Here is a 144,179-nt window from a genome sequence, read left to right as displayed (position 1 = left end):
TGCCCAAAACTTGGCCAATTTCCTTAAGACCACTAACCTCTTCCAAAATCTTCTAATCCTTCTTTAATTTTGATTAAAGGCTAATCTCATCATTTCCTACCCCTAATCCCAACTCAAAATATGTAATTAAGATTAAATATTAATCCTCGTGTTTATTAAAAAAGTTTAAATAAATATCTCCTCAATCCAAACTCTTGAAATAAATAAAACTTTATTTATTTCCTAAAAATCTAATTTATCCTCATCCTAAGAAGTTCTAGACTCTTCTAGAAAGTCTTCATCCTCATCCTAGGAAATTCTAGACTATTCTAGAAAGTCTTTATCCTCATCCAAAGTCTAGACTCTTATAGAAGATGTCTTTAAACCTAATCCTAATCCCCTCCTAACCTTGTCACATTCTCTAAACATGGGTTAAGACTTACTAACCCAAGCCAAAGTTAACAAATATCTCCTCCTTCACCCACCCTCATTAAATGCCATCCACTTGCCTATCCCTAAGCTAATCCTAAACCATCCTAATCCATCCTCTAATCATTTGCACAAGCCTAAGCAAGCTTAAAACCTTCCTAATCAAGCCCAAGTCGAAATTGCTCTCATCTCCCTCAAAATATCTCAACCATAAAACTTTATGAAGCCCACTAGGCCATAAATGACTCTTCCAAGCCCTTTTATTGCTCTTACAAGCCATTATGAGGATCTTTATGAAGATTTTATCCCTTGAGCCTCCTTTTTTGACTCATCCTTCCCCTTTCCTCCATCCTCTCACCATGTGACATGTGTCACTCCTTGATTGGCTGTAAGGAAGCACAATCCATGTGCTCTCCTCTCATGCAATCTGAGCCCTCCATAAGCTTTTCCCCATCCTTGCATCTTAGCCCTCAATCCCTCAAGCCTCTTGCCTATAAATTAGATCTTTCCCCTTTGAAAAATAACACAATCCATAAAGTAAAGTCATAATGCCATTTTGAGAAGCCATTTTACATCAAAACCATACACTCACACCCAAATTCCAACTCCATTTGAAGCCCTTTTTGAAGCATAAGCTTGAGCATGCATCCTATCTATTTAGACAAAGCCACTCAACAAGAGAGCTTCTTATTGAGAAAGCCCATTAATGGCTCATATTCTTAATTGAGAGCTCATCTTAGTCTATCTTGAAGTTTATGAATTTTGTTTAGTTTGTAGAAGCTTTATTTAAATTTGGTTTCTATTAGCATACTAACATTTCTCATATACATTTTGGCACACTCGGTGGGACCCCGCATGGGTCATCTTCATTAGCTTTTTTAGTCAAGTTTTGTATGTCATTTACTAATTTTGGCTAATTTTGCTTATTTTTGTGATTGGTAGGATTGTATAAATTGGTTTTGTAGGTCCACATGAGCATGAAGAAGACAAAGGAACTCATAGTCTATCTCATAGTGTTTGCAGATTTTTCAAGCTTATAGGTGGACAAAGAACTTGGAATTCTTCTTCCTCTTCTTGTCTACATTCTTTTTATTCCATCTACTTCTTCTTCTTCTTCTTGTGGGAGATCTTGGCCATTTTATTTTTTAAGGAAGCAAAATCATTTACACTTCTTTTTAGTGCTTAAAATGAACCCCCAAATCATACTTAAATCCATTAAAAAATTAAAAATTTGCAAAAAAGAAAAAATCTTTTAACAAGTGAAACTAAACCAATCCAATCATTTGCATCCTTGCAACATCAAGGTTTTAGATGCATTCATGCAAAGTTAGGAACACTTCATTTTTGGGAATTTAAAAAGAACTTCAAGTTTCCATTTCAAAATGTTCAAAATCAACACTAAGTGCACACTAAAATCTAAATCAAACTCAAAGCATCAATCAAGGATAAAATGAACCTCATTTGCAAATATTTTAAAGTTCTTTTAAAAATCTCATGAAAACTAAGAGTCCTAAATGGTTGCCAAAAATTTTCCTAAAAGCTTTGTTATTTGTTCCAAACAAATGTCTTGTTGCAAAATCTTGAATGTTTCTTAGGTTTTTCATGCATCAAAACAATCTAGGAATATCATTTTTGGGCTTAAAATATGCAAACTAGAACACAAAATCTTGAATTAAAACCAAAGTCCAAAGAGTCATTTTCACTTTTGAGTCCAAAACAATCTTGAATGATCTAAGGTTAAAACAAAGCACTTCAAAGTTCTTAAAACAACACACAAAATCTCAATCTTGAATGCTCAAAGGAAAAAACTTGAATGTTTAATCACTTGTCTTTGAATGCATGTTGCTAAAATCACTCTTGAGTGCCATGGATTAAAATCAAGCTAGTTTTTTTTATGAATGCATGATTAAAACAACAAATCCAATCTTGAATGCCATAGATCAAATAATCATCTTTTGGGGCATAAAAAGAATCCACATTTTTGAAATCTTCTAAGTTATTAAAACTAATAAAGATGCTTTGAGTAAGTTTGTAGTTGGACTCACCCTCTTTAATCACCTATCAATTTAACCATTGGTTGCAATCTCAGTGCCATCTATGGGGATGGGTCTATCTAACAGGGTTTTAAGTGCTCCACAAAGATCAAACTCCACTCACTTGGGTCTTTAGTGGTTTTTCTAAGTTAGAAAATTCTTTTAATGTGCATTAATCTTGCTCACACTTCATTTGGGCATAAAAATTGGACAAATCTTGACGTGGAGGGCCTCCAGGTGCGCGCTTGGAAATCGAGTTTCACACTTCTTTGTTTTGGGCTTAAAACAAACTCACACTCAATCTTGAATGCCTAACAATCAATGAACATTGCATGGTTTTGACGCATTTTCAATAACACTTGCATTTCTTATGTTGACAATCTCTCAACTTCCATTATGCTAACGACATTGTCAAATTGGAATAAACATTGTATGCCATAATCACAAGTGTCTTCAATCATAGCTTACAAAATCTAAATCATCAATTGGAATAAATGCGTGTCTTTTAAAGCCCAAGATCATGTATGTGGTCTTGTTTTACACTTTTTAGGAGGCCTACTTGGGGATTTCATCATCCCTTGGGACGACCTCAACTCCAGCGTTCTGACGGAGTATAAAAATTGGGAGGTGAATCCAAAGACACCTCTCTTGGAATCAAGATTTTGTCACTCGGGCTAAGCCTCAAGGAACTTTATACCCTTGAGAAGTGAAAGAGGAGAAGTGGGTTATCGCTCCTCTCGGTTGTGTGACATCTTTTTGGTTTCATCTACGGATTTGGGCCTCACGTACCTTGCATATATCGAGGACTCCCTAGCTATAACAAATTTCATCCTTGTAGAAAGCTTCCTAGGATGTTGGTGTGTTTGACGTGCTTGCTCCAAAATTTTGTCTGCTTGTTTGTTCATAGATTTTGAATGAATGTTTGCCAACCTTGGTCAAAATCCCAAAAAAGTAGAAATCTCCCAGCTCAAGGCATACTTAGCGTAGTCACTGCCTCATCAAAAAATCATCCAAGCTCCCCCGCTGCAACCGAATCTATCTAGTTTCTTGCTTTAGAAAAATCCCAAATCCAAAGTCTCTCCAAATCATCCCCCCCAACCAGCTAGCAACCCAATCCAAAATCACATCGAAGCCTTTAGAGAGTTGTTGTCATTCTATTAGAATTTGCTATCCAATCAATCCGACCAATCCACCAGCCTCACCAAGGTTATCCCTTTGACAGAGCTTTGTCTAGGGTAATCTAGCTTTGTCACTTGTTATCCCTTATCACCTTGAGCTAAAGGTTGGGATCCACAAGTGGTCAATCTCGTGTCATGCCCATAGGATCATTAGTCTATCCTTAAGTTGACACAATCTCCACCAATCCAGCGCATAGGAAAGAAAAATTCTCACTTTTTGATAGCATGCCCTTGAAGTCTTCCATCCACAGGAAAGCCAAAAATCTCCAGCCAATCCTCCTTAGGTCTGTCATACAGCTTTGACTCTCCCTAGGAAATCCTTCATCAGCCAATCAAAAATCTGTGCTTAATCCAAATCCAACCATGAGCTTCCGTGTTCATCCATATGCAAGACCCCATCCCCATCTAACTCATCATCAAAACATGAAATCCCAAACCTATCATGATGTGTTCGGTCCTATTGTCCTTGCTCCCACCACCTCCTATTCCAATGATGATGAAAATCTTGTTGACTATGACGGGTATATTGAAAGCCTTAAAGGCCTTCCACCAACCATCCTCCAAAATCCAAGAGTTATTCCAAACTATCTAGTCATGCCATCTGATATCCCAGCTTCTCCTCCATCACCCAATCAACCCAGCTTCCAATCTTCCACCCTCATCACACCAGTTATTCCTATCAATCTACCACCTCCACCTCCGATACATGAGTCTCCAAGGAATCTCCTAGAGGAAATACAAGAAAAGCTGCCTCCAACAGTCGATAAGCCATGTCATCTAATCCAACCATGTGAAGTAGTCAGTGATGAAGCTTCCCCATCTATAATATCACCCCCATCTCCCATAGCTATCATCCCCATACCATCCATCAAATTGCTTAAAATCCTTCCACTTCCTGCAAGCATCAAATTCCCACCACCCATCGAATCACTCCAAATCCCATCCACATCTCCTCCTCCAAGCATTATCCAAATCCCATATAATGAACCTCATGCATCCACTCCCATCCATTCCTATCAAGATCTTGTCCAAAAGCATGTTGAAATATCCTCTGATAGAACAACAGATCTCACCATCCCACTTATTCCCCTACATGATCCACTTTTACCATCCCCTCCATATCTAAATCCTACCATCTTACTTACTCCATCTCAAGATCCCTTTCCCTCAACCCACCCAACTCAAGATCCTATCCTCCCATCTCCTCTGCTTCATGATCATACATCTCCCATAATCCATGATGATAGATCCATTGAAAAAGAACTAATTATCATATCCGAAGCTCCAACTCCTTTAGCTAGTAATGGACTCACATCTTGTGTTCCAAATAATGAACATCATATTGAAAAAAGAAATGAAAATGCATTTCTAGATGTTGGTATCCCCGCTATTCCTGCATGGTCCCAAGTCCTTCCATCTACACCCCAAAGTTCCCATCCATCTTATCCCGCATCTATTTTGGGCCCTCGTCCTACTCCTTATCTCCAACCCTCCATTTTGGGTCCATATATCCCTTATCTAAATCCCACACCCTTTCCATCCATTTTGGGTCCTTACATACCTAATATGAATCCTTTATCCCCTCCATCTATTTTGGGACCTCCACCTTCCCCGTTTCCATCTATTTTGGGCCCATATCCTTCCTTCCCTCCATCCATTATGGGCAATTATATCCATCCATATCCTATGTTCCAATATATCCTTCCAACCCCTCAAATCCACCAGCTAGATCATCAAAGACACTCACCCTTGAGTCCCTTCCAAGCTTTAAACCCTATCACTCCATCAATTATCCCTCCATCTCCTCCATGTTCTTGTTCCCATCCCATGGCTAATAGAAGCATATTGGATGCCAAAATACAGAAGCATAAATCCAAAAATCCACAAAAATCCAAGTCTCAACATGTCCCTTCTAAAATACATGTTCAAAACAAGAAACATTTAATCCCAATCAAAGAAAAAGTCAAGAGGCCACAAAAGCCCAAGCTAAAAAAGTCAAAAATCATGTGGATACCCAAGATGCTCATAAAAGAAATGCATCTCAAAGAAAAATCTCAATTGGTATCCATTCAAGCTACTCAAAAAGCCTCATCCATCCATCCTTCATCCAAATCCCCATATAAGCATCCTTCATCCCCCCAATCCACTTTTAGTCCATATGCTTCTTATCCTAAATTTCCCATCCTCCATCTTCCAACTCTACTTTTAGTCCTTATCTTTCTCTTCCTCCATTTTCTCCTCAACCTCGCTCAAAACCATCTTTCTCACTACTTTATCACCTCTCAAGGTGTGTGGGAATGATGATCTTTCCATTTTCCTCATCCATTTACCCACAAGCCCTATGTCTTTGCATCCATTATCTGTCAAACTCCCACCCACCATTCCACTTGTTCAATCCAATCTTTTTTCATCCATCCTACCAACATCTAAAAAGCCAAAATAGAAGAAAGCCAAAATCATTCCAACTAAGTCGAAAGTCAAAAAGTCAAAAAATAATAAATAAAAATAAAGCGTCCACTGGTGAAAACTTGGCAATTCAAGCGCCTTAGACAAGTACCATGATGAAAACTTGGCAAACAAGCGTCATGCGTAATCTCGCCATCCCCAGCTTAGCCTATCACCCTCATGCTTTTGGTCATCTCTTGACATCCAACTCCATCTTCCAATCTATCCACCTATCCTCCACCCTTTAGCTTCCATCTCACACCATCCACTTATCTCCTGCAGCTTCAGCCAACCATCCCAGCTATCATCCATCTCCCTAGCTCCTTCAGCTTTTTCCATTCTAGCTTCAATCCTATCACATCCATCATAAGACCTCCTTCTGCATGTTATCTTCTGATTGGGGGCACTATATTCCTTGGAGATCTTGTCTTGTCCATCCTCCCTTGTCATTGGTATCTAGCTCTAGGCTATCCTCATGCAAACCCAATGTCATCTCTTTATATCCATCATAATCCTAGCTATCTACCATCCTATCTAGCCATCTCATCCTGCTCCTCTAGCTATCCTTGGTCACAAAATCTCTCATCATCATTGGATGCATCCTACCAAATCCATATCTTTCGCTATCACCCCACCCTTAGCTTTCGCATCTTGCACAACATTGAACCATCCTGCTATCCTCTCATCCTGAGCCTTTTATCCATCTGTATCATACCTATCATTGGTTCGTCAGCTTTTACCATATCTTGGTCAGCTTCAGCTTATAAATATCTTGGTCTGTCGGCTTGTACATCCTCTTTAGCTTAGTACCATTGTATTTATCCAACTTTTGTGTCAGTTCCTCCTTGATCAGCATCTTGCACACATCACACAACCCTTGGTTAGCTATTCCAATGCATCCTTTAGCTAGATCTCCTGTCACCAAAGTGTTATCCTTCTTAGTTCAGCTTGCCAGACGCATCACTCATCTAGATCCATCAGCTTAGGTGCTCTCTGATAGATCCTTGCAGGATATAGCTTTCCTCATGTCTGATCTTGGTCTGTTAGTACCTTGTCCTACCCATCTCATTGGCAAACAGTTCTCTTTTGGATTTTCACTTTCTTTCGATTTGGAATCTTCCCTTTTGGGTCTTGAAGTATCTTTTCCAAGCAATCTTTTTGTTCCCTCCTTAAGGTTGTCACGATCTTTCATATCATGGTATACTGCGAATGGGGCAATCTGGGCGTAAGGTCTTGATCAAGTCTTTTGTTTGTTTTTCTTTTCTGCTTGTGGGTTACCCAATGTCAGTTCCACTCTGATTCTTTCGAGATTCATGTGTGATGCTAGGGCAATCCTTGTGTGTTTCTTTTGGGTCAGTCCATCAGCCCTTTGGATAGTTGGTGAAAAGGCCTTGATGTTCTTGGTAACTTTGGCAATTAACCAATAGTCCTATAGCAAATCTAGTGCTCAACTACATGGTGGTAGTTCTCTTTGAAGTATCCCCTTGCTCAAAAAGCTTCAATGGTTTTTCCTTCATCTCCATTATCCCCCATCCATATCCAACATTTGTCTCCCCTACCCCAGCTTATGCATCAGTATCTCTTTGAATCACTCCTCACCTTTACCTTTAGGGATCCACAATCCTAGTCTTAGGGATCCACCAATTCAAATCAATCCACCAAGCCTCATCTTTCAAGATCCACAATCCTAGTCCTAGGGATCTCCAAAACCCATCTTCGGCCAATCTGACTCTTTGAAATCCTGTTGCATTAGCTTTTTAATCCCCTCATCCATCTCCCCATCCTGGATTCCTTTTATAGCGCTCCGCTCCTTCATCCTCTGCAATCCCTGAGATCTTAAGCTTGCTTCCTCTTGTACCTCTTATTCTCCCTTTATCATTCTCCCGTAGTGAGAGTTTGAGCTAACTAAATCTCTTCTCTTAAGCCAATCTGAGTCTTCTTGCTCATCTTAGATTCTTGTACTTTTCAAGAAATCGTCGAGCCTCGCTTTCTCTCCCCGCCGCCTTCTTGAGGGGGCATCTTGCAGTCCATTCTCTCCTCTTCTGCTCTAGCTTTGGGCATCTTATTTTCTTATCTTTGATGCCATGCCACTTGTGCCATCACATCAAAGAGGGGCAAAATGTAGACACTTAAAAATTCTTTAGAAAATAATATTTTTATTTTCTGAAGAAAAAAAAGTCCCTGATGACATCATCATTTATTAATTAATTAATTATTTAATTTATTTATTTATTTTTATGCCATTAAATCCCTTTATCTTAATTAAAAATATTTAATTAAGGAATCCCTCCCAAAAATGTTTAAATCTTATTTAAACATTATTTCCTTATTTATTAATTATTTAATTAATAAATTGACCAAAAAATCCAAAATAAATAAAAAATTTATTTTTTGTCCAAAACTTGGCCGATTTCCTTAAGACCACTAACCTCTTCCAAAATCTTCTAATCCTTCTTTAATTTTGATTAAAGGCTAATCCCATCATTTCCTACCCCTAATCCCAACTCAAAATATTTAATTAAGATTAAATATTAATCTTCATGTTTATTAAAAAAAGTTTTAATAAATATCTCCTCAACCCAAACCCTTGAAATAAATAAAACTGTATTTATTTCCTAAAAATCTAGTTTATCCTCATCCTAAGAAGTTCTAGACTCTTCTAGAAAGTCTTCATCCTCATCCTAGGAAATTCTAGACTATTCTAGAAAGTCTTTATCCTCATCCAAAGTCTAGACTCTTATAGAAGATGTCTTTAAACCTAATCCTAATCCCCTCCTAACCTTGTCACATTCTCTAAACATGGGTTAAGACTTACTAACCCAAGCCAAAGTTAACAAATATCTCCTCCTTCACCCACCCTCATTAAATGCCATCCACTTGCCTATCCCTAAGCTAATCCTAAACCATCCTAATCCATCCTTTAATCATTTGCACAAGCCTAAGCAAGCTTAAAACCTTCCTAATCAAGTCCAAGTTGAAATTGCTCTCATCTCCCTCAAAATATCTCAACCATAAAATTTTATGAAGCCCACTAGGCCATAAATGACTCTTCCAAGCCCTTTTATTGCTCTTACAAGCCATTATGAGGGTCTTTATGAAGATTTTACCCCTCGAGCCTCCTTTTTTGACTCATCCTTCCCCTTTCCTCCATCCTCTCACCATGTGACATGTGTCACTCCTTGATTGGCTGTAAGGAAGCACAATCCATGTGCTCTCCTCTCATGCAATCTGAGCCCTCCATAAGATTTTTTCCATCCTTGCATCTTAGCCCTCAATCCCTCAAGCCTCTTGCCTATAAATTGGATCCTTTCCCTTTGAAAAATAACACAATCCATGAAGTAAAGTCATAATGCCATTTTGAGAAGCCATTTTACATCAAAACTATACACTCGCACCCAAATTCCAACTTCATTTGAAGCCCTTTTTGAAGCATAAGCTTGAGCATACATCCTATCTATTTAGACAAAGCCACTCAACAAGAGAGCTTCTTATTGAGAGAGCCCATTAATTGCTCATATTCTTAATTGAGAGCTCATCTTAGTCTATCTTAAAGTTTATGAATTTTGTTTAGTTTGTAGAAGCTTTATTTAAATTTGGTTTCTATTAGCATACTAATATTGCTCATATACAGTTAGGTGTGACCCTATTAGAGGATTTAATCACCCTGGTGGGGTCTTTAGACACTTCAATCTAGAAATGTCACCTTGTTAGAAGATTTATGAATAACTATTAAGCAACGCTATTAAGATATTTAGATCACTATTACAATGGTTAAAGAGTAACAATGAGATGACTTGATTTTTGATGCAACTAAATTTTTGATTACAAATCTCAATTCTGGCTTGTGTACTTGATCCTTTCTAATTAAATGTATCTTTGTAGCTCAACAAGGATATTCTTCTTATCCTTCTATTTCGCTTCCTCTAAGCATCTTCAAATTTTCTACTACTTGCACACATTCAATCCTCAACTTGACATTATATTTATATCTTACACATTGTTAAGTCAGCTTGAATACAACTTATAATACTTAATATCCATCTCCTCAATTACCTATAACCAACAAACAAATCAATTAAACTCAATATGCCAAGATAAAAAAATCTTTCGCTAGTCAACCCTGCTTGGCAAACACTAACTCAAAAATGATTTTCCTATGTTAACCAAGTGAATTTGGTTAACTCTGCATATTCACAAAGTTCCTTTGGTAACTGAGTAAGCTCAATTAATATTGGTTCTATCCAATTTTTCTTTCATTTACTGAGTGAGCTCAGTTAACACTCAACTTTTGTGATCTTTTCTTTACCACCTGAGTGAACTTGGTAGACACTGTCTTCTGAACTTGGAAAACTCTGGAATGCTTGGCAGACACATGAAACTATCTTCATTGCCCGAGTGAGCTTAGCATACATTGACTAGCAATTATATGACATTTTGTGTAACATCAAAGACAATGCACAATTAACCAATTATTTTCAACAAATATGATCACCTTCTCCATTGGATTGGGTGATCTTAACTCCATTTGTTCCACTACTTCCATCTTTTTTCTTGTTCTTCCATGTTTGATTCATCTCATTCCGTGTTTGGTCAATGTCTACTTTTCCTTTACCCTTGGTGTTGTGATTTTTTGTTGGTACTTGAGTTCTGCAGTATTTGCTTGAATATCCAAACTTGTGACATTTGAAACATACATTGTTACGTACATGCTTCTTCCTTTGATTAATCTAGTAGGATTTTGTCTTAGATCTACAATCATATTCTTGAAAGAGTTGATTAATATCAATTCTATACAACCCAAGAAGAACTTGTTAGCTAATAACCTATCACAAGAGAAGAATAATGGAGACAGAAGAAAAGTTGCTCTCAAATGTGAAAAATGCATAAGAGATTATGAAAAAAGCACAAGGCTCAACCTTATAAAGGTGAGATAGAAACCCTAAACTAAAAAACTAGGTTGCACATTATTAATTAATAATTAATTAATAATGCACCTAAATGAAGCTTAAGTAACTAGAGTAATATAAACTTATATAATTAAATCAATATTATTTAATTAGTAAGTATAAATGAAAAAATACTAAAAGTACTCTAATACCCCCCCTTAAGCTGAAAGCAAGGAGTAAGCTTACCTAGCAAGGAAAAGCTATGAAAGCAAAAACAAGTGGGTCTTGGCAACAAGGCCTGATCAGGTACCCATACAAGGAAATCTCTATAAACTAGAGTAAAGGAGAAAACCCACTGGGAAAAACCCCTCTCCAAAAAGAGATGAAATGACTTCAAGAGACTCTCTCAAAGACATAAGTACAATGCGTGACTTCAACCCCCCTCGCGAGAGAGGGTCGAGGCTCCAAAGCCCCCCCAAAATGAAAGAACCCCTGGATCAATGAACAAACCACTGTGACTCCAACGCAGAGGAGTGAAAGGTAGTGGACACTATAGAGGGAACCTCGAAAGCTGAGGTGTCACTGGAAGGCTAAGCTGATGCTCAAAGGAGTAGACACGAGGATCCTGAAAGGGAATCCCCAATGTAAGTGGTATGACAGGTGTGTGAACACTATCATCAAAGAGGAGATGAATGTCCTCTGTAGAATCCTCAACAACTGCACCTAGTGGCTCGATGAATGGAGCTGGAGGGTCAGGCAGTGCTGAAGAAGAACCTTGTTGAATAGAAAAGAGCTCAAGAGGAGGTGGCAAGGGAGTCATAATAGTAGTCTTAGGAACCACACAGAGGTTCAAGAAATCGGACTGTACCACATGATGCTCTCTCAAAGGAAGAGAGTTGTTCTCTGGAAAAGGTGGATCCAAGTGTGAAAAGGAGTAGAGACGGGTGGAAAGATCAACTATCCCTGTAGCAACAATACCTCCTGTCATACTATCCCAGATGAAAATTGAATCTGGAGTGAACTCAACTGTCTTCCCGAACCCACTGTGAGAAATCTGATAAATTGAGAGAAGGTTTGTAGACAGAGATGGAACATACAACACATCATTGAATGTGACATCCTGAATGCATACAATGCCTTTTTCGCAGACTGTCATAACAGTGTTATTCCCAATGATAATATGGGAAATAGGAGAAACTTCAAAAGAAAAGAAGATCTCTCGAGAAGATTCCATATGGTGAGAAGCACCTGAATCCAGTATCCAAGGGACCTGTGAAGGGGATGTGAAAGAAGCCCGTAATGTGTGACCCTTTCCAAGATCCTATCCAGCTATAGGATTGATAGAAGAAGACTGATAAGCAGACCCCTGTGACCCAGAAGAGGATGGAGAGGAAAGATTGCTCTTCTGAAGAAGAGCTTGCAAATCTGCTATTTGTTTCTCATATCCATCAAACTTCTTCAGATAACAAAGTGACTCATCATGTGTTCCCTTTTGACAATAGGAACATGTAGGTCTTTTAGTCTTCTGTTTCTCCTTCTTAGAAGAAGATGGTGGGCTAGTAGAGTGCTGAGAAGAGGAATCTAATATCTGCTTCGGCTTCTGGTGTACTCTAAGGTGGCTTGGCAAGCAATGCTTGTGATTTTGAACCTATAAGAGAATCCATTTGAGTGAGCTTTGATTGCTCACAAGTCAATCGATCACAAAAGGTCTCAAAAGAGGGCATAACATGTCGTGCACCTAGAGCATCCATAGTGGGAGTAGAAGGTAGAAGTGAAAATTTGATAAGGTCCTCGAAGCTTGGATAGTATCAAGAAGATACACTCATTATCAGACTTTTTCTTTCCAGCAACCTGTAACATAGATCGAAGAGACTTGAATTTCATCAAGAAATCCTCAATGCTAGTGAATGATTCAGGAATCAAGGAGGTAAACTCTGCATCTATTTGTAGAATCCTGAACTGATTCATTGTGCCAAATAAGGTTGAAAACTTGTCCCACATAGCCCTGGGTGTATTCAAACCATCCAAGTGAAACAATAACCCATCTGAAATATTCATTGCAATAAGGCCCATTGCCTCATCCATTTTATTGTGTTGCATAAAAAGCTCATAAGGCCTCTTTAGGACTAGCTGAGCCACATTGAGACATGACCATAAACCCTTTGCTATAAGCAATCTAGTCATCTGTCCTTTCCAAGTATGGTAGTTGTGTGGTGTAAGGCAGGCAACATAGGAGTCCACCATTGAGAGAAGAAGACGGAAGTAGAAGGGTCTTATTCTGAATTAAAGTATAGAAAAGAAAGTGCTCCCCCCCACAATAGATAATGATATCCCTCAAATACCAAAGAAAACAACTATAGAAAGCATAAAAATTAAGAAAAGAACCTGGATTTCGAATGAAGAAAAGAGGGAAATAAAATTCTCTACTTCAATGCTAAATTTGGAAGCTCAAATGAACTCAAAATCAAACAAAACTAGCCCCATTGTCTTCGTCTCTAAACTAGCTTTCCAACGCTTCTTTTGGATCGGAAAAAGACCTTCGTTTGCCCAAGTTATGGCCAAAAAAACCAACTATAGGTCCCAAAAAAAAGCTCTCTAGAAAATTACAGACATGGGGAAAAATTTGACGGCCGTATGGCCGTCATATGACACTTTGATGACATCATCACTGACAGTGCGCTGATGTGGTAGTTGACTGGGCATTGATGTCACAGGCTGACTGGTCGCTGATGTGGCAGTTGACTAGGCACTGATGTCACTGGCTGACTGATCGCTGATGTGGCAGTTGACTAGGCACTGATGTCACTGGCTGACTGATCGCTGATGTGGCACCTCGAAATGCGTTCCAAAAATTGTGCCAAAAATTTCACCAAATTTGGTGGAACTCCAAAAAATTTCCAAAAATGGCAGATTTGACCAAAAAACTCGCCAAAAATGGCGAAAGATCGAAAAAGATTTTTTTAATTTAAAAAATGCCAAAAAAATTGGCATGTGTACTACTCTGTGAAAGCAGGTGTACCGCTCTGCGAAAGTAGGTGTACACTGATGCAAGTGTACCACTCTGAAAAAGTAGGTGTACGCTGACACAGGCTATACAACGCCTGCGCAAGGGTCAAATCAACTTTTTTAAAAGTTGATAATGACCTTTTTCAAACGCATAATGAATTTTTTTTTTATTTAAAAAAAATTGCAATCAATTTTGCATTTCAACTTTTTCAAAAAAGTTGAAATTAATTTTTATTTTTTGAACGCAAAATTTTAAATAATAAAAAATGTTTTTCTAAAATTTTACCTCGGAATGCGTGTTGATGGGCACAATTTTTTACAGATTTCTTTGGTAATCAAAATAGGTCGAATTTTATATCAAAATTCTTCGAATCGGTCCTCTAAATTCATTGGTGAGGTTTGTTTTGGCTCAAGAGGCCTCCAACAAAAGTGTATCTCTAGATCCAACCAAAAGAACTTCTGAAAGATCAAACCCTTGAAGCTCTAGAAAATTCTTCAAATCAAGAACAAGCAGCCACAGATCTGGGCTCTAATACCATGAAGGAGATGATTAATATCAATTCTACACAACCCAAGAAGAACCTGTTAGCTAATAACCTGTCACAAGAGAAGAATAATGGAGACAAAAGAAAAGTTGCTCTCAAATGTGAAAAATGTATAAGAGATTATGAAAAAAGTAGAAGGCTCAACCTTATAAAGGTGAGATAGAAACCCTAAACTAAAAAACTAGGTTGCACATTATTAATTAATAATTAATTAATAATGCACCTAAATGAAGCTTAAGTAACTAGAGTAATAGAAGCTTATATAATTAAATCAATATGATTTAATTAATAAGTATAAATGAAAAATTACTAAAAATACTCTAATAATTCTCTATGTCCATACTTTTGACAATTATAGCAACAACCTTCAAATCTAGGTGTAGTATATAAATTCTTCATTTTGACCTACACTCATGTATTTGATGTCCTTGCTTCTTGCAGTAAAAACAATAACTAGTAAAGTTAGGTTTAGGATTTTGCATACCGTCTTTGCTTTGACAAATGTTTGCAATATGACCAAGTTTTTCATAGTGATAACATGTAGGTTTGCCCATTGACTTTACATTTCTCAGTTCTCCATTCCTAGATGATTCTCCTTGTCTTGATCAAGTAGTGCTGCTAGATGACCTCATAAGTTCTTCAAAGTATTTTATTGCTTCGTTTGGCTTATTGAATCTTTCCACAAGTTCTTTTTTAGTTTTCAGTTCATTCTCAGTAAGTTCTTTTGTAATGTTAGATTTACTATTTCCATGCATCCTTCATATTCAACTCTTGATTTGTAAGCATAAGTTGATTCATCATGTCAAATTGAGTATTTGTGAGCTTTTGTACATCATATATCCTTTCTTTAAGTCTAGTTGTCATTATCCTTTTGTCTTCCTCGACGACAACCTTGTCTTCCTTAGCTTTCTTCTTTTTCTTAGTTACTTCACATATCCTCACTAATTGAATCTCATGTTCCCTTTTTAGTCCTCTGACTTCTTCATTTAGGAGTCTATTCTTTTCCAGTAGATTTGCAGATGTTGTGTTATTTTGAATTGATCATTTCAAACACTCCTTCAGTTTCAACTTCTTCATAATGAAACTATTTGTCCTAAATAGCTAATTCCTTTCTCCTTTTTAGGGATCTCTTTAGATATTGTCTTGTTGTCTCAAGTTTCTACAATAATAGTTGGATGTCAATCACCTGATTGTCAATAGTTTTGTCCAATTTATAAGCCTCCATCTCCAAGATCTTGACTCCAAGTTGTTAAGCTTCTCCAAGAGAACTTAGCTCTGATACCAATTGTTGAAAGTCTTAATTAGACACTAAGATATTAAGAGGTGGGTGAATCAGGATCTGTAACAATTTAACCTTTTCATCTATAACACTTTAACCTTTTCAACAATTTTATAATGCATTCACCACATTTACCATCTCATACCCAATTTCTTATGCATGCATAACTTATATAATCAAATTGTAATAACATATAGATCTAATCTATCAATTGCATGCATGAAAACCAATCACATAACACAAAGATTTTGGTTACCTAGAAACACTTCAATATGAAGGTAACATTGGGGTGGAGATGACACCCATAAATCTTCACTACTACAATAATAAATTTAACCTATTAGGGTTACAATGTTTGACCATATCAATGATCTATCCTATGAGTGGTCTGCTCTATTAAAATCTTTTGAGACTACTAGCTCTCACCCTATTAGAGGATTTCACACTTACAAAAAAGTAAGGACTCTGTTTGGAGACTTACAAAGATCTGTTAAGAGATTTACCCTGACTCAATATGTTAAAAGTGATTAAGTACCCAATCCTCAATTTGCTTTGATAAGATGATATTGGATCTCCTCTTTCCAACCTATTCTAATCTCTAATATGATAAAGCTATTATGTCCTTTACTGCTTGACTAGGTCGCTTGCACTATTATGAAATAACATAACTCTTTCCCTCTTCTACAATGTTCACACATTCACACTTGAATTGCATGAATATCTTGTTTGCTCCTTCGTATCATCATACATTTCATCACTATGCCATACTAAATTAGATCAAGTTCTTCCCTATTTAAAGATTTCATAAAGAGTTTTCTAGATGCTCACTTGTTTTGCCTCTCCATCTGATTCGTTCATCACAGAACATAGGGATCTATGGTCCACATCATACAATGCATAAAAATATCTATAAAAAATTCTACAAATATTAAATATCATGACTATATCAGCCTGAAATGGTTTACCTCAAAGTTTGCATCATTCTTGACTTGAATGTAGATTTTGTGCTGCACGACACTTACCATTTTAGATACTCGACACTCACTGTATATGCTACTGACACTCAATCTTTACTATCCTTGGCATCTTATGTATAATTCAGCTTCAACATGCTCCAATTGCTTGGTTAAAATTAGATTTGGCTTACATTGAAAATGCTTGGCGACCATATACTTGCTCGACTCCTATAGAGCTCAGTATATACAAGTTTATATATAAGTCTATCTCATGACTTGGCCTATATAGAGTAGCTCAATCATATCTCATGACTTTCCACTCTTCTACTAAGGGAATCTACCACTTTATTTACTTGTCCCTTCTTGTATTTGATGGTAAGGGTAAAGACTTGCAACTATTCTACCCATTTCATATGTTTGTAGTTAAGTGTTTGACACTAATAGACAACAATAGTTAGATAGACCAACACATGAGAAACTTAACTACAAACATATGAAATGGGTACAATAGTTGCAAGCCTTTACCCTTACCATCAAACAAAAGAAGGGACAAGTAAATAAAGTGGTAGATTCCCTTAGTAGAAGAGTGGCAATTGTTCAAGAAGTGTAATTACATAACATGGGATTAGAGTCTCTCAAAGGTTTATATAAGGATGACCCTAATTTAAAAAAACTATATGAAATTTATTCAAAATTTCCAAACACCTATCATGTGGAATATTTAGAATATTTTTTGTAATATGGTTTTCTGATTATAGAGAACCAAATTTTGTTCCTAAATGCTCCATGAAGGGGTATATTGTGAAAGAGAAACGCAGTGGGGGATTAGGAGGTCCTTTTCGGTTGGATAAGACCCTAGAATAGGTGTAGAAGGTTTTATTTTTGGCCAAGGTTGCAAATTTATGTTAGGAAGTTTGTGGAAGAATGTGGTGTATGTCAGAGAGCCAAGGGTTCTTCTTCTAATAAAGGATTTTATCAACTAATGAGACCAGAATATGGTCTATTTTATCATTTCATTTTTAGTTTAATTTGCAAACTTTTTAACGACTTTGATGTTCAAGAACATGATGTTTATGATGATTTCAAATAAATGTGTGCATAATTACTTTTCAGGATCAAAATGAATATTGTATGAAAAGATATGTCATTTAATTATAAAATAGTGAGAATGATGCTTTTACTTCCTTAGCGAGGTTGGGTAGTTCTCCTATGGCAATGTGACATAGGGTAAACTAGTTTAGATAACATGTTTTGAATAAGTCTTGATGTATTTTATTATTTTGGAGGTGCTAATATTTTGCAAATATAAAAGCAAAGTCAACTCAACCAAGTGGGAGTCAAATTGGTTGCTCGAATTAATAGACCAGCCTTGAGTGGAGGAAATTTAGGGGTTGTGAGCTCCTAAATTATTGTTCTATTTTGCACCAAAATTAATGCACCTATTGTAATAATCAATGTCATCATTTATTTTAGTAGTTGATGAGTCTTGAATCTAGGAATTTTGTTCTTGGTTTGTGTTTTAAATAACTGGAATTTTGTGTTCTAGAGGTGCTAGGTTTTAATCAATCATTTTTCAATAGAAAGAAGTTGTTGAGTTTTTAAGTACTGAATATAATCTTGTTGTTCATTAATATGTATGTTTTATTATTGTTATGAATAAAAAGATCATTTCAAGTTTTCATCTCTGAGTTATCTTACTTCACTTCTTTGTGGGGGCCCACACAAGGAGTGAACTAGTTAGTTAGCATAGGATTTATATTCAATTCGTAGAATCAGAGTAGACTCTTTTGTTCCTGCAACCACTAATAACAGAATTAGTGCACTATTCCTATAGCATAGGTAGTTGAAGTAATTCCTAGTTGTATTTGCATACTTTGTTAAAATAGATTTGGTTCTTAGCTTTAGCATAAATTCCCTATAGTTTAAGCACTTGAATTTTCGTACAGTAGTTCTTAAGTTGAGATAAGTTTGAAGCATATATTTTGCAAAAACCATTTCAATTTTACGTCCCTGGTTGATAAATTAAATGAGTCCAAATGAGTAGGACAAGAACCACTTGAGATGTCCAATCTTGGGTTAAGCAGTCCATTGTTGTAGGATTTTGATCCCTTCTTTGGCCAAGCATCAACCTTTCCCCATACCTCATAGACCATGAGAGAATATCAACATGGATTATGTCTTAGGGTTTCCCAAGACTCCAAGCGGACATGATACTATTTTTGTTGTTTTTGATAGCTTTAGAAAAAAGGATCATTTTATTCTTCCCAGGTCAACACATGATGCTTCTCATATTGCAAGTCTTTTATTTAGAGAGATTGTTCAACTAGATGAACTTCCTATAAATAGAAGTACTAATAAGGATTCCAAAATTGTGGGACATTTTTGGAAAACCCTTTGGGAAAAAATAGGGACACAGTTTTCATACAACTTAGCCTATCACACCCAAACTAATGACCAAACTAAGGTAGCAGATCATTAGGGGATCTATTTAGGGAATCTATTGAGGTGTCCCATAAAACAACATAGTTAGAGTTGAGATGTAGTCATTAGCCAAGTTAAGTATGCTTACAATGACTCAATGAATAGGAGTACAAGAAAAGGTCCTTATAAATTTGCAAATGATCTTCATCCCAAGGGTGTCATGGAGTTGAGGGATTTGTAGGGTTTGGATAGAAAAAGTGCTCAAGGATAATATTTTGCAAATACCATTAGGTACATTCTTGATAAAGTTAGGGGTACCCTGTTAAAGAGTGCTAAAAAATATCAGATGAGGCTAATAAAGGGAAGAGGGATGTGCAATTAAAATTCTCTTGATGAAAAGGATTGATCCTTGCAAGATCGTGCATAAGTTTGGAAATAATTCATATGAGATTAACTTGCCCTGAGATTAGCTATCTCACCCATCTTTAATTTATGTGATTTTTTTCCTTTTAAAGAATATGTGGATGTTGGTATACAAGAGGAAGATGAAGTCGAGTGGCTCAAATATTTTGAATTCGAGTGGCTCAAATATTTCCCCCAAATCAACTATTGAAGTTGGAAAGGACCCTAGACACAAAGGTGCTTAAGAGAACTAGGAATAGAACATACCAGGAATATCTTGTCAAGTGGAGTTATTTGCCTGGAGAGGATGTTACTTGGGTGACTGAAGATGATATTGTAAAGTATGAAACTTTTGTGGATGCATTTTTTCCTCAAGGGACTTGAGTTTTCTTTTTCATGGGGAGTATGGTGGAGAATACAAAATTATCATAACCAAGGACCTCTAATGTCCTTTGAACCTTTTTAAAAAAAGTTGTAATAAGGTCCTCTATGACCTCTATCTTTGTAATAAGGTTAAATGAGTCGATTGCTTATAGATATGGCATATTTGAGAAATTGGGTCATGACCTCTATCCCAAGGAGGTGAAAAGGGTCATTTCATGTATCCAATATGTCTATGGTTCATTATGAAACATTTTCACCTAATTTGGTGAAAAGTAGGTTGCAAATGTAATTATGTCAAAATATTGTCAAAGTTGTCAATGTTGTAAAGTGCAACTTGACAACATTTGAACAAATGCACTTGTAACAAATAACCAATTCAAATGGTGATTGTAATTGGTTGAGTCAAGTTTATTTAAGGCCATTTTAGTTGAAGGAATGTAAGTAGAAGTGATCAGGTGAAATAATAAAGGTTGTGAAGGTTGTTTTATAAAAGATTCTTATGCAAAACTATCAATTTTTTGTAATATTGGGTTGAATTAAATTGAAATTGGTGAAATCTCTTCATGATAATTTAGTGTAACTAATTGACTCTCTTTTTCTTCAAATTCAAGTTCATTTGGTGATATAGGGTGAGAGATCTATTGATTCTATTGAAATTGGCTAGAATCGGTGTTCAAACCCTAGGTTATAACTCAAAATGAGATTTACCTAATATTTGACCATAGATTTTTTCAAGATCTTAGGGGAATTTTAGGTTTGTGTATATATATTACATGTTATGATTGGTTTAAGATCAACCTGATCATATGGTAAATTTTAACATCTAGCCCTAGGCTTGGCATCTCCATGTGACAAGCCTATGATTATTGAAAACAAGAGTGTTGTGAGTCAAGAAGGAATTGGTGAGTGTCCAAATTTGGTTTGGAACAATTCAATTTGATGATATAGAGATTATCTAAACATTAGTTTGATTAGAGAAATTGATAGGTGGATATTTTTGATAGTAGAGTAGTAAAAGTGCCTAAATTAGGGTTTTAGGGTTAGCCTAAGTACTATAGATAAAACCTATGTGAGAATCTGAGATATTGTGAAGAATTTCCAATGGGTATCCAAAATAGGTTTTAGATCACACCCTTGTTTAGGTTTGGAGATAAATCTAAAAAAATGAAAATAAAGGCCTAATTCTACTAGGTCTCCTAGTAAGTTTTTGAAAAGATATGTATGTTGGAGTTTGGGAACTTCAACATAAGTCAATAAATGATAAATATGAATAAGAATCAATACGTGCCATGAAAGCATGTGATGTATAGATCCTAAGGTTCCAGGCCTAGAATTAAAGAGGTTTATCTTAAGGGTAAGTTGATGTTATAAGTTGTGTCTCCAATGAAGGGGGATTGGATTGCCCAAGGAGTTGGTCCAAGGGAAAGGGCCAAGGGAAGTCCTAGAAATCCTATGGAAAGGCTAAGTGAGTTGGACCATTGATTGACACCGAGATTGATAATGAATCCTAAAAAAATAAAATCAATCATAGCCTTTGCATCATAGTGATATAATTAATGTACTATAAATCATATTAGTAAAGCACAAGTGGATGCAAGGGTGCTAATGGAAGATATAATTCCTCTAGGGATGTTGATTCTAAGGCCAGTCATCCCATTAAATGTATGTATGGGATGATGGAGAGATAGAGATGTGGAAATGTGCAAGTAAAGAAAAGACTTATGCAATGATAGACAACAAGAAACGTGATCTATTATCTCAAAGTAAATTTTATGAAATGAAAAAGAATGAAATGTACTCACCTTGAACATTAGTAGAGGATGCAAGTTTAGATCTACAAAATCACTATCAAACCATGTTGAAACCAGAAATGGGTTTGGATCTAGGAACTAGAAGGTTGAATATACAATCTATGAAAATCTTACAGCTTTAGGAATAGGCCAAATTTTTGGATATAGGTCAAATACTCCATCTATACCTAAGAGGTTGAAAATTGAAGGTCTCAGGTATGTGATAGAAATTGCAACTCTAGATCTATGAATATGAATATATGTTTGTGAATCTGCACCTACACACAAGAAAAAGGGGAATTCTGTTAGAATTCTTTAGAATAACTGAGAGGGGGGGTGAATTAGTTATTCAAGGTCTAATACTGTCCAATCAAACTTTATAATAAAATAGAGGTGAATCAAAAGTACTATCATTTTAACTTTCTTATCATGCATGTAATTAAACATTAAACAATTATGAAAAGTAAACATGCATCACACCATAACACAATGGATTTTGGTAACCCATAAACCCTCTAGGAATAAGAAGATGAAATTGGGGTGGGGATGACACCCACAAAATAACTACACAATTAATTTCAACCACTTTTGATGGTCTACCCTGTTAAAGGCTACAACACATTGTTAAATGTGACCCTGTTAAAGATTTCTACACCCTGTTAGAAGTGTGCCTTGTTAAAGGACTTAAAAAATTCAACTTCGAATGCCAACCTTTTAAAGGATTTACATAGAGCTGTTAGGCTCACCCAAGTCCATGGGATTTATAGTTATCTTCTCAAAAGAATCTTTTATCCCTCCTAAGGATCTCTTTATCCTTCTCCTGAGGATCTCTTTATCCTTCTCCTAGGGATCTTCTATCCTTTCCTGAGGCTTATCCACCTAGCTGTTAAGCTAACCTAGAGATGTAGGATTTCAATATCTAATACAATGGTAAGAAAGTATTAGAAAGGTTTTGACCTGATAAAGATTGCAACTTTAACCTTGCAAATTTCATATCACTCTTCAGTCCCTTTCTTTGCTTGGATTTTCTCCCTTGCAGTGCTGACAGCTTGTTCACCCTTCAAGATCTATCTCCTTGAGTTCTTCCACTCATAATGCCAATGCACTCTTATGGTCACTTGATCAACTCAGAGTCTTGATGCTCTGTTCTTACTCCTCATTGTGTCCTCTTCTTGACACTTCACACTAGCCTTCTCTTGGCTTCTTCGCACGACCACTCTTCTGACCAACTCCCTCTCACACATGCATGATCTCTGACCTATAACTCCTTATAAAGAAGTTTTGTTCTTCATTTTCTGCTCAAATCTTAATTTGATCTAAGAAAATGGTATTGTTTTCCCTCCAAATTGCTTCTTCTAGAAACTTCATTATAAATCCATTAGCATTCACCTTGAATTGGTTTGCATGGTTTACATAAAATTCTGTGACATCTACTCATCATCCTTATCATCCTACTAATTCACAAAATTCGATGTAACAAACTTATCGTCACTGATGTGGGAATCTTTTGACTTAACAAATAATGCAGCAACTCGACATTATTGGTTTATTGATGCTCGACTCCTACTGTTGTTTTACTAGCACTCGACACCTATAGCACTTCTGCTTTGCTCGACACTTGAAGACTTACTTAGCATCCATTACCTTTTTCTGATGCCCGGCACCTGAACAATTCTATGTTACTTGGCACTTGAAGGATTGCTCGGCACACACTAAAGTTGAACTTGCTCGGCTTCAATTGTGAATTCGCTCGGCTCTAACTAGCTTGCTCGGCTCTCTCTAATGAACTTAGTTAGGCTTTACAAATGACTTAGTTAAACCTTACATCTTTGATGTGTCTCAGTGTGTCCATCCTCTGTGTCTTAGAGTATGTCATCAATACACTATTTCATCAATGACTTAGCTGATCCTTATACTTCTTTACAACATCATAACTTCAACCTTTCTCTAGGTACCCTAGTTACATATTATTGATTGCCTCCTCCTTGTCAATCAACCAATTGATAGCATTTGGATCACTTAAGCAATTGTCATTCTTGTAAGTAGCAAGTTTGACATCAATGACAAAACAATGATTGAAAACATTCTTTACCTATTCCATTATGATCTTTTTCAATCATTTCCAAAAAATTCATTGGTGCAAAGAGGATTTACTTGGTCAAGCTCTCATTTATAAATTAACCTTGAAATGAAAAAAGTAAAGAATGTTAAATAAGATAAATAATATGAAAATAATATTTTGCTCCTCGTAATCATTTTTTTCAAAATCTATACCAATCCTTTCCCTTTCCATTCTACCAATACAGTTGAGTCCACCCATTCCTTATCTTCCTCTTCAACCAATGTTGTTGAGTCTCTAGAGCCCATCGCTAATATGAATTTTAATCATGTATACCTATTACAATAAAATTTTCAACCTTATTGATCAATCCAAATCTAAATCCAAGACAAAACTCGAGCCTTGCATTAAATTTAATCCTAAGGAGACTGTTTGGACACTTGATGGCGTCCTTTACATTATGGAAAATATTTATGATATTTCCTAACATGGAGTCCTTGTTGATCCTACTTTTGTGGTCAATGTTATACCTAAAGAACATATTTCCACAAGACAACTCCATCAAGGCTCCTATGATAAAGATATAATGATTAATAATTTCAATGGTTTTACTTCTTCTACCCATGGTTCCATTACCTTTGATTTTGAAGTTGGTAAGAAATCCTTAGATGTCACCTTCCCAAATTCCAATCAAACGCAAGTTAGACTTGGCCTTCCTTGGCTTGCTTCCACGAAACATAATATCTTTCCTAAGAAATTTCTCCATAATGGAGACATCATTACCTTTAATCATAGTCTCTATCAAAATTTAACAAGTCATGGGAACTTTGACCTTGACTTATCTTATTCTAGCACGCTTCAACCAATTCAAACTCAACAAGATCATTTCATCTTATTCTACCAAACATTCAAAGACCAAATGATCTGTGAACTTATAAAACCTAAGGATGTCCCATCTCCTTGTCTAGGACTTGGACTCCTTCCCACAAATTCTATTCCTCCTCCTATTTATGCTTTAGTTCTACCTCATATGTCTTGTAAACAACCTACATATTATTTCTCTCAACCTATAAAGGTTCCTTACATCACCCTTAGAAAAGGACCTGATGGTGATTGATCCTAAACTATTCTAAACTTTAAACAAAAGAAAATGTAACTGTTGTGCTTGTAACCTCCACTATAAACATCATATTAGGCTCCACGAGCTTACTTCACAAAATTTACCTCCCCTATAACACCTTCTAATTCCTTGATTACCTTTAACAAATCTTTGTATAGTCCAAGGGAGGAATTTATCTAAAGAAACTCAAATTGAATAAACAAGATGACTTTTCCATTCAAATCAAAGATTTGATTTTAATTAATTTGGACATGAAGAAGATATTGTTTATGACCATGATTATAATTTTTCTAATGTAAATGATGTTAATACTAATTATTTTGATGATATGTGTGAGCTTCTTAATGTTAGTCATGACTTGCTAGATTTTCACAAATGTTATCCTTGGTTCCTAGTGACAGGCATAGAATATCATCATTAGAGCATGGTCCTTTTTGTAATTAGTGATGGTTCCATTATTTATGCTATACATTGTTCCTCTTGCATTTTTCTCACCTTCCATAAATAATAAAGATTGAGATAAGGGAATAGGTGATATGCTTGACCAACTCCTCATGTATGGTGGATTATTTTATGTTTTTCTATGTCATTTAGTGATCTAGGTGGATCCAAAAGGCCAAAAATTCAACAATCTCATAATCTCTCAAATTTAGTATCGCTACAAAGAGCTCAAAAAATAGAACCTGGTGCAACTTGAACGGGTTAAAAAAGAGCTCATATGTAAAAGTTATGCTCGATCAAAGCTCAGGTCAACAAGAAGACTAGAGAGCTAGATAAGGGGTGAAATCAGACCATCTCGAAAGTGGTCAGCAATGGATTTCAAAATGAAGAGCCCAATGAGAGCTTTCCAATGGTCTTTGTTTCATCAAAATCAGAGTACATATGTGAAAGTTATCATCGTTCAAAGTTTGGAATATATATATATATATTGATGATGTCATCATTATGTCATTAGAAAATTTGGAGGAATTTTAAATTATATTAGGAAAACAAGTCCAAATATAATTTAGAATTTTCACGGGAAGTTGTTTTATACAAACTTCTTCTTAAAATATTTTGTCATTATGTTCCCTAAAATTATGGAGGTGTTAGCCTTATTATTGTTTTTTTTGTAAGGCTTATAATTATAAAAGCCAAAAATGAAGTTACTTGTTATTTTAAAATGGGGATATGGTTGTAAATTTTGTTATTTGGTTTTAGACCAAATAAGGGAAATTTTATGTATAAAAGGAGGGGAATTTAGAAGAGATGGACAATTAGCTTGGAAGGAAAAAAATTGCTCTTGGGAGAGTTTGGGGAAGTTTTGTAATTCTTGAGAGAGTTTGTAGGTGAGAGATTATTGTAAGCACGAAGTTATTATCTTCAAGTGTGAAAGAGAGAGATTGTAAAGGTTGAAGCTTGGATTTTGTAAGAAGGCGTGTTTTGCCTAGCGACATTAATAAAGCGATCCTCGAATTGAGAAGTGGACCCAGAGACGTAGTCCTACCTGGACGAACTCTGTATCAAATTATATATAACCATGCATTCATTGCCTGGATCAGGAATCAAATCTATAATTTGGATTAAGCTAGAAAATTGTAAATCCTAGTTTATAGATCAAGTTTGGTATCAGAGCCTATTCTTGCAGAGAAATTGCAGGTGGTGAATGTTAATTAGGTTGAAGTTGAAGCAAGGAGAAGATGAACTTGAAGAGTTCAATCTAGAAATTGGAAAAAGAAGGATTTTTCCTCAATCAGAGATGGAATCTGAACAACATATTCCTAAGTTTGATGCAGAAGCATTCCAGAGATCTTTCATGGAATTAAAGGCTTTGGTCAACATTCTTCTCCAAGAGAGACATGAACGACAATTAAGAAAGGCGAATAAAGCTAAGAAGGAGGAAACCAAATCCTCATCAAAAGATGGAAAAGGAAAAGGAGTAGGAGGTGGTAGTGACCCTCCTGAACCTTCATCTCCATCCTCTTCATCTTCTTCATCGTCTTCTTCTTCTCTATCTAATTCTTCTAAAAAGAAACATTCTGTGAAGACACCCTTGTTAAAGCTTGATGTAAAGTTTGATTTGCCTATATATAATGGTGAATTGGATGCTGAAAAATTGGATAATTGGCTTAAGCAAATTGAAGTGTATTGCAGGGTTCAAAATATTTTGGATGATTCTTCCAAAATTCAGCTAGCTACTCTCAGAATGGGAGGCACTGCATTAGTCTGGTGGGAGACGAAGATCCAGGATGATCTTGTTACACATGGTAAAATCATTTCATCTTGGTATGAATTTACTTCTGCTTTGAAGAAACAATTTTATCCATTGGGTTATATGCAACAAGCCATTATGGATTGTCAAAATCTTAGGCAAGGTAAAGGGTAGTCTGTGCAAGAGTATACACATGTGTTTAGGAAGAAGGCATTAACTCTTGGAATTCCTCTTTATACCCAAGATACTTTATTAAAGTATATAGGTGGAATGCATTCATATTTGAAGCATACAGTATTGATGTTTAGTCCTTCTAACTTTGATGAAGTATGTGTTCAAGCAACTCATATTGAAGCAGGTGGAGGAAATGTAAGTTTCAATTCAAAGAAGGATTTTTCTCCTCCTGACAGCATCAAGAAAGGAAAGAAGGTAGCCACAGTGAAGAAAGAGGAAGGTAACAAACCTACATGTTCCCATTGTCAGAAGAAAGGACATGTAGAAGAGAAGTGTTCGAAATTGCATCCAGAATTGAAACCAAAGTGGTTTAAGGATCATAAAGGTAAGCAAAAGTCTACGGTTGTTGTTCAGGATCCTGGATCAGATTCTGGTGATGAAGCAACAATATCAGCTGTGGGTTTGAAAGGTAAAGCTTTTGTTGATTCTGCCACTAATGTTTCATATACTTCCACTTCAAAAAGTCATGTTGTTCCTGAAGATAGTAGAAAATGTGAAATTTTTCATATAAGGGTGATTTCAAAGAACACTAAAATCGACACATTGATAGATAGTGGGTCCCAAGTTAATCTGATTTCAGAAGAAATTGTTAAACAATTGGGATTGGAAAATAAGCCACATAGGAGACCTTATCCATTAGGCTGGGTGTGCAATGATAACAAATTGCAAGTTACTAAGCAATGTAAGTTAAGATTTGCAATAACATCTAAGTTCATAGATGAAGTTGAATTTGATGTGGTTCCACTTGATATTTGTGGAATTGTGTTGGGTAGCCCATACTTATATGATAGGAAAGCTATCTTCTACAGGGAACATAACAAGTATCATTTGTTTAAAAATGAGATTGAATACATTATAAGAGCTCATCGCATGAAGAATGGAGGATCAATTGTAAATACAGGACATTTGAAAATGATTGTAAATGCAAGCAATAAACTGACTCTCATGTCTGCAACAGCTAGTGAGGATCAGGTGCAAGCAGAAATGCGTCTTCAGCCAGTAATGGTAAAAGAGAATTTGAAAGGCTCATTTTCTAACAATGTTTCTGTACGAGAGGTTCAAAATGTTGATACTCTTTCCATTTCATCAGTTATTTCAATTTTTTTACTTCTACTTCTACTAGTTGGTGCTATGTGGGTGATGGATGTAATAGTGGAAAATGGTGGCTTTATGGTTAATTGTGTCAACAATGCTATCTCATATGTCTTTATTTTTGTGGTGGGTCATATGTTCAAAATTCCAATAGGACAGACAGATGATACTGGGCAAGTGGGGCAACATTGCCCTTCTTCAAAATATACATAAAAATAGACTTTTGGAGGTCCAAAAGCTTCTCAATGGGAAGGAATGATCTAGGTGGATCCAAAAGGCCAAAAATTCAACAGTCTCATAATCTCTCAAATTTAGTATCACTACAAAGAGCTCAGAGAATAGAACCTGATGCAACTTGAACGGGTTAAAAAAGAGCTCATATGTAAAAGTTATGCTCGGTCAAAGTTCAGGTCAACAAGCAGACTAGAGAGCTAGATAAGGGGCGAAATTAGACCATCTCAAAAGTGGTCAGCAATGGATTTCAAAATGAAGAGCCCAATGAGAGCTTTCCAATGGTCTTTGTTTCATCAAAATCAGAGTACATATGTGAAAGTTATCATCGTTCAAAGTTTGGAAAAATATATATATATATTGATGATGTCATCATTATGTCATTAGAAATTTCAGAGGAATTTTAAATTATATTAGGAAAACAAGTCCAAATATAATTTAGAATTTTCACAGGAAGTTGTTTTATACAAACTTCCTCTTAAAATATTTTGTCATTATGTTCCCTAAAATTATGGAGGTGTTAGCCTTATTATCGTTTTTTTTGTAAGGCTTATAATTATAAAAGCCAAAAATGAAGTTACTTGTTATTTTAAAATGGGGATATGGTTGTAAATTTTGTTATTTGGTTTTAGACCAAATAAGGGAAATTTTATGTATAAAAGGAGGGGAATTTAGAAGAGATGGACAATTAGCTTGGAAGGAAAAAAATTGCTCTTGGGAGAGTTTGGGGAAGTTTTGTAATTCTTGAGAGAGTTTGTAGGTGAGAGATTATTGTAAGCACAAAGTTATTATCTTCAAGTGTGAAAGAGAGAGACTGTAAAGGTTGAAGCTTGGATGTTGTAAGAAGGCGTGTTTTGCCTAGCGACATTAATAAAGTGGTCCTCGAATTGAGAAGTGGACCCAGAGACATAGTCCTATCCGAATGAACTCCATATCAAATTATATATAACCATGCATTTACTGCCTGGATCGGGAATCAAATCTATAATTTGGATTAAGCTAGAAAATTGTAAATCCTAGTTTACAGATCATTTAGCACCCTAGCCAAGATGTGCTTCACATTATATGTTTTGTTTAGATTTTATTAGATAAACCCCTACTATTGATATGTTGGTGCAAGGTGATAAAAGAATCAACCTATTTTGAAACATTCCTCTATTTGTATCTCATTTCTTCTATATGTCATATACATGCTATGTCATCCATGTGCTTTTGGAAAAAAATGTGCCATTGTGTTGTCTAATTTTAGACACTACAAAATGATGGCACCACTTATTCTTTTTGGTCTCTACAATGTTATACTACCTTTTGGGGATGATGTCAATTCATTTTGTCATAATTCTTGATAAAGATTAGTTATCACATGATTATATTGACCCTATATTTCTAGGTGGTCCCACAATAGTGGGTTACACTTTTTTGGACATGTTGATTTGTCCTCAAATAACACATTTTTAAGAAAATATGATGATTTAAGCCTTGATAGGCCCCACTTGAATGAATTAATTAAAAAATATTAAGATAAAAGCCTCTTAGATTCAATTTTTTTAATATAACTTGTCCACTTCTCAATCATCATTGTAGTGGAGTCTCCTTCACACCTATTTAAATGTTGGCAAAAATCATATTTAGTTTATCTTTTGGATGATTAAACAAAGGCATTTCACAAATCTATATATTTGATGTGGTACTAGTAAAAAAACATTTCTAATGATTATAATCTTAATATAAATTAAGTTTATTATGACTTTGTATTTTTTTTAAATATAGATATTTCACCACATGTTAATCTCTATATTCAAAATTCATGAAAAAGTAGTAAATGAAAAAAAAAAACAAAAAAAATATATGAATTTGGTATTGAAGTCTTCTTTCTATGAAAAAGATATAAATTTGACAAATACACAAGCTACAAGCTACAAAGTGACATTTGTCAAAATTATAGTTAACTCAACTTCAAATATTAATACAATGTGAAATGCTAAGGATAGAGTTAGGAGACCAATTTTAGTTAGTAGATATGGATATTACAAAACTAAATTTGAAAGAATCAACTTGATATATATTTTAGAAAAAAGTTATGCTCTATGAAGTGAGTGTCACTCATAAAAAATGTCACTTTCAGAAGCTTACCAGTTTTCATGGGAGAAAGAAAAATACATTCAAATCTTAAAAAGGAAAATTGAAAATATATTCTTAGAATCTAGACAGAAAATCCTATAAGAATCTAATCTTCCAATTTGTAATGGTTTAGTAGAAAGATGCATTTGAAAGTGAAATTTATTTTTACAACGTACATTTCAGTGTTCTTTTAAGAAAAAAAGTGCAACCAACTATTGTGGGTTCACTTAGTTACTAGATCCTTTTGTGCTCTCTTTTTGTGTTTCATTTCCCTGGGCTTGTCCTTGCTTGGGGGCATCTCATAGTGGGGAGATCGTATGGGTGTGTGTATGATTTGTTAAAGTTATTTTCTCATGTTAAGGTGTTCACAATCACTTTAACATGGGGTAATACACTTTGCTCTTTATATCACATTTTGGACACACATACATAACTATTAATTCACTTCTTTGATCTATTAGATACTTCTCCAAGGAGGTAATGTTTTCATTAGATTCATCATTTCATCGCATAACATGCCTATGTGCATTATTCAGTGTCCTTTCCTTAGGTCTAATCCTTCTTTTACACTGCATCCCTTTTAGAGATGATACATTCCTTAGGACTGATCCTCTTACGGAGGATTTCCTTGTGGACAATGATTTTCCTGGTAATCCTTTTTGATGGGTTGACTAGATGATGCAAGTAGGAGGTTGTGATCTTGTTCTTATTACTGAACTCTCTAACTTGGCTTCATCCAAGCCTACCAAACTTATTGCTTTCAGTCCCTTAGGACTTGTCCAAGGCTAGAGACCAGATGGTTGGCCTATTCTTCATGCCACACTCACATATTCCAAATATATCAACCTAAACCTTCACTAACTCAAATAACTATCTCACACAACACCCAACACCTCCACTACCTTACACCCTCCAGGATCTTTCACAACACCATACCCCAAATTGCTTCCAAGAGGTTTAAATCATTGCTAATAAAGAGATTTCAAAAATGCAAAAGGTTCTACACACCTTGGTGGGCTTCAAACTTCAATTCTTGCAAACAGACCTAATGTGGGCTCTTCCTTGTAGCCCTACTTGGGGATTTAGGTAAGAAATAAAACTCTTCCAAACATCTACCAAAACTAAAGGTAGATTCAAACACCCATTACTGAACTCTCTTCAATTCCAAAATCTTAGGTACTAACTTGTTCATTAAGGCACATAACTTGTAGGCCCTAATCTAGGCTAATAGGTCCAAAAACATACTCAAGCTATAACTTCTCAAAACCCTTTATAACTTGAACAAAAAACCTTCAATATATCATTACCTTATCAAAAAATTTCCAACTGTTGACTTTTAGGCTCCTGGTCATTGAGGAGATACCCAAACCTTCAAACCCTTGTTGTAATGAGGGTTTCATTGTTGGATATGCTAACAATCTCACACACTTCAGTCTCTCATCTATTCCATCCTTCCAAGAGATTTTTCAACATCTCATGTATGCATACCAACCTTCAAACACACATGCACACCATAACTAGGCCTCTGTCACATTTTATTCAAGAATGTTGATTCACTATTTCTGCTTGCAACAATAGTTAATATGTTGATTCGTGGTAAACTTTGTGGTGTGGAACAAGGTGTGTTGTGGACCATTAAAATGGTAATCTAAAAAACTAAAGGACACCTTTACAAATTCCCTAATTTCACACAACGAAACATACAAATAATATGCTCATTACAATCTAAAATTGTGTAGTATTTACTGTCAATATATAGAGTAATGAGCTCTTGGCAACAACTTAATGATATCATGCACATATGTATTAGTTGTAAGATTCATTCCACCATGTAAGAAACTTAAGAACCACTATAATCATGAGATAAGAGGGAAGGTAAAGGGACCGCAATTCAAATACTAGTATCTCAGCAGTATTTCACAAAACATTGATTTCTATTTCACAAGCCATACACAAAACCCTTCATTTCTCTCCTTCACATATCCTCCTATATCTTCTACATGAGATTACATTGTTTTATACAAAAACATGACCTTTCACCTCCTCTAAGGGCTCGTCCAAGATGGATGACCTTCCATCTTCCCAAACTTGTCATTTTGCAAAAATGCTAACAACTTTTTTTTATAATTTTACATTTTTTTGCACATTTTGCATTTTATGCTTTCACATGCTTTCTTGGCACCCTAAATAGGTCCAAAAGCTCATCATGACATTTTAACACTTCATTACACTCCATTTATGGCCTTGTATGGCATTTTTCCACTTTTGACTCACTTTGACCCATATTGCTTAACACATGAACTTGGTCATCATGACCTTAATTGAACACCTAATAACATGAATTGAAACAACTAATTTCGTAATCTATCAAGACTCAAAAAAATACTAAGACTCTAGCTTCCATAGAGATGGTCAAGGTGCTCCTGCACCACTAGCATAACACAACTTGCTATACCTTTCAATTGCATATTTAAACCAATATTTATGTCTTTTCTTTGATTCGTAATAAGTCAAAACCTTATTAGGCTAGTTAGTGACATCGCTTCTTCCATTTCTCTCTCATTTTCAAGTTTTTCTTATATTTTTTTTGGTTTTGGATTTGATGAGGACCTAAGTCACTTGGGGCTTAGTGTCTCCTTGACCTTGATAATTTTGGTCCCAAAGCTTTGATCTAGTTTACCATGAGTATTAGTCAATATCATATTCTTGCTAAACCAAGGGCTGAATGTATGGTTGTAAACTATAAGAACCTATGATTAGATTCATATTTAGGCCACATTTTAATATTCTTGAGTTTTCATGCATGTTATGCTTGATCCAATCCTACTTCATTTTCACTTTGACATGTTGTTCACATTCCCAACCATGAAACTAAATTTTAATGCATATTGGAGGAATAAGTCAGTCTAATCGACCTATTCCTTGAGTTTTTCCCAAAATTGAAAAATCGGGGACCTATTTTGATAGTTTTGATGGAAATCTTAAATCTCGCCAACTTGCTTCAAATTTTCAGCTCTAAAATATTATGATGGGTATGTAGGCAAGCTGCTTTTCTTCATTTGGATGTCATGAATTTGGACTTCAAGTGGTTTCCTATAACTTTGGATCTAAGCATTGTCAAGCAAGCATCCAAGGCACCATTTGAAGGCAATATTATCCATTGTAGAGAGCTTCTCCCTCTCCCTCTCCCTCTCCCTCTCCCTCTCTCTCTCTCTCACACACACACACGCGCGCGCGCGCACGTGCGCACACACACACACACACACACACATTATGACCAATAAGAGGAGACCAAATCCTTTATCCATTTACACTCATTGATCCATTATTCAAGCCTCAATAGTTTATCAAGCATAACAACATTGAATACTTGAGGGGCATTTATAGATCTATGCATTTGTATAGGGAAACCTTGATCCTTCTTTATGATCCAAGATATAGTAGCTATATGCAAGCAATTACAAGCATCTTCATAGACATTATGACCTCAAAGTTTGTTTATGATGCACCCCAATTTGGGTTGTATTGCCTCTCGTTTCTTTGGACTAATGTTTTCTTCATTTTTTCCTACAGTTCTCTATGAATTGCTCTTCTTTCTTTTGTAAATTGCATTTTTTCAATTAAAAAAAAGTTTGTATATGAGGGTATAGACATTTATGTTTATGTTCTAATATATGATCTACATTTACAAAATTTTCTTTCATGCATATTTCAAGGTTGATTCCTCAATAGGGGTTTGACTGAGGCAAACCCCTTTCTACACAATATTTTACTTGCACATTCTTTCTTTGAGAATATGTGGCACTCACACTGGATCAGATATGAGATGTCAAATACCTCATGACAATTTGCAACAAAAAATAATTATAAGTTTAAGTTAATGGTCAACCCAAGTGAACTAGTCCTAGCTTATGTTGGCCCCAACAACCTAGTCCCTCTAGATCTTCTCTATTTGTTCTCGCCACAATTTCAAACTCAATCTCCCATTTTAAAATTTTTTTAAAAAAAAACTAATCTGTATGAAGACCACTGACTACAACTTAAATTAATTTTTTTACAACCTAATAAAAACATCAACCAAGATTTTCAATCAACCTTGTTATTGCTTGATAACTAGGAGACATTTTCCACAACAAGTCAAATTGTGATATTGTTATAAGGATTTATTTCAACTTATTAATATCACAGTTTGACATGTTGTGGAAAATATCTTTTACGTAGTAATGGACGAGATTAAGGGGCTTTACAATGTATGGTTTCTAAGGCACACCGCTTGCTCAATGTTTTGCAACTGAAGTTGCAAACAAAGTGGGCTTAATATTGGACTTCGAGATAAGTGCTCTTGAGCTGGAGTAATACTGAGAAAAGTGTGCTCCAGCTCTATGAACATCAACTGAATGCAACGATTACTAAGTGTTCCATTCATTCCCACTAGAGACAGGTTCTTGTAAACCACTACTCATAAAACAAGAACTCAAAAACTACATAATTGAATCTTAATAACAATAACAAAATTTATTATTGATTCTAACAACAATAGAAAAAAAACAACCACCATAAACAAAATCACCTTTTCTTTCCTTTAATTATAATCTTTGCATCTAAGCTCAATTTACCCCTAAAAACATCATCAAAATCCATTTGTAAAACAAGAGACTCGATGCGTCACAGTTCCTGCCATATGCCACAAAGGAGCTTGGAGTAGATTAGAACACAAAAAAAAAAATCACTGTAGAGAAAATGGAGAGGAACTCTGATGAAATAGAGATGTGCACGTTCATTAAGCTACATTACAGTGGCCATGATTGCTAGAATGTTGAGAACTCATGTTTACTCCCGATTACAGGAAATATATGCAACATTGTGAATTACAATTTAATTAAGTATTCACTTATTAGAATGAAATATGACAATATAAAAATTAGGTAATCAGCTCATAGAGCGAGTAGAACATATGTAACTCATATTCATTTGGGTGAGCAATAGACACTTATGAATCCCCAATATGTTTGAACTTGTTTTGGCATAAAATGCTGTAATATACTAACATTGACTAGCCATCTTTCTTATGGTATAAAATTTAGTTGCTCAATTGCAGCATTGCATTTCCATAGTCAAGCAACCTAAAGAAACACTTAATTTATCGAAAAACATATATTTGTTCCCAGCTGCTCACATGCATGAAATAATCTTCACTAGGCATGTAGTTATAACACATACATAACCTGAAAATGACAAATTACATAATATAAACTAGTTTCCATGCAGGATTATAAGTGAAGGCATAATCAAATAAAAAATTCTTAAAACACATACCATGCCAAGAGCAGGTTGTTCAGCCCTTGTCAGAGAGTAGCTCTGTGACAAGCAGTAGCAACCATCAAACTCTTCTTCCAGGAAATTATGATGTGAATGCCATAAATAATTTATCATCTGATGATGGATATGCCCCTACTACTGATTTCTCAAATCAACAGATGCCAGTTTGAGTTGGGAATATAAAACTTTAGCTGTATGATGTATATTGGATGTCCATACCCAATGTCTTATAGGTCAAACTGGTAAGGTTAAGTACATTGGGACTATAAGTTTATAGACATTAAATGCTCTTTTCTTGTTGCAAACAAGGAACAGGTTTTGTCCATGTTCAGTAGGAGCTGCCAACGGACTTAGCTTCGATAATCAAATTGGTTATAAAATTTATAATGCAGTCTATGGCTCCTTTAGCTTGTATTGTTCTTGAATCTTGACTGTTGAGCTTGTTTTGTTTGAGGTTTGGTTATTAAGTTTTCGGCTAAATATTAGTTTATCATTCCTACTTTTTGTAGGTAGTGATATTACAATTGGACACAGTTTTCCTCTTTCAGTGCATCCCTTGAGAAATCTTTGAACAAGTGTACCACACATGGGAAAGAATAACTATTTGTAAGGTGATTTAGAAATTATTAATATATACCAATTCAGTAAAAATATAAACCAAAGAGTGTAAGATATTTTGTCTGGTATAGTAAACAGAACCCCATTCATTGCTACTCCAATATAGGTGAGAAATTGAAGTTTGTTTGATGATAGGTTAGAATCTTAGATGATATGGTAGTACCCACATGTTTGATTAAACATTTTACTTTTGAGTGAAGCATTTTAAATATATTGTTGTATTTCAGAGCTACTCAAGGGTTGCAAGAGATTTCTAATATGATTGTTTTGAAATGCCTACTAATATTATTGCTTTGAAATGCCTTAAACAATTGACATGAAAAAATCATATGCTGCATAATTTACAAATATAAATCAACAAGTTTTTCCAGCGAAACGTAAGCCTAATAGGGTTGAAGAAAGCAGCAAAACTATAAACCCCAAACTATCAGAATTAACTTTATCTTGTGATGGCAACATTAAACCCTTCAATACTTAAATTAACAAACAACCGAAGCTTTACGGTATAAACAAATTAAAAGCTCAAAAGTTAGAATCTTCTATAGTTCACAGACAACGACAACTAAGGCTTCTTACTTATACCATTACAATTCTAGTTTCCTTAGTCATATTTAACGAAAAAAGCCGTTCCTAATTCTCAGAGGAATGAATTTACGACTTCTTGTGTCATCAACGATAAAGAAAATGCAGGAAACCTCAAAACTATAGATAAAAAATGATCGTTGCTCGAAGAAATGCACAGGATTTTTAGCTTTAAAAAAAAGAAGAAGGGGAATTTAAAAAAAGAATCTCACCTTATTCATGTATTGAAAGCTTCCCTGGGCCAAATCGTCCTCAATAAAAATCCAAATTTGGACCGAAAAATCGTTCCAAATTAGGGCTCGAAGAGGCTGCCTGGATGGAACAAAATGGGTACGAGATTTCTCCGTCGACTTGTGATACTTGGAAGTCAGTTTGAACCAGGATGAAGATAAAGCCAAGCATTTAATTAATTCTGAACAACTAACAAAAATGCAGAAATCAAAGTTGGACAGATATGCATTAGATATGTTCGATGCTAATTTATTGTAATTTTGGTTTGCAAAAATGAATTTTCTCCTTGCCTAAATTGTGTGCAGCCAATAAAATGTGAGATAAAGGCTATTAATAAATATTTGGAAAATGGTTACTAAAAATAAACATTAAAATAGGCTTAAGAAATGAAAAAATAAATTGGTCAAATTAATAAGACTAATAGCACCTACATGAATGTGTTAGTATTCCTCCTATAGGCAGGAACTAATAATAACTAGTGAGCATCTCAACCAACCGAGATGATTTGTGGGTCTCATCCACTTTAGAAAAAAATGCATCGATTATTAATTATTAAAACAATAAAAAATCGCCCACCATCTGTTCCTATTTGAAAGATAGGAAATTTTGGTTTGAGCAACTCCAGAGAGGCTTTCCGCACCAAATAGCCTCAGATATTCTCGATCTCCTCATTTCTGACGGTGAGAATTCTAATTAAATGCCAATGCAATGTGATCTTTGAACAGCCTGGATAGCATAATGGCTATGCACAGCAGTATGAGCGAAGTTTCGAATCCAAAACCTCCCTTGAATTAAAATTTGCAGCATTTTAATCTTCTGTATGATGGAAGGCATGCAACGGCAGGGTCAGGATATCATGGAGCATTTTAGCTTCGTCATGCGGGGGCTTAGCTCTATGCTTCGGGATCCCATGGGAGAGCACAGGCGAGGGGAGGACGGTGCTCCCATGTGGCCGTGGCCCTGGTCAGGAAAAAAGGTAGACAGGGTTCAGTTCGGAAAGGGGGTTCTCGAAGCGGCCGGTCCTGTAGAGGCTAGATTCGGCCAAGCCGTGGTGGATTTCGGGACCCGCTTGGATGGGGTTGTGCAGAAAATGGTTCAGCATTTGCCCCTGCCGCAGACTTTTCAGCGGAAGGACGGGCTCTCTGAAGCCCAAATGAAACAGCCACTGGCTGGTTCACCCCCTGGTCACATGGATTATGTTGCTAGGGCTTCTCAGAGGGACGCGTATGAAGCAGAAGAAGAATTTGAAGATAACGACGATTATAACGATGAAAAGATGCGTAGCCAATCTGGCAGACATCAGGTGGGCATTTGTCCAAGGTTACTATTGTTAACATTGTATGTTATATCCACACTAGTCAGGATACGATGATAATCTTAATGTTAATTACGTCACCCGATCTTATCTACTGGGTACATAATTCGGGTGTATGCTTTTCTCAATTCCAAACATGTCTGGATGTGTGTTTTATCCAATTTTAAATTCAACTTCAAGACATATAAAGAGGACTTTTGGTCAATCTTATCCTCGGTTACAAGATTTAGAGGTTAATTTAAATGTTTTTTCATTCTACTAAAGAGGGACTTTTGAAGAAACTGTTAAATAAACGTCGATAAAGAGCCGTTATAAGTACAAAATGACCAATCAGAAGCTGGAAGAGAAGAAAACATCAAAACAAAAGTCCTGTACTATCAGGTAGGAGAAGCACACTATCCCAATAAAACTAAAACAAATCAACTGGTATGAACACGGGCCAATAACAAGTTTAAGCCAGTTACCAGACTGGCAAACAACGAAAAATCAATAAAACAAGAGAGCGCAAGACCTTAAAACTAGCGACCAACCATCTAACCCACCTCAGCCATCAGGCAACGCTTCAAGAACCCTGACATGACATTCCAGCCTTGTGTTGGACCACAACCTGTTTTAGAGCTAATTCACAACACCACGACAATGTAGCAGAAAACCACCCTATGGATAAAAACTCTTGATGCTTCTTGCTATGTACCAGAGCCTTCCCTGTAGGAAGTCTAAAACTACTAGCCACCTGTAAAATGCCATTTTTGCGAGAAACAAGCAGGGTAAACAATACAAAGGTCAAGCCAAAGCATTATTGGGGCTTGAAAATCATCCTGCAGATTTCCAAACATCTAAATACAGAGCCTGTAAGTCATTTGCCAACAAAGGGGCGGAGGCTTGGCTAAGGCATTTGAACCAGTTGTAGCATGAAAGACAGTTGATCTTGTCACCACCAAGTACTATCCAGTGGTATTTCATCTTCAAAACACCACAGGTACATCCTGTTGGATTTAATCTAAAAATCAATGATAAACATCAATAAGATAAACTTAACACTAAAACAAACACCAGAAGATACTCTCGGAAAACCCTTCAAGAATGAAGGGAAAAACCCAGCCACACAACAAAAGATACTTTTATTGATAATAAAATTTAAGTGTACAATGCATTCGCTTGATGTGATATATATAACTTATAGAGAGACTCTTCACATTATGACCAAAGGTCTCTTGAGCTTCCCAAAATATAACTCTTTATTTTCATGCCTAAATGCATGTCTAATAACACATGTCATTACATTTAATATTACAACTTAATCATAAGTGTCTTTTTCAGCTGAAGGTGATGATAATGGTATTAACGTCCCAAGATAAAGATTTCTAGTGTAGCTACAAACTTCAACACTCCCTTTTAGCGAGAGAGAAATCTTTAGCTGAACAGTCACAAAAAGCTGCAACCAAAATGTCAATGATAATATCTAAACAGATAGATCCTATAAAATTCATCGAACCACTCAATATGAAACCTGCAAAAAAACACAACCAGCTTTCATCACAGACCCTCTCAATGTGATGTTGTCATGGAATCTCTCAACATGACACAATTTTGCTAATGATCATGGAATCACTCAACATGATAGACCTATAACAATGACTCATAATCATGGAATCACTCAACATGAAAAATCACAGACAACTTTCATCATGGACTCACTCAACGTGACACTGACATGGAATCTCCCAACATAACGAGTTAGTCAGGTTTACAACCAGCATTTTATCACAGATTCTCTCAACATGATCCAGCCATGGACTCTCTCAAGATGACTTCCAACTCCCATAACAGAATCTCTCAACGTGATGTCATCATGGACTCTCTCAACATGATGTTCACTACTAGAGTGAAGAGTTATTAGGTTGACCTTATAACTATCATGAAAAAGAACTCATAACCAACAAGAAATGCAATTATGGCTAAGACTTGTTTCCACTAAGAGTCTAAAAAAAAAACTACCATACCAAAATATTTGTAACATATGTAAAATTGGTAGGGATTCCATAAAGACTCCCTCTTAACTATCAAAAGAAGATAGCTGATATAAGCCTCCTTGTGAAGCTAAGAACATCTCCCTCTTAATCATTTTTATTGCATCCTGCAAAGAATAATCTCCTTGATCATGCATGCAAACTTTCAATCAAGAACAACTCCCTTTGAAGCTGAACGTCTTCCTCCAAATGCAAATATTTATTTAATTCAAATTGCAACATCCTCATCTCAATATGTCCCTCTTGTTGTATCCTGTAAGCAACCAAGAGAGATTAGTAAAAGCAACTACCAATGCTAAGAGAAAACACTATTAATAATCAATATATAAATACTTATCAGATGAGATTCTACAACCAATGTAATGCGCATGCCATCAATTTAAAAAGAAAAAATCTGATATTAACATTACATAATAGAACATTGCACAAAATACTTATCACCAATTTTTGTTTCCTCAATCCTCCAGACATGGTGGACCTTGATATGCGATTGGAGGTAAGAGGTTGCCGATAATCATGATACGGAAGAACAATTACATGTTGAAAAATGGTGATGAAACTTCCTTCTGTTTGAAACAAGTTTGCTACAGACTGTAACCCCTCAATATTCTTCCCGATAAAAGAAACTCCAGTCATATCGTGACCAGAAATTATTACTGGCAAGCTCAAAATTTGTATGGACGTCAGCTGCACAATCCTTTTCAACTTAAGCTTCTTCAGTATAGGCTCGGGGAGCTTCATGCCCTTAGATTCTTAATCGGAGGAAGAATTTGTTCACCTTCAATCAAAATATGCCATTATTTTCTGATGGTGCCGCATTATGGCTAACAGTATATTGAAACTGATGATTGAGACCGTTGATTGAGAGGAGATAACAAAATGGGGGTTCTGAACGAACGCCACTTAATGGAGTGACCTGCATGCTAGTTCCCATTCTAACAATTGTACAATGGATACTCCTTCAAATTACACCATTTTTCCTTCAGAAACAATAATCGAAAAAACTTCATTTGTCTGTTGAAGTATAATCTCTATTGAAATTGAGGAACCATTCAACCCTGACTATTGACATAGACCCATGACATGATTCTCATAATCATAAAACAAAGAAGGCACATAAATCTCTAAAGTATCTGCATCTCACAAATATGAAATCAAGATGACTTAAACTCTTCTATTGTTCATCTTGAATAAATTCTCAAAGAATCTGAAGAGTTTTACCCGAGCACATGTGGAGACAAAGGTAATCAAAGCAACTGACAATAGCAATACAATAATGGTAGAATGAACCAAAGACGTTCAACTGCTACCAAGTCAAATATTAAAATTGAGCCACCTCAACACACTCAGAGCCACGACTCAGACATCAATGCCATATCATCAAAGCTGAAGAACATGTGCTCACGGCATAAGAGAGCCCAAACAAGCTGACGACGGAAGAAAAAAGATGCATGCACAAAAATTTATTTCTTCACTGCAACACATAAGAGCTGAGAGGTTGCATGAAAGACAGAAGGTCGACACATGATATTTAGAGTCTTTCCAGCAGTGATTGTCACAAAGTTTCAAATCCATGACCACTGACACCAATGCATTCGGTGTGGAGGTGGAATACTGAGCGAAATGGAAAATGCACGGGCCACCATAAAGAGGAGTAACTGTCGATTGAATTGCTTGCAGAGCTTGATGTTCATATATGTATACAATTGATATTGACCTCTGCAAATACTGGGTGAATGATCGCTGATGTATCTGATGCAAGGAGTATTTGCAGAGCTCATGCCTCTGCATGATATAAATCTAAAGGTGCTCGAGATTACTCAAAAACAACTCCAAGAATGCTTGCCTTCCAGCAATGACATAAACTCCAGCATACCAACCAAGAGTGATGCTTTATTCCTCTTATTGCCTCAAATATCTTTGTAATCCTCAGCAGACATCACGATAGAACGATGATCACTGTGCGGCCTCTTAAATCCGTTGTTAAGCAAATTAGCCTCTGTCGCTGAGCACAACGTCAAAGATATAAACACTAGAAGAAAATACAACACCACAATATAGTAGAGACGAGAAGTTTACATTAGAAGAAAGGAAGCCAATAGACAAGTAATATGAGAATATATTTCCACCGCAACGCATTGCCTTATGCAAAATAAGCCTCCTGATACTAAAAATATATCATCTCATGAACAGAGAATTTTAAACCAATTAACACAAAGAAACAGGCCATATCAAAAATGATTGAAACTGAAAGAACAGCCCACAATACAATAACCATAAAATTATCAAGGCAAAGACAATGATCATGACAGATACATCATGATGCCAACAAAACATAGGGACTTAACAAGACTTCTGACCAATATATGCATGTAAAAAAAATCTCTTTACTGCTGTTATCCACCAAGCTCTGATACCATGTTGAAAACCCAGCCACACAACAAAAGATCCTTTTATTGAGAATAAAATTCAAGTGTACAATGCCATTCGCTTGATGGAATATATATAACTCATAGAGAGACTCTCCACATTACAACCAAAGGTCTCTTGAGTTTCCCAAAATATAACTCTTTGTTTTCATGCCTCAACGCATGTCGAATGACAGATGTCATTACGTTTGATATTACAATGTAATCAGAAGTGTCCTTTTCAGCTGAAGGTGACGATAACAGTATTAATGTCTTGAGATAAAGATTTCTTTCACAGCTACAAACTTCAACACATCCATATCCTTGAAATGGAGGATCATGCTGGTAAGTCGTTCCCTCAAATCTTCAGACACTACCAGCACATTTACATTTGATTTAAAGCCCACCAAGATTGAATCCCTACAATGTTCCAGACTCTCCTGGCCAGCACAATCTTTACCATATCCAGTAACAGTAGGGAAGAAGAAGAAGATAATTTTAACATCCACAAGGCTAAACATACCCTATGGGACAGCCTATCAGACTCAGTAAATCATTTCTTTTTTTATGCAAATTAATAATGAGTGCAACCAACTTCTCAATGTGTTCCTCACTGAATAAGTTATGCCAAGAGCTAGCTATTATAATACTCTTAAATTTGCCTCTGCTGTCCTTAGAAGCAACACATTCAACAATAAAATGGCATCCAGTTTCCACATTCATAGAATTGTAAAAAGAACAAACTTGCTCTTCCGCACCTCTTTTGGTCTTTTCCAATGGGGTCTCACAAGGAAGTTGATGCAAGTTAGTCCTAAGTTTTCTCTCCATGACAATAAGAGTTTTTTTCTCTCCATGAAATATTGCCCCCTATGTAAGCTTTTTGAAGTTGGTCATAAGTGGGATTAATCTCGCTGATATAGTATATTTTTCTTCCTGCCTATCTCATCACCCCAGTTCCTCTTGTAGAACTTATCCATGATGAAAACCTTTGTTTCTTTGTTGTTTGTGGGGCACATGGTGAAGTGAATATTCCAATTACCCATCCACTTGATGTTTTGTTGCATCTACATCTTCTTACTTTCGTACAAAACATCATTAAAGAAACCTTAGGCCAGCTGCCGTCTTCCATTTGTTAAGTTCTTTTTAAGTAACTTAGGAGATGCACCATAGCCATTGCTTCAATAAGGGCAGCTTCCATTTCACTTAACATGTCATCATATGGAATAGTGCTCTTGATTTTGAACTTTCTTGTGATCAAACATTTTTGACTTCCCTCTATCTGCCTCCATTGTGAGATGTAGGTGCTGCTGGCCCACATCTTACAACCATAAAGAACTACCAGCAAAGCTAAAAGACTGAATTGGGTTGATTAGTTTTCCAATCCCAAACTTCTGTCTCTCTACATCTGTTTTGAAGAGCATAAAAGGCCCTACAGCCTCCCAGAATTCTTTTATTTTTGCAACCTTCCCATTTTAAATTCCTGCTTAAGTCAATGCCGAGATATTTATGCTTTGTAACTTCCTCAAGAATGCGGCCTTCAAAATTAAACTTATGCTGATTCTGTTTTATGCTAGTAGAGAAAACCATGACTTTAGTTTTGCTGATGTTGACTTGCATTCCCACCATATTACAAAAATGCTTGAGTGTACGTAATGTTCTTGCAAACAAAAGAATTTGGAAATCAAATCGAGATTATCCACTAGAGGAGCAGCCTTATAACAAATTCTCCCAATCGAATACCTTCACCATTTTGCATGTTTAACCACTATTCTAGTTTGTCAAAATATAGTCCAAACAGGATAGGCAATAAGGGACAGCTTTGTTTGATCCCAATATCACTCCTAAAACATTCTGAAATGCCGGCAGAAGTTTTTATTTAGTTTTTGACCTCTTCATACATTCGATGAACAACAACTATAATGTATATGAGGATCCCAAGTTCTTCGATTCTATGCCAATGTTTGTCCCTAGGGACTGTGTCAAAAGCCTTTTTAAAATAATAAAAGCAGCAAAAGACATCATCTTTTACTCCTTTCCCTTTTTAATAATGTGTCTCAGAGTGATGCAATGATCAATTGTCAAATGCTTAGGTTGTTTATCTTCTGCCCACTTACTAATTATATTTTCAATCATGCTGCCAAAAAGTTCTGCAAACAAAGGATTGATCATAATCGTCCTGTAATTGGAGTGGTTATTGACATCACCATTCGTAAAAATGGGTATTGCTAAACTAGTTGTCCAATCTTTAGGAAAACCTCATTGGCTGATATTATTAAAGATTTTTGCAATATGCGGTGCAAGTGCTTTCATGCCCTATTTGAGATATTCTGCTTGAAGCTCAATCAAGTCTTTTGCTTTACCACCACCCAACTTCTTAATACCCAAAAAAGATTTGCCGTATTATTGGTGTTGGGTACACCTTACAATCTTGCTCATAAAGCTGCCTAGCATACTCAAACCACTGTGTAGCTGTGAAATTATTTTTAGTTTGTTTCTTTCTTGATTGAAGTTCCTTACAAAATAACTTGGGGCTATTTTTACCAAGAAAAAATAGCTCTTCCCGCCTTTCAAATAATCAGCTTTTGTCTTCTTTAAAATCTGTTTGTAATCCAAATATTTCTGTATTTGACTCTCTTAAATTTTTTCTAGCCATTTAACACTACTCATCAAACCAGGGATTGACTGGAAAACAGTTTGTTTCAGACTTTCTTTTCTTTGCTTTTTGGCGCTTTGAAGGAGCCCTGTGAAGCATTTTTTTTAACTCCTGATTATTGACGACTTGCAAGTGCATTAACTTTTCTTTGCAAAGCTTCTCAAGCGTGACCTTGAAAGTGTTACCAGTTTTCAGAGTCAAAAGAATAATGCCCTGTGTAAGTGGTTGTTGAGGGCACTGATTTTTTGCCACATGCTGCTTTTCTGTCCACAGAAAATTGACATACATTGGTTTGTGATTTGACTTCAAATCCCGTATGTGTTCCCCAATTGCAACTTCCTCAGTTTTCTCATATAAATTATGTGAACAAATTGCATAATCAACCATGCTTACCCCAAATTTGAACCTGCCCAATAATCCTAATCTTGTCTCGAAAACACCGTCTATTTGTGCAGTGCATAGTTTCACGATATGGCTGTGGGGTATAACAGGCTTTGTGGACTGGATCTTTGAGTGTACACTATAGCGAAGATCTTTTAGGTGAAAAGAGCACCTTTTTTGGCTTCAACCATGGTTGTTTGCGATGGCTCTGCTGATTGGTGTTGGTTGTTGTGGCATAGTGAGGGCTGTTTACAATTGGTTGCACGGTGCACCCCTTCATGGCGAATGCAAGTTCCAATCTGTGCAGTCAACTGTTTATGAATTAGAGATCTAGAATTTGTATAGCTTACATCAAGTATTTGATATTTATTTTTTCCCCAATTTGATAGTAACCCCATGTGGTCTTTGACTCATAGACACCATGACATTTATGCACATATAGCTGTCCCAATAGTACATCATACACATCTAATAATGCTACATTGCAAAAAACCTCATCTGTGAATTGCTTAATAGAATAAGATAAGTAACACTACCAAGTTGTATATTTCGCCCTTGAGTGACCCATCCCATGGAATATGGCTGCGAGGGATGCCTAGTCTGCAAGTTTAATCTTCTAACAGTTTCAACAGAAATCAAATTCTTTTGACTTCCACTATCAACTATGAAATGTAAAGGTTTGCCATTTACACACATCTAGGAATGAAAAAGCTGTTCTGCATATTTTTTAGTTAAGATTTTGGTAGTAGACACCATGGCATAGGGATTTACTTCAATGATCTGTTCACCTTCCTCTTCGTTTTTTGTTGTTTGCCCTTCTGCTACCAACATTGTTGGAACCCTGGAATCCTTGGTACTATGCTAAGTGCTTTTGTGAATATTGCACCAAATATATGTATCTTTTCATTCTTGTTTAACAGCTTTGTGAATATTGGTGATTGAGGCAAAGACTGGCTCTTTATCCTTAGGGACTGGGTTTGGGACTGGAATAGGATCCGCTATTCAATCTCCATCTCTACCTGGGACCTCTCTAGCTTCCACCTTTTCCCCTGCCTGGGGCTATGCCTCTCCTACTGCCTATACCTTCGCTAATGGGTATACTGATGCTACTTAATGATGCTTGTTGATTGATGGGTTAAATTGGCGGAGCTGGCTTTGTAATGGTTTTTTCCTAAGTACTTGCCATTGCTTTTTCCCTTCTGCTTCATCTTCTCCTCAATCTTTGTTGCATATTTGTAGACAGTTCCAACCAATTCAACTTTCAAGAAGGTGAGATTTGTTTGAATGTAGCATTGCAGCCTATTGCAGTATTTTAGAACTGAATTTTGTATGCTAAGCTTTGTTGATAGAGCATAAAATTTACTGGGGTAATCCTACACCTTTTCATCTCTCCTTTGTCATAATAGTTGCCACTCCATATATTTTTCTTCAAATGTGTCTTCAGGATAATACTGCTCGGCTTTGGGCTGTTGTTTCCGTGATGGGTTGGTCACGCACCTTCTAAGCTCAACTATCGGATGTTGTTTTCGACATATTCCACTCGATATATTTATGTTAGCTTTCCTCAGTGTTTTCAGTGGCTCCATTTTTCTGTTGGTGGTCTCTACTTGTGGTGAATCTGAATCTGTGTTTTACTTTTTCTGGAGCCTTCTGAGGATGACTAGCCCTTCTTGCTTGACCTCTCTTCCCAGGATTACTTATCATTGCAAAACTTCTGATAAAACAAGCATACTGGAGTTACTGGACAGAGTCTTGAAGCTGGAAGCTGATAATGTGGCACTTAAGATGTGATGTCCCAATTTCCATATACAAATGATTTTTATTAATTGCAGAAGAAAAAATTAATAAATAAATAATATTTAAAACATAAATAAATAAGTAATAATATGTAATAAAAAAAAGTTTCTAAAGAGACTAAATTGTAATTATATTAATTAAGTCTCTTGAAGATCATTTCTAAGCCAACTAAGACATAAGAGAATGACGTTGAATACAAGTATTTTGAAGAGAAATTAAACAAATAAAATAATAATGATTAAATAAAATATTATACTTATAATATAACATGAGTTAAATTAGATTAAGTACGTGCCTGGAAATAGGTTAAAGAATTATTAATTTTCCTAAGATGTATGGCACTCCTCCTTCCTGACCTGCCACATAAAATTTCAATGTCAATAGGGGACAAAAAATGGTCTTATTTAGATAATCATAGAAAAGGGTATGATAAAAAGCTATTAGTAAAGAGTAAAGAGAAGGGGATGTTACTCATACAGAGTCTAGCAGAGAAAATACATTTTCAAATTCATTTGACAAATAAGATACCTGCGTGGTACTCTGAAAGAACCAGTTAGCGTAGAGGTAAATAAATAGAATTATAATACAATGAAAGAAATGATGCGCAGTTTACAAATGCTATAGTACAGTGAGAGTCTCTGAATAGAGACAATAATTAGCAGAATTGCCTGAAGGGGACAAGCGGTGTCTATCAGATCTGCTCGATGACAGAGATTTATATCAGCAACCACCATATCAACCATCTTACTCAACAATAAGTAACAATTTAATAAAGAGATCAATTAGTTGTTGACATACTCTAATTAAATGAAGTGATTGATTAAGAACTAATGGGAAAAACATTATATGTGATCAAATCTTATTGACAGTGATGCTAATCGGTCTTGAAGAGGTGTGATTATGAGAATAAGAAATTAAGAGAAAATTAATAAATTATAGATCAGTTATAATTGTTATGAAGAGACATAAAACACATCCCATACAATACGTCTCTTCACTCAAAGAACACACATATAAAGAGGCATTCACCCCATTGTTTGGGGGCATATGGAGAAGACATATAAGAAGAAAAAAGATAATGTTCAGGGAAGATATAAAAAATCATTTACTATGCTGTAAGCATAGCAGGACAGCAATAAGGTGGTAAAGTATCTGAGTTAGATACTAACTTTTAGAATTATGTGTGTGTGTGCGCGTTATATTAAGAAAGAAGAGCCATCATATGGTCATATACATAGTGATAAGCTCATGATTATAATATAGATTCATAAATATGGAAATCAAATTCACAATAATTGAACAACACCAATTAATCAGTATACATTCCTATGCATATAAATATGTTTATATACTCAGTCCTATTATGATTTGGCTAAGAAGGGAAGACTGAGTGTTACCAAGGAGGGGATTGTATAAATCCAAGCAATGAATCGTTGGGGATCAGTGACCTTGAGGACCTTACATGCATGGTCCTAAGAAAGGCTTAAGGGGGTAATCTATAAACTTTGAGGGAATCCATTGCAAGTTGGTGTCTAGGCAACTTGGATAACATAAATGGCTTTATCTCTCCCAAAATGTCTAGCCAATCCTCAACTATGCTTCTCCTTGATGAGATTCTCTCTCATAGAACTTTTGGGAATGCACAACTGACTTCCTTTTGTAAAAACACCATCTTGGATTATGAAATCCACCGTATTTGAGCTAAATTAGTTATAAGGTTGGATATGAGTGTTAACGAATATACAAATGACTTAAACCTAGTGTAATATGGGGACTCACAACCCCCCTCCTTGACCTTGAAGTACCTGTCCCCAAGATATCCCCGTGTCGAGTACTTGAGTACCCAAGTACCCCCTCCTCCGTCCTTTTGCAACCATTCTGTTGCTGGGATGGGTACTTGAATTTTTATTTGACTTTTGATTTTTGAATGTTACTGTTGGGTATGTAATATGTTACTATGTTGAATGTTCAATGGTTCTAGTTCATGTTGCAATTTTTCTATGTTCATGTATTTTAATTTGGTATGTTCTATTGAAACATCATTTCACAACTAGCATTTTAAGTTCTATATGTATACTATACAACACCCCTCCCTGCCCCATCCTCCCCTTGCCACCATCCCTTGGCCGTCCTGAAAATGAGGCCCATTTTTCCCACCTCTTGAAAACTTGTCCCGGCATCCCATCATCCCGACATACCCCAGTACTGGTATTATACTACTTAAATCTATAAGATGAACAATTAATTCCATCAAAGAACTTTACAATCCAAACTCTAATTGAAAAAAATTAAGTTAAATTAAGCGAAGTCACAATAGGAGACATTACAAGTGGTATCAGAATGTGACTACCGTCTTGCAAGGTAAAAAGATAATAGAACCATTCCAGTGAAATGAATCTAGATGTGTATACATGTGTACTTGAAATCATATCAATAAAGAATTGATCATACATATTATAAATGAATGAACCTAATAATTTGTGCATTATGTGTCTACTCTCTGTATTCTTCGTGTCTTCATGCATCAATATGTATACTTCGTGTCTTTAAGTGTATGCTTCGTGTCTTCATACATTAGAGTGTATGCTTCATGTCTTCACATATTCATGCATTGGCTTTGAAACATATATTTTATTTGGCTGATCTAGAATGGTAAGACTCAAAGATATGAATTTTCACATTAATATCAAAGTTGCGCAACTACTCACAATAAAAGACTTGTATAAGACTAACAAGCAATTTTGGGGAAGGTAGAATTGTGATGTTCCCATTTCCATATACAAATAGTTTTTATTAATTACAAAATAAAAATTTAAAAAATACGTAATATTTAAAACATAAATGACGTGTAGCGTGAAAATGGAAGCAATGAATTTGTTAGTGTAAACCAGATGAGATGAGTTCATCAGTTAAACATCTTCACCCTAAGCCATTCAATACAAGAGAAAGAGGGGCTTCTAAATGTGAATCTCAGTATAACCCAAGTTAGATCAACACAACCCAAGTGAGGTGAAGGGATACCAATACTAAACCCAAATTATATCAAGAAAGTATGCAAGCAAGTCCTCTTTTATGCAATGTTCATTAACCTTAATGTGATTAGATTGGATTGATTGATTAAATGCTAGATTGATTAACTTTCCTTGACCTAATTGATCTAAATGCAAGAAACACTTGTACAACCCTATCAAAGCAAGAAATCAAATCTAAGATAGACAAAAGAAAGAAAGGACTAACCTCGAAGATTTGTAGGGGAAGACGTCTTTCAACTGGGAAAACAAAAGATTGCAAACTATAGGGTAGAAACTGGAAACAGATTTGGAATTAGAATAGAAAACCCATAAATCTTAGAAAGTTCCAGATCTCTAGGTATGGACTGACCTATACTGGTATATGTTCCACCAAGTCAATGTGTTCTCAGAAGGCAGAAATGCATTCGACTTTAGATATCCTAGAAGGTCTTGACAATAGGTTTCCGATTCCGAATTTGCAACTCCAACTACCTGTTTGTGCACACAAGAAAAATGGAATTTTTTTGTAGGGGAGGGGCTTGCCTTGGTCAAGCCTTTGTTTAGGAGTTAACCTTGAAAGAGTTAAGTATGTAGAAGCATGTAAAGAAGGAAGTTAAATGCAATTTCACCCGACTTGATGAAACCCTTGCTAAGAAGAGCTTCAGAATGCTACATGCTGTTGATGTTGAGTCTTGAATGAGAAATATAGGAAATCTCCACAAATGCAATGGATGTAATCAATAGCAAATTATGGAGCCATGGATGTAATTGTGTACAAAAGAAGTGTTGGGAGTTTGGTGCCTTTGTCCCCTCTAGGTGAAGCTACTGTTCAACCTAAACCAATGGATTTGTGACATGTGCTTAACCGCCTCATGTGGATCCTTGTCACAGGCTGTTGTGACGTTCATTGACAACTTGAGCTTTTGGTGTAATAGCAACGGTGATTCCAACAGGGAGAAGAGGAAGAATGCTAAGATGTAGATCTCTTCCCTTGACGGCCAACAAAATGGTAGATCTTAAAGAGGAAATGCTCACAATGAATCCTTGAACCTTGAGGAATGCTTGAGAATCCTTTCAAAACTTGATATATACTTGAAGTATGCTTGCTTGATGTCCTTCATGCGTATGTGTGTTATGGTTATGGTATGGTATGGTAAAAATGAAGTGCCCAAGTTCCCTTATATACTAACAAAGTGAGCTGATTGGGGCATTGAATAACACAATCTAAACACCTGAGACAATCTTGGTCAGGAGACCAAAAAGGGCATGGGCTATCTCGAGGTGAGATATTCTTGGGGTCTCAGAGATGGTACAAAAGAATCGGGAAAAATACAAGATAGCGGGAAAAAGAGCCATTTGAGCACAAATGCATCCATTTACAATAAAATCACTGAAGGGCGACAACTAAAGGGTCTTAAATGATGGTTGCTTCCATTGTAAGACACTACATTTACCCCCCATTTTAGCGGGAGTATAGGCCTACCTCATACTCATGATAAAAGTAGATCAAAAGCAAGAGCTGATCTCATTATGACTAAGGAGGCAAAGAAACTACCAAGCCCCCAACAACCTTGAGTCTTCGCCATATCCAAAATCATAACAAGAGAGATGTCACTGATAAGAGAAAAATAAAGAGAGAGAAAGTGTGGTCAACTCGCCCAATAAAGTTTGTGTTCCTTGTTGTGAGCCACATCAAAAAAAGGCACACTGTTACAAGATATGGCATTCAATAGTCTAGTAAGTGCGTTTGGCATGCTAGTTAACCCGTCACAGATGTATTGAACAATCTAAGTGTGTGTGACATGGTAGTCAATCCATCAAAGATTCATCCTCGAGGCATCCTCTATCCCAACAGGAGACTTTGCAAAATAACCTAGGCATAAAGATTTGGAAAAGTGCAAGAGCCAAGGTCAAGGTTCTTAGATTGTTTGGTAATCCAAGGAAGGGTAAAAAAGAAAAGACCATTCCTCCTAGATTGTTTGGTAATCCGAAGAGGGATCAAAAAGTTGCGGGGATTAGGCTTCCTAGGTTGTTTGGTAAAACAAGGAAGGATCCAGAAAAATGCAAAAGAAAAATCATCAAAGTGCATGCACAAGTGAGCAGAGTGTATGCCCCTGTGTTAAAGTGATTGCAAACACCTCAACATGAGCAATGACTTTAACGAAAGCATAAATGCATCCACTAGAGACATTTCCACTACGAAATTCCCACAGGAGAGAACATTTCGAGGGAAATAAACACACGACAAAAGAGAGCACAAGAGGGATGTACTAACTCTTGGGTCAGTATGATCATATGATAATATATGTAATATTATGTCAAATATGAAGTGTCATCATTCCCCCACGGAAGTAAAACTACGACCCAATGGAGTAAAAGAATGTAAGAGTGACGAAGAAGTGTCTTTTTGGGTTGACATCACAGAGACCAAAAGAATCAGTGCTACCATGTCGTAAGCATCTAGGCGGACTACACAAGGGTATATTTATGAACAATGACACAGATACAACACAACATACAATAACATATAGAAGAAGTGGGATACAAATAGAGGAATGTGTACAAGAAGTTTGATTACTTTATCACCTTGTGCCAATAGAGCAACAAGGATTGTTTAAGGCAAGCTAGTCAAAATAGATAAGAAGCAACACATCATGGGGGAGACAAAATACAACATACAAACACATAAAGACTAATATGCTAGGGAAGTCAATTAAGCGTGCCAAACTTACCATCTTGGTTTGTAATTTTAGGAAAAGGTAAAAACTAGCAAGAGGAGCAACGTCCAACATAGTAGGAACAACAACCAAATCCAAACATGGACTTTGTTGGGAGTCGTTGTGTTTGAGAGTAGGAGTAATCTTTAACTATTTGGAAAGCATGCTAGGAAAATCATGATCAACATCAATAGTCTTATATTCATCATCACTAACATAATTATTAGCATTAATAACTTTATCATTGAGAGTATCTTTCTAATCAAGACTAATCACAATAGAATGTAAGATACGAAAAAAATTATGATGTTTATTTTTTTGCATGCTATTATTATGATTTAGTTCCTCCAAATGCTGAAGCATGGGTTGGTTGAAGGAAAGTAGTGGTTGAGAAGATGACACAGAAGCATGAGCATGTGCTTTAGCTTTAGCTTGATGCTTCTTACGACGCTTACGAGCATGTTGATTACGAATGGTTTTACAAGATAAAGTAGAAGTAGGATCAACAGACATGGGTTCCGAGGAAGTAACAATGACAAATTGAGAGATATTAGAGGTTTGAGAACACACAAATTTGTCATTGTTACCTTCTTTCCTTATATGAACTTGCAAATTTAAACCAATCCTTTACCTAACAATGAAAAATTTGCATAGATTTATTTGCATTATTAACCTCAACATCAATAGATATAGCATTAGAATCAATGAGATCTTGGATAGCATTTTTCGAAGAAAAACACTTTTCAGTATCATGGTTGAGTAGATGATGGTATTGACAAAAATAATATGGATCAAGTGATTTGGGCATTTGTTTGCTAGTATCCATTGGTCGGATGGGAGGAAGTTTAATAATATTAGCATTAATTAACTTTGACATCACAATATGTAAAGGTTCAAGTATGCTTATGATTAGGAGGATACACAGATGAAAAAGTAGCAATACCTTTAGATGCGAGATTAATTTGATCATCTACTGTGTTTGTTGTCTTGTTGATTTTGATGTAGTTGGGTTTGGAGAGCTTGTTTTGATGAACGACAAGGTCATTCTTATCAATAGTCACAGGAGCCATTGGAGTGGTGCTCTCAAACTGACTCACTTATAATTGATAATGGTGAAGCACTATAGAAAGTTGTGTAAAGGAAATATAATCAGTGAGGAAAACCTTATCCCTCATGTCTTTTTGCAAATTAGAAATAAAAATACGCTGAATATCATGATTAGACATAGGATAAGATGTTTGAATCTACCAATAAAGTGACTAACGTTTTCTGTAAAATTTTGTTTATAATGCATTAAATCAGTTAAGGAAATTTGAGGACCAATATTGTTTTGAAATTGTTGAATGAAATTGTTATTGAACTTTTGGAAGGAATCGATAAAGTAAGGGGGTACAGAGCAATACCATTGTAAAGCTTTTTCCTCTAAAGGTTTGTGCAAACAACTTAGTCATGAGCCTATAGTCATGAGTGAAATCACTACACATAGTTTGGAAAGTCTTAACATGAATCAAAGGATCACCCTTACCATTGTAAGTCTCTAGACAAGGTATCTCAACATGTTGTGGGATAACAACATGAAGAATGTCCAGCAAGAGGATTAACAACGTAACATGTAGGAATGTTGTATTTGGATTGTGTGAATTGAGCAACTTGTTGCTATAAAGCCGAGACAATTTGAACTAGACTACTAATGGTAGGATTGGAAGATGCAATAGTAGACATAGACACATTGGATGTGGTAGCACTATTATTGTAAAAAGCAAATGGATTGAAAGTGGTAGGTGGAAAAGTTGAAGAAGTGGGAAGAGGATTGGAATATGCAAAAGGCACATCGTGATATGAAGGCAATGAAGAAGGTAATTAAGTAGGAGGAGTACTTGTGGGAAGCGTGGGATTAAGAGGATTAGAAACTTGTGTAGAAATTGTCATAAGAGGTGGCACATAAGTGGTTGATATAGGAATGGAAGGTTCTATTATTGTGGCATGAGGATTATATCCTAACTCTCGAGCACATTCCATCAAAAGCTTTGCATGAGTATCAATAAGATGAGAAATGCCATGCAAAATGGAAATGTTATTGTTATCATTGTTAAGGACTTTCTTTATGTCATCAATAACGAAAACACTATTGGGATTTTGATTTTCTTGCACAAGCCAATTTCCCATTTTGTCAAATTTATGGGTGATTTTGTCAACCTAGAAAGGAGGAACTCTTAAGACTTCATCTTCATCATGAGAAGAGTGAGAAGAGTTATTCTCCATGATAGGATTAAGATCATGAGGGAGAATGTTTGTATCATCATGGGTCCTAGGAAAGAAAGAGAAATAATGATAAAAAAATCCCATGACTCTATGGCTTCTTCTAATGGGAATGCTGTAGGTTTTACTTAATGTGTTAAAGCTCATAAAAGGGAAGACCACACAAGGATAATCTAATGAGATCTAACCAAAATAATGATAAAGAAGATCTAAACATCATTGATGCAAACAAGAGAATAAAGAGCATACAAAGTAGATCTAGATGCAACAAGACGAAATAGAGCAATCTAACTTCGACAAAGAAGAAAAGCGCACAAGTCGGGGTCACCAAAAAAAGATGAACACCCAATGCAAAGAAGGAGTCACGTGTCGGGTTCACCAAAATGTTTAGGGGGCAAATGAAAGCAATGAAATTGTTAATGTAAACTAGATGAGATGAGTTCATTAATTAAACATCTTCACCCTAAGCCATTCATCAAAAAAGAAAATGAGGATTCCAAACATAACTCTCAATATAACCCAAGTTAGATTAGCACAACTCAAGTGAGGTGAAGTGATGTCAATAGTAAAACCAAATTATATTAATAAAGTATGTAAGAAAGTCCTCTTTCATGCAATGTTCATCAACCTTAATTTGATTAGATTGGATTGATTGATTAAATGCTAAATTGATTAACTTGCCTAGGTTAATTGATTTAAATGCAAAAATACATGTACAACCCTATCAAAGCAAGAAATCAGATCTAAGGTAGAAAGACAAAAGAGAGAAAGTGACTAACCTCGAAGATGTGTAGGGGAAGACACCTTACAGGTTAAGGAAATGGAAAACTACAAACTGCAGGGTTGAAACTGGAAACAAATTTGGAATCAGGACAAAAAACCTAGATATCTCAGAAAGTTGCAGATCTCCCGGTACAAGTTGACCTATACCGGTATATGTTCCACCAAGTCGACGTGTTCTTTGAAGGCAGGAATGTAGTCGACCTCAGATCTCCTGAAAGCTTCCAATAGTAGGTTTTTGATGCCGAATTCCCAACTGCGATAACCTTCTCCTGCACACAAGAAAAATGGAATTATTTTGGGGGGCTTGTCTTGGTCAAGCTCATATTTAGGAATGAACCTTGAAAGAGACATGTAGAAGCATGTAAAGAAGGAAGGCAAATGCAATAATTCACCTTAGTTGATGAAACCCTTGCCAGGAAGAGCTTCACAATGCTAAATGTTGTTGATGTTGAGTCTTCATTGAGAAATGTAGGAAATCTCCACAAATGCAATGGTTCTAATTGATACCAACTCATGGAGCCATGGATTAAGTGTGCGCAAAGGAAGAAGAAGAGGAATGCCAAGATGTAAATCTCCTCCCTTGATGACCAACAAAATGCTAGATCTTGAAGAGGACATGCTCACAATGAATACTTGAACCCGAGGCATGCTTTGAGAACTTGATGTATGCCTTGAATGCTTGCTTGATGTCCTTAATGTATGTGTTTGTTATGGTTATGGTATTGTGTGGTGAAAATGTAGTTCCCAAACTCCCTTATATACTAGTTTTCGGGGATCAAAAACAAAGTGAGCTGACAGGGGCACCGAATAAAACAATTTAAACACCCAAGGTGTTGAAATTGTAGCATCAGTCGGATATCTATTATCTGACTATGACTCAAGATGTGTTTCACACACTAATATATGAATGCATACACATATAGATGCAATCATACATTACTCTGATGGACTGTCATATTGATTTGATCTGATTTGATCAATACTAATGTGCTGATAATCCATTAAATGCTTCAGATTGCATGATGTCTGAATATCCATAATGCTTGATCATGTCGATGTTCAGACAACTATCATCATCGGCAGACAGATGTAATTCGGGATCACTGATTGTGATCAATAGTATATGTCTTGGTATCACTGATTAGAACAAATCACTATATTAATGTTGTATTGGTTAAAACACGATAAGTTAAGGGTCATTCATTGTATAGACATGACCCTATGAGCCCAAAGGGCACATAGTGTCATGTCTATACAATCAGACATGACTCTTTCCAATATTATATATATTGAGAGAGAAGATCGATGGAAATGCATTAAGTCAACACATGTTATTACCTCTGGTCTAATAATATATATTCACCTGTTACATATAATAGAAATCAGTCTCATTTGCTTGAAGATTCAGAACAATACTATTTGGTTGAAGACTCAGAATCAAAGCAAACATTGAGATAAGAAAGACATTATATATATATCTCTGCAACTGGTTCTTAAAAGAAGATTTCATAAGCATCTGAATTCACTGTAAATAAATTATTAGAACTAAAATAAAACGCTACCTCAGATCCCATGAAAACATATAAGACTGCCCTCCTCATTAGAACTCTGCGACATGAGCTTGTTGCTGAGACCGTCCCTGGTGTGGCATACCTTTTGGAATTGACCAAGCTTACCATAGTCTTTCCAACATGATTTTAGCTAACAAAGCTACCCCTCCCTTTATTTAGATACACCTAGATCAACTTCAATGGAAAAATTGCTAAAAGAAACAACACCTGCAGTTTTGTAAAAACAAATTGTCAAAAACATTTGCAGAAGAAAATTGTTCACCCCCGAAGCCCAAGGTGCCACCTAAAACAAGCTTCAAGAAATCAAAATTTTATCCAAAAGTCGTTAAAGAAAACTGCTATAAGACCACTATGATTTTGTGGAATATCTTCAAACCCTCAGATGCGATGTTGAAATGACAATTTTGTGAAAAAATCTGGCAAAAATCTTCATTTTGTGGAAAAAAGATAGAACCTATAATGACCCTTTCCTATCACTTGACTTATGTTCTGTAAATTAGTGCAAATCAGGCATATTGAATTAGGGAATATAGCCAAATATATCACCATATTACAATTGGTGTCAGATTTTAAGTATGCCATTAATGTCAAAATACAACTGGAAACAATAATATGAAATGAAATGAATTTTTGTATGTATATCAAATGGTATCAAGGTGTTTATTTTAGAAGTTACGGTTAGCCTGGAAGTTGATATTCATAATAGTTAGCGGCTTATCTGGAGTTGTGTGAGTCTTGTTTGACTGCCGTAGTCACATTCAGAAGTGACACTGTTATATATTTGCAGTGGGTGAATGTTATTGGTCCACATTACAAAGTAAAGGGATGGCTGGGTGTCTTGAGGTTAGCATTGGAATCATCTGTAGACTACAACTAAGGATTTGTCCTATATGCCAGCTGCTATGACCACAGGTCTACTAACGTCAACCATATATTATATCAGGGTGCTGCAATTATTGACTTGGGTAGAAACTATATCAAATACTCGACCGTTCCAGCGCATATCCTGCTAGTGATTGAAGGATTAAATTCTGAAACTTGCATTCTGATGGGTGCACATAGAGACACTTGTAACGTTTTGTATTTATTGGGCTGTATAAATTGTGCTGATTGCTTATGTCCTAGCCGGATAAATGCCAACTACATGAAACCTTTCTTTAAACAGTGATTATTTTTCAAATCTGATGGGACTATTCTTTGTTGCGAATGGAGACTACATTACCACTGGAGTCATGTGACACACGATAGAGGAAATACATGATGGAGGTGACTCAGCAGTCAATTTGGGTGGCATGCATGTTGGTCACAGCTATCCGCAAAAGGAAATATGCTATGTCTATTTAGTTTGTCTCCTCCAAACACTCACAAAACAAGTGCAGGAAAAGTGGTAAAAGCATACATGGGTTGTTAGGCAACCAAATGAGAAGATCTCCACGCCATTAAACAAATTTATGCAAAAACTATCGGCCATTAGTTAGAGTTGTGCATTAAAGAAATTGTTGGAAAACATACTGGGCAGTTGCAAGTTGTGCGGTTGAAAAGACACACATGTTCTATATATTTGTTTTGTACTCATTCGGAAGTGAAGGGAGTTTGAATAGATTGACGCTAAGCTAAGGAGGAGTTGGGTGCAAATTTGATGGTATATTATTACTGTGATCATTGATTGATACTGTTGGTGATGATCGGAAGAGTTGTATGAAATAAAAGTCTGGAAACAGTAAGGCAGACTCAAAGCAAAGGTATATGTGTTATGGTAAATTGATGTTGCTGTAGTTATATTAAAACAAAGGAGATGAAAGCTTGGTGATGATCGGAAGAGTTGTATGGAATAAAAGTTTGGAACAGTAAGGCAGACTCAAAGCATAGGTATATGTATTATGGTAAATCAATGTTGCTGTAGTTATATTAAAACAAAGGAGATGAAAACTCCTTATAAAGATTTACAAAGATGATTTTTCTAAAAGAAACAATCGTGTACTAAAGACAAAATAGAAACTACCTAATAAACTAAAGACTAACTAAGATGACCATTAAAGAAACATTATAATTTACTAATACTCTCACTTAATAGTCATTGTTTAACTATCATCTTTTGGTCACAAATTCTACAAAACATTTTGCTGCTGCTGAGACCCTCCGTGAATTTGCAAAATGTTAATGACCAAGATGCCAAAATTCACCCATAAAAGAATAGAGAAGGGTGTCCCCTTCTTTAGAATGCCTTGTAACAAGAGACAAGAGCCTGCCATTGAGATAAGTCTGCCACTAACCCTCCCACAATCAGCAAAACATTGATAAGAAATTATCACAAAATATCCAACCTGGTGCTGGATAATGCAGTTGCTCTTCTCTGGAGATTGAGACAAGCACTGAGAATAGCTAGCACAATTTTGAGGAAAAATTGGCAACCCTCCAAACTATGTAGGTGAGCATGATGCTCCCAAACAAAATTCAAAATGCCATGATTTTTGAGGAGAAAAATCGACAAAAACAAACATATTTACCTCAAATTGATGAAAACCAACATGAGTTTTGAGGAGAAAAATTGACAAAAACCAAACATAATTTTTGAGGTGAAAATTTGATAAAAAATTAGCATGAATTTTGAAGTTAAAAATCAAACAAAACCAAGCAAAATCCGTGACATAGATAATAGAATACAAAATTTCGTTTCTTGGAAAAATGGTAATACCCAATGGATAATTTTAGAGGAAAAAATTATAAAGCCACAAAGGAATTCCACGCAACTTTGCGAATTACATAACTAGAAATTTTTTTGAGGGAAAAGTTATGAAAACCTATCAGAAATTGTTTAAGAGAAAAAGTTATGAAAACCCATTAGAAATTTCAAGGGCAGCAAAATGTGATGAGACTTTGCATGGTAAACCAGCACATGCAAGCAACATGCAAGTACATGCAACCCTAAATAATTAGAGACTTTTGCTGCATTTGAGAAATCATGGGATCAAAACCCCCAAGTAGGCTTGCGATTTCCAGCAAAAATCCTTGAAGACAGACCAAAAAAGTTTTGTAAAACACCTCCAGTGATTTTTATTTCTAAAAATTGAAAAGTAGATTTTTGGAAAAAAATTCAGATCAAAAGAGGCCGGAATTTTTCCTAAAAATTTTGCCAAATTTTATGGAATCCCATCAACCCGCTTTGAAATTTATGTTTCTGTAGTTGCATTAAAACAAATGAGATGAAGGCTCCTTATATAGATTTACGAAGAGGATGTTTCTGAAAGAAACGATCGTGAACTAAAGATGAAAATAGAAACTACCTAATAAACTAAAGACTAACTAAGATGACCATTAAAGAAACATCATAATATTCTAATAATATGTTTACATGTTGATGCCATAATCGAGTAAATACCTGGATTATTTTCCTTTGAACTTGGAGTACACTGTTTTTATGGTGTTATTAGAATTCAATTCAGAAGTTATCATAATTCCCTAACTATTCAGAATTAAGTTATTTGTAAATTCTGCAATTATAAAGAGGCAATTCAGATGGTCTATCTGGTTCAGTATGTAAATTTACATTAAAGGACAGCTCCCTTTAGGCATAACCTTAGTGTTGGGACAGCCGTCATGTGCCTGAAATTACTCTACCACCCCCTTTCACAAACTCCTTACCCTAGGACACTTTAATAATAGATAAGATGTAGATTCCTATATCGATAATTGTAATATCTAAAGCTAATTCTTAATCTCATTTTTTATGTATATACTCAATCCATGTATATTTAGAAATCCACTATAATAATATATATACATATATATTAATATATTAATGAGGTATCAAATTGATTTTTTAGTTTCATGTTATTTTCCTAGTACATTTATTATAAATACATATTTCCTCTAATCATTATTTATTTCCATCCCAATATTAATGATACTATGTTTTATGTATGTGCTATATGTCATGTCACTTTCTTAAATGTCGATTTGGAACTCCTAACTCCAACTCCTTGCATTTTTTGTACGATTCAATACTTGGTCAACCTAGTTTATATTCCCAGTTCTGCTATTGGTATGAACCATGCACGCGACTATTTTTTTGCTTAGTTAGAGGAATGCTTGTTTCAAAATATTGGTTAGATTATTGACTGACTTTAGTTGATACAAATTAGATTGTAAAGACTATTGATAATATAGTTATTATTAGATCCATTTATATTGAGATATATCGAATAAATATCTATTTATTATTGTTAGTATTTGGGATATTATTATTAATAATATATTCAATACTTAATAATAATTTAATAATAAATAATGCTGAAATGTTAAAAATTGATATATATATATATATATATATCAATTTTTAACATTTCAGCATTATTTATTTTCACATAATTGTTTATTCATAACATTGATAAATAAGAATAAGGAATTGAAATGTATGTAAGGAGCTGGTTAATAAATTATTCATATATTAAAATATATTGTACATTACTTATATTACATATTTAGGGATTTTAATACTATCAATCGATTAATTATCGTTATGTCTAACAAATGTGTTAATTGTGCATTGATCATTAGCATCTTGAGCCATTTGACTGACCTGTACCTGTTTAACCTGTATGCTCGTCTCAAGGGTTAGTTCCTCATTAATTGTATAACTGTCCTCAATATCAATCTGGTCTAAAGATCCAGTCTGTTTAGGTCAGATGTGTCAAATTATATGGCTCCCTCTTCATGCCTAGTCTGACATTTTTCCTGTTTTATCCAGCTTGCAATTCCAATGGTTTACCCATAGGTTGGCAAGTCTTATGGCTTTGACATCAATAATTTTGAGTTATTATTTGGTTTCAAATGGTGTTTTGTCAAATAGTGGGTGCCGCTTATTTTTTTTTTTGGCCAGTTGTACCAATGATTCAAACCATATATTCCCACTTCCAATGTTTTAACAATAGAAACACACAACAATATATGATATGCTTGGAACTGTAATTCAGTTACCTCAAAAACCGATTTAGAACAACAAGAGTAATTACAATATGAGGACATACATGATGCGCAATACCTTGCTTATGGCTGGGTTCATTTTGGAGTTTCAACATGGGAATCACAGGGTTCCTCCAACTCTAGTGTGTCAACGTGCCAACAAATCCCTCTTGGATGCCGATGAATCAAGCCATGATGGTTGTGTTAGGAAGCAGTTCGTCAATCCAACTTCGTTCAATTCTTCTCCCTTGCTCATGTTGCTGTCTATTTTTGTCCCACTCAAGAGGGATGGTGAACCTCTGTATATACTCCTCACGCAAGGTTGGCTACTAGTTCACACTTCTTGCGGCCTGCTTTAAAGGTGTGATAAACCACTGATGCTGCCCCATGTAATAACTACTAATACTGCCCCATGTAATAACTACTAATACTGATACTGCTAACTTCCAAATGCCTATCCAAGGGGATTCTTCTGCTTGGGTGCCGTCTCCTTCCTACATCCGCCTACGGTGGTCTGATAAGATAAACCTCCCGATATCCTTCACAGTATTTGAATGTTCAACCTGTCTAGAATGTTGTATCTATATAGTATTTAACATATATTGCATTTGCTAGATAACTAGACGCGCAGGACTTACCACAATCTTAAGGGTGATTCTTACGGAGTCCAATATGATGTCTCTAATTCCAGACCTGAATGCAGTAAAATGAGGTGCTGGGGCTACATCCAATCTCTCAACTCTTCTTAAGGGTTTTTGTCCTTAAGAAAAACCAGTCACATTTAAGCAATTAATTTCATCTTTCAATATGTTGATATATTTCATGGTAACAATCCCAAGAAAGCCCATTGCTTTTATAACCTTGATATGAGGGTGAGCACAAACAATTAGGCAATGTGGGATAAAATCCTTTCTCGTCTTTTAGTAGTGTTGCCCCGGTGCGGGGGTGCAGCGGTGCGGGGGGACGTCGGGACGAGTTTTGGGTGTGGGAAAAAAATTGCCTCAATTTGGGGACGGCAGGGGAGCGGGGGGGGGGGGGGGGTTTCAGGGGGGGGGGGGGGGAGGGGGTTGCATAGTAAATATATAATATTATTAATATGTATGATTGAAAATGCTAATTATGAAATGATACTTCAATATATTATATAACAATGTAACATTAACATACCAAATATAGTTGACTACAATGAATAGAGAAAATTAAAATGTGATTCATAAACCATAAGTTCAAACTTGAAATTTGAAATTTCATAACCATTACTATTACTAATGACCATTTGACAACTTAACTTAGTTCAAGATGCAAGATTCAAAATTCGTTGTTCAAATATGATTTTATGAATATCATATATCATAAAGATGCTCATGATGACAATGAGCCGAATAGCATGAAACAGTGAAATAATAATAATGTATCATAGCCATATCAAAGTGAGTATAATCAACAAAATGACAAAATGCCAATAATGAGAATGGATGATTCTCAAGTGCTCTCTAATCATCTTCTATGCCGAAGTCCTCATCACTGGAACTACTAGACTCCTCCTGGGTAAGATCCTGATCCTCTAAAGGAACACCAACTAGCCCTACATTGGCTTCTGCATCGGCATCCTCATCAATCTGAGCTGGATCCTCTGGCTCCACATCCCATCGTGCTGCAGGGCTCTCCTTGTACTCGCGTGTCTTGCGATTTTTGAGCTGCAAGTGACCATGTACAGCAACCAGCTTCTCCGCTCTCTTAGAGGTAAGTTTATTCCTCTTAACAGAGTGAATGAAGCTATAGGTGGACCAATTCCTCTCTGCAGCTGTGGAGCTAGACACCTGAGATAACAAAGTTGAAAGTTACAACTTACAAGTTACAAACAAATGTTCATACAATTTGTAACAAATGATAAATGGTAAATTGATGATTAATAATTATTGAATCAATGAATCATAAATTAAAATCAGCAAGGTAAAACTCTTCAAGTTAAGATTGTAAAGGGCTGGAATTAGTTATTAGTATTACAAACCTGAGAAAGTAGTCGAATGGCTAGTGAGGTGATCTTTAACTTTTGTGAACCATGACATTTCCACCATAAAATGGGATTCTTTTGTGCCATGGTTTTCAGATCCACCTTTGCAATATTCGAGTATCCGACAAGTTACAAATTTTAAAATTTACAACATAATATTAAAATTATAAATAACTTAAATAAAGTTATAACTTATAAGTAAAGTAACAATTAATTATTAAAAGCACTTATAATTTAATAATTATAAAGAGTTTAGAGCACTGAATCAAGATTTAAGGATTATCTGAAAGACTAGAAAATTCAGACCACTTGGTGCAAATCTCACTAGCAGTCTCAATATCATACATTTTGGCAATGCATCGGAAGAACCCATTCTTCACCTCATCATCCCGAAGTGGTGTGACTCTACCAGGCCTAGGTATGTACCACTTTGGGTTCAATGCATAGGCAACCTTGTGCAAAGGAGTGTTCAACTTCTCCCACCTGCGGTGAATGAGAGGCTCAATGTGCTCCGTATAGAATGCTAGAGTGGGGTCTCTCTCACGTACAATAGCCCTCATCTGCCCAAGCATGGAATCAATGCAATCATAAACCTCTCCAAGGCTAGGTGAATTTGCATCTCCATATCTGATCGCCTGAAACACTGGAGTAATGATGGAGACTATGTATTTTGCATCACTCCAAAACTGATCACTCTTCACTGTCTCCTTTACCCTCTTCCCCTGCTCTGTTCTGGACTCAGGCCATCGATTCCATTCTTGTGCCATAACCATGAGTTGCAATGGCTCTTGCAACTCAATCATTCTCTCCAAGAGGATATAATATGATGCATACTTGGTCTCAACTGGTTTGGGGAATTGCTTCTTTGCGAAGCTCTTGAAAAGTGCATGTGAAGTATGGTGATTGCAAATAAACATCTGCACCTCTCTCCCATCATTAACCACCTTTCTAATCCACTCTATTGTCTCCATGTCTTTGAGTGCATTGTTCATGGCATGCACACAACATGGAGCCCACCAAATATGCCTATAAGCTGCCTCAACAAGCCTCCCTGCAGCTTTGCACACATGTGCTGCATCTGTCACAACTTGGACCACATTTTGTGGTCCAACCTCCTCAATGGCTTCCCTAAGCACGTGAAACTGAAAATCAGCATCTTTACGATGCCTTGAACAATCAACTGCCTTCAAAAAATATGGGCCCTCCGTGCATGTAACCATAATGTTGATGAGTGGATGATGACTAATGTCCGTCCACCCATCCATGATAATGCTACAACTTGACTCCATCCAACATGTTTTAATTTGCTCCATCAAGATCCCAACCTTGTCATAGGCTCTATCCAACACTGTAGTCCTCAGCTTGTGGTCACCTGGTGGCACATATGATGGCTCTCCCTCATTCACTGCCATGGTCATCATCCTCACAAAATAGGGAGATCGAGCCACATGTGTAGAGATGCCATTGGAAAAGAAGAAATCACCAACAACATCATCTAACCGGTCCCTTGCATGCATGTTAAATAAATGAGCAATGGGGTTACTATCACTACGACTTGTGGTTGCTTTCCGTTTCCCCCTATTGCTGTCCCCTGCTGAATTGTGTGTAGGTGAGGTGAATGACGGTGTAGGTGACATAGTCCCTGCTCTCTGATGCAAGATACGAGTAGATGTATCTCCCTGCCTCTGTAACTGCTGTACCTGTTGCCTAGCAGACAAAGATCTGGGCACTGCAACGTCACTATCATCAGGAATGCCCCATAGTTTATTCACTTCAATTCTGTATTTGACATTCTCAGGATTTGACAAGAACATGCATGGGTTCACACCATAACCACTCCAAAAAAGGTGTGAATTAACTCTTGTAATGCTGCCAAACCATTCTACTCCACATATATTGCACTTCCATTTGCGTGTGCCACCCCCTGAAGGTGTAGGATGTGTAATTTTTGTAGCAAACTGTTTTAGAGGGGACTTTGAGTCATAAGGACCCCTAGCATACTTCCTCAAAATCTTTGAAGGGCAATCAGTAGAAGGTACCCCTGGTGCAACATAAGGAGGCTCTACCTCAGGCTCAGATTGACCACCTATATCAGCCCCACCACCTATATCAGCCCCATGATCACTTCCTTCAGGCTCAGGTTCAGGCTCATAATCAGATGCACTTGGCTCATTAATTTCCATGTCTTCTGCACTTTGGCTGGATCTAGAAGCCATTTATAAAACTGCATTTCACAAAATGAAAATAAAATTATAAAAATGATCATGATACATTTCAGCCCAAGTAAAAATAATTTAAAACTTAAAAATTTACTATTTAATGTTAGCATTTACTATTTAAAAATTTGAAGTACTAAAAAATGAAGCTAAATAGTAAATACTAAATAAAAATATGGCAATATGGCATATGCTGAAACGTTTTACTAAGTTACTTTCAAGTTTCAAGTTTCATTCTTGAATCTTGTTGATAGTTGAATCTTCTTAGTTCTATGATTTTTTATTTTATAATTTATTATCTATATTAATTTTTAGTTTTTTTCATTGTTCTTAAAATAAAAATATGGCAATATGGCATATGCTGAAACGTATTTAGTAAAATACGTTTCAGCATATGCCATATTGCCATATTTTTATTTTAAGAACAATGAAAAAAACTAAAAATTAATATAGATAATAAATTATAAAATAAAAAATCATAGAACTAAGAAGATTCAACTATCAACAAGATTCAAGAATGAAACTTGAAACTTGAAAGTAACTTAGTAAAACTAAATAGTAAATAGTAAATACTAAATTTAAAAATTATTATTTATAAATTGATTTTTAAAACCAAAAAAACTAAGTAAAATAAAAAAAACCCTACCTTGAAGGCTTGAACTTGAGGAGACACTTGCCAAATTCAAACTTTCTTGCTCCTCTTGCTCCTCTTGATCTTGCAATCCCTTGCAAAACCACCCACGAATCTCTCACAAGTTCCTTCAAACACTCTTTCTCACTTAGCTCCTTGCTGCTCCAAAATGGTGAAATGAAAATGAGATCTATTGGTCTTATTAAGCCTTCAAATAGACCACATGGGACCCACAACCAATTAGGGTTAGCATACTTAAAAAACAAATACAAAAAAAAAGCAAAAAGTATTTTTTTCTAAAGTTTTTTTGGACCTCTTCTCGGCGCACCCCACGAGCACCCTGCAAGCACCCGTGGCGCACCCGCACACCCGGGAAGCACCCGATCACCACGTCCCATCCGGGTGCTCGACCGATGCGGCGAGGGTGTGGCGGCGAAAAAGTCGCTGGCGGGGGTGCTTGGGTGCGTGACGCACCTACACCGGGTGCTTACGCGCACCGGGTGCGCCCAGGTTTTGACTGTCTTTTAGTCACTTAAGTTACATTTTTTATAAAATGACTTTAAGTCAAAAGCAACTTTATAAATCCATTTTATAAAATAAAGTGGCTTAACTATAGAAAAGCTCCTCAACTTTAATATTTCGCCAAACGAAAACAAATAAATTCCTGCAATTGGTTGGCATCCTCTAGATTAATGCCGTTAGACTATCTAGATGGAAAGATAGACCAACAAGGCACTAGAAAGGCCTAGTGCGGAAAAGGGGACATTACAGTGAAGCACTGTAAATAATAAGTTGCATATTATTTCGTCTTCACCATCACAATCTTTAATCTTTTATATATTATTAGTAATTACTGCTTTTTTTAACTTAATCTTCCATCATAGCCTAACATTTGTTAAGATTCTAGTCTCTTTTGGATTGAAGGTTCAAAATATTTTTATAATATATATGTACTTGTGAAATTATACATACATACATACATACGTATATTTTGAATGCCTTTGGTGACTGCTGAGTAAGACAAATTAATATCAAGGCATTTCGATTACCAATAGTCACTCGATTGATATATATATATATATATATATGTAATAGTCACCCAAATCTGATATATAAGTGTTCTGATTTCCTCTATAAAGATCTGAATATAATTAACATGGTATCAGAGCCTAGTTAGAGGAAAACCATTGGAAACAAATCAAAAAAAGGCTTTCTCTTATCGTATCAGTTAGAGTAAATTAAGACTAAGATGGTGAACGGGATCAAAGTAGAAGATAGATTGGAAGGGGCTGGAAACTTCTCTTTATGGAAAATACGGATTATAGCCTTACTTGAAGAACTTGAGCTAGAATCCTTCATAGAAAAAGATCTAAGATGGCTGAAGAAGAACCTGAAAGGACAACTTGGAACATACGAAACAAAAAAAACCAAGAAGATCATAATCGATGTTGTTAAAGATCATATTCTTCTTTAAATAGCAAGATTGAAAACAACTTATGAACTATTTAAAACTATAAAAGATGCATTTGAAATAAACTATGCAAGAATAATACTTACTTTAAAGCTGCGACTCATGAACATAAAAATAAACAAAGGAGAGGCAATAATGGCTTACTTCTTAAGAATTTCTGAAAGAAAGGATCAACTTGCCACCACTGGAAATAATGTACATGACTCAAAACTTTCATTAATTGCTCTAAGAGGACTACCTATATCATGGGAATCATTCATCTAATGTGTAAGTCAGCCTTCACTTCCAAAATTTGATCAACTAAAGAACAAATGCATTCAAGAGGAGTCACGACTAATACCAAGAGGAATCTGCACAAATAAGGAAGGAGAGATCTAAGCACTACATACAAACTCAAGAAACAAAGGAAAGAAGAGGAAGTTCAAACCAAAGAGAGGAAATTCTTAAAATCAAAAGGAAAGAGATCTATCCAAAGTACAGTGCTATTGATGTGATAAGTTTGGTCACATATGAAGATTTTGTCCAGAAAGGAAGGAAAATCAAGCTACCTTAGTTGAATCTCATGAAGTGGAAAATTCTCTATTCTATTTAGCCTTGTCAAGTGAACTAAATACAAGTAATAATACTTGGATAATAGATAGCTGAGCTTCAAGACATATAACTGGATTCAGAAATCAGTTTGAAACATTCAAAGAATATTGCATAGAAGAAGTCACAATTGGAGATAATTCCACTTATCTAGTAAATGGAATTGGGACTTGCTCATTACAAATAAAAATAGGGGAAACTCTTCAGTTAAAAGATGTGTATTTGTACCAAGGATAAAAAATAATCAAATCTCGATTTCTAGTCGAGCCAATCAAGGATATCGTGTCACCTTCAATGAGAATAAAGTGTTACTATGGCCTAGAAACTCCAACATAAAGAACACCATTAGTATAGGATCAAGAGATGGAAGCCTGTACAAATTAAGTATTAAAGCAAAACAACAAGCTCTATATCATGAAGTTCATAAAACAATGAACTTTGGCATAGAAGATTAGGGCACCTTGGCTTTAGTGCCCTTCCTAAATCTGATCACACTAGTATTTGTAAAGAGTGTGCCCTAGGAAAAAATAAGTTTTTTTTCCTTTAAGTAAACACAAGTCTAAAATCGTACGAGAACTTGTTCACACTGATTTGTGTGGACCCATGTCAACACCCTCAGTAGGGGAATTGTTGTACTATGTGACTTTCATTGATGATTACTCTAGAAAAACTTGAAGAATCTAATGAAGTTTTACAAAAGTTAAAAGAATTTAAAGTCCTAGTGGAAAATCACATTGGAAAGAAAATAAAAACATTAAAGATCAGAGAATGGAGGTGAATACATATTTGACATCTTCAAAAAATTCTGTATTTCTACTGAGATTAAGAGGGAGACTATAGTACCTTATAATCCTCAGCAAAATGGGGTTGCAGAAAGGATAAATAAAACTATTATAGAAGCAGCAAAAGTTATGATTCATGAAAATCTCCCTATGTCTTTTTGGGCCAAAGCAACAAGTACAACATTATACATTCAAAACAAAAGTCCTCATGTAACATTAGAAAATTTAACTCCCAAAGAAGCCTTCACAGGGAACAAACTAGATCTTACTCATCTAAGAAAAGGTCTAAATTAGAACCTTCCGGAAAGAAGGCATATTCGTTGGCTACAATGAAACAACTAAGGGATACATAGTATATATTATAGGACAAAAGTCTATTGAAACTAGTAGGGATTTTAAGTTTGACAAAGATATCGCTTTTAAAACATCCATAATCAAAGAAGACGAGGAAATTGAGAGTTAGAGGGAGTTCGTCATAGAAGATGATTATAATACTGAGAATCAGAGAAAGAACATTATGGAAGATAATTCAACTAGAAATTTGAGGGAGAGTTTTTCCGAAGAACAACACACCTGCATTTAATGCTGAGAATGATGAAGTTTTAAAAAACAAGAAAAGACCACTATTGGCTAGGAAAATGATTGAAGAGAACAGTGTAGAACCAGATGAGATTAGAGAAAATAAGAAAACAAGAAATAAAAATGCTATGTTGCCTTAATAACAGAACTCACAAAAATAGAACCAACTAATGTGGCGGAGGCTTTAAAATGTCAACCATAGAAAGATGCAATGGTAGAGGAATATTAATCCATTCTAAAAAACGATGTCTGGGATATCGTCCCTAGACCTAAACACAAATCAGTTGTATCTTCAAAATGGCTGTTTAAAAGTTTGCACCTGAAGTAAGCATTGGAAAACACAAAGTTAGATTTGTTGGAAGAGGTTTTTCTCAAAAGGCCGGAATTGATTATGAAGAAACATTTTCTCTAGTTGCACATTACACCTCAGTAAGAATGATAATTGCCACTGTTGCATCCAAAGGATGGAAAATACATCAAATGGATGTAAAGACAACTTTCTTAAATGACATCATGGAAGAAGAAGTATATATACAACAACCTGAAGGGTTCACCACACGCGACATGAAGCTTTATTTATGCAAACTAAAGAAAGCTCTCTACGGCCTTAAGCAAGCTCCTAGGGCTTGGTATGAGAGGATAGACAACTATCTCTCCAAGTTAGGATACTCTAAAAATGAAGCTGATCCTATACTTCAACATATCTAATGACGACATGTTAATTCTTGTTCGTTATGTTGATGACTTATTGATAACAGGTGTAGACCACCTTATAGCCAAATGCAAACAAGACCTCATAGCTGAATTTGACATGAAGAACCTTGGACTTCTACATTATCTTATGGGTCTAGAAGTATGGCAGAAAGAGAATTATAATTTCGTAAACCAAGGAAAATACGCTACTAATATATTGACCATATTCGGGATGATGGATTGAAAATATAGTAATGATATATTGACCATATTCGAGATGATGGATTATAAGCCTCTTTCAACTCCAATGGAAACTAACCTTCACAAGCATAAAAGTGAAGCAGCAAATTCAAAACTTGTAGACCCTACTCACTATCGTCAAATTGTTGGATCTCTTATGTACCTTGCAAATACATGACCTGATATCTGCTATGCTACAAATGTGTTAAGTCATTTCACGTGTGAACCCAAGAAGATTCATGTAATGGCCAAGCATATTTTAAGGTATCTACGAGGAGCGATTGGAGACGTATTGAAGTATACAAATACAAAGTTACAACTTCAAGGGTATTCTAATTCAGACTAGGCAAGCAGTTCTCTTGGTCGTAAGAGTACTACAAGATGCTGTTTTAGTCATGGATCAACTACGGTATCCTGGTTTAGTAGAAAATAGTCAGCACTTGCTTAGATCTCCACTGAAGCTAAATATATGGCTGCCTCTATGAGAGCACGTGAAGCAGTATGGATAAGGAAACTTTTATTTGGACTATTTGGAAAACCACTAAAACCCACCATAATCTACCATGACAATCAAACCTGCATTACACTATCAATTAACCTAGTTTTCCATAACAAGTCCAAGCACATAGAGATTCCTTACCATTATATAAGGGACATGGTGGACAGAGATGTTATCAAGTTGATTTACATTAGCATTGAAGAACAAAATGCAAACATTTTCACAAAGCCTCTTGCAAAGTTGAAAATTGAGTACTTCAGGAACAAGTATGGTATGACTGAATTGTAACTCGAGATTAAAATCTCTTATTATGTAACTTATATATGAATATTTATTAAAATCAATATTGAAATATTATGGATGTGTTGGGCATAAAAGATGACGATTTTTTATGCGGATATGGTTGCTATTGTAAGGTGACGATCTTATCAATAACTTGACCTGTTATCATGTGCCAATAAATTGATCGAAACACTTGATGACAGATGTATCAAGGTTGACTACATTAAGTTGAAGTCTGTTATCCCTGGATCTAGTTCCAAACTAGTTTGAGATTGTGATAACAGTTGTGTTATAATTGAGGTAGATTGAAGACTTTGTTATCTTCAGTAGTTTCTAGTGCACTCCCAAGTTGCACTTTCAATCCTCTTTTCGTCTTTGAGGGAGTGTTAAGATTGTAGTCTCTTTTGGATTGAAGGTTCAGATTTCTTCTATAATATATATGTACTTGTGAAATTATATATATATGAATCAAATTAATCATGGTGATTATCGATTGTGTCTATTGGAAGATTATCAAATAGTATCCTTTGGTGATTAACAGTCAAGCCCACGGAGGGCCCTGACTCTTCGTGGTATATGCCACGGGAGTCATGTCCCTCCATGTACATTGACTTCATATATATTTTGAATGCCTTCGGTGACTGCTGAGTAAGACAAATTAACATCAAGGCATTCTGATTACCAGCAGTCACTCGATTCATATAAACTTATATACAGTTCACTCAAATTCTGTCATAACATATATATCCAGCCTGAAGTTATATATATATATATATATATATATATATATATATATATATATATATATATATATATATCAGTCACCCAAATCTGATAGACAAGAGTTCTGATTTCCTTTATAAAGATGTGAATATAATTAACAACATTTAGTAGTATATTTGTTGTTGCATTAAAAATCTTCAGTTGCCTGCTTCTGATCCAACTTCAAACTTTCATTTTTTTTAATACTCTATTTCACTATATATTCATTGATGAATATTGAAGATCTGACCCAGTGTAACCTATCAGCACTTCATTTGTTACAAGATGTTAAAACTTTGGTTTCAACCACTATGATCACAATAACTTTGACCATAATGATCATAGCTTCGGACTATTACTGCTACTTTCTTTTAAATAGCTATTTTCTTTTCATTTCTTTATAGGAGTTGAGTAAAACAGATCAACACTTGTAATTCTGTGATCACTGCTTTTTAACTTCTAATCCTGTGATCACCTTTTTTAAACTTTGCTTTACACTGCTGAACAGTCGAATGGTTCAAATTTTGTTATTTGCATCCTTCTCTGACAATTATAATCTTATGTTCAATGTAATGGCCTCGGTTAAATCTATTGTCATTGCTTGTTATGTAGACTCTAATCCCCATTCCTCTAAACTGATTTGTTGCCGCCTTTAGACTCATACAAATTGCTGTTATGTATTTTTGTTTCTTTTACACGATTCTTGTACTTACTGTCCTCAACCTGACCAAATATAGACCATTGATGTTAATGACAATCTCAAACAATGAATTCCTTCGACATTAACAATAGAAGTCTCATTAATATGCAGTTAACACAAATGACAAGATTTTCAACATAGAATGTCATGAGGGGGAAAATAAGGCTTGTAAATGCCTATTTTGGAGTATTGCACTGGTGTTCCACGGTCAGAGGGTACAAATGGAACCGCCAGGATCACATCTAAGTTTTGTGTAGTGCTGTGGCAAGTTACTTACACAAGGATGAGGGCTCATTTCCTTAACATACATGAAAGGGTATTGATTGCGGTCCAAATGAGGTAGAACAATATGATGTTGTGAGGGATCAAGAAATGATGGATGGGAGAGCTTCTAATTTGTACTCTCATGCTTCAACGACAGAGGCAACTATTGCAATCAAGAGATTAAAAAGAGAGTCGAAGGTGGATGTGTCTTCTAGAGATGTTCATGTGACACTAAAAGCTGTAGAAGCAGATTATTCTTGCAAGTGACCACACGTTTGCAACTCAAACCTCATTGGAAGGTTATTCGATGTGCAAGGTCAGGTAGTTGTTGATGTGATGATTACACTCTAATGTATTACCATTTAATGCTGCTTGCTAACCTTTCTACAGAGCGATGGTTTGAAGTTTCAAACTATTAATAATGGGCCAGCTGGATCACCTGGATATGATAAGATTTGCAGTACATTAATTAGATAAAATAAAGTTTGATTAGAGCAGTGAGCTGCACCTATGAAAAGAGTGTGGTCTATAGAATGACACAATATTATATTGGCTGGGTGGACAGATGATAGAATTTGTTAACTGTGTAATATCATGGTATATGCAACAAGGTGCCTTCTGTTTTGAAGGCAATAGATTGTTTAGACAAGAAAAAATGCAAAAATATCTTCACAAATGACTCTGAGGTAAGGGAAATATCACTGCAGTCCAACTTGCTACTGATGTCCCCCCCATTTTTAAACAGACGTTGCCCCTGTTTTTAGAGTAGTAGGTATGTTGGTGCAAGATTTTTTAACACCATCTTTGTGTATATATTTTGAATGATGAACTCAAAGATATTGGCAAGTTCCAATAGAATTTTAAATCTCATAGAAATGGATAGAAAAATACAGATGTTCATAAGTAACCATCACTGCACACAAGCTATTTATTAAAATTTTGGCCAGATGAAACTTCTCAAACTTGTTGATCCATGGTTTGTTTCTTACTTTATTCTTCTTGAGCATCTTTGTGAAGGTGAAGGGCCCTTGTGTTTCACATTACTTAGTGATGCATTGGCAGCTTAGAGACATCTACATTGCATACTGCAGTTGTGGTAAGAGGTGTGGGCTTTTGATGACTATTTTAAATTTTTTGGGCCGATGTCAAATTTGTTGTGGACTTTATTAAGCTCATATGTGATGTGATCAAGCTTGCGGACTCAAACAAACTATCTTTGGGAGAGATTTATGAAGAAGAAGATTTCATGTGTGAAAGAGTTTAAAAAATAACAAATGTAAAAGATCTTTCTCTATATCCTCTATAGAAGAAAAGATACATGGAAGATGGAACAAACTTAGCCCAACCCTTTATTGTATTACCTATGCCTTAAATACTAAATGGTATGATATACAAGTGACCAATAAGAGGGCTCCATATAATGATAGTGAGGTAATGAAAGGGTTTTGGGCTGCAATAAAAAGACTTATGGCCGAGGAGAGGATTCTTCAATTATGAGGAGTCAATAGAATACATGTTGATGTGGGTGTGGTGATTTTTTTTGTAGAAACTTTAAATGATATGCACGCAAAGAAAAACCCTAAAAAATAGTGGTGGAACCATGAAAGCAAAACCATTGAGTTGCAATCATTTGAATTTCGTAATAAGATTGCTCTTACAAGTAACCAACTCTTTATCTTATGAGAAATTGGAGTACTCATGCTTAAATTTATTTATGTATTAAAAGAGAACTGATTAATGTTAGGGAAAGCAGAGAACTTGGTGTACATTCATAACTCACATTGCCTTATCTCTTTGTAGAGCCAGGGCATGAGGAGGACCCTTTGGACCAAAGTTCACCTGATGGTGTGGTTTGCACCCATGGTGGATGAAGTGGTTGAATGAGATGGCCTTAGTGATTTATCCCCAGTTCTAACAACAGAGGAACTTGTCTGAGATTGATGAGTATTTGGTGAGCATCATAGCTGAGGACCTATATGGATGACAAACAGGTGTAAATGATAGATTTCTGAAACTTGTTTTTTGTTTGTGTATCAGCCTATCAAGCCATCAGCATTTCTGAGTTTCAATATGTAATAATTACTCTTAGATATGTAGTCTGAATTCTTTGACTCGTTTAACTGTATTTAAACATTGAGGGTAATGTTAATTAGTTTTCTTGTTTTGAAAGTTCAATGTCATGATATTAACAAATTTATAAATATATTTAAAAATAGCGTCTCCTATCTGTACTGGTACCAATTCATAAATTCATATGTTATATTTAATAAAAGCATACTTAGTTAGCTCCTATCTAAAATTCAATCATCCGCTGGGCAATTTTGGTGGAAGGGATATACCTTAGTCCTTAGCTTTCACTGGAAGAGTTATCAGTTTATACTCACACTCTCAATATTGCAAAAATGATACGGGTCTGATATAAAAACTCTCTAACTGAAAATGAATAAAGAAAATACTTTCTGACAGGTGAAAGGAAAACTGATTTCTAAATGAATTTTCTAGTATATAAGAAAATTAAACTCTCTTCCGATTTACACTAATATATAGAACAACCTGATTCCTTAGTTTGAGCCATTTCTAATTGGAAGATAAAAATTTCAAGTATAAAGTTCTGTGGTAGAGAGATCACACAATTTTTATAAAGCAGTAGTCTTTTATAATCAAAGTTATAGCCATTTAATCTTCTCAAATAAATTAGATTGTTTGGAGTGTAATGAAAATATCATCATCTTGCTGCATCAACTGCGTATATCTGGAGCTTTTTGTAATATTAATCTAATTCGCCAATTCAGATTCGGGGACAGGTTCAGGTACAACAATATGATTCTCGGATTCGTGTTTGTTTTCCGATTATGATTCCTACGTGTGTGTCTATATATATATATCTGCGTTACTGGATTTGTGTACCCAGGCCACAAATCGGATCAGAATTCGCAAACTGATATGTGCCGGATTTGCACAGCGTGCCGATTTGACCCTTTCGGTCAGTCTGGATCTGTGGATCTGAGCAGACCCATAGGGTCAAATTGGGACCTGTGCAAATCTGGCACAAATCCACGTGTACCTTGGAGAATCCAGCATGAATCCAAGCAGGCCCTGGAGAATGCGGCACGAATCCGCACGATCTCAAAGGACCCATGGGCCAAACTTGAAATAAGTATATTAATGTTTTGTTTTATAGATGAATAATTGAAAAATGTGTCTTTGATTTCAAGTTTGTACCCCTACCATAATTTATGCTCTACTTAATATCGGTGTCAGAAATTTGTTACAATATTTGACCTCTTTCAATCCAAGGGGTGAAGAGGAGGAGCTCAACTATATATATAGTGAATTCAAAAAGTACTTGAACTTTCAGTAACATCTGCAAGGTTATATTATCCATATCCCCCTAATAAGTACTGACAATGATTGGATGTTTACAAGGTTATATCAATTTTTTTTTGATCTGTAGGTTATAGCAAATTTTTATATACACATATGCGAGTCCAAAAAAATGGCTGTCGAGCAGTATAACGCATAGTAGTAATATCTGGGAATATTTTGAATTAAACATTGCTTTCGAATTGTTTAGCATCTTATTTGAATAAGATTGCCACCTTGTTCTTCACTTTTGGGTACAAATCCCAAATCTCAAGAAAATCATTAAAAAAACAGGATCTAATCCCAATTTTGTCTGCGAAATCGCTCTTTAATCCCAATTTGTCTTTAAATGATAAGAACAGTATTTTTTCTCTATTTTTATGAATCATTATATTTTTAAAGTCCCAATGTTTTCCTAATTAGTTGAATATATCTGATCTTTTGGTTTGCCAAGTGAATCTTGAGAAAGTTTTTTGCTACTATAGTATGAAGCATTCATTTGTATGCTTGGAAGAAGTTATTTCTGATAAGAAAATGAATAATTCTTAAAAGGTTGAATGCTCTCAGGTCTGAGAAACCATTTTGCTGTTATTTGAAATAAGATATGTCTCCATGGATAATATACTTGACTATAGCTATTTCTTTTTGGAATTATATTTGCATATGGAACATTCACTTAGGGATACCCAACTCTTTGTTAACTGGTTTTTGCGGCTGCATGCAGGTAAGTGTATTAGCTAGTGCAACCTATAACAGTCGGACTCAGGACATTGAAAGTTCTGTAGTTGCTATGAGAGACAATTGGAGGGCAGAAGTCTCACTTGGGGCTCCTTTGTCTGAAAGTAATACTGTGCCTCTGTTTCTTTTTCAACAATTTCCATTATTTGTTGTGCGAGATACAACTCTACTCTTAAATCTTCACTCGTCAGAGCAACACAGTCTTTGGTATGGTTTTGACAGGAAGGTAAATACTTAACCTATCAGTAGAGTTATATTCTAGCTGGAAATATATTTGTAGACATCATTGTGGCCCTGTCACCTTTAAGTTTACTATGTTCTTTTGTCACAAAATTGATATTTTGGTCTTGTGATCAGTTTCATTTTAAATGAGCTTGACATTGGTAATTCCAACTTAAGTAAACAGGGATTATATCTGGCTGCATTATAGGTGTCAATGAATTAGGTTCTTGATCCTGAGTATGTGCTATGAAAAATACCAAAACAGCAATGAAAAAAATTGCAGGTTATCAACATGATTCACTTCCCCCAAACCAAATTTTTGTAGCTAATCATACTAATGGGGGTGATAAGCACATACAATGCAATAGCATAATGATTAAAATCTGAAGGGCGATAAAAATCTCCTACCTATTTTGTTCACTGTCATTTTGATAAAGGACTTTTCCAAGTGCTTAGCTATTTTTAAGTGTAAAAATTGGTAAACTTGTATTACATCATGCAACTTTGAATAATCATATAGTAATTTTGTTTTAAAAGATAACATGTTTCATGTCTCTTTAGTAGGCATTTTACACATCATTTAGTGTTAATTAACCTCACACATAAATTAGAGTTGATCCTTCTGTTCATTGGGAAAGCCTAGCAATATTAGCGCATGAACTTCCTTCACATTCTTGTACATTAGAGATGGAACTTGGTAACTTAACGAGCATTTGTTTGCTCATTTTTTGGTTCTAATTTTTTATTTTCAATGTGCAAAATGTACAACACATACTCCTAAAAAGTTGTAAACTTTACAAATCCTTTTGATCTGTTCTTGACACCAAAGTTCCAATATAATGTACAAATGAACTTGTAATTTTGAAGTTCTTTACGAATGTTATTTTTGTAAGAATCCCTTAAACATGATCATCATTGTTTTACATCCATAAACATTCATGTTATTTTACAACTCTCTTCCTTTAAACACTTCTCAATTTTTGAATGTAAATACAAACAAGGTATGAGACAGCGCAATCTTGCTTGTCTGAACAACTGACATTTCTTTCCCCCAGTGATCCATAGTTATAGATAATTTTATCATTTAATTTGCCATAAAATGTTTCACTGGCATTCTCAAAACTCTAGAGGAATATCTATGCCCTTAAGAGTCATCTAGAGTATATGTTTAGTAGCACTTCAAGCCTAGAAAGCAGCTGAGGAAATGATAAATTGTAAGTTTTATTTTGGATTAGGCCCCTCCGTAACTCGATCGACTTCGTACTCATTTAAGGAGCTAATTTTCTTTTCTATATTTACACCATAAGTTTCTGATGTCCGATAAGCAGAATGTTCTTATTTGTGTCAAAGTTTTGACATGGAATGATTACATTCTAGGGAACCTTGTGTAACTTCCCATTTAAATAGAAAGTTGATAAATGTTTACTATTTCTATTGGCCAGACTTGAAATATATGGAGAGTAAATCAAGTTTTACTTGAGATCTTCATGATCCTCCATTTCTTTAAGTTTATTTGGATCTTACACACAAGAAGACAATATTGAGCATCACCCACTATTAAATGCATTAATAAATAAGCTGCTTTTGTTTTCCTTTATCGAATTCTTTATTTTCTGTTATATTCTTGAACAAGGCAAAGAGTCTCACAACTATTTACATGATCATAAATTAGAGCATCCCAGTAGGAAAATCCACTGATCTTTCTGCTTTCTACCCCTGGACAAGCTAAAGACCAGATTTCAACTGTGAAATTAATTAACTATAATGGGTGGCCTACTAATAACAGCATTGAACACCATGCAATCATTCTAGCATAAACAGTATCATGCCTAAAAGCTATATTCTGCCAGTTGTGGCACTCGTGGCATCTTCACAATTGATAATAACAGCACTTTTTAACACTTCCATACTTATTCTGTTAATCATATCAAGGTAGGCAATAACTATGGTAGCTACCAGAAAAGCAACAATAAACTAATCCACTGCTAGAATTCAACAGCAGCATCCACTTCTCCAATTTTGTTCTTTGCACCCGGTTTTACTTTCTGGTTTGACTGGGCTGCAGCTAAATTGTCCCATTCCAAGTGACATGATACAGGCCAATATCAACTTCAGTCCCTACTTTGATCCAGCATTGGATATTTGTAGTCTCTGTATTGATTACAATGGGGTTATTTTTGAAGCATTTGTGGAAATTGAAATTGATCTTCTATGATTTAGAGTCCAGACCCTGACCCTATTTTAAGGTTTGTAGGTTCTTCCCTTTTCAGCCTCTCCATCTTGAGATTTTTAATGTTGTATATCATAGCAGCAAAAAATGTTTGGGGAAAAAATAGCAACTCAAAAGTACAGGATTTTTTGCAAAAGTCAGGGAAAAATCGAATTTGTAAAAAATGTCAAAAATTGTAGAAATAGAGGCAAAAATATTTTTTTTTTTCAAAATTTAAGAGCATTTCAAGAGCATAGAGATATTGAGAGCAAATAAATTGGATACTTAAACGCTCAACCCATGCATTGTAGAATAAAGATTTTTGTTGTTTATATTCATATCGCTTAGTGCTCATTACATTGCTCAAAACTTACCACAACATCATAAATAATAACTAGACGGTATCTGTTATCAAGATGTCGATTACAATACAGTTTGTAGTTGTACGAAATCAACCTATAAACTAAGTATAAAGTTACAAAAAATTAAATGTAGCCAATAATGTGCTAGAGGGCAGGAGGTCCTGATGATGGAATTCAGTTAAGTATGGGGATTGTTGTACATCAAAAGGTACGCTTAACTGTAATTTTATAGAAAAAAGGAAATAGGAATGAATTTACTCTTTTAGATTTGGTTTACAATGTTTTGTTTTTTAACTTATGAATAATTATAATGCTTTTAGTTGCTGATATGATATCAATTTCATGTATCTGAATGATCATCAGATCAATGAAATCTTAATGTGTATTTGCTTCAGAATTTTGTATTTGACATTTTGGTCATTAATCATATGGCGCAATGTGACAAATGATGATACCATTCAATGTTTGTTTTACTGAAAATAGATCAAGTTATTAGTATTCCATAATTTAAAGTTCAATTCAAGTTACTTGAAATCACTATAATTTTTGCTAGTTATGATTCAAATCCTTGGAGAAACCCAGAGAACAACACTATGATTTGATAAGAAACTAAATGATTTATACATCCAAATGCAAAATTGATAACAACTCAAAGAATGATGGGAAGGGGAGAGATCAAAATTGAAATCTATAGTGTATTAATTTGTCATTCTGTACATGGCATAATCTCATGGCAAATGGATGGTTATGTTTAAGCTACAACTATGCTTATGCTAATGCCTATCATATGAGATCTGATGCTATGTGTATCTACATAATGTTACAAAGCATTGATGTACCACTGGCAGATTACTTGCCAAGTTGCAAAAACTCTGAGTTTATTGGCCTGGGAAAATTTTACGACTTTTACTGGCACTAAAAACTTGCTGAAGTTTTTGGCAAATACTCTCCGAGTACTTACTGAGTACTTGCTTTGCGTTTCAACTTCTTCCGCTGATGAACAATGATGCTCCTGTAGCTTCCACTTTCGATATACTCTGTGTATACATGCCGCTTTCACAACTATAGTCGGTCCACAAATATTTGAGTAGTATAAATACTTCACTGTGATTGTCGACTGCAAATGTGTGAACCAATTTGCAGTATTAGGAACTCCTAGGAATATTGTCACAGACACAATTCAACAATGCTTCCTTGAAACTGCAATTCTTGCAATGGTGCTTCTACCAATGAAGAATGTTGGACTTTGCAAAAATTGAAATAATTTATTGCAACACTATAGCCTGTGTTGAGTATATGTACACACCCAGTACACCAGAACAAAGCTCACGACATATTTGGCCAGCTTAAATATCTATATTAATAATTTTTGCCCAGACCTTAGTATAAGCTCTGCCCGAAAAATCCACGACAATAATACCTTTAAATTTATTTTTATTTTATTTTGGCTCAAAGCTCCTGAAATTATCCTTATAGTTGTATAATGTCTAGGCCAACATATCATAGGCCTTTCAATTGAGTGTCTGTTTCTTTCACGAGAATAGTGATAATCTCATTTTCTGCTACAACCTCCTGAACTCCTCAATGGCAATAAAGAAGGATTTCCTTGTTTTTAAATAACCAATCTTAGTTCCTAGAACATATAGCTATGCCCGAATATTTCTTCCTATGAGTCTGGAAAGTTGTGGACAGTTTGCCACAAAATTATTCGGCTAAACAAATATAGTATTCAAACTTTACGATATACTATCATTAAATAGTTTCTCCATCCTCGGGAATGAAGAAAGGTCACTGGCGGCAAAGTTTACTCTAGGATATTATCTAATCCAACTATGGAGCCTGATAAGAATATTAAAATGTAAGCCCAAACCTCAGGTGGAGATTTATAAAACAAAATTAATATGGTCCGCCAAGCGTCGATTTGCACCTCCTTCCGAAATATTTTTTAAAAACTCCTTCACGCAATGCAAAATTCTTTTATATTCTTTGCAAGCTGTATTAAATTAAAATCCTGCAGGCTGGCAGGATACACTGCTCTGATACCACTGTAATGCCCTGGCTGGGTATCGCCTTAAAACTCGCAAATGAAAATCACAGAATAATGAACAACAAATACTTGCAACTGATTTTATCAAATATTCAACAAACAACCAGCATTTCATCGAATATAACAGATTCCAATAATCTCAAGTTTGTTATTGCATTATATATCAACAATACAATAACTGTTATGATTACCCAAAAAGTCCAATCTTAAAAACAGAATTACAGTCAGATTGGAGATGCTAAAACATGAGATGCAATGAAGCGCAAGTGAGACACCTGAAATGACGCCTCCACTACGAGGGGTTTTCGTCTACCGTCTTCCAACTTGTGGGTTTTCCTCCTCCAAGTGTGCTAAAGCTGAAGCTTTCAATTGACTCTCCGAGAGAGCACAATAGCCAAATCAAGTCCAAGCAAAGATCCAAGCATAACCAAAATGAACAGCTGGACGTCCTTTTATAACTATCCCTGTGTCGCTTCATTTTTTCCCTTGCTTGACTCTTCATATTTCTCCCTGTCTTATTATTCCACTTTAATGAATGGCTTCATGTAGTAGGAAAGTGGCATTATAAATAATCTAAATGCATCTCTGGCATAAAAATGAACAAACAACTGAACTTGGAATAACTAGTGTGATAGCTCGATGGAAAGCTCTCAATGAACCGGTCCAAGTCCAATACTGAAATACCAAAATACAGACCCAACTGACTTACTATAAATAGGAAGTATCCAAGAAACTTAGCTAAAACACCGTGCTTGGCCTGAAATTGCAAGCACCTAGACCAAACTCGCTCTAATACCTCAAAGATTCCTGGTTAGCCCATGATGGCATTACGGAAAGGGCGAGGAACGTGACAATAGTAATGAACCAGAAAAGGGGACATTACAAAAGTTTGAAGGCGTGGAACAAGATTATGGATCTATAAAAATAAAATTAGATGAAATATAGGTAATAATTGAGTAATTAGACATTTGGAGCTGGAAATGGAACACAAAATATGATTGTCAAAGATTAGCAAGTCTACAAACTAGAGGGAATTTAAGCTTGTGTGGGGTTTTAGAGAAGGATTAGGGGCTGGGAGATTTGGAGACATACAAGGATTTGAAGAAGTTTAGACAATCTCATCATGTTTACAAAAAAGAAACAGGGAAGGGATCAAGAAAATGGGGGAATGTGAGTGTGGGATCGGTACAAAGATGTAGAAGTCTATCTGCCCATCAAAAAGCTTGAAATGAAGGAAGCAGAGGAAAATGAAGAGAAGAAATGCCCATAAAAAATCCAGAAAGTGAAAGAAGCAAAAGATTGTTGATTAGAATGGGATAAGAGATGAGCAAAAGATGTTTAGTACTTAACTAAAACTCCACAAAAGACGATATGATAAACAAAGACACATTTAACAATTCCTTAGATTGGTTAGAAAGAGTACAAAAATATGTTACTCTCTAGGAAATGGGAATTGAGGAATTTATTTATTTATTTATTTTTGAGAGAGAGAGAGAGAATTGAGGAATATTATTTTTTTAAATGTCCTATCTGTCATTATATTTAAGTGAACATTGTTGCTTATAATATATAGACTTTGAAGGATGGCCTGTGCCCATTTTATTTGTTCCTAGGCCATGGGTGGCTAGATATGTACCCTCAAGCGATAACATGCTTTAAGCTCCCCTTGGGGCAATTAATTAATCCTTTTTCCTATTCCATTTGATGGGGACACTAAATGTCCATAAGACGCTATAGTTGTTCGCAAAGATGTTGATAGATCAATTCAGCGAAGTCTCTCTTTTAGAGAAATGACTAATCTTGCTTCTCCTTGCCTTTGTCATGAGATACATGGTGGATCCGTTGTTCTTTGGCAAAGAAAGCCAAATCCCTCATCTTGGCTGAACTATTAGCAACCACAGCAGAAATGCATTCCCAGATTTTGATGTGCTTTTGGGGTATAAGTAACTTGGAGTGCTAGTACAATATCTTAGAGATGTTAGCTCTCTTACTCTATGCCACTAGCCACATTATCAGGTTATGTTTTGGCTCGTTATCAGTGGCTGACAATAGAAGCACTACTTTACATTCTGATTCTAATGTACTTGTGGACTTGTCTATAATCTGTAATTCATGCTAATATTTCTCTAAGCATGTGTATGTACCTTTCAAGGTTCAGCAACAGTAGATAGATTTTGTACTTCAGTTAGTTCTTAGTGTGTATCCTGCTCTTTTCCCATCTGAGCTATCCCATGGTCTGTGATTCCATCAGCCATCATATCTTCAACAATCCATCTCAAGTGCAGACATATTGCTAGATTTTATGATCAGATTAATGAAAGGCAGATGTAAAGTAATTCACACGAAATTGCACAGCATATACCCTAGGAAAACCTTCCAACTTGAAGGTGAAAAACCCAGCAACAAAGATCTCTGATCATATTTATCAAAGAACAGAGGTCTGATTACAATAATGCCAATTAGTATGTATCTGTATATAATCTATCTGATGATGAATATCGCTCTGCAGTATAGATACATATGTCACGGACTCTATATTACATTCAGACCAATCTGAATGAAGGGACCCGATCTGCTAATGGAGGATATCAATCTGCTGTTGTGTATGTATTGAATCTGCCTGTATAATGAATTCGGTCTGCTTGAAGGTGAAAAACCCAGCAACAAAGATCTCTGATCATATTCATCAAATAACAGAGGTCTGCTTACAGTAATGCCAATTAGTATGTATCCGTATATAATCTGTCTGATGATGAATATCGCTCTGCAGTATAGATACATATATCACAGACTGTATATTACATTCAGACCAATCTGAATGAAATGACTCGATCTACTAATGGAGGATATCAATCTGCTGTTGTGTATGTATTGAATCTGCCTGTATAATAATGAATTCGGTCTGCTTGTATGTATCAATGTATCTGCTGTAGGATTAAATCAATTTTCTGTAGGATGTTGTGTATGGTTGATGCCAAGAGAGGACGTTTCATTCCTTTATACCTATTGGTGGTGCCCTTTCATCAATGATCGCCACTCTTCCAAGTCAGCCCCATTTGATTATAGTGATTGTTAATTAATAACTAATTGCTCATAAAATAATCAATTTATATAAACCTCTAAGGCCAATAGATCAATTAGACATTAATTTTATCTAGGTCAGCCTGAAGGAATCCAACCATAGATACAATATCAATAACATTCACTCTTAGCTAGAGAGGAATCCTTCTTGATATTTGAGTTATGTAGTGATATCCACTATGGCTACTCCTGGAGGGTGGGACCATCATGGTTACTCCCATGAATGGAATGCAAATGAGTATAAGTGCTCACCACATAATTACTTAACCTTATGTTGTCATCTCATCATGATGTTTTCCATGGCTACTCCCAGAGGGTGAATAAACACAAGTGATAAGTCACGGAGTCTCTCACGTCACATCTATCATGTCTACTCCCTCTAGAGTGGAAAAAGGCATTTCACCTCATACTTCTCTTCCATAGAGAAGAATGCATTAACAAGGGCTTGCACCTCTAACTTTTCCCTCGTAGAGAACAACACATATGAAGTATGTCTCGAGGAGTCACTGATGTTGAGACTGACTTTCAGCAAAGGCTTTATTCTCCACAATTCCAAGCTTGTCTTGAAAATGCACAAACTTCACTCTGGCAAGGGTCTTGGCGAGAATGTCGATTGTCTAATCATCAATGCTGATGTACCTCAACTGAGTAGTGTTTGTTTGCACTATATCTCTAATATACTGATATTTGATCTCTTCATGCTTTGTTCTGTCATGAAACACAAGGTTGACAGAAAGCTGTATATGTCTTTGGTTGTCACAATGAATAAATATAGGCTACAATGATTGTCCAAACAATACTGCAAGGAACTTTCAAAGCGACATTGCTTCACGGGCTGCCATGCTTGTTGCAATATATTATGCCTTTGTGGTGCTTATTGCTACTGAAGACTGCTTCTTGGTACACCAAGAAATCATAGCAGATTGCAAACTGAAGCAATGACCAGAGGTGTTTTTTCGATCAGTAACACCCCTTGCCATATCAGAATTAGAATAGCTTTGTAGATTTAGGTTCACACTGGTAGAATAATTTAGGCCATGTCCAATTGTACAGGGAAAGTATCTCAAGAGTTGGTTGCATCTGGATATATCTGCCTTGGTTCCCACATGAATTGACTAAATGCACTCACTGCATAGCATTTGGTCTGCATACATCAAGGATCCAATCAACTGTCTGTACATAGTAGGATCCACAAGATTTGAACTAGCTGCAGATTCACCCAACTTCAAGTTAGTTTCCATCAGTATAGACATAGAATCTAACATCTCAAATCTCTTTAAGATGTCAATGGTGTATTTTCCTTGACTCAGGATGTGTTGTCATTAGGCCTCTACTACACTTGAAACCTGGAATGAAATGCATGAGTCGTAGGTACATCTCAAATTCTGAAGTCAACTCCTTGCATTTAAAGTTGAGATGTTCTTCCTCAGCAAGAAATAAGCCATCAACGTATACAGCCAAGATTGAAACTTCACCATTGAATATCTTGAAGTAAAGGTTCAGATCAACATCATTCTCGCAGAAACCCAAACTCACCAAGTATTTGTCAATCCTTTCATACCATGCACAAGGAGTTTGCTTGAGATCATACAGTGCTTTCTTCAATTTGCAAACATGAGATTATTTCCCATGAATTACGTAACTTTTATGTTGCTTAATGCAAACCTTTTCTTTGGTTACACCGTTAAGAAAAGCTGTCTTCACTTCCCCATGTGATGAACCCTTAGCTACTGCAATAAAAATGATTATTCTGATGGTAGTGTAGCGAGCAATGTAATGTCCCCATTGGTTGCCAACGTCAACATTTCAGGGATTAGCCTAATATTGGATCCTTGTAGGCTAATGAGGATGGTTAGAGGGTCTTCTGAGGATTGGTTCATCTCCAACATTCAACGATTGATGGATTTGGCCTTCGTTTGATGTCATTCAGACTCCATTTGCCATACTTACTATGTATAGTAAGTCAAGGGTAATAGAGATGGACCCTTTCTATTTTTAGAAAGTGTATTTGGTCACATGGGGAATTATGAGGAGAGATTCCTATTTCAGATGACATGACAATCTAAAAAGTATTTCAAGAGATATTAAAGTTTAAGTGACATAAGTGATTTATTTAAATATTTTAATGTTATAAAGTTATAAATTCACTTAAGTGACTAAAAGACAAAAATGGCTTTTAATCCCACATAGTTGTTTGTATCTTCCCTCATATCGAGGATATAAAAGCGCGCAGTTGCATTGGGATTAAAATAACGAATGAATATATGAAAACTCTTCAAATCCTAATGGTCGCTTAAAGTGTGACTGGATTATTCTTAAGGACGAAATCTCTTAAGAAAGTTGTGATACTAGACGCCAACCTAGTATTCACATTCAAGTTTTGAGAAAACAAGGAAGATACAGTTTGGAAATCAATAGCAAGTTACATATTTTGATAAGGAAGCTCGTAGAGAAGATTGAGCTAAAACTGGTACGTACTTTGTATTCTGGGTAGGAGTATTTAGTCAAGGATTGACCAATATTTACATAGTGGAGTAAGAGGGCAGAAATAGAGTGGCTTCATCTCAGAATGGATAGAGCTGAGATAATCAAGGAGTATAACACAGGGATATTGGGTGTTCAGGCAAGTCGATTTCTATCAGTGTTTAGAGCTTGCAACAGTGACAGTTCAGGTTGACATTCACATGTCTGAAGCAAGCAATCACGTCTGAAAATGACATAGATTCTGGACGTTGTTATTGTACTTCAGTGCAGTGGTCTTAAGACACAATACGCATCAACAGACAACAGACTGGGCTGAATCTTGGTAGTGGCATCGGGTCCTAACTCCATTTCGATCCCCAATCACCATCAGCAGACATAGACATTCACGGGTCTCTCATCGCTTCTCTCCACCCGAAATTGCTTAACTATGCATATTAATATCTCTAATACTGGAAATGTAATTTGGCCATCAGTTTAGAAAACGTTTTATAAGAGACGTTGGTATTGCAAGGTGTTCATGATTATTGATTATGTATTTAATGGAGTTTTGAACTGTCAGTATAAATTTCAGAGAAACAGTAATTTGTGAATGCAATCATAGTTTTACTTAAAGACTAGTTCGTACAACAACTGTTTGATGAAATGTCTGTAATCATAGTCCGATCATACTGAGCCAAATCTAGTAGAGGTTATTACAGTGGTATCAAAGCTGAATACCAAGGTTGCATTCCAACTGTTTGACATAATGTCAGTCTACAGAATCATGATTAAAGGATAATGTGTGCTGAGTCTGAAGTCTAGTTAAGATTATTACAGGTATGTTTCCAGAGTCAAGTAATCAGTCAGTCTGAAAAGGTTCTAGTAAATTGTGAGAAATACACCAATTGTTTGATATATTGTCTAGTATTTGGAACTCTCAGTTTGAGAGATATTGCTCAGAATAAATAAATCAGATTGCTCACCAATTATTTGTTCAAATTCCTGTGGTCTGAAATATGGGTTACTTCGAATATAATTAGTGGTGACATATAATAACCTAGCATGGATTATTACAAGGAATTGGAGCAAAAGTGACTTCATAGTCTATTCCTTCTTTCTGAGAGAAATCATGTAGCATAAATCTAGCCTTGTACTTCTCAATGCTTCCATGCGTTGCATGCTTAATCTTGAATAACCACTTGGAGCATACCATTGACTTTTCTTCAGGTCTAGGTGTGATACCCAAAACATCAATTTAAATGATTGATTGATTCTCTTCATCCATAGCATATTTCCATACTTACTAATTTGAGGCTTTCCTAACACTAGAAGGTTTAGTCTCAATTATATTACACATCTAAGTTACAAGGTTCAAGTTCGAGTTTGCCAACTATAAAATTTGGATGAAGTTCGACAGAGTGGAAAATTCGAAAAAAATTGACATTAAATTCGCCCTATATAAATTTAATATTTAAAAAATATAAATAATATATTTATAAAATATCTAAATAGTTTAACATTTATAAAATATAAACCATAAAAAACACTTTATATAAAGAAACACATAATTTATAAATACTATAATCATTAATAACATAAAAAGTAGGAGATAAACCACATAGTTAATTAATCATGATAGCAATATCACAACATAAAAAGTTTTACAAACTAATTAAAAATTATATTTTTAAATTTAATATCAAAATTAAATGTACCAAAATGTTACATCTTGAATATCAAATATTTATATTAAAAAGAAATAAAAAAAATTAATAATAAAGCTAATTAAAATGTAAATGCTAAGTTCTAATAAACATCCTTTAAAACTTTAAAACACTACATACAACATACTTAAACATCCATTAAAATACTACATACAACATGAACGTGATAAAATTTCTGAAGAAAAAACTTAAAAAAGAACTGTCGAGACCAAAATGGAGAAGTCCAGTGGTGGGTGCGCGAAGATTTAAATGCCTTGTAGGGTGGGCTTTGTAGGCATACAGATAGAAAATTGCTAATTCTTTGCAGAAGGATAGTTTTTGCAAATGCTGGTAGTAAAGAAAATCAAATGGCTGGTGGGAAGCATTGGGTTCTCCGTGTCTGGTTTTTGCGGCTGAATAAGTGCTATTTCTAGGCTTGTCTATATTTCCAGATTTGAGCTCTATTGAAACCAGTGGATTAAAACCCTAAATAGAAAATGCTTTAAAATTACTTAACAAAAAACCTGGCCGACCGCTATGCGAATTTGACACGAATTTTCTAGCTCTTTAAAATGTTCGCTGAATTTCAAACTCCAAGCTAGAAATCCGGCAAATCTTGTGACATAGTTACACATTATTGCAACATAGGTATAAAATATTTGCGACCTTCTACTCTCTTTGAATGTGCCTCTAGGAGCTACGAACTTCGTTGCTTCCTGCATAGTGTTCTTTGCTCAAAGTGGTCTCTTTTGATTCACAATAATGTATCTAGGCCCATCATTAGGATCCAATGGCTCAATTGGATGATTATCCACTTCAGGTTCTTTAGGCTCCCTCTGAATCTTAGGAGTTTGATCAATGTCCATGTCTTGAGGAGTTTCTTCGTCTTCTATCTCCATGCACAAACCTTTAGATTTCTTTTGAATGCAACATCTTCCTCAAATGTAACATCTTTGCTTGTACCTTTTTCTGGGAATGAAAATCCTGCAGACTTTATAGCTTTTACTGAAGTCCACAAATATTTCCTCTCTTGCTAGAAGGTTTTAATTTGCTTCATTTGTCTTTAGGTACATGGACACACACTAGACAATCAAAGATTTTGAAATGGCTGACATCAGGGCTTAACCCCTGAAAAGGCTCATTCTAGTGTCATATTGTGCAATATCTGATGGGGACATATATTCTGAGCATATACTGTGGTTTGGGAAGCCTCTTCCCCAAGAAAAGTTTAAAGGTTTTGATCATGAGTCATGGCTTTTGCAATTTCAACAATGGATCTATTATTTCTTTTTGCAACCTCATTTTGTTGTGGGTTGTGTTGTGTGGTTTTCACACTATCACCCCATTGCAAATGGGGACCCGCTCTTTTTGCTTTAGCAAGTAGGAGTCATTGTCTTAGTTGGTTTTGGTTGGCAACATTTTCAAGTTTCCAAGTCCAGGGTGAGTTTGAGCAATTTCGGCTCGCTAGGAAGCAATTTTTGTTAGGGGTTTGTGTCAGCATTTTGGTGCCATTTTGAGGAATTTTCGTAGCCTAAGTCTAGGTGAGGAGTAGAACTTTAGTCCGAGAGAGCAAGGTTTGCATGTTTGAGAAATAGGGTGAAGTTTGTGAGCAAACCATTTATAATTAATAATAATAATTTTTTCTTCTAATTTTTGTCACTTTCTTTCTCAATTTTCTTTTTTGAGGAGAGGTAGGGTGCTTTTGGCAATTTAATAATGTTCAAGAAATTCCCCTTCTTGAAACTGCAAAATAATCTCTTTGAAATTCCCAACTCTTACGGTGGTTTTAATGTTTTTCTCCTTTGTTTTGCAAGGGAATTCAAGAAGGAGATCTCAATTGAAATTCATTCATGGAAAATCTTGGAAAATCAAAGCATTATTGGTGCACATACCCTCTATTATTACATCAACAAAAATCGGTGCAAGAAGGAGAAGCTAGATGGCAAGTGATGATTGAGGCCTCAAAACTTCAAGTGGGTACTACAAGAAGATGGTTCAAGCCCAAGGACTCAAGTGAGAAGGAAAGATTCATGTTCAAGCTATCAACCTACAAAGTCAGGTTGAAATCAAGAGGAAATTCAGGAAAGCATAGAAGATCCAGCTACATGAGCACATATTCAAGGAAAATCAAGAAAGATCAAGTTCACAGGTTCACAAGGATGCAAGTGGCCCAAGGTTAATTCCATGAGGAGATTTCAAAGGATAGAGGAATCCCAAACATTGACAGACATTCATGCAATTTTTACGAACATCTTCTGAAGCAAAGATATCAAGCAGAGTACAAGGATGATGACGTGACAATTATTTGCCTCCTCTATTAGAAAATCTCAGTTTCATGCATAGTCAAGCAAATCATTCCAAGTGTCCTATTTTCTTGTTGGTTGGAAAAATCATTGTAAGTAATTTTCTTACTGGCCCATGAATTGGTGCCTTCATGTAGTTGGTTGCAAATTTGGCAACCCTAAATAGGGTTTATGGGAAGAAATCTTGGCCCTTGATCTTTAATCGATCTTGGCCCTTCGTTGTAATGGAACTACTATAAAAGGCTAAGGCCTTCTCATTTGTAAAGGATTAGATGAACTTAGGGGATTAGTTTAGGAGGTGAGATTAGCGAGCTAGAGTATAGGAGGATAGCTAAGGGAGAGAATTGATCAAATTGTTGCTATAATGCTTGTCAAAGTAATTGATAATTCATTGTTGGTTCTTCATGGTGAATTGCTTGTTATTGCTTTGGAGTGTTGCATGGTTTCCTAAATCTTTCACTTGGACTAGATTTATTTTCATGTTGAATTAGTTTAGTTGAATGGTAGTCATTGTGGATGTTTACTTGTTTGACTCAAACAAATCTAGGCCACTAGCCTCTTGTTGATGGTAAGGGTGCCTTGTGTAGTAAGCCAATGATTGAATGCATTTAACTTCAATTGATATTCAGTCTTTTGTTTTCATTTATTTGATGGGGCCGAAGAGGAGATATTGACTTGAAAACCATTTGAGTTTTCTTTAGAAGCTTGCACTAGGTGGGTGGAGTCGCTGACGAGATTACATCTAGTAGAGTCCATGTCATGATTCTTTGCATTCAGAATTAGAAGTAGAAGTTATAAGTTTAAGTTGGAATTGAAGTGGCAATTTGGAAAATCAGAACCTATATTTTCATTGCACATTGTGAAGCTAGATCTTTAGAAGTGCAAGAGTTGATATCCACTGATGAAAAACGTATGTCCCTTTGTGATAACCAACATATCACATCATAAAATTGAGTGAAGTCCATAATTAAGAAGGAACCTTGAAGTCATTTCATGATCTTGCTTTGCAAGCTTAGCATGAGAGATGACCTTATATTAAGAGAGGATTGAGTGTTTGGTGTTTCTCCTCAAAACATGAGGTATTGGATTCTACATGTTAGAGTGGAACAAAACTCACATCAACAGGGTGTAAGGGACTCAAAAATCCCTCTTGATTCCTGCCTTTATACAAAAATCACAAAAGCTACCAGAAGCGTATTCATGTCCATTGTTAGACTTTTAAACTTTAATTCTCTTTCCAAACAAGTTTTCTCCTTGTGCCTTAAACTCTTTATATCTTACCTAGGACTTCACCAAACTCTTTAGACCTAATGAAATAAATCCAAGTCTTCCTAGAGTAGTATCTATAAAAGTTATAATACAAAAATCCACTTAGGGATGCCATAGACATTGGATCATATAAACCGGAATGTACAAGATCTAATTTATCTTTTGACCTACTTTCACTATGGTAAAACCTTTACAAGTATCATCATGTGCATGACTAAGTTTAGGAATACCTTGAACCATTTTCTCCAATGATGGAGGTGACCTGTAATGTAGATGCCCAAGTCTTCTATGCCATAGTTCACTAGAATTTGAAGAATCATGTAGAAGAGCTTGAACTAGATAAATGGAAAGCTTATACAAACTTTTATGCCGATTCCCAATCACACGCTCAGTCTTGATGTTGGAGTTCTTTGGCGATGCAAGAACATTCCCTTTTAAAAATGCTACTTGATAACCTTTGTCGTCCAAGGCTGAAATAGATACAAGATTCCTCTTGATTCCTGACACAAATAAGACATCTCTTAGATGAAGGGAAACCATAGATTCTAGGTTGGGTGATGTTAGCACCAAATCCTTTCATTGGTAGGTTTCCCTTTCTACCAAATCTGAAAGGTGTTCTCGATAGCTTGTGATGTATTGAGAAGCTCCATTACCAATTAATCAAGTGTCACTATCCGTGGGTACATTACTTGATGAGGCATATATGGAATGGAATCAATTCATCTTCTGCTTCCTTTATAGTTGAGACTTCATGAAGTTTGCCACTTGTCACTTAGGCCTTGACAAACAGTCCCTTGTGTAGAGACCAAACTTGTCACATCGAAAGCACTGAATGAGGGAGAGATCTTTCTTTATCTTCTTAGAATTAGGTGAAGTGTTTGATCTTTTTCATTTTGAGAATTTTGACAATTCTCCTTGCAGCCAACCTAGATTCTTCTTGAATGCAATCAGCACAAAGACGATCAAACTTAGGAGATCTCCCATTTATACCTTGAACAAATGGCTTCCAAGAATGAGGAAGGCCATTCAATGCTAGCATGACAAGATCTTTATCCATAACTTGATCTACAATGGTGCTTAGCTGATACCTCAGCTCAGAGATCTTCATGAAGAAAGATATGACTGATTCTCCTTTTGCCATTTTGACTTGATGAAGTTGTTGCCTCAATGCAAGAACCTTACTTGTGTTGTTGATCTTATATAAACCTGCCAAGGTTTCGAACATGTCTCTTGCAGTTGACATCTTGGAAATGAAAGGCACTAAGCGATCTTTTACGGAGTTGATCAAGATCTTCTTAGCTTTTATGGCATTCTTCTTGAATTGAAGTTTCTCCCCTTGATCTTCTGGTTCAGATTAATCCTTCTCCTCCACAAACTGAAGAAGATCATTTTCTTCAAGTGTAATAAGTACTCTAAACTTCCACGAAGTGAAATTTTAGGCATCTTCAAGTCTATCTTCGACCTTGAGACTGTACACCATTTACGAGGTTTTGATATTGCTCCTTGCAGTTGAGATGAAAGGGAACTTCGCTGCTATAAAGAAATCTGATCATGATCTACTCAAACTCACTTTGGTGTCATGTTAGATTTTATGATCAGATTAACAAAATGCAGATGTAAAGTAATTCACAGAAAATTGCATAACATATACCCTTGAAAAACTTTCGAACTCTATAATGAATTCAGTCTACTTGTATGTATCAATCTGTTTGCTGCAGGATTAAAGCAATTTATTGTAGGAGGATGTCTGATGCCAAGAGAAGAAGTTTCACTCCTCCTTTATACCTATTGGTGGTGCCTTCACCAAGGGTCACCACTCTTCCAAGTCAGCCCTGTTTGAGTATAGTGATTGTTAATTAATAACTAATTGTTCATAGAAAAGAATCAGTTCATATAAATGTCTAAGGCTGATAGGCCAATTAGACAATTATTTGTCATTAACACATGTGACCACTGATTTTCAGCTCTATGCTGTTTCTCTAGGTACAAAAGTTTATTTTCCTGATATCTGATCAGCTCTCTTAGATTCATGGCCCTTTGAAGGTTTCTAATTCTCCTTTCATCTCAATTACTGGCAACATCCTCTTCCGTGTGTTTCCTACCAGCCTTTCCAATAATTTTGGCGAGAAGTGCAGTGGAATACAGAAGGTCCCTTTGCTTTATTTCCAAGGGGTGCATTCAATCTCTCAGGGGTTCTTCACTATGATTTCCAGGCTTTTAGAATATTGAAATTGACATCCCCATTGTTTGCAAAAAGTATATGCATTTTCATTTGCTGGAGGTATTCATTAAAATTTAATTTTCTTCCTATGCTGGTAAAAAGGTTGAAGAGAGATCGTCAAGCTATTATGACCCAAAATTTGGGGCTTTGATTATGGCATATATTTATTTTGGGTTAGGTGGGTTACTGGAGGCAGTTTTGGGGTTTGGGATTGTCTTGTTTGTATTTATGCCATGTTAAAGGGAAAGACACAAAACTGGAAAGTTGGAAAGATAGTGTTCAAAAGGCTAGCTTAGGATGCAGCAGAAACTCTCTGTGAATTGCCATGGAGGCCTGTGATAATGAGGATTCAAGGAAAACTGAAGATGCCCATCACCAAAAGGGCTACGACTCGTGAGTATAAAGACCTACCCAGAGCTACCTTGCCAGGCATAACAGGAATTCTGTAATTTCAGTCCAACATTACTGCAAACAGATATAAGAAAACACACAAGTCAGCTATGCTACAAATTATCTCATAAGTAAAGAAGACAAGGAGGAGAAATCTTCAGCAAGGGCATCTTTTTTCACCATAATTTTTTATCTTAATAGGTGTCATTACACATGGTATCGTTTGAAATAATTGATAGCCCCCTTAATAACCCCAAAATTGGGTCATGCTGCCGCCATAAGGAAGATATCAACGCATTAGAAAATCGTCTTATTTGTAAGGCTTCACAATTTCTTAATCTAAACCAGCACGGGCAGGCAGTAATAAGACAATAATTCTGTCATACGAGAAGTGATTATTAAGTACTTTGTCAGTGCTCCCTTAGCCCAAATCAAATGTGCTCAACAATAACTAAGATTAGTTAATGGATGAAAGAGAGTTTGGAAGACTCTTGAAGAGAGGATGACCACCTTAGAAAACACAATCTTTCAGCGACAAGATAACAATAACAATATTGAAGGAGAGACTTGATTTGATGAAAGGCATAGAACCAAGGAACATAAGGACTTGAATTAAAAAAATATGATCATGATCAAAAGAAGCAAACGGCATCGAGCGAGATCTTTCTAAATTGCAACAGTAGACCAAAAATATATAGCCTGCAATAATCTTAGATAGGAGGATATTTGGGCACCCTAGAGGAGGATTTGCAACCTCTACATTGGTTGATTGTTGAAGAATCACATTTATAAGTGGATTGAATAAGTGACATGAATAGGGAGGGTAGAGACAAGAACCCTACTGGGTTCCACTCCATGATGGATGTACAAAATGGCTGCCACTTGGGGCCAAGGGGTTATGAAGTCCACTCTTGGGCTTAGTGTGAGGTATGCTTTGTGCCAACCTGTCATGCTCCCTAATTCAAAACCTATTATGATTGAATGCTATAAATGATTATAGATGTGACATGACTTATGTAACGAATTATGATGATTATGCATAGTTGTACCCATGTGATTAGTGCCCATTAGAGAAGTGATTGGATCTCTCTCTCTCTCTCTCTCTCTATATATATATATATATATATATATATATATATATATATATATATATATATATATATATATATGCAGGACCTAAATCAGGATTTATCTTGTTGAAAGGCATTTTAATTGGTAAAGTTATATCACTAGCTATCTTACATTTCTTATGTTAATGGAGCTTGTGATTTTAGGGAAAAACTTAGGATAATCCCAGAAAGGGGATATTACTAGTTGAGATTTGTTTACTAGGTCACTCTAAGTGATACTGTCCTGTCTGTCTTTGCCTTCCATGGGATACCGTATTATTAAGGGTTGTTCTTACACCTTCCAACTTATCTGCACCTGTGTTCTTCAAATGCTGCTGAGTAGGATAGCTGAAGCTAACCTGCCATGGAATTCAGTGGCTTTATTCTTTTTCTGAGGTTATTGAACTTTCCTGAATTTATAAATATTGACCAAATAATGTGTTCCTTTCACCAGGGATATTTTCCCATTTTGTAGATCTTTCTCCAGAATGGAAGAAAGGTAGCAGATTTTACCGCCAGGAGACTGGTACCATTGTCTCCAGGACACTTCATTCTGTATTGTATACCAAAGGCTTCTGCGACATTATTGTATGATTCTTACATATCTCATAGGCATACCCCAAATTTAAGATGTTTCCATGTTTGAGGATATTCACCCCATTCCAATAGCCCTAGCTTTGCACAGGATGCTCCATGTGTGTCCAGCTTCATGTCACATGAATTGGGGTTCTACAATCACACTTCTATTACAACCACATTTCTATCTTCTTTTTAAATAGCCCCATCATGAGGGCCCATTAAGTACTTATATCCTTTTTTTTGTTGTTTGCCAATATTATGAATACATTTATCTTGCATGATTTCTTTTTTCAGTATTAACTTTATGTTATAAGCTACACATTCTGCAGCATTTATAAACATCCAGTTGAGTTAAAGTAATATAGCTAGGTTTGGATATGCTATGTTGATTCTCTGGAAGTTTTCTGAGAGAATAATGATGTGTTATTTTGTTTTAATATGATGGTTGCAGAATGGATTGCATTCTTTATGCCCAGTTCTATGGTCAAAAGATAGTGAATGGTGTTTTCTGTCAATGATCTGCCCGAATTCAATTACATGTGTAAGTATATCTCTCATCATGGCTGCAATTATGGTTCATTGCAGCAAGTTGTTTTTACTTTGATTCCTTGAACTCATCAAACAATATTCAATGGGATTTAAAAAAAATCAAAACCCAATTATGAATCCTTTTTCTCTTACAAGTTGGCTACATTTTGTTCCTTGAAGGAGATTCAAAGTCTTTACTTTGACAAGAATAGAATGGATTATTTTGAGTTGAATCAGGTTTGAGATATTACTTAATCAGGGACATTGCACTTGCTTTTTCTTAACAGCCATAAAAGCTAGACATAAAGTTACTAGTTTGTCCAGGTTTTATTTTCTGCTGGCAGTATTTGAACCGCTTCATCATTTCTTCATAATTTCATGTATTGAAAATTGAATACAAGGTTACTTGTATATTGTGGCAATCAGGATGGTTCCTGACAGTTTTGATCCATCTGTTTCATACTTTGATACAGTTTGGAACCCTGATCTCCATTAGTCTCCCTCTCTATGCGGTGAGGGGTCCTCCTTCCATAGGCTGTTTGTACTATGGATTTATACATAGAATTCACTATTGTTTGTTCCTTTATTTCTTTGTTCCATTGCCATTAAACCTTTTGACACATTTTCAGGCTATTGGAGTACATTCCTGCTTGCTATTGTAACTTTTTGTTCTCCCAAATCCATTGAATTACCTTGATCATTTGTGGATATGAATAGAAATAAGTTCTTCTTTGTATTAATATTCAGGAATAGAGATTCTAGTCACTGAAGAAGAGAATGGAATCTAAGCAGCTATTATGTATATGGTATAGAGTAGACGTGTAAATGTTAAACTTATGCAGGGCAATTATTCTGTTGGCAAATAGACATAGAGAGATGTGAGACTCATGCAGGGAATGTTTCCGTAGACAAATATTCAGAATATACTTAAGACTGCAGGGTTGGAAAAATGCACCAACATTCCTTACCATTTACAAATTGCACAAATTCTGAATGATGCCTTGAGCCTTGGTCAATTGCAAACTGTAGATAAAGGTGATTAGGTAAACAAGTTAAATCATTACAAATGAGTGCTGAGACTTGAGTGTTGTGACTAGGTAGGATGCTTTTAGTTCCGAGTCATGTAATACTCACTAAGAACACTCGGGAATAGTTAGTTCTCAGTTGTCATATCCCAGCTGGGTATTATCTCTAAAGTTTTTGAAAATAACTTTCAGAACATACACAGATAAATGATGCAATGAAAACCAGCAATATAACCAGTAACTTCTCATTAAAATCTCTCAGAATATGTTATTGCACTATACATCAGCAATACAATAACTAGATATCAAGTCCAATATTAAATACAGAAAATACAGTCAGATTAGAAATAACAAATAAATGCACCAATAAATCCCAAGTGTGAACTCTGGTATGAATCCACCTCAAAATGAATTGGAGCTACATTCAATCCACCGAAGAAGAGCCCCAAGGTTTCTGTTCTCAAGATCCTCAACAAGAGAAAGCTAGCATCTTCTCAAAGTTCTCTAAAGAGAAACCAGAAAAAAATCTCAAATCCAAGCATGCTCAAATAAAGCCATCTCTCCTTTTATTGCCCAGTGCCATGATGACATATCCCAAATGGATATTTGCTCTGTTGCTGCTATAATTTTTAATTATATAAATTATATTTTCTTGTAGATTTTTTGTGATCTTATAGAGCTAGACAGAAGTTGCAGAAGAATGTTGTTTCTTTTTGTATTTTTTAAAATATAGATATTACAACGAATAAATATTAGTAACTTATAAAATAGAAGTGATAAAAATCATATGCAGCAATACATACTAATTTGGAAATGATTTTAAACCATACCAACAAAGTCTGATTTATTTCAGAATAGTCACAAAAAAAATGTACTTCAAACAAGGTTGACGCCAGCTGAAGATGGGAACTAGCTACAGACAAACAAGTTCAAATGATAAAGCCCAGGTTGTTGCAATAAAACAACTCCAGTCAGCTGCAATAAAACACCCCAAAATTCCTCGCATGAGCTGCTGCAAGGAAATGCCAAGCTGAACCAAAGTGGCCACCTTCCCTAAAAATCCACTGCCTGCAAAGTGTGAATGCAATAATAGAAATTGATCCTTTGTCTTGATCAAACTGTATACATAAGAACCTTCGAACCTGATCTTGTTGAGGGCTATGTCCCAACAAATCTGGTCTTAGCACTAGGGTTTGCATCCTAGGTGAGGAATGCTCTTCTAGAGCAATGGTGCCCAAAATAGTTTGACAAAATAATAAAAGATGCCCACCTTTAGATTGCCTTCTCCTTATATCCCCTCTCCAAGGCAATTCGAACCCTAAAAGAACCCTAAACTTTATAATATAACATTATTTTCCTCAATAAAGGCATCCAAATAGAAATAAATCATTACTTTATTAATGACAAATAGCTCCAAGCATCAAATAGGTCCCAGTAAGTGATAATCAAATAGTAGAGACTGAGCTCTTTTCAACGAGTTATTACACATAGGCAAATTGAACCAGATGGAGCCAGAAAACTCCTTATTACTCCAAAATGGCTAAACACTTAGCCTTATTTTAATTATTAAAATGCTAACTTAGGAGAATATTTAAATATATTAAAATACTTCCCAAGTAGCCAAGGAACAACGCAAACACCTCCAAAACATGAAACTAAGTTTGTCAATTGCCTGTGACTGATGTCAGACAGCTTGGGCCAACTGGCAATCTCACCCTCAAATCTAGGGATACTACTAAAAAATAGGGAACACACCCAAATCTCCTAAAATTGAGATTAGGGGGGTGATCTCATAGAACCTCAACTGTGGAAAATGTCACAACCTCCTAATAGGTAGGAATCTCCTCCTATAATCAAGGAACTGTTCTCAACTGATCTACTATTGCCTGTAATACCAAAAGACGCTAAAAACCCTGATTGAGTTCCTGATCACCACTGCTAGCCTACGAGACTCCATAATAGGCTAACTCCTACGTCATTGTTAGATAGAGGTAAAGAAGGGACATGACAATCCTCCCCTCTTAGAGATGCTTGCCCACAAGCAACTGCAAAGTTGGATGTTGTAAAATAGTCTCATCCTTCCAAGTGATGTCCTCTATAGAGAGACCTCTCCAGCAAATCAGATACTTTCGAATCACCCTACTTCTCAACTGGCTTTCCCTCTCTTCCAAGATCTTCGTAGGAACCAATGTTAGCTTACCTTCCTCATGCAAGGGATGTAGATTTAGAGATGGTATAATATGTTGTCCCAATGCCTTTTTCATACACGACACGTGGAACACATTATGAATCCTACTGCTAGATGGTAACTCAATCTCATACGCAATCTCTCCATCATGCTTGATAATCCTATATGGCCCATAGAAATGAGGCTTGAGCTTCTCAGCTCCACCCCTTTTAAGGGTGCTTTGCCGGTAAGGCTGCAGTCGTAACTAAACCATATCCCCCACCTCAAATATCTTCTCAATCTTATGTCGATCAACATAGAAATTTTGCTGATTCTATGCCTGCTGAAGATTCTCTTTGAGATATCTCATAATGTCTTGGTTCTCCTGCACCTAATCTTGTGCCAAAGGAACCCTGTTGTCACTAATCGCCAGATCAACAAAAGATAGAGCATCGTAATTGTACAGGGCTCTAAATGGAGTCATAGCAATCAACATATGATACGTAGTATTATAACAATACTCGCCCAAGTGCAACCAATGCACCCATGTCCTCTACTGCCCTGACACATAATTGCGTAAATACCCTTCAACCCATTTATTAACAATCTCGATTTGCCCATCTGTTTGTGGGTGGTAACTAGTGTTAGGTGTCAATTCCGTACTGAGCCTGAAAAGTTCTTGCCAAAAAGAACTCATGAACTTGCTATCCCTGTCACTCACTATGGTCTTGGGAAGACCATGTAGCCTAAACACCTCTCTGAAAAATAACTCCGCTACCTGAGATGCTATGAAGTCAACTGCAATAGGAAAGAAGTGGGCGTATTTAGTCAACCTGCCAACTACCACGTATATGCAGTATTTCCCTTGTACTCGAGGGAGACTTGTAATGAAATCTTGGAGATTTCTATCCACTTCTATTCCAGTATGGGTAAGGGTTGCAATAAACCACCAGGGTGAGTATGCTCAGACTTATTCTGCTGGTAAGTCATACACTTCCGAACATGATGTAGAACGTCATCTTTGAGACCCCTCCAAGAGAATCTCTTTTGAATTGCCTTGTAAGTCTTACTATGCCTTGGGTGCCCTGCTGACGGAGTATCATGGTAGGACTGTAGAACCTGTTCCTTCAATTGAGAACCAAGAACAAGGACTCTGCCTTTGTAATAGATGACATCATCTACTACACTGTATCTATCATTTGAAACCAATCCATCCATGACCTCACATGCGTGCTGATCTTTGGAGTACTGAACTAAAAGTTGAGCCTTCCAATTTGTTGAAATCTCACTCAATGAACATAGGGCGGCAACAAAGGATTTCTTGGAAAGTGCATCAACAACGGTATTGTTCTTGCACATAATGAACTCGATGCCAAAGTCATAAGCCTGGATTTTGCTCACCCATTTTTGTTGTCTATCATTGAGTTTTGATTGTTCAAGGAAGTATTTCAGACTGTTGTGATCTGTTCTTACCACGAATTTATTGCCAACAATATACTGCCTGAACTTGGCTAATGCATTCATGATAGCCAACATTTCCTTGTTATATGTGGAATACAACCTTTCATTATTTTGCAACTTCTTACTCTCATAGGCAATGGGGTGCTTGTTTTGCATCAAAACTACTCCTATGCCCACGCTTGAAGCATCACACTCAAGCACAAATGGTTGTGAGAAGCCGGGAAGTTCCAAAACTAGACAAGTACTCATAACCTCCTTGAGTTTGTCAAAGACCCCTTGTGCCTATTCTGTCCATTTGAAAGCTTCTTTCTTTGTGAGGTCTATCAGTGGTGCTGCCAACTGAGAGAAACCCCTCACAAATCTCCTGTAATAAGCACACAAACCAAGGAATCCACTCGATTTAGTAATGTTCTGAGGAGGGGGCCAGTTACAAATCCCCTGAATTTTCTCCTCATGCACCTTCACTCCATAAGCACTGATCACATGTCCCAAATATAAAATCTCTCTAAGTCCAAACTCACATTTGGACAACTTAGCAAATAGAGACTAACTCTCCATGATGCTAAGTACCTCGTCCACATGTTTGAGATGGTCCTCCCAAGTACAACTGTAAATCAAAATATCATCAAAGAATACAAACACTGATTTCCTCAATTGCTTATTAAAGAAGTAGTTCATGCATGACTGGAAGGCCAAAAGGCATCATCGGCGGCCAGTGCATTGGTAAGGCCAAAAGGCATCACCAAGAACTCATAATATCCGTAGTGGCAGTGGAAAGCAGTCTTGTGTACATCCTTTGATCGTACACGAATCTGATGATAACCTGAACAAAGATCAATCTTAGAGAAGTAGATAGCCCTATGAAGCTCATCTATGCGTGGGATCGGATGTCTGTTCTTGATTGTCTTTTTGTTTAGTGCTCTATAATCTATACACATCCGCAAGGTCCCATCCTTCTTCTTGACTAGTACCACAGAGGAAGCAAAGGGGCTAGCTCTGGAGCATATGAAGCCCATGTCCAACAACTCATGAATGGTCTTCTCAATCTCATCCTTGTATGTTCTAGGATGACGATATGGGCTGGTGATCACTGGTTTAGCTACATCCTCCATCTCTATCCCATGCTCAAACCCTCTATCCAAAGGTACACCAGGAGGTATGTCACCAAAAACTCTGCCATGTCAGTCCATTACTGACTGAATATCAACACGAAATGCCTTGCCATCTTGAGGAGTGGGTATTTTGGACTTCATAGAACAACATGTAGCACAAATCATATCATCATGTCTAATAATAGACTCCATCCTGCGAGAAGTCACCTCCTTAGGTCCATCATTTGAAGCTGCTCTCAAGATCACCTTCTTCTTACTAGACAAAAACTCTAACTATATGCGGTGGTGATCAATAATATACCTTCCAATACCTCGTAGCCACTGCATACCCAAAATAACATCATAATCCTCTAGGGGTAGAATATAGAAGTCATTGTTAAGGTACAATCCCCCATCTGAATGCTAAGTTGTGAGATCCTCCTAGTGCAGCCTAAAACTGCACCATCTGCAACCTTTACTCCAAAACCATCAAATACCTCAGACTGCAGCCTATGTTCATCAACCAATTTTTGATCAATAAAGTTGTGTGGCTGTTGTATCGACCAAGCTCATGACTCGCTGGCCCTGTAATGTACCTTTCAGCTGACAGGTGTGGAATTTGGGATAACCAGATAAGGTAGCCATAGTCACTTTGGCTGCTCCTGTTGAGTTTCCTCGGGACTGCCTTCAGTGTCAGTGTTTGGTATCTCCTCATCTCCATACTTAGAAGTCACCTCAATCAAATGAACCTTTCCCTTTCCCATACAACAGTGTCCAGGCTCCCAAGGTTCTTTGCATGAAAAGCTTAATTTCTTCCTCAAATCATTCTGTGTCTCTGGGTCCATCCTAGGAGTTTTAGCTGACCGACCATCCCTTAGCCGTGAGGTGTTGGCCTTGTGTGGAGGTTGTGAATCTCTAAATGGCCTCTTATCCGATTGATAAGGAGGAGTGGTGTCCAGTCTCAATGTCACATCAATAGCATCCTCAAGAGTGGCTGGTCAGAAAGCGCGAACCAATCCCTTAAGCTTGTCTCGCAATCCCTCAATGATTAGCATCACACTATGCTTCTGGGGCATATTAGGTACCATAACTGCAATGCGTTGGAACTCATTAACATACGCCTTTGCATGTCCAGTTTGTCCAATGTGTGCACCAACTCTCTGTAGTAGAGTTCAGTGTCCTTTTGGTCAAATCGGGTAATTAGCCGCTCAGTGAACTCAATATAGGAATAAATCAAGGCATGATTTGGTAACCAAACCGTGGTGCCACTTGTCATAGGCAACCCTATCTAAATGCAATACAACAAATTGTATAGTCCCTCTCTCTGGCATGGGTTGTAAGGATAACTAAATGTATGGCTTGTGTACCCAAGCTCGTGCACTCGAATCACTGGTGCCATCATAAGTAGCTAGTCAAATCTTCCCAGTAGCTCTACTGAGATTATTGTTCTGTTGTGGCCTATAGCCTCTGTCCCCTCTGAACTTGGTAGTGTCCCTGTGCTATGAACAAGGGGAAGAGAGAAAACATCTCTAACCTTTGGGGTTAGAGCTCTCCACTCAACTGTGGCTACCATGACGGATTCATGGAATCCCATCTCGGGTGGATCAACATGTGCTGATTGCTCATTAGGTAAAAAATTTGGAAGCAAGGGTCTATCCATAGTAGGTATAGGGGGTCCTTCCTGTCTTTGGGAATGAAGGGAGCTCCCAACTGACGCATGGGATCTATGACTTCTAGCAACTGACATAGATTTGCTACATCCCTACCGACCTCTTCACCTATCCAACTCCATCCGCTCCAAATTTTCCTATAACCTCTCAAGCGTCAGGCTGAGTATTGATGAGACTCCTCATCAATTCTTTTTCATCCTCATCAGTGGTGTTCTGTCTGTTTCCTCTTTGTTCATTTGCCATAGTATTTCCCTATACAGTTTCAAAATTTCGCTCAAGTTGAGCTCTCTTGCGTGTGTAAAATCTGTGTATCTCAGCTATTAGATGCATAGATTTGTAATCAAATCCACGGGCTGGCAAGATTTGCTTCTGATACCACTGAAATATCCCAAATGGATATTTGCTCTGCTGCTGCAATAATTTTTAATTATATAAATTATATTTTCTTGCAGATTTTTTGTGATCTTATGGAGCTAGACAGAAGTTGCAGAAGAATGTTGTTTCGTTTTGTATTTTTCAGAATATAGATATTGCCAATGAATAAATAATAGCAACTTATGAAATAGAAGTGATAAAAATCATATGCAACAATACATACTAATTTGGAAATGATTCTAAACTGTACCAATAGAGTCTGATTTATTTTAGAATAGTCCCAATATAGATGTACTTCAAACAAGGTTGATGCCAGCTAAAGATGGGAACCAGCTACAGCCAAACAAGTTCAAATGATAAAGTCCAAGCTGCTGCAATAAAACAACTCCAGTCTGCTGCAATAAAACACTCCTAGAATTTCTCATGTGAGCTGGTGCAAGGAAACGCCAAGCTGAACCAAAGTGGCAGCCTTCCCTAAAAATCCACTGCCTGCAAAGTGTGAATGCAATAATAGAAATCGATCCTTTGCCTTGATCAAATTATATGCATAAGAACCTTCAAACCTGATCTTGTTGAGGGCTACGTCCCAACCAATCTGCTCTCAGCACTAGGGTTTGCATTCTAGAGGAGAAATTTTCTTTCAGAGCAATGGCACCCAAAATAGGTTGACAAAATGATAAAAGATGCTTACCTTTAAGTTGCCTTCTCCTTATATCCCCTCTCCAAGGCAATTCAAACCCTAAAAGAACCCTAAAGTGGAATTCATTTGAACTTTATAATATAACATTGTTTTCCCCAGTAAAGGCATCCAAATAGAAATAAATCATTACTTTTCTAATGACAAATAGCTCCAAGCATCAAATAGGTCCCGGTAAGTAATATTCAAATATTATAGATTGAGCTCTTTCCAACGAGCTATCACACATAGGAAAATCGATCTAGATGGAGCCAGGAAACTCCTTATTACTCCAAAATGGCTAATTACTTGGCTTTATTTAAATTATTAAAATGCTTAGGAGAATATTTATATATTTTCCAAGTAGCCAAGGAACAACCCAAACATCTCCAATACATAAAACTGAGTTTGTCACCTGCCTGTGATTGATGTCGGACAACTTGGGCCAACTGGCAGTCTCACCTTCAAATCTAGGGATACTCCTAAAAAATAGGAACACACCCAAATCTCTTGAAATTGAGACCGAGGGGGTGATCTCATAGAATCTCAAATGTGGAAAACGTCAGAACCTCCTAAAAGCTAGGAAATTATGAATCTCCTCCTACAATCAAGGAACTACCTCCTAAAATCAAAGAACTGATCTGCTACTGCTTGTAATAACAAATCTAGACATTGAAAACCCTGACTGAGTCCTTGATCACCACTGCCAAACTACGAGACTCCATAATAGGCTAACTCTCATGTCACTGCTAGATAGAGCTAAAGAGGGGACATGACACATGACTGTTCAGTTTCCTTGTCATCTTGTCCTTTTGTCTCTTATTAATGCTCCTTCAATATTAAATTGACTGTTTTTATAAATCTGCATTAAGCTGTCATAAGCCAAATTAAATATTTCATGAATTTGACTTTAGAATTTCTTAAAATCCCAAAAAGGGGACATCACAAGTCCCCCCTCCTCGAGATTGCTTGTCCTCAAGCAATCGGTACTAAGATCTCATATAAATCTACAAGTGGTTCTGTAGCCCATCTTGAAAAAATAACTTTTAACATGGTGAAAAAAGGTGTCCAACTGCAACTCTTTAACCAGTGATTTTCCTGGATCCGAAGTCAATCTTTGATACTCCATTGTGTTTGTAGGCTGCGTGACTTTGATCATTGATCTCCCACAATGCGAAGCACACCTTGTGTTGACCCTTGGATCCCAAACCAACCTATCAATACAATCATGGGCATAGAAATAGATGATTGCCGAATCCCTAACCCCTTGAATCAGGCAACTGAATAAATAGATGCTCGTCACACTGCCCATGTTCCAGGAAATCAACTCAACATGACTCGAGATGCCATTGTAATGTTATCACCAATATGTCATGAAACTAGAAGGGTTAACATGTCTAATGGAATATGTCACAATATGTGCAGTTCTCACTCATCTGCATACAACTCACTAACCCCTATAGGCCGAGTCAAATCTAAATATGTACTCATAGTCCAAGAAGGACAGCCACTGATATTTGGAGTATGCAGGAAGATAGAATCACCAATCAATAAGTAGGCAACTGTCATAGCATAAGAAATTGGTGGTAAATCTTTAGGTCAGCTGTAAAAATCCTCTGGGCACACTAAGGGCAACTCTGAACCATCTGCTTCACCATAAGTATCATCACTAAAATCAGCATCTTCATAGTTTTTGAAGTAAAACTACTTGGTTCATTTTCTACCTCGTGATATGGTGAGTTCATATAACTGTTGTTGTAGAAATCATAACTGATGTGTTTGATTTCTTGCTGGTCCTTGAAGCTTTCTTCATCATAATGAGCCTCATCAAGATGCAGTGAAGTGGGAATACTAAGTTCACTTTCATCTGCAAAGCTTTCTTCATCATTATGAGTCTCATCCAGATGCAGTGAAGTGGGAATACTAAGTTCACTTGCATCAGCACCAAGGGTATGAATCCATTCTATTATTTGTAAGATTTCTTTGGCTTTAGAATTAGGACCATCTTCCATAGGAGCATCTGTCACAAAAATCTAATTTTCAGCTTGATGTAATGAATAATGAGTCATACTTAGTTGAAGACAAAGTTCATCCACCTCCTTCTCTTTATCTTCTATGTGTTTGATGGCTATAACCCTACCCTTGAGCAACTTCAAGTAATTTCATTCTTCCCAATGCCTTCTTGAGAGTGTGAAGTTTTGCACTAATGGTTCCATTCATTATTCCCTTCTCCTTTTCGACACCTTTAACTCCCCACATGATTTCTTCAAAGTTTTTATGGGTTTTGTTAAAATAAACTAAGGCTGCAATGACCACATCATTTGATATTTTCAGCTTGTTCTCCAAATTATATCTCCAATATCGTCAACCTGAAATGCAATTTCTGATTGTTCCTCTAAATTAACCTTCATAGTAATATCACATTGCTTTAGTCCTTGAATAGTAGATTTATTTTCAGCTACAACGTTTTCAGAATTGTTCTCCAGCTCAAAATGCATGGCCTTATCCTCTGTCATGTTATCATGTCTGAATGATTCACCATCATGGAAGGATTCATTCTCTTCTTTACAAACATCAAAGTTTTTGTCAATTACAATCTCCAAATCACCAAATAAGATGCTAGTACAGTTATAACCATTATCCATAGCGGGTTCCCTCTCATGGTTTTCATTATGTTGAAGCTGAACTAATGAACCCTCAACTTCCTCAACGCTGATCTGCACTTCTCGAGCTGCCTCTTCCTCCATGTTACACTCACAAGTGTGACCAAGTGACCAAAACTGTCTGCAACTAAAACAGATCTTCTCTTTCCTCATTTGGTTCTTGCTCAATTTTGAAGGACCTGTAACCTGTAAACCTACTGATCTAGCACGTGCTCCAACATAAGTTCCTTGAACTTGTCAAATTCATGTTCGATTATTTCATCCACAAGTTCATAAACCATGGGCAAGACTCTATCCTCCTCACTCCATATAACCAACAATTTTGATTTTAATTGCTTACATACATCATCATCCTCATCTAGAATTACAGACATGATTGTTTTTATGCAAGTTTTCACCCCATCTAGATGATGCTTCCTTACTTCCCTTGAGAAACATTGAAACATTTGTAGCACCATTTGTTCACAATTGAGATCCATCATGATGATTAAAAATCTGGCCTCTGCTATGAGTTCCAAGGTCTTAGCCTATCTACCAAAGCTAGGGCTTGTGACATCATGAAATCCACATAAGCTGTCCACAATTAGTTGTAGAACCATCTTCAAGATGCTATCATTATAAGGAGCAGTAGGAGCTGCTGTTCTGATGATTATCACTGAGACAAGTAGCAACCATTAAGCTCACCTCTTGCAGGGATGCTTCATTAACCTGTGCTGGACTAAGGCTATCATGGAAGGTTGTAATGCCCAATTTAAGAGCCTCCAATCGGACTGATCCACTTTGACTAAACAAGAACTCAACTCTTCCAGCTCTATAAGGAGTCCATCCATACACTGCATAGAATCCAATTGCCATCCCATAATGTACAACTTATTCCATATTGACTTTTCTTTCTACAAATCCTTTAGTTGCTCATAATTAGAAGTGTCATTGAACTCTTTTGAGAACAAGATATTCAGTACAAGATATTCCCAGTGAACATTAAGACTTTGACGACAACCTTCATTTTGTAACACCCAAGATGGGTCCGATAAAATTGAGGCTGAATATTATTTGTTTAACTTTAATGGGCTTGTAAGAAAGCAAGTATTTGCTGCACAACTCATTTGAGCATTACCACTGGTAACAGTTATTACCTTTCCTCTGCTACCAAATCTTCGTTGCTGTAACGACAGGCCTTCAGACTATCCAATGGTGGTGAAAATAATGCTCCTTACCAGAACCAACATAGTTGCATGTGCCAATATCCCAAGAAGCCCGCCTTGAAAAATCAAATAGTTTGGAAATATCATTCACAAAAGTTAGAGATTAAGCTCCTCACCAAAGATGTGGTCTGCTAAGGAATAAACTCCTTTCCCAAAAATACGTCTTAGCCTTTAGAATCTAAAGGTTATGCCTCGATATGTATTCAAGCTTGATGGTCTATTTTTCCTCTGTAATGCCTAGTTCCTGTGAATTTCCACACTGGACGACAATCTGGACTTTAATACATTCACCGTCAAACTTTATGCATTCGTGCAATACTGTATGTATTACTCTCAATTCCTCCGGTTATGTTACAAGCTTTAGACGTTGCCATAATAAGAATATATTGCTACGATACTTCCTGGCAAGCCCTGAATTCACAACAAACATAATTGTTCGACTGTATCAGTGATTAATCACTCAAGAATCTGTAAAGGAAATGGTAGTCCCAACCAACTAGCCAAGAAACTCCTACTCATGCACGGCTCAATATTTTGCTACAATAATAAACTCTTCTTGTTGGACCCAAAGATTGCTTTGTCTATAACTTACACATGATTCGGGCCCTCCATTGTTCACTCAAAACACTTGTAAATTCTGCTGCTACCACTGCAGGGTTAATATATACTTTCCCAACTTATTTGTAGTTAGAGCTGGCCGATAATATATTTGCGCATACTTATAGTAAAGCCAAAATTTATCGTCCAAACATAATCTCAAATAATATAAAATTCATCCCCGCTTTGAAAAAATTAAAGTTCCCTCAGATATTAAATTTTACAACAATTGCTTTGAACTGTAGTCTCGATTTAATATTCTCAACCGGTGCTAATGATATACAGATGATTTGTCCCAAAATGCATGTAAACTTCCAATCCCACACTTCCATGACAATATATATGCATTTTTTGAATAGTTGAATTGTGGACATGACCTATTTTTCACCAGTTATTTTGTGGGATTATACTTGAGGCAGAAACTTTAATGCCCAAAGTAAGTTTTCATCTCTTTTTGAATATCAGATATAAAATCAGAACTCACGAATACCCACAGTAGCCAGACGCTAAGTTTTGAATATAAATAAATGAAGTCCCTCATAATATTATATTTCAGATAACTCAATTAATTACCAATTTCATGAGAAAAGGGACCTGCAGTTATTCTTTTAAAAATTCATAGAGAAAAATATTCAACATTATACCCACACTCTAAATACAATATTTGAAGCTCATAATTTTAGTACCTTTTACTGCTGTCGATGAAAATTTCCCAATTCAAAAGTGTGCATTTGTTCTTCGATCACCAAACAAAGGTAAAACTTTCAAACCATCATCAAAACACACAAGCTGGCAGGATTTTTGGCTCTGATACCACTGTAATATCCCTGTCGGATATTATCTCCAAATTTTCTCAAAATAATTTTCAGAAAATACACAGATAGATGATGCAATTTAAACCAGCAATATAACCTTATTTGAAGTGGAATGGTGCACATAAGTTTTGAGATATGTGAGGAATAGTTCAGGAATTGACTTTAATCAGGCAAGATAATCCGAGGTCTCTAATTTGACCTATTTGTGCAGGAGACATTTAATTCCCTGCCTCAAATGTGCACAGTTTGCATAAAAAACATGAGAAGTCAAGAGTTAACCCTTGCTGCAATTCAGTCTTGTGCTCTGGTTCAGGTGTCTAGTGGAATACACCTATAATTAATGGAGGATGTGGAAAGTAGAGGGAGGAGGGTATTCAACACGTAGACAAAAATCAAGTTGTTGGTTTAATGGGTGGAAAAGTAAGGTGTGAGATGTACATAAGAAATTCGTACTGGGGTCGGGATTCAACACCTAGACAAAAACTGAGTCATTGGGTTTAATGGGTAAAAATGTAATGCTTGAGAGAGGCATAAGAAATTCAATCAGGGGCTGTTTACTTTTTTTGAGGGATTGAGCTCTTAAATGCTTGCAGCCATGGAATATAGCCATCACTTCCAGATAAGGTGCTAGGTTGCCTTTCCTTTTACTTCATCCCTATGTAAGAGGTCTCAGAACATATGAAGAAAATATTTACAAAAGGAAACAAATCAACCCTCCCATATTTACATTTGATGGCACCGGGATGATTTGTTTGTTAACACATTTTTCAAAGTCTCCTTTCCTGAAATCTCTGTGGAAGAAAGCTTTGCGAGATAGTCGGTGCTGTGAGAATCTGTCTTGTTTGAAGAGGCTCAAATGATTGCCCTGTTTTGATCCCTTCCACAGATGGAAGAAGCTCACGAGTTGCCCTACCAGCTTCTTGGGAAATGTCACAATCATCTTGAACTATAGGACTGTGAAGATACTATTGATCATGCAGTCTACATGAGTCAACTTACCCACCCAAAATTCTTCCACAATCAATATGCTTGTGTTGCCTATTTGAAGCATGTGTCTTATCAAGAGCAGTCTGCACAATATGTATCCTTAGGAATATATGTGGCATGAAGGAAAAAACAGAAGGGGGCTATCAGTGCCTTGGCATTTTTGTTGTTTCTGTTTACCATTCAATAAATATGATGGAAATGCTGGTTACAGTAATTGTTTTATACTTGACAAAGTGTTCAATATTGATTTCTTAATATATTTGTTATGGCGAGGCCAACATTGTGGTAGCCTACATGTCGAAGGGTTTCCAGATTTTAGGTGATCACATTTGAATTTTTTGACATGTAGTCAGCAACGATTACAAAACCATACATGTACTGCTGATAATACATTTATAATGTTTTAGTATAAATTTAATTTATTACATATTTGCTTAATGTATATATGATGTAGATGGTAGTTATAGAGCCATAATAATATCATATGTATAATTAAGTTGTTGCTTTTTGTACTATAGGACATTGAAACAGGACATAAAAATGTAAGTTTGTGTTGATAAATCATTAATTGGAATTCTAAATGGAATTCAAGACGTATGATTACATAATAGGTTTTTCTTGTGCCTTGTAAGGTTTTACTAGTATATGTCATATTTTGTGGACACCTCCTTTGATATTTGAATATTGTCAAAAGAGTGCATGCTATTTGGTTCGATAGTCCAACTGTTGGAAAAGCCTATGACATTCAACTTTTCAAAAGAAATAAACCATCAATATTAAGTAGAAGGATGCAATAGTGAATTACAAGGATCACAATGAGGATAGCAGGCTGATTTCACGTTTCTCTATGCAAATTCAAAGTATATCTGGAAAGAAATAAACTATAACGTGTATATATTAATACAACTGTTGTAGCATACAGTTAATAACATATAATGAAAGTAGCATGGATGTCTAGATTTGTTTCTAGTATAGTACTGTTGTAGTATTTACTTTTGGTATCACAATGATGTAGAAGACTAACATCTATGTAAATAAATGTTCAGGACATGCATGGAAGAAGTTATAGTTGATGTGACAGATTGTAGTACGTGTTTTCATTTGTTAAATACACAGCTTATGGTTACAGTAGGTTTTTGAAAACTGTTCTTTTAATGAAAATAATTGTATTATGGAATTAGATTGGCTTTTGCTAATATGCTTATTCATCAAAGTGGTTTTTACATACATTTATATTCTTTTATAATTAATTGTATAATATAAAAAAATTAAAATGCATATAAATATTTTATGGCTTTATTCTCAAACATCTTGAACCTCCTATAAGTGCAACTGCTAGTTTTAATTGCCTAGAATGATAAACAAATCATAATAATGATCTTTAGATTGATTATTTTGTTGTTCTTTAAAAATGAGTAGAATATATAAAAGAATTATAAGTGCGGAATACATTTTTTGCTAATGTTCTGTAGGTGATTGTTCTTGTTTGTTTTAGTATTCTAAACTGTCTAGTATCAGCAGTTAATGTTGAATATTTGGTCCAGTGAATGCTGTATTTATATTTTATTTAATTTGTATTTTGTGGATTATGCAGCCATTCATTGATGTGCAGTTTCCAAATGGACAATTTACTTATGCAGCTGGAGAAGGCTTAAGTGCAAAGGCTTTTGTCCCTGCCTATGGTGGCTTTCTTCAAGCACAATGCCACTATCCAGGGGAGACAAAACTGAGTTTCTCTTGTATGGTAGGTTGTCAAATATCATATAAGGTCTATTTTTTTGAGAGCTATGGATATGTTCTATGAAGGAACATATTCCCAATATTTTGAGATTTACAGTAGTTATATGATATATTCGTTATCTAGGGCCGGATGGTTATGCAGAATATTCTTTGTGCATAAATTAACTTTTTGAAATGTTTATGATATTTGTTTATCCTTCAGAATAGGTGGGGTACCAGTATAACACCAGCAGTACAGTGGCCAGATAAATCTTTTACATTTTCCATGGTGCAGCCATTACCTTGGCAATGGTCACGACCTGTTTTTCAGTCAACTACGCAATTGAGGTAGATGATGCATATTTTCTAGCCACCGGTAATGCTTCTTTTGTAAACAGAAAACCTAGAAATCTCAAATGTACTTTAATTACCAAGTTTAATCTATTTTATGGGAAATCATAGGCAGTTGTTCATGAGGTTCATTATTCTTTCTTAAATTTAATAAAAGCTATTTCTTTATATAGCAACTTTAATGTAATTGCATTGAATTCAACTGTTATATATCTTCTGGTAGAAGGTGATTTCCGTTTGCTTTTATTTAAACAGTGTAACTCCTACCTTTGGGGGGCGAAATGGTGGATTGAAAACAGAAGTAGTCCACACAATGAGGGACCAGTTTAGTTTTGCTTGTGGTTGTGCATTTACAATAAATCCAACAGCATTTGCCTCAATTTCCGTAAGTGACATAATATTTTTAACTTTTGTTGATAGAAGTTGTGAAAGATCATTTCATTCTTTTTCAATCTCATTTTACTGGATTGCCCAGTATGAAACCATTTGTATTTGACTTATCATGTGCTTATTGTTAGTGCATTCATTATTTGTATATGTTTCCTTGCGAATTAATTAGAAGCAACAACACGTAATCGTTGTAATGTACAATCGGAAACAACAATTTGTATGCACTAACAGCAGATGAAAATAGCAATGCTCTATAGTGTAGCTTTTCAGTACCAGATTTGAGCAATGTCCAATACAATCATTTGGAACTGGAAATATAACGTCTTAAAATGTGCTTGGAAGAAAGAATCACCTCAACCATCAATCTTTTTGTACTGATCAGAAACTCTATTTTTCCCCATATTGGCATCATTCTATCTTGTATTAAAAGCACATAAGGATTTGTAGCCAGCAGGAGCTGGTTCTTAATGACACTATTTGAAGTGATGAATGCTATGTTAAACAAAGGAGAGGAAGGCTTCTTACATAAGAAATTGCAGAATATCTTTCTATAACGGAATGATCCCTAACGGATTGACATACATAATAGAAAGTTATTAAACTCGACCTGTCATAGGCTCAATCCAATAACAGAGGAACAAACAAAACAGGGTATGAAATTGTCTTACTACTGTAAGAATTTACAAGTTATTCCATCGTTCACCTCTTACAAGCAGGAACCACTGATAGTGTATGGTGGATAATGGCAAAAGGGGAAAATCTTATCATCGATGCCTAGTATAAATATCATTTGGTTGAAATAATCCATCATTACTGTTAACAATAAATAGAGGAAATAGTCGATAAAGACATAAATGATGAAGGAAGCATTGAGGGACCTAGATCAAAGGCATCAAGAAAAACATAGAAGAAAATGCCTACCCTTATAGAAATGATGCGATCCACTTCAAAATGGCACTAGAAAACCCCATCAGAAGAAAATGCCTATCCTTATAGAAATGACGCAATCCACTTGAAAATAGTGCTTGAAAACCCGATCAGCTGCATCCATGACCCTAGAAATCAAACAAGGTCATTAAATAGCCATGATACTCTAGAAAAAATCCTTGTTCATGAAAAAACCAATTTTTGTTAGAGAGAATAACTGATCAAAAAAAACTTTTGCCAAAAAAAAATTCAATTTTTGTTGAAGCACAAACTGATTGAAAGAAAAGCTCTGAAAAATCTTCTTAGATTGTCCTCACGAAATGTTCAAGAAAAATTATAAATTTTATTTCATAAACAAATCTGCCAAAAACCACCAATGATTTAAAAAAAATGTCAGGCAAAAAACTTCCAGAAATTTCCTCAAATTTTCTATCTGAAAGGACATCGAATTTTATTAAAAATTCTACCAAGAAGGAGCCAATGCTTTGATACCATGAAATGGTAGTTGATTCTTATATTAAACAAAAAAGAGGAGTGCTCGTTATATAAGCAATTATAGATCTCCCCATAGTGAAAATAATTGAGAACTATAGACAAAATAGAAAGATGCTAAATAGTAAATAGCAGTATTATTATCAGACATTGATACAATGGAAACAGCCAAAAAACGCGTTTCCATAGTATTAATGTCCGAGTTTTGATAATTTGTTCGACTTTCTCTCATGTGAACTCTTAATTTAAATCAGCCAACACAAATGTTATATGTTAAGGTTTTCTAATGCATGCAAGCATGCTTTATCCATATTTTGGCATGAAAATTTTAAATATCCCTGTATATTTAAACTTTCCCTTTAACCTTTTTTGTTGTATGCAAACATTTAATATAATCTCTTTCTCAACATTTGTTTGTTGTTTCAAGTTATAATAAAGCTTTTTCCTACCATGTTTAGCCTGCCTTTGTTTCTTCTGAACAACACAGTAGAATTTTCTGTTTACTAGTATTTCTTAATGTGGAATTCCCAAGGCATATAGTTTCTGCCATCAAGTTTATTTGAACTGAGGAATATGACACTTTCAATTATTTCAGGTATTGCATATATGATTTCTTCATACCTAGTGGTTTAACTCTCCTCAAGGACGATTCTGTTTGATATTGAGGAATCTCTTCTTATTATCACACTGTTGGTGAAGTCCTTCATGATAAAGTTTGTTCATTACATGTAACGTTCCCATTTGAGCTGTAAATGTAGCTTCCAAATACCAAATAAGCATACAAAACCAAAATACATTACATAAGATATGTTTATTTGTCTTTCGATCCACAAAACACAGTTCGTAATAACACCTGACAAAATTCTTTTTACATCTTTACCAAGAGAAGAAAATTTCAAAAGAAAAGGACCAATCATTCTGTGCATCCTGTGATAACATACTTATTGGAGAAGTATTCCGTAATGAGCATAGCGTTGCGTATTAGCTGGAAGTCAACTGCCGTATGAGCATCGCATATTGACTAGTTCAGAAGGACCAATTGAATATGGAGGTTAACGTATAATAAATGATAAGCATCTGCTATGTGTCGATATTGAGAATTGATCAATCATCTTCCACATCCGTATTGGCATTTTCATATTAGCTGATTGACTATAGAAATCATTAAATCAGATTATGTCATTAACTTATACATCTTGATTGACTATGTTAAGTCTATGGCTTGAATATCATAATCGACTAATTAAGTTGATTAGTATAATAAACTACTTGATAACATGAAGAGATACATTTTGCATAACAAACTGCTTTATGCTTGAAGAGGCATGGTTTGGAAAGGCAATCTCTTCAATAATCAAGAGATGGATCCATTCGATATTGCAAGATACAAGATGGAGTTCAAACTCACCCAGAAATCAGCATCAAATGTTTTTCATATATTATTTCTAATCCTGTAAGGAATTTTCTGTTTAGAGCATAGCACCTTGCAACATCTTTGGTGCAAGATTATAAAGTCTTATTCATAGATAGCATCTCCAGTGCATATATTTCTTGTTACATCAGACACATATGCATTATAAGCTAGTTTTAGAAACATCTCTTGTGCATTAAAATTGTTGCATCAGACACAGCCAACATTATTGTTGCAAGCATACAGTTAAACATCTGAGACGACAACCAGAACACTGTAGCAAGATTACATCAGATGGTATATAATTAACGTTTCATCAGTAACAACATATGCATATAAATACAACAATTGTCTATACAATCGTTAAGAGAGATTTTTCTTTGTTATGCCACAGTATATATCAGACATTGCAATTGCCATTATCAGTTTACATATATAGAATAGACATTGTCATCATTGCAAGTTGGATTGAATATAACAGTGAGCATCATTGTCTATTGAATATATTTAAAAATAGATCAGATTACACATCTATCTTCCATTACTTTCTTAAAATCATATCTGACATAGTATGTGGGGAATATTGGAATAATAGTACTAGCATACTCGAATATTGAAAAAGGGGACTTCACAAGTAGTATGAGAGCACAAGATTCTACCAGTCTGTGGTGATTGAAACAATTGAGGAGCTAGCATAACTTGGAGCCTCAAAAATGGAAACAAATGAACTCAACTAGTGCATACAACAATGCATGGTCATGCAAGGAACACAGAAAAAATTGGATCAAGTGTTGAGCGGGCTAATATTTATATACTAGAATGGAAACAAAGGAGGTCATAGAAAACAATTTATTTAAACTCCTATAGCAAATTCAAAGTCACTTGCACAAACATTCCCGTTTAAAGTTGAAAGAAAAGAAAGCAGTAAGTCAACATCAGTAGATCTAAATGAGAAACTTAGGCATGATTGGTTAAATAGTTGTCTTCAACACGATATGTCCCTAGATGGTTTTGTTGATCTACCGATAAAGTATCTGCCCAAGAAGCAAGTAAGACATCACTCAAACCTAAGGAGGAGAAGCAAAGAGCAAGAACACCTTAAGGAACATGAGTTGAGTGATTGCAATACAACAATTGCATCAGGAGTCTCACCCATCCACTCCCCGCATAAATAAAGGTGTAATTGCTAAATATGAAACACTAGAAGTGAGATGATCACAAGCACCACAAGGATATTTTGGGAAGTACAAGAAAAGGAAAAAGAGGCTTTATGTATCACAAATGAGTTCACACATGAACTTAACATCATTGCAAGTACTATGGATAGGGGATTACATAATAAGGTTGAATCAGATTCAACAAAAACTAGTTACTTCATGTATTCCACTTCATGTTATTGAGGTCGAAAACATGGGAAATTGACATTGAAGGAATGGAAAGATGAAATGCAAAGTAGAAGAAAGCTACATGTCATTACGAAAATGTGGACATGATAAGAAGTATAGAGATGAAATCACCATCAAGAAAACAAGATAGGGAAATGTAACCTAGTAACGATAAAAGAGTTGATGATGATTTGAATTGTTATCCAAGGCAATTAGATAAAATTAGGGTTGGGAGAATATAACTTGGATCTTAGGAACTGAGACATACTACAACTTATTTGTAGCCCATTGTGTGGAATGGAAGAAAACAACATTTATGATATCTTTCTCTTTGAACTAAATGAAGAGGCTATCTTGAACTCATCCAACAAAGAAAATGAACACAGACTTGGGATGCCAGTGCAACCTTTATTAGAGATATAGGGAAACAAGATTGGAGCAAATGACAAACTCTAACTATTGTGGCGCTAAATGTTCTCCAATCAAACCACAAAAAGTTACAATTCAGATCAGGATTCCTACATTCGATAGAAGTGAATGTTTGAGTTTGAAGGAAAGGATAGGACAATACCCTATGCAAGATGAGCATCATTGTTTTCCAATTAAAATGACATAAATAGGTGATCTATTAGTCATTCTAACATATCTAACATCATGGAGATTAAGTATATAACTCTTTTCCCCCATCGCAATCGGTGATCCATACCATTCTCCTAGATCATTTGTGAACATAATAAATTGGAATTATCTTTTTGAATTCTTGAGTGAATGAGTCTAGAGCTTATGGTTGAACCATGTTGAATCCTTGGACTTTAGAACTAAATTCTCTTAAAGATTTTAAAGTGGCATTAGGGTACACTCATAAGGACTATTTGGAATTCAAAATTCATTTGGAGCTAATGTCACGCACTCATGATGGTCATCCTTGTGAAGAATCCATGTTGTATTGTGTAGGTTGTGTTTAGGATGAATACCACAAGATCATCATTTCGGATATTACACCTATTGATATGAAGAATGGTCACTTCTCTAACCTTTGGGACCTAAAAGTCTACATGAGGAATGTGTTGCATAATGAGTTCAATGACAACAACATGAAGCAATGGATGTATGTTAAATCATTTTACATAGTTACTTGGGATCTAGGAATAATCATGGAAATATAACAATGCTTGTGGGAAATGGGGGGGGGGGGGGGGGGACGTGCTGTAATGTCCTCATTTGTACTGTAAACAAAGCTTCCAAATAAACATACAAAACTAAAACACATATCATTACTCAACTATTACGAGCAAGGGATTCAAAGTGATCACAATAAAAGCTTCGAGGGTGGCTTGAAGAAAATAACCAATCATTTTGTGCAGCCTGCGATTACATATTTATTGGAGAAGTTTATCATGTTGAGTAATAGTTGATAGTAACTGTGTATGAGCATCACATATCAACTAGTTTTCGGAAGGACTGAATATGGAGGTTAACATACAATAAATGATAAGCATCTGCCATGTGTCGATATTGAAAATCAATCAATCATTTTACACATTCATAGTGGAATTTTTTCATTGTTGTTCGTTGTGGTCTTTTTTGCTAGATTGGGCCATTACTCTGCTGGTCCTGTGACTGACTTATTATGGAAACTCAAACTCAACCTCTGCCCATTACCTACCAAAGGCTTATCGAACTAATGACTAAGTTGGAAGTTGAGAATAAATGCTTGTGGGATACTGTGCACTCCTTTTCTAAGATGTTGACAGGTCTGAAACAACATGTTGATTCGAATACTTTGCAAATTAAGGATTGTTAAACAATTCTAGCCATTGAAATAACAAACCTTAAAAAACAAGTTGACTCCAACAAAGTACAATCTCGAGAAATCCTCAATATTAAGGACAAACAAGCTGAACTTGATAGCGAACAGACTTCTTTGTTTACAGAAACAAAGTAACAATCAAGTCTAGGGCCTCTATTTTCAACAATACTAGTTCTCCACCCCTCTCTGGTGTGGAAGAGCTAGTCCAAGCTAGGTTGGCAGATGAGCGCGCTAGGCAAGCTTGTGAGCTCAATTTGAGGGTATAGGGCCTTCTTGCTTTTGTCAATCCTATCCCAATAGTTTAGCCCTTTTGCAATGATCAAATAGGTATTACAAACATCACACTTAACAGAGCATGGGTTGGCCATGATGGCATCGTCTTTCTCAAGGTCCTTTCATTGGCCAACTAACTTCGGGTTCTTAAGGTGAGGAGAAAACTTTTCCCTCTTTCCACTAAGATTTGCCTTGATGAGGATCTCTAAATGACAGGTGATAGAGTTGAAAAACTCTCGGGGACTTGTTCTGGAGGTTAGATGCAACACAAAGTGGGCAGTTATTAGGAACCTTAGAGCTTTTATTCAAAATTCTTCTCCCCTTGGGTGCGAATTGAGGTTGGCCACCAAGGCCAAATGATCGTCACAGTGAAAGTTGGACAAGAGGGAACCTCATAGTGGTTCCCTGCTTGTCAACTGTTGGAACGACACTAGTACTTTGTGGTCCTTGATGGTTCTTTTTTAGGATGCTATTGGTTTTGCTGACAAACTCATGAGAGCGCTGTTTGTCCTCTTCTTGACTTCACTAGGTAACAACAACTATCTATTTTCAGGGATAAGGTTAGATCCTCTAGTGGGGTTAGAAGATCAGGTGGGTTTACTTGTTTGGTTAGAGACCACAGACGCTACTTCTGTGGTTCATTCTAACAGTTTGGCCATATTTATATGGATCTGTATTGGCCATATGACACAACATTACAAATACATCTTCATCGTTGTTTGCTATTTTCTATCAGCCTCGTCTTATGTTGTACACAGTATAGAGGGTGATGACCCTTATGAGGACTTACATGAGTACATTACTAGGTTTTCAACCCTGGGGGACACCCTCATTCAGGGGGGCTTTAATGCACAAACTAGAGACTATCAAAACCTCCTCCAAACCCCATCACACCACCTCCTTTTGTCGCAATGCCAAGCACAAGAACACATGTCCTATGAATCAATGGTTTGATGAGGACTGCAAGTCCTTCCACTGCTTGGTTCGCCCAACCTTCTCTACCCATTCCCCTTCGTTTGTCTAGTTGAGGCTTTCTTTCGCCACTTTCTTCACCACAATAAGCAATTGTTCTTCATGATGCAGTGTAGATCCCTTTGTGCCTCTCTCCTGTAGCCCCCAAGCTCTTTTGGCACACTCTCTTCCCCCACCATCCTCCCCTCTCCCTTTCACCCTAGATTACAAATCTCTGGTCTCGCACACCTTCACCCTCTACAATATCCTTGGCCAATACCCTCCACCTCATTCCCCTTGCCTTGTTGCCATCACTTCACTTTCTCCAACATCTATGAGGTGGTTAGATCGATGAATATTAGTAGGATAGTAGATAAGGAATGGTTCTAGGTGGAACTCTTTAAGCTTGGTATCACAGTTTGGGGCTCCTTACTCATAGTGTTCTTTAACAAAGTAATTTGTACAAGTTTCCATGATTCATGGTAGCAGCATATTATCTACCTAATTTAGAAGACTAGGTTGGTCTTGGAACTTGACAACTACATGACCATCATGGTTGGGCACACTTTTGCCAAACTCTACGCCATCGTGTTGAACACTATCTTATCCAGGGAGCTTGATTGATATCATTGTTGTGTGAGTGGGCAGGTTGACTTCCAAACATACTTGCAGACCATGGACCACATTCTAATTGTGCAGACTATCATCAAGGAGGTTCAACATTGCTCAATGAGAGTCTACTGTAGCTTTGTGGACTTTTCTAAAACGTTTGATTCTGTTCCTCAAGTGACCCTTTTTTCAGAGAATTAGAGAGGATTTCAGAGGCTCTCTAGATGGCTATTATGAGGTTATACGAGTGTTGTGGGAAGGTTTAAGATTGGAGGATTTCTCGGACCCTATCCAAAGCACAATTGGGGTGAAGCAAAGTTGCCCTCTCTCTCCAACTTTATTTGGCATATATTTTGACGAGCTCAAGGTCCTGATCTCCATTTTACTATTTGCTGAGGATGTTGCTCTTTTGGCCTATTCCCCGGAGGACCTTTAATGACTTCTTTATGGTTTGACTTCCTTTTGTGATTTACGGTAGTTGGTTGTGAACCTAGGCAAGGCTTGAGGGATGGTCTTCAATTGCTTGAAGACCTCCCATGTCTACTTCTATTTTTAGGGCGAGGAGATTGAGATTTAATCCTCTTATACTTACCTAGGGGTCCAGTTCTTTGGACCCCATTTCAGTATAAGACTTGCTATGCAACCTCGTGTTGATAAGGGGTTGGGTTCCTTGATTGTGTTGTAGAGACGCTACTATGTCTCTCTTGGACTCCTTAGTTTGGCTGGTCTTGCTCTACAACTTTTTTGTGTGTGGGCCCTTTGTCTTGGAGCTTGACTGGGCTTCGGTCGAGAGAGTCTAGACCCTTCCTCTTTGATGCATCATCGGGTGTCATTGGTCCACTCCTCACAACATCATTTTGGCCGAGTTTGGGGCACATCCTTTCACATCATTTCAGGCTTGGGGCCATCTTCGATCTAGCTTGGTTACTTCATTAGCTTCAGGGCTTAGCAGACTTGACCAAGGGTTGTCACAAATACTCTTACCTGACGTATTGGTCTTCAAGTCCTGTTGCTGGTGCGCCCAAGCCTCTGCTTTGTTGGGTTCGATGGGGATTGAGATGGATCATCTTACCCCATTTAAGTTCTCTCTGGATGCCCTTGCTCACCTCCTTCCTTCTTAGCAAGAGCTGAATGATCATGTCAGGTTTGACATCTACAAACAGTGTATTACTACAAGGAATAACCCTTGAGGAGGGGGGGGAGGGGGGCTCTGCCCGAGGATGGCTTTCTATGCTGAGTACTATACGGATGTTGTGTTATTTTGTGCCCTCTGTACCTTGCTTGTTGTTGGACTCATGACCACATTAATTTGGGTTCTTTTGGAGTGGGCTCACACCGACGTTGTTATGTCTTCATTTTTATCATAAACAAAGCTTCCAAATAAGCATACAAAACTAAAACACATATCATTTCCCAACTATAAGGAGCAAGGGATTCAAAGTGATCACGATAAAAGCTTCTAGGGTGGCTTGAAGAAAATAACCAATCATTTTGTGTAACCTGCGATTACATATTTATTGGAGAAGTATATCATGTCGAGTAATAGCTGATAGTTAACTGCGTATGAGCATCACATATCAACTAGTTTTCGGAAGGAGTGAATATGGAGGTTAACATACAATAAATGATAAGCATCTTCTATGTGTCGATATTGAGAATCAATCTATCATTTTACACATTCATATTGGAATTTTTTCATTGTTGTTCGTTGTGGTCTTCTTGGCTAGATTGGACCATTTTTCTGCTGGTCCTGTGATTGACTCATTATGGAAACTCAAACTCAATAAAGAATACACTTGACAGCAACACCCCATCTCCAGCAGTTCCCTAAGATGGGCCGGGGCACACTCTCGCCTGGACCATATCCTTCGTTTCTGAACTACTTCTCATCAAAGAGGAGTATTTAGTCTTTTTCTCATTGGTTCTTTTGCTTTCTTTCTTTTTCTTTCTCCAGTGTTGTTGTTGTTGGTTGCTGCCCTGTTGTATGCTTTCCAGTCCCTTAGAGCCTCTTTGTGGTCTCTTTTTGGACATTAATAAATTTATCTTATGTTATCTTATCTTTAGCCGATTGGCTATAAAAGTCAGTAAATCAGATAAGTCAACAACTTGAACACCTTGTTTGACTAAGTTAAGTTGATGGCTTGAATACCATAATCGACTAATTATGTCGACTGGTATAATAAACTAAACGATGACATGAAGAGATACATTTTGCATAACAAACTGATTTATGCTTGAAGAGGTATGATTTGGAAAGACACCTCTTCAATAATCAAGAGATGCAATCCATTCGACATTGCAAGATATAAGATGTAGCTCAAACTCATTCCATAATCATCATCAGATATTTTTCTTATATTATTTCTTATCCTTAAGTATTTATGGATTGCTCTAATTATAGCAGTGTCTTACGGCATCTTTTGTGCAAAAATATAAAGCCTTATTCAGAGACGGCATCTCCAGTGGATATATTTATTGTTACATCAGACAGAGCCAGCATTATAAGCTATACTCATAAACAGCATCTCTTGTGCGTATATTTAGTGTTACATCAGACACAGCCAGCTTTATAAGCTATATACAGAAACACCATCTCTTGTGCATATATTTATTGTTACATCAGACACAGCCAGCATTATTGTTGCAAGAATACAGTGAAACATCTGAGATGGCAACCGGATCGATGTAGAAAGATTACATCAGACTTTGCATATAATTAGTGCTTCACCATAGACAGCAACATATTCATATAAATACAATGATTGTCTGCACAATTGTCAAATAGTATTTGCCATTGGATGTGCCACAGTATGTAACAGACATTGCAATTGCCATTATTAGTTTACAATTATAGAATAGACTTTGTCATCATAAAGTCATTGCAATTTGCATCAAATATAACAGTGAGCATCATTGCCTATTGAATATATTTATGAATAGATCAGATTACTCATTTATCTTCTTGCTTAAAATCATATATGTTTAACATAAAAAGTAGGGAATCTTAAAATAATAGTCCTACCATTGTTGAATATTGAAAAAGGGGGATCACATTACATTTTATTCCTTGTGAAGAAGCAAATTTACACACAACAGATCGTTCAATATAAACATTTGTTTATCAATAGTAGGGGTTAGCACTACAGTTTCAATTCTATTTATTTTGTTTATTCTGTTATAAATGCCTCCAATAATATTTCATCATATACTCCAATAGGCTGCCTTTTACACCAATTTTTGGAAATATTTGGAGGATGGACTTTTTCAATCCTACAAAATAGCTGACAAATCATTCCATTCTATAAAAATTAAATTACGAGTTCTAGGGGAAGAGCACCAATATCTGCACACTTGTAGAGCCTAAATTATATGTCAGATTTCAATGATTAATTTTGGTTGTCTTTGTATGTGAGTTTGCACCTTGAAAAAATGTCTCTTGGCTTTTGGCTCCCATGTAGAGATTGCCAAGCATTGAAGGGTCAAAAAGGGGCCTTTTCAAAGTGTCAAAAAACACTTAAAATGCACCTATAACTAGCACTCAAAATTACCAATACTTATGGACAAATTTCTCAATAGTTGTGCACAAATGTTTTTAATAGTGGTGCACAAATGGGCCGATTATAAATTAAGAAAGCTAAAAATTATCAGCAATTAGTAAATGTGCTATCATTTTTAGGGTTCCTTCAAAACTAGTGGTTGGGGTTTCAGGTGTGCTTGTAGTGTGGTTATTGAAATACGTTTGGTTATTGGCGCTCTTCCCCTATACATTTTATATTTGAGAAAATCTTCTAACATTTGGCAAATCTAATAACTCGTGGGCATTTCTTTTAATCATTAAACTACAAATATACGGGGCTCGACCCTTGTATTAACTTCAAAAAAGGATTACATTCTTATTAACCCCCTACTAAGGAGCTCAGACCTACCCAATTACCATATACTATATAGCAAAGTAACGAGAATCGGAATCGGCACGGCCGAATCGAATCGTGAATCGGGGGTGAATCGCCGGTGAATCGGCGATGAATCGGCAAATTTGAAAAAACCCTTTAAATGTAGAGATTTTAACAATTTAAGACTTATTTCATGCACCCTTTATTGAATATAACTGAAACACACTATAACATCATCAAATAGAAGTTGAAACTTAACATATATAAACATGGAAGTTTGTGTTTACCACATGGGGTAAAGAGTTTTTATAAGACAGCTTCACATCCAACACCTACTCCAAGTGCTTCAAAGCATATCACCCCTCTCGAAAGGCTTGCTCTATTGTTCTCTCCACCACAGACACTCCATGCCTGCAACAGCTTCAGGTCTCATCAACTAGTGAGACTTCCCACGACTGATAACCGCAGTGACTGGGGGTCTAGGGGGCAACGCCCCCAGCGGGGTCGAGGGGCAGCGCCCTCGCGGGGTCCTGGGGCAGCGCCCCGGGCGCGCTCCCTGTCGCGATACAGGGCGGGGTCGAGGGGCAGCGCCCCCGTCGCCAAAACCAAATTTGCACTCTGAAACCCACACAAAACTATATGGAACACAGTGTTTTTGTGATTTTCTTCTGATCCCACACTCTTTTTGGGAACCGCTGATGTTTTACTACTTGATTATGTCTTTCCCTTCCCTTGGGCATCATCCGTTATGCATTCTAAACATTTTTTATTTGTCGTCGTTTTTTATTTTTTATTTTATTTTTATAACCTATGGTTCTTCTTTTCTCTTCTCCTCTCTTCTAGTCATGCTTAACAATTAGAAGGCCCTTTAGGGTTATAACAAAGAGGAAAGGTAAAAAAGAAAGCAAAAAACATAAGTGATTTTTTTATTATTTCCAACTAAACATGCATGCTGTTGCTAGCTGATTTTTGGCAATTTCTAATGGCGATTCAGGCGATTTTTTGAGTGAATCGCCGATACATGCAATTTAGGCGATTCACCCGATGAAATCGCCGATCACGATTTTTGGCTCCAAAAAAATCGGGGTGCATGAATCTGATCACTGAATCGGCGATTCACGCGATTTCAGCGCGATTCTCGTTACTCTGCTATATAGTGTTTGATTACCATATATTGCCATAAACCTACCAAAACCGAGGCGTATCCCATGATAGGAAATTGTAGAACTCAATATATCTAATTACACCTATTACCACAAAAAGGGATAAACTAGTTTTACAAGATGGAAACTTGACAAGCTGATTTTTAACTTAGACTGGCAAAGACTTGACGATTTGGAGAACCAAATAAATTGAAAGATATTTAAGAATTTAAATTGTGTTTTATGCATCCTTTAATAAATAAACCTTAAAGACAATATTCTCATCAGATAGAAGATACTTTGAATACACACAAGTTTACTTTGATCACAAAGTATAAATGCAAATTTTAGGCTTTAGTTGAAGGAAATAAGTTAAACTAAACAACGCATTAGAAATATAAAGTGTCAAATGTCTATAAAATTCATGGATTATTAAATCCATGGCATCAAAAGTTCAAAAGTATATCAAAATAAAAACTACCGCATAAGGCTCAAAGGAGCCTATATTAGTGACCACAATACCATTCAATCCTCCTACACATTATGCCTCAATGACATTTAGATTCTCATTCACATCATCCTTAGGGTCCTCCAATGGATCTCTTTGTGCTCTAGCCTCCTCCTTTGCCATTGCTACTGCCTCTGCATCTTGATCCACTTGATCAACTTCAAGTGTTCATCGCTGAAGACAGGATCTTCAACCTCAATGTTACACTCTACTTGTGGATCAACCTCCTTTAAGGTGATAGGAGATAACACTTGGATGAGCCAACTCTTTCTTAGTTGTGAAATTCCTCCTAAGGTCGAGGACCCACGTATGATTATATAAGTATTTACAAATATTCCTTCCGTGCTCTACACCTGTTTTGATTAAGGGAAAGTTTGCGAAGATCCTCCAATATGAGGTCAAGGCAGTGAGCAGTAAATTTAAAAAATATAGCAAAATTTTAAGTATTCATAGGAATACATGGATAAAGCATGCTTATATACATTATAGAACCATTAAAAAAAATATTTGAAATTGATAGTTCACATGAGAGTGGAAGCCAAACAAATTATCAAAATTCAAATATTAGTTTTATGGGAAAGCCGGGGGATGGGTTGTCAAAAGTTTTTGAGATTTCAAGACATCCTTGTTTTCGGAACGAGTCATATTGTGCCGGAAACACATCGCCAGATAATAGTGTTTGTATTGCATTCTTCTCACCTACCTCCTACAACACTTCCTCCAAGACCTCACAAAGATACTCAATATTTTTTTGTTTTTCCGAAAGCATCATTTGACTTCAAAATCACTATTCCACCTAAGAAAGGAGAAAAAACGATTTAGAAGATTAAAATATTAAATTTAAATCTCTAAATCAATATACTTTACAAAGTGGTAAGTACAATTATCTAACGAGGAGAAAAGAAAGTTGAGTAGTGTTATACTTTTATACATCATCCACCTTTTTATGCAAAACAAGATCATTTAGCTCATCATTAGGGGCCTTGAACCCCACACCTCAGATAGTAAAGACATCTATCATAATTTGCTAATAAGGAGAACTAAAACAAATTAAATAAAAAAAATCAGTATTAAGTTTTACTACTAACTTTAGAAATTAAAATAATCAATGTGCCTACTCTTAATAGCAAAAGAAACAAAACAGAGAAATCAAAATAATAGTGAATACCTCGCTGCATGAAATGGAACGGTGTTGTAGAACCAAAAATCTATAATTGCACTTTTTATAGCACTGTTATTGCAAACCATGCTCTCAAGCGATGGTTGGGCAGCTGCGGCAGCTGGAGGTGTGTGTAGAACAAGAAGTGAATCTAATGAGGATTTCGTTTTAGAATCCAAGATCCAATGCTCACACTTGCACTACCACTACTTGAAGATGTGGGAAATGGAGGCTAAGGAATTAAAGATGCAGGAAATGGAGGCTGAGAATTGAAGAAGCCCCTCAACCAATATCTCCTATGACATGTCCAAGCCCTATCTTTCTAATTGGGTTTCCCCTTGGGGTATCCTTAGACCGAGACATTACACTGCAATATATATATATATATATATATAAATGAAAAGAAATCAGCATCTACATATTCTAATTGAATTAAAAATAAACAAAATAAAGAAAAAAACAAATTGTTAGGTTTGCAGCTAAAGCATTGAGGGATAAAATAGCTAATGTTTGATTTTTGGATGCCTAGGCCCGGGGATTTCTTACTTTTTCCATCAACATAAAATAAAATAAAACTAAAAGAAATGTATAATAAAATGGAAATATCTAATTCACAAAATAAATAAAAACAGCAAAATATGTTACTAATATCTTATAATTTACTCCAAAAATGAATAAATGCACCTTCAAATTTGTATAAGACTCCTCTAAATCTTTCTTTAACTCCTCGAAATGCATAAATGCAAGCTGCTAACTTCTACAAATTATACATAATCACTATCTCCTCTTCAATCGATCTGCTGGTATGCTCTTCAATCCCTCAATATTTTTTCTCAAATGCTTCTTTATCTCTCCTTGTGTTTGCAAATAATAGAATTGGACTTTTAGGGTTGGGAGGGAAATATAAACAAAAGTTGAACTAGTGAAAAGCGTTTAAATATTGTTCTTTTTGTCTTTTTAGTGATGCTGCTACCATAGAGTCCTAGCTGACATAGAGTCCTAGGCTTGGGACACTGTTGAGTCTATTGAGTCTATTTGGGCTTGGCTAGGGTCTATCGAGTCTATTTGGGCTTGGTTAGACTCAATAGAGTCCAGTCTTGAGTTCCACAAACTTGACAGAGGTGACTCAACTATGGGCTCACTGAGTCCAACCTATACTCAGCGAGTCCTGCAATTATGGGATAAACATAGAATTAGTATGGACTACTGGTGCAAGGTTGGTAGGGAGAGGAAGCCAACCTGAGATCAGATCCTATCACCTAACAACTTGCCAAGAGTACGTACAGAAGCAAACAGCAAAGAGACAGTAGAATTCATAGATTTATTGATGATGAAATATGCCATCAACTAGCAACCAACATGCCCAACTGTAAGGCCTTCTGGGTTGTGGCCATGACAAGGAATTTACAACATTAGAGCTTGAAAGTTGAAACTCACAACCTTTAGACTTTCTGCTATCTATCTTCTATCATACTAATTGCATGCCCTTTCGTACAACAAATTCAAGTTCTAAGATAGCCAGCTAGACCACAAGTCGGCCAGTCAGGCATTTAATTACAATATAGGTCCTGCCTTGGAGGTGTAAACCATAACTTGAGCAATGGGCATCAATTGTTTACATGCTCTTAAAGGTAGGTCAAAACACGATCAAGGGGTCGGCTCCCTACTGTGGAATACAGTGTGTTATTATAGGAAACCATGCCATAAGTAATAACACGTTATGCTGGATGAAATCGTAGGAAACAATGATTGGAGAAAATGGTCCATAACTCAAAGCACATGACACATGAACTCATGCGCTCAGAAGGGTAAAGATATAAAAATAGGTTGTCAACATGATGTCAACTGTGCTCAACTCAAAACCAAAAGCAACAACAGCTACTCCACAAACAGAAAACTGGTATAGAAACAAAGCAATAGTTTTGGTTGATGCAAGATTGCTCATTGACACTGATGGAGCCGTAATTTTTTGCAAAATTTTATGGTCTTCATTTGAGTAATTTTGGAGATTGATAGAAATATTATTATTGATGGCTTAGAGTTATTGCATTTAGTTCATCCAATATGATTACATATTTCTTGTCTTGGGATGCACTCAAATTCTAGCCTAATAAAAAATTGAAGATTTCCTAACAATTTGAGTGGCCATATCCTCATAAAAAAACACTCTTGAGAAGAAGATCATATATTCTTTCCCTTATCGTTATCGCAGTTAATTGTATTCACACCAAACTGCTACCATTCAACTGATAATTCTCAAATTATGCAAGACTAGCCTGAGTTACCAGCAGTTGTATTGACTCATTAAGAATTCCACAGTTGACACATTTAAGAACAGGTTGTTTCACTTATGATTTCATACTTGAGCAAGCAATAGTTCTTCAAGTTGCCCTCAACAGTTGCATGTCGCTTTAAAGTCTGTCGTTGTGGAGTATCTATCAAAAATCTATTCAATTTACAACAACTTAAGTGACTTGAACTTTAACTATGCTGTGATTGATAGGAGATAGTTCGAACTGATTGTGTGCAAGTGTCCAAAATTGCAGCATCTTTGGGTTTCAGACTAAGTTGAAGATACAGGTTTATGGGCTGCAGCTGCAGCATAGGAATTATTTGTGCAAAGTGGAAATAATTAAAGAGAGTGAGTATAATGACGTTTTTGGTGGAGAAGCTTTATGTGTGTTGTTCTGTGGCAGGAACAGAACCACCAGAACTATGCTAGACAGCAAATATTAAAATGACAAATCTTTATGGACACCCATTATCAGAGCCTTCATGTTGTTCTCCATTCCCAAGATGTCAAGCTTGCATACCATCTCCAGCTTCGCAGAGGAATGAACAAACTTGAAACTGGGACATTGGAAGATGTATATCTGAAGCCACGCAAGACAAAGAAGCCTGCCCAGTCAGTGTTGAGTCACAGTGATGTTTGAGATTTATTCGAAAACAGTGGCTACAAACAAAGACAGCAATTATAAATTCTTCAGCATGAAGGGGACTCAGTTACACAATGTTTTGAAGAGGACTCCATGAGCTTCATTGAAAATAGCGGATGGTATTGAATATGTCTTACTGGAATGTGCCTGTAGAAGAAGAAATATGAAGATGACAAGTCATAAATGGCAACCATCCACATCAGATTAAAAGCGAATAAAGGAGTCATGGGGAGTCAGCACTCAAGCTTGGAATTAGGACGCTGGGACTTTGTCATCACATTGGGATTTTTCAACAGAGATACCATGTGGAAAATATACATATGCCATGAATCAGAAAGCGTGCACTGCACATGAACATCATTCACGTTAGAACAGACTATGTACTGGAGAGCAATATCTGAGTATGGAGAGTCACGTGAGTTCAACATCCGGAAATAAGTGCTGAAATTTTGGAATGTGAATATCATGGTGTGATGAATTTTCAGTGGTCCTATATCAAGAAAATAAAGTTGGAGTGTTGACAATCTATGGAACGATGAAGAGGGCCAGATGGTTGTTTGCCACACCACAGGGAATTCACGAAGCCAATATCATTGCTATGTTTGTAACTAGCACATTTACAACAAGAGCAACTGCGATCAAAGCTACTGGAGTTACAAAATATACACGAAAAACAGAGGCTTGTATAGATATGAATCACAAGGTTTCCGGTGTCTTCACAAAATATAAAGCATAGCAGCGAAAATAATCTAAAGACAAAACAATATACCATTACAAAATAATAAGCGGTTACATAGGAAGTTCGACAAAAAATGAAGCCCAATAAAGACATCAAGCTTAATCTGCGTTTAAACTAAAAGGATGTATTATCAAAAGGGTTTGATTATTTCTTTTTACTAATATGACTTCTCAAAGCTTTGAAAAGTCACATCCTCATGTTATTAAAATATAAAGAGGAAGACATTCAGAAAGATAATATTGGATATTCGAAAAAAGACATTCCAAAGAACAGATGTAATATATTAATTTGCAAGGAGGAATAAGGAGTTTTAAATATGACTTTGTAATACAAAATTCATAAATTGCATTTTAAAGATTAATAAAAGCCTTTTTCACTTTTTGTTTATTTAAAAAAGCATGGAGAATTAAACTGCAATTGATTAGTCCTTTATAATTATCTTTAAAATCTGTAAACAATTTAAATCTCAGATAAGTGGACATGGTCATTTAGCATCTTAAATGTGATCATCATAGATATCGTGAAATATCAAATTGTTACTGTATTTGTGTCCAGTTTGTCTCCCTACCGAAGGAGTTAAAGTTCAATCTGGACTAATCTAAGATTGCGTATATATTTGATCCGCCGCATCTTGTTTACTAAATTATTGACAATATAAGTGCATAGAATTTTATAAAGTTGTATGTGAAAATCTTCATTGCAGTTGACTTTGTTGCCTGAATAAGCTAAAGCACTGGTCTTTTTATCATTGAAGTATTCGATTTATATTTGAAGTCAAAAAATCTATAACTTCCTTCTTACAAGCCTCAAATCCATTGTAAAAAATATTATACAATTTATTCAATTCAAACACTCAGCATTCAGTTTCATTTTGATTGAGTTTGAGGGCCTTCCCAACCGAAGAACTCACAAAGCTTAAATTCGCTATAGAAAAGCCTTGAATCATGCAGTCAATGTTTGAGGTGAAGGTCTACCCACTTGAGTGTAGCACAACCTAAAGTGTAGGAGAATCAAGGTGATTCTTGTTCGTTGGCCATAATTGATTGTGGAATTCTACCGGAGGAGTGGTGGGCTCTTGGATTTCCAATTTGCGGTTTTGGGAACCAACAGACCCAAGATGCTCCTGCATCAACTACCATCCTATATCTTTCCCACGGAAACAAAGGCCAATAACAACAAGTCTAGGCTGCAGGCACATAGGCCATGGTGAGCCAAAGCAACAAACCCCTTCTTCTTAGACATTGGCCTAGCCAACACCACCTCCACAACCTCATTTACTTCATCTTCTTCAGTGACCAAACCCTCCACAACCAAATAGCTTAACCACCACCTTGGGCCACCTTTGTTTTAGAGGTTCACCATATTTTTCAGGAACAAGATATTCATCTCAACAATAATGCGCCCTTGTGCAACCCTCTTGCCATCCTCATATTCAATAAGAGGAAATTTTGACACCTCCCTACCTTGTCTGCACAATACAAAGTAGTCTTAGGAAAGAGAAATCCCTCCCTAGTTATCTACTTTTCTAGAACCTTCCCTAGCTCCCTAAGGAAGCATTTCATTACCAATTTTCTGCAAAGGATAGCCACAATCTCCTTTTTCTCCCTAAGATCACAAACAAGCCACAAACATGGCTGCAATATCAGTATTAACCCAAGATCTATACCTTGATTTCAAAAAATCCTCATCCAGAACTCTTTGGGCTGCATGCACCACTAATCCATGCCTAGCAAACACCCTTTTTTTGTTACCTCATCCAGAAAAGGTATTTACTGCTTCCTAGTCAGTCTCACAGGCATATCCATGCTTGCAGCGTTCTACAAACAGAAAATGCTAAATAACCAAATGAGGAAGGCATCACAGAATTACAATATATCCTACCATCCCACCACCTGCAATCATTCAGCTTTCTTTAACCTGTTACCATCTAAGCTCACAAAATCTTGTTAATTTGTGATCCTGTAATGTCCCCTTTTTGAAATAGGATTTAATAACAGCTAATAATTATAAAAAATATAACTATAAATAAATAATAATAAAATATAGCTACAAGTTAATTAAGTTCAATGGAAGGTCAAGAGGCATGTAATGAAGAATTGTGACTCCTTTATCATAAGTTATAAAAGGGATAAGAGTTCATTTGAAAGGGGAAAGGAAGGCAGCAGAGAAAATTGGAAAATAAAGTTTGGAATAATCAGGTTGAAATTGGAAAACGATTAAACCTGAATTAAATAAAGAACAATAGTTAAGATTGGTTAAGGGGCCCTGGGTGGATGTCCATGTTGCTTGCCACCAGGGCCAAGGGGGACAAAGTTCCACTCTTTGGCTTAGTGTGGGACTGCTTCGTACGAACCTATTGTGCTGCTTTTCTAATGTGTTTGCAATTATGCTATAGATATTCTATAAATCTCATGTATTATGGACTAACCCTAATAATGGTTGCATATATTATACATGTGCACATGTTCTCCATGTTATGATTGCTAGATTCAAATCCACAATCACACTATTTGACGAGATATTTACTGGGTAAGATGTTACCCTAAACCTAATTTATTGTCATTTTGATTTTTAAGGCAAATTCGAGGACAAACTAGGAAAGGGACACTGTAGATCCAAGCTAATTCACACGAAAAGGTACCACCCACCTTGCTGGCAGCCTATTCACTTATGGCCTCACCCCCCTTGTGTAGCCATGCCACCTAATTTTCACTTGAGGCATAACATTATTTCATTAATTAATGCCAAATTAATACAGGTCACTTAACCATAAAACAAAATCATCGTAGCACACAAAGAAAGGGTATATGTCATCCACCCACAACGTGGATACGTCTTGCCCTTTCAATCTCTTGCATAATCACCTTCAGTCATCCCACCTGCATCTTACACTTTGGATGCTGCTCTAGGAATTTTATAATTTATTTACCTCTTGATTTCCTCCTTGTTAAATATGTGTGACCTGAATGTTGTCAAAATTATTCATGAGTACTCTAAGAGTCCTCAATCATCTGCTCAGTTTCCAGCTAAGAGTGCAGTCTTGTCTTTATGGTATAAACTGTTATCAGATAGTCACCTTCCTAGTGAAGATTCTAAACTTCAATTGCTAGCCCACTTTTAGGCTTTGTATCACGGCCTTTAGTTTGGCTTCATTGTTCGTGATCAATCGTAGCTGTTTTGACATTTCTTCAATGATTTTGCCTTTGGCGTCTCTCAGGATGCATCCAGCCCCACTCAGAGCCTCTTTTCATCGTGAAGCATCATCAAGGTTCACTTTAATCCACTCAATTTCTGGCTTTTACCACTTCACATTCTCCTTAGGATTATAGGAAAGATCGTCCTTTCTAACCCCATCAATAGGAAACTCACGCGCATTCCATATAGAAGCCATATTTTGTTTTAAACACGACTGTCTTGTGAGGTGTCTTTTTAAACATTAAGTAAAAAACAAGTTGACGGTGGAGCGAAATCCATATATTTATCTCTTCTCTTGTTGCATTCTCTGTGCATGCAAACCAATTACAATTATTTATTCTTGCAATTGTCGTCTTACCACATTGTCAGTTACGAATCATCAGTTGTTAGTTTTCTCACTTCACCAATGCACCTCAAAGATTTACTATTCTGTAGAAGTTGACATGTATTGACATCACATCCAATTGCTGCTAACTGCCAAGGCTTAGACATGTGCTCAAACGTTTTGTGTTTAGTTACAATATTTGATGCGTAGATGCGTAGAGGATATTCCAGATTAATAAATGTCAAGTTACCCATTTTTCATTGACTTGGCCTGAGACTGAATGGTTTGATGGGCATTTTATTCTAATTATAACATACTCGTATTTTTATTTTCGGCAACTTTTTCACTAATGATTTTTGTTTTAATAGCGTTGCAATACTCTTCTTAATGTAAAGCTGAAATGCGTACTTTGCAAGTTAATGTTGAATTTGTTTGCTCTCATTACTGTTTCTGCTCGGGTGATTTTGTGGTTTTTAAGTGCTCACAGATAATTAGGTGTTACTATTATGACATTAATTTTTCTTCTTGGACTGACGAGGTTTCTTTTCTAAAATAAAAAATACACCAGGAACATAAGCCTGTGAAGAGTTATATTAGATTGTTTTAAGGAATGGATTTTGAGATTGTTCACAAGCTTATGTTGTGTGTGATGTCTTTATGTGGCCTTTTTGTACAGGTTGGTGGGTCTAAAAGCAACAGAAATTCGGGGATCCCTGGGATAGTTTTGCGAGTTGATAGCCCACTTGAAGACGTGGGCAGAGCTAATTTTTCAATTCGGTTGAATACTGGAATAGAGTTGTAGTTCACATTTCACACCTGGAGCAGTTGCTTAAGCATTGGAGAAAATCTTGCACATGTAAATAGTTTCTTGTGTATCCAAAGTGGAGGCTTCTGATGATAAAAGTATAAAACTCTTTTGGTTGGAATAGGGAGCCTATTACTCAGAGTAGGTGATGTATTATCTCCAATTTATAGTGTTTTCAGGCTGGAACTGAATATAGCTGTATTATTAAGTTCTTGATGTGCAGGGAAGTGTTGGCCATGTCTTGTCTCTGTCTTATTAGTATTCAAGCTGTATGCTCAGTGTGTATATTTTCTATGTCAAATACAGTGTATTATTTTGTGAAAGATCACTATATGTAAAAATTACCATGATCAACCTTATCCGGCTCTCTAACAAAGGCATCCCGCTGTTTCCTCGAATGAGGTCACAGACCTTTGTCTTTTCAAAAATTTTTTACAAGTTTGCTCTTTTTAATTTTCATTGAACTTCTCAAGGAAACTTCCTTTGAATGAAATTGAGATTCCGATGTATTACCATCTCTAAGTCTGTTTCTAATGCATATTGAAATAGTGAGTACTTTTTAAATAGGTAATAGGATATCCCAGCAGTGAGCGATAAGAACTCGGCTTGTAAAAGTGCTTGGCTTCCTAATTAGATTCCCTGTTGGACTGCCTATGAGACTCAATAAAGTGGCAATTGTATAACATATAGCATATCCAATGGCGACTCTTGGGGTGAATTTAGTGAAAGAGATGGCCATTGGTCATGGTAACTAAGCCAAAGGTAATTCTGGTGAGTGGCAACTCTTGGGCAAATTTGGTGAAAAAGGTGGCCACTGGTCAGAGTAACTAGTGAAACATAATTCTAGGTAGTGTAACTCTTGGGTTCAGATTTACTTAAAAAAATGCCCATTGGTCATGGTAACTAAGCCAAGCGTAATAGGGGGAGATGAATTTACCAAACAGTAAAATTGATACAGTTGATATGTGCTGTAACACAAGTGTTGTGGTTCATTTCAATATTGTACAAATATTTAAATTTTTGAGCATGTTACGCAGAAACTGTTGTCTTTTATATAATTCTACATGATTGAGTGAATCTTCATAGTTAGGTTTCAGATTCACTTGTGAAAATTATGCATTTCAAACACATGAATATTGCAGAAAATTCTGTAGTATCTATAATTTAAATAATTGTAAATTCTCTTTCTAAAAAATCAGATAAGAAGAAGATTGCCATCATACTTTTATATTTTGTTCACATAAATTTCATGGTTACTCAGAGACTTATCTCCCACCCTTTGAGATGCTATCTCCAGTACTAGAGATGCTTCCAAAAACTATCCAATTCACAAGTTTCTCTTGGCTGCTGTCTCCTGCCATCTTTTGACAATAATTGACGTCTCCCACAATCAAAATTCGGGCAAGCCCCTTGAAAGGTTAAAAGGGAAGCAAATTAAATAAGTGAGCATAATGTTTCATGCTGATATTTTTGATGATACAAAAATCTATGGAAAGGTATAGTGATCATATCGACTGATTGTGTAGGCTTTTTGAGAGGGATACGAAGAGTTGTATGACTGATTTCCTATCCTTCCGCCTAAATAGAAATTGCTATTACTAAATACTCTTTTTGTACGACTTGTTTACTATTCTTGTTTTCTACGTTTGTGTCATGATATTTTCAGGAAATTATTAAAAATATATATTTTCAGGTATAGAGTTTCCAATTTTTGGTTCCTGGCAAAGGTAGAAAAGTATTGGAATCATTCAATTCAATTGATCAATCAACTCATAGAATTTAAAAGATTAAAAGAAACTTGAAATGTTAATATCTTTTTCAATTTCTTTATTAATTTATAAATCATATTTTTCATTCATTCTATTGGATCATACTATATCGGATGATACTATTTTTGCTAGGGAGAAAATTCAATTTTCTCCAACAAAAATACAAATATTTCCTAACAAGTCTATCATGCACTAATTACAACTTTATCTTTTTCACATTTGTGACAAGTGGATTAATTTTTCAAATATATATATATATTTTTTCTCTTCAACCTCACAAATGAATGTCTAATCAATATTAATTAAAACTATCTATATTGAGTTAAATGTTTTATATTTCTTATGTTAAATATATTTATTAGTTTTACATTGATGTTTATTTTTGTCATTTGTAAGAAAATACAAATATTTTCTAACAAGTCTATCATTCATAACTACTTAATGCATTATGACAACTTTATCTTTTTCACATTTGTGACAAGTGGATTAACTTAAAAAAAAAAAATCATTTTTATCTTCCACCTCACAAATGAATGTCTAATCAATATTAATTATTACTATCTATTTTTCTTACCAAGTTTAAATATAGAGTTTAATGTTCTATACTTTTTTATTTTAAATATATTGTTTGTTTTACATTGATGTTTATTTTTGTCATTTGTAAAATGTTATTTCTTTAAGTTTACACTATTTTATTGGTTACTATTTTACAGTGTTACTCTAATTTTTTTTTATACCATTTTACTAATTGTAAAACTAATACTACCCCTTAAAACTAATTAGATATTTTGGTAGTTTGAATTAAGTAATCAACATTCTATTTTTTCAAATCAAATATTTCAACTTATAACTTAATTGGTAGAAAATGACTAGTTCATTCATATAATACAATTTCTAATGTTATTTATATATTTCTTAAAATAATATAATTATTAATATTTTTAAAGTTCCCTTAAACTCTCTCTATCATTTTACCTTTATTTGTCCTTATAATAACATATCGTTCTCTTTTTTAGCTCTCTTCATATCATTCCTTTCTACCTATAAATCTCCATTTCCCTTCTCCAATTATCGGCAAGAACTTTGACGCATTGCGTCTCTTGTTGAAAATTAGCTTTACCACTATCAACGCCATCATCTAACTTCGCCAAGTATTGCATCTCTTGGTAACTATGATAATTTTTCTTATAAATTTTATGGATAGACAATAGAATTGAAACATTTTGATTTGATTTTATTATTGTTATAAATGTTCATCTTTTTAGAATCATGTGTGTTTTGTTGGATCCTCTATTTATATACCATACATGTAGCAAACTTCGATGTTGTCAAATTCTCAACTAATTAATATTTGACTTAGAACACATGCATAGTTTTGCAATACAAATCAACTATACTCAAAAGTGAAGCAAAAATTCTTGGTGGTACAATTTGATGCAAGATTCAATGAGACACTTTATGCAATAAGATCTTGTACTATGCAACGTGATGTCCAACTCATATAAGTTTAATTTTAGATAATATATGCATGCTTTTACATGTGGTTGATGGTGTTGATGGTGATGGACACATTGTATGATGTTGAAGAGTATTCATATACATAGTGTTTATACATAAAATGTTGTGCATGATGTTTAATAATCATGTTTATTGTGGTAATACCTAAAATTTGGATGGTGTTCAAAATCATGTTTATTATTATTTAAAAGTGTGTAATAAATACATATAGAACCAGTCTCGATTGTTGATTTATCGAGTTACATCATCGATTAAAAGTTAATGTTGGAAAATCCATAATAACTATTTTGTGACATTCACTAGATTTTCTAACTCCTAGACATTCATTTAACAATCTAGATTTTGTACTCATTATTTATTTATACATAGTTTAATTCAATTTTTTTTTTTTTGTGTGAGGAATTTAAATTTTGATTGGTGGAAAATAGTTTGGAATTGTGTACATTGATGTTTGATCGATTATATATGTATATATATCAAACCATGGATTAATTCAATTTCTCTTGTAGTATTGAATGCTATATTTTTTAACCAACACAAAATAGATTGGACTTAAGTACATTTGGTGTTTGTTTGATGATATTTTTTATCCATTTAAAAAAAAGTCATATATAAATCAAATTATATTGGTGGTGTTAAGGTGATTGAAAACATATTTGTATGGGCGGGTGCCAGTTCTTGATTGGTAGAAACATTTTAAAGGAGCTCTAAAACTCTTTACAACAAGAGATATCCAACATCCAATTGGGGAATACAAAAAATGTGGCCAAAATTAGTAAGTTATTCCAAAACCACCACCAAGCTTTAATGCACCAAACATGGCCAATGCAAAAACATTTCAATTCAAGATGCAGAGAAGACAAATAAACATGCATAATTGTAGCAATTTTGGAACGAATTTGTTGATTTTGTGGCACTTGTTTAATCTCATGTATTAATTTGCCCTCCCTATCATAGATAGTGTTTGATTGTTTTCAATTCTTCACAATAATGTAGATTATGTGTAATATTTAATTTCTATGAGGAAGATTTAATTTTCTTTTATATCTATTGGTGGTGCCCCTTCACCAAGGGTCACGACTCTTCCATGTTGGTCCAATTAGTTTATCAATTTAATTATATTAATATATAGTTATAAGTCATAACTAATAAATAGCATATAAATCAATGTCAATATATTATATTATCATAAAGTATATTTATCACAATAATAATATAGTATTTGTATTATTCAATATAATTATTATATCAAAATAATCATATTTATCACAAACTTTATGCTATCTATGTCAGCCTCTAAGAATTTGGCCATAGCTATAACTAGCAATCTCACCTTATGGTGCAAGGGGTATGCTGAAGAAATATTGAAGGATATTTAGAAGAAAAATGTGTTCTTTCTTTCATATTATTGTGG

At 35.8% G+C, this 144,179-nt stretch overlaps 1 protein-coding gene across 2 annotated transcripts; it reads left to right on the top strand.

Moving 5' to 3' along the window:
* The first annotated feature begins 38,148 nt into the window (after positions 1-38,148).
* Positions 38,149-140,000, top strand: LOC149565788 (uncharacterized). Of its 2 annotated transcripts, XM_089819275.1 has the most exons (7): positions 38,149-38,834; positions 79,227-79,466; positions 99,650-99,739; positions 116,053-116,202; positions 116,401-116,525; positions 116,784-116,913; positions 139,350-140,000. In XM_089819275.1, exons 1-7 carry the CDS (start codon positions 38,352-38,354, stop codon positions 139,473-139,475), a joined length of 1,344 nt encoding a protein of 447 aa, XP_089675401.1. In that variant the 5' UTR covers positions 38,149-38,351; the 3' UTR covers positions 139,476-140,000. The 2 variants fall into 2 exon arrangements, with proteins under 2 accessions (XP_089675401.1, XP_089675402.1); XM_089819276.1 differs by lacking the exon at positions 99,650-99,739.
* The last annotated feature ends 4,179 nt before the right edge of the window (positions 140,001-144,179 follow it).

Source organism: Cupressus sempervirens, chromosome 3 (assembly GCF_028749045.1).
Source record: "Cupressus sempervirens isolate cs-2001-9-10 chromosome 3, ASM2874904v1, whole genome shotgun sequence".
NCBI lineage: Eukaryota > Viridiplantae > Streptophyta > Pinopsida > Cupressales > Cupressaceae > Cupressus > Cupressus sempervirens.
Note: the sequence above shows the minus strand (reverse complement) of the source record. Positions and strands in the feature narration are given on the sequence as shown.

Bases quoted from the DNA above. Each gene is read 5' to 3' on its own strand.
- LOC149565788 (XM_089819275.1), top strand. From the start codon at position 38,352: ATGATGGAAGGCATGCAACGGCAGGGTCAGGATATCATGGAGCATTTT. The intron at 99,740-116,052 runs GTAAGTATATCT...TGGATTATGCAG, and splicing joins GCCCGAATTCAATTACATGT to CCATTCATTGATGTGCAGTT. The intron at 116,203-116,400 runs GTAGGTTGTCAA...TTTATCCTTCAG, and splicing joins AACTGAGTTTCTCTTGTATG to AATAGGTGGGGTACCAGTAT.